Source organism: Corvus moneduloides, chromosome Z (assembly GCF_009650955.1).
Source record: "Corvus moneduloides isolate bCorMon1 chromosome Z, bCorMon1.pri, whole genome shotgun sequence".
Classification (NCBI taxonomy): Eukaryota; Metazoa; Chordata; class Aves; order Passeriformes; family Corvidae; genus Corvus; species Corvus moneduloides.
The window spans coordinates 35,282,045-35,426,223 of record NC_045511.1 but is presented as its reverse complement, the minus strand read 5'-3'; the positions used below and the strand labels follow the sequence as shown (position 1 = coordinate 35,426,223).

Genomic DNA, 144,179 nt, shown 5'->3' with positions numbered 1-144,179 from the left:
ACCAAAGATACCTTACTGTGTCCTCAGTCTCTGACATAATTTTCCCCAAAACTTGTGAAGACTTGAATATCTGACCGGCTACTTCAGTCAAAATGGATCATAGAGTGGTTAGGATTACTGGACATTTGCAGTTTCTGAGCAAGAACCATTTTCTTCTTTTTCTATTTACACTGATATGCTTTGAAATGGATCACATTCTATGTACTGTCTCTCAATACTTCAAGGCAAATGTTTACTCATCTTAAAAATTTAGGCATGTATGTTTCCAAATTCTGCCACCTAGTATACTGCAATATATTTGGAGAAACTTTTCATAAAGATAGTTACTACAGGTTTGCCCTTGCTTTAGGTCTACAGTCCCAGACTGATGACAATGTTGGGATTGATAAATCTCCCATTGACTATGGTGGTGCAGGACTTGGTACTAGCTGAAGATGCTAGATTGGTTTAATTTTGTGAACTTAGTGTGAAATTTTGTCACATATAATTTTGAAATTCTCTTTAATCTTTGAACTGTATGACAAACTGCTATAATACTCACATATTATTTATGTATCAGTAGTTGTCAGTTGTATTTAGCTCTTTTTTGTTCTGCTCACAGTGATCCTTACAGTCATATTTCATCCATGAATTAGAAGATTAAGAGAAGGAATGTATGTGCATTTGCACAGGAGCATACACTGCTATTACTTTTCAGATAACTGCCATGATCTCCATTTGTTTCACAAATGGAAGAGCCCAAGATCTTTTCTGGCTTGGGGTGTGACTAATCAGGGAAGAATTCCCAGGAATTAAGTGGGATTATGTTGGCCTGTCATCTCTCCCCATCCCCCTACAGAAAATGATAATGAAACAAAACATTCTCTCCAGAAGTCTTTAACCTTCCTTTCTCAGACATTCCCATCTTAAAATAAAAATCCTCCAGATCACCCTACTTGATCACTCTTTCTCAAGAGATGTTGTTAGTTTGGGACAGGGAGTTAGTAGAAAGAGGAGCTCTGTAGTTTGAAAACCCCAAACTGATATTGATGAGTTCATGGTAATAACTTCACTGTAATCCTGTTTCCATCTAAAGCCCAAATTTCCAGACCCTGTCTGATTAAAATTTTCTGTTTAGAGCCAAAATTTCTGTATTTCCTTTAATCAAAATGCATTTGTTCTGGAACTATTTCCAAACTACAGTGGCCAGTGTCTTGTCCACAAAAACCTCTTCCATGGGTCACAGTGACAAAAAAGTCATCTCAGCTGTGGTCAAGATGCAAGGCTCAGTATGGCCCATGAATCAACCAACCTCAAAACAAGCCAACCAAATAAACAAACCACTGGGGGGTACAGGAATTATGCTCTATCTTTGGAATCTCAGCTTCCCTGGTGGTCTCCATTTAGTTCACAGTTCTCTTTCTGAGGCTCACCAGCATGTGCCAGAGAGGCAGAGTGCACACAGACAGGATTCAGCTCCTTGATTTACATATTTTTAGAAAACTTTTTTCTGCAGACTCCACTGCGGCTGTATTTTCTTTCCTGGCTTTTTTGCTGTTGTTGTTGTTTTTTGGTTTTTTGGTTGTTTGCTTGCTTTTTTTTTTTTTTTAATATAATTAAGAGCAACAGTACACTCACTTAAAAGATCTGAATTAATTAATCAGCAATTAGGCTGACTCACTGAATAAAGCAAGCCACAGGCTTCACATAGAGAGTCCTGCATCTAATCTTGAAATGAGCTATTATGTCTTTAGATGTCTGTTGTCTCATATTTGTTCCAATGTTTAATTATATGTCCTGTTAAAAAAGCGGTTCCTGCATGAACTTTTCCTTATACCATCTGACAGCCATTGTATCTCATTACACCTTCACCTCCAAGACAAAAGTGGTACAGCTGCAGCTGTGGGAGTCAGTAGCATCCCCATGAATTCACACTCTTCCTCCTCTCAGAGGTTTCTTTTTTTTGTAGGACTGCAGCATTCCTGCAAAGGCATTTGCTGCTGAGTGTTTCGTCCATGCTCTTGCAAAAGTGACGCTGTATTTCCTTGTATTTGCATAACTCATTTTGAAGAGTCATTAAATTTGCACACTGAAGACATGTAGGAAGTGGAGAAATAACTGTTGTGTGGAAGTAACTTTGCCTAATGAGAGCACTTTTCAATTAGATATGTTCCTCAAGTCTGTTGGGTACTTGTTGCCATTATATCCACTTGTAACTTTACCTCTCAAGATTGCAATTTTTCCTACTGCTGCTGTAATGAGACACAGCCTTTACTGCTTCTGTGTGTAAAGAAGCTCTTCCACAAGAGGTGTGTTGATGACTAACACTTCACGCTTGCTTTTCCTTGCAGCATTCTCCTCTAAATATTTCTGTACGCAGCAACTCAGAACAGTAATTTACTGGTACAACTTTGTCTGTCCCTCTCAGTTCTATTCTGCTTTTCTCCAGCACTCTATTCCAGTATTTGAGCTTTATCAATGTGATAATCTCATGCCTCACAAAAATCATAAACTTTTTTGATAGTGCAAAGTGGTCTTCACGGTACTTTCCAAACACTGCTGCTCCTTAACTTGTAAAAGCCACAGACACCTTATAAAAGAAAGATGAGAAAAAGATGAAAATTGGAAATTAAAAATTAACAAATATATTTATTTATTCAAGACACTAATAAACTTTTTGAGTTAAGGTTCAGGCTTGTTTAATATGCAATTTTTACTTCTCTTTAGGTTTTTCCATGTAGCTAAAACGTGGAATATGTGAAATAATTTTCCAGCTTACAAATGACTACTGCTACTAAGACCTTCTTATAAATGTAACCAGAAGATAAAAGAAACATTTAAACAGACTTCTCCTGAGTTTGGACAGTTCCTTACATTCTAATGACTTATCCATACTCAATGTAACGATTCCTAGAATATGATAACTTTTTTAAAAAATACTCATTAATTTTGTATGACATCATGAATGTGCTGTGTATGTATGCTATTCTTCAATGTATGCTCCACTTGGGAAACTCAAGGCTTCCTTTCTTTTTTCCCCCAAGTTTTTTTTTATGTCTCAAGTCTTCTCTTTTTTTTTTTGTTTTTGTTTTTGGTGTTTTGTTTGTTTGTTTGTTTGTTTTTGTTTTGTTTCCAGGTTGTGCTGGTGCTCAGGGGAGTAAAGATCCAGTCTAACAATGAAGAATCATTAATCCTCATGATCCTCTTCTGGAAGAAGTGTACCTTCTCTCCTCCAGCTGGGAGAATTTGTTTAAAAGCAAGAGATCACATAGCAACCAAGTCACCAGGCAAGCAGTGATGCAGATCAAGTCACCCCGGCACACAGCCGGGTGCTGCTGTAGTGCCAGGTAGAATGAGGATAGTCTGCTGATCTCAGGTGTCTCTCCACAACATATTCAGGTGGGAGCATGGGTGAGAGCCTGGGAGTCTTCAGCTTACTGGGCGTCTCACCAGCAATCTATGTTTGACTGCTCCCAGTATTGTAAGTAAAATGCAATTGTCATTGTAAAGCTCTGGAAAGCCTACTTCAGTGATGGGAACTGTACCTGTGGCATGCTCTTGGAAAGAAAAGAGTGGAAATCATACTTAAATTGGTGGAATACTAAGCTGCCATCCATTACTAATCCTGCACCCGAAATGATTGCTAGAAGGCCCGAACAAAGGCAAGGTGTGATATGAGAATGCTGTCTAGCTCTGCCGATGGGAAAGCACACTGTACTAGGCTCATGGGTTTCTAACAAGCAGAAAGCAAGTCACTTGCAACAACACATTCTCATTCTAGTATTTCTACCTGGGGTCTGTATTCCCACCATACTGCTCAGGAAGCTGGCCAAACCAGAGCTGGCACCTCCCTTTCCTCTTTTACAGGCCTCACATACGGATACTATGGCTTCCATCTCTTTAGTCTCCTGTCCACAAGGCAGTGGATGGGGTCTCCTTTTCTTCCTAATACTTCCTAGCTCATTAGGAACTTTTAGGGTTGAAGGAAACCAGAATTGTTCCAGGAAGCTAAATTATTTTCTTTACCTGCGCCAAAGACTAAACAACATTTTTAAGGACCACCAAATCATCGTGAATACAAATAAATCACTCTTTCTCTGAAGTCTTTATGTTGAAGGATAATGGCATCCTGTCAAAACAACAGCAGATTAAAAAGATAGACTCTTGGAGAAGGAACAGTGTATCTAGGAAGAAAACTTGTGTGTTCTGCTCATGCTGTCATCATCCTGCACCTAGTAAACTAGCAGCCATTTGTGAGTCTGGGGACTGAAGCACTCTATTCACATTGAAAAAATGTCTTATAATGGGCAGTGTATTTAAATAAATAACTTTCCAGGGCTTGATAGAACCATACTCAAGCACAAAAATCCATCCACTTGGACAAAAATTACTCAGTATGATATTTCTATTCACATATGCACAGGTATTCTTTACCAATGGCATTCTTGAATACAAAGGGTGATTATCAGAATTCCTGCTACATTTCCCTTCAATATTAATCCTTGTTCAATCTCCAGACTCTCACATCACACTTGAAACAAACTGCTGCCGTGGAAGGTCAGCAACCCAAATTTGCCTTTGTTTTCCCTCATAAATACAGGTATAAAATAGGATAAAATAGATATAAATCTAAAGCTTCATTAAAAATTTTAAATTATGTTGATAAATAATAATAGTCATCATTATACATTAAATCCATAACCACATGAATTTACATGTGAGCTGAATATGTGTATGAGTTTTCTTTCCCTTATTTCTTTATATTTAATCTTATTTCTCTTTCCCTTCTATCATAAAATGCAAACAGTGAAATTCTCATCTTATTAAAAATTTTGGCAAAACTCCCAAGTCTGACATGGAGCCAGGATTTTACTTGGTAAATCTGGTTGACTACTTTCTTCCTTTTAATAGCATTACATTGTATCTTTTTTTTCTGTGTTGTTTTCATGCTATATACTTTTGTGAAAGCTTATATTTGAATTAGCTAGCATGCAGCTGTGAGTACCTGTTTATAGAAAAAAGAATCTGAGTATTATTTTGCCAGGTTTAAAATAGAAGACATGAGCTGCAGTCGTCCTTTGTGCTCCTCTGATTGATATTCAAAAGCATTTGAAACCTCTTTTGATTTCTCACAACAGTGTGAACTGTGTGTCTATTACTTTCAGCATATTTAATGCGAAATATCCTCAGCATTTTCCACCTAAATCCTGTACCTTACATTCATTTATAAGGATGCTTCTTTTTGTTAGGTCTTTTCAATTTCTCCACAATCCCAAGACATGCTTTGGAGTTAGTGACAAGGTACACTCAAACTCTTCTCATATAAAAGAATGGGCAAGGCTGTAACTAGAGATAAAGAATAGTCTTCACAAAAGCATTGATAGAATTATTCTGCTCAACAGCATGTATGTACCACATAAAAGGCAGAACAGTAGTAGGACCTGTGAAACAAATAGGAATATTTTAAGGTTCTAAACATTTTTAAAAGAGAAAGATGTCATTGGATCAAAGAGCAGGTAATTCAGGTCAGCATATACCTCTATGAATCTGCATCTCCTTGTGACTCTGATGGATTTCCAGATTTAATGACTATATACTAAGACTAGAATAACATTTGAATGGAGGATCGATAGTTTGATCCTTATGCTGTATGTTTTTTCACAACAAATCTGGCTTCAAGTGGCAAATGTTGCTTCTCTTCCAATTTATAATGGAAGCTGTATATTTGGGTTCTTTTCTTCTGTTTTCTGATGTTTGTGCAAAAACATACAAGGATTTTATTTCTATACTAGGCCCTCCTTTTTTATAAACAGCTACCTGTCTTTTCAGCATAGGTATAGATACAGATACAGATATCTGTATATATATATTGATATGTATCTATATATCTATATTATATTGATACATATCTGTATATATATATTATCAAGCCATAACACCTGTAGATATTTTTGAGTGAATCATGGTGAAGACAGTTGAAGAGTCAGACAAACAAAACCCCTTCTGAACATATCAGTGACAGGGAGGCTCACAAAAGTTCTCTTCAGTGACTAATAGTGGAAATCTGCTTGACAACCATCCAAAGTGGAGACCAGCCTGTTCTCCCTGGAGCTACCCTTTACTACTTCATTCATGCCATTTCAGGATTGTCTAAAATGCATTGCAGTAACATTTTGTTGGCAGTTTAAATCACTTGCATCACTTTTCTGTTGTGTTACAACATTAAAATTTTTCTCTATTTTTCCAAATATTTTTTACCGAACTGTAGAAAATTTGTCCGGGAAAATCCATTATGCTGTACCTAGCTTGTTCTTGGAAGACACATTTTTCTTTTGCAACCTTCTTCAGTGTTTATCTGATTCCACCATCTCCTTAATCAAGTTATTTCTGTGCTTACCTACATCCAAGTTTTTAATACTCCCCAAATAATACCTCATCTGCTGCAGTCTAAGTAAATTACATCTTGATTTCTCCCTTGTTTCTTTCACAGTGGCACTTGGCCATTTTGGACCTGTGTGAGACCATTCAAGCAGGAGTTTACATTCATGTCTCTACTTAAACATTAAGACACAAATGTGTCCATCACCCTAAGCTGCACTTAGCTATGCTTGTAGCTTCTGCTAGATTTCATACCTGGTTTCTCAAGTGGTGGAAATGGAATGAAGCAAAACTTTGCTTACAACATGTTTGACAGGAAAAGTAGAAGGTAGCACAGAGTGTGCAATATGCATAGCTGGATTTTGCAAATTAATCTTCAGATGTGGGTATCCATTTTCATGGAAAGGTGAATACATTGATAATAATGTAGGAGAGGAAGTCTGCCATACCAGTGGAGGAAAAAAATGACAAGGTTTAGCCCTGACTAACAGAACATGATGTTCACAGAATCAGGATTTCATGGACATCTTATTGTCTGACACTAGAAATTATATAAATTGTTTATAATTTTTTCTGTGAGTCCTTTTAATAAATTCAAATTTTACTGCAAAGTTAATTTCTCAATACTGATATATAAGTAACCTGCTGACATAAACATATCCCATGCAGAATAGAATCACATGGTAAGTAGCCTTATTGTTTGAGAAAAAAGTCCCTTCAGCTGGAAAAGGGACTGGGAAGTTGAGACTTCTGGGTTTTCTATACTTCTGAGTGTAATTTATTTGATAAAGGTGGGCTTTTCATCTTACTTTTGATGTCACACATCTCTCAGTAACCCCAAAAGACTTCAAACTTTGCACATCTGTAAACAGTATTTATGCACTATTCAAAACACATAATTTCTCAAATATACCACACAAAATTATATACACTGAATAAAAGAACTCCAATATTTGATACTTCAAATCAAACTTGGTCGATGTAAACACTTAAAATATAGGACAAAAGAGAAAGGCAGAGTATATATGTACAATGCCTGACTGGGATGGAGCTATTTTTCTCAGAGCAGCCCTTATAGTGTTAGGCTTTGCATTTGTGGTTAGGACTGTATTGAAAACACACCGGTGTTTTGGCTGCTGCTGAGCAGTGCGTGAACAGCACCAAGGTTTTCTCTCTGACAGCTTCAACTACCACCAAAGGAGGGTAGGCTGTGGGTGGGCAAAAATTTGCAAGGGACAGCAGTCTCGAATTGATAGAAGTAATACCCTGTATCATGCAAAGTTCTACTCAGCAATAAAACTGGGGAAAAGGAGAGGCAGCAGGTGAGATTTGTCATTATGGTGCTGGTCTTTCAAAGCAACCCTACATAAGTTGAGGCCTAGCTTCCAAGGCAATGGACAGACATCTGCCTGACAATGGGAAGTAGTGAATAATTCCTCTTTTTTGCTTTGTTTCCATGTGCAGTTTCTGCTTTTCTGGTTAAACTGCCTTTATCTCAGACAATGAACTTTTCCATCCTATTTCCTCTTGCTGTGTTGTTGAGTACGAGTGAGAGAGCAGCTGAGAGGGCCTCTGGCAGCCATACAAGACAAAGTACAATGTAATTCAACTTGATCCCATTTATCCTTTTTCTGCAGTACTTGGAAAAGACACTGCATTTGTAACGCTTAATACTAATGTTGTATGAAAAAAATATTGTACCACACTTGTCAGAGACTGAAAATACTTCATGCCTCAAATATTGATATAAAGTTTTGCTCATTATAAAGAAGCTACAACTGAAGAAGCGTCCCTGAAGAGTGGGACTTTGAACTGAAAGTCAAACTGTTGATTAGATAAAGGGAAATGCATTGTTTAATCATCTCAGGCTGAGGGAACAGTATGCATCCACAAAATCCACAAAAACTCATCCCCGGCTGAGTTTGGGGTGGGGGAGAGCACAGCTCACAGAAGCCAGGTTTACTCAGACTCCCCTCAACCAAGGGAGGAGGAGGAGGTTTTGGGTGCATGGTGCAGCCTCTGGTGAGAGGCAATAAACACCCATCCTCCGATCACACAAACTGGCCCAGCTGTGGAACCCCCAACCCCACAGGCCACATCCACGGGACATTCACGTGAGAGGTTTGGCCCCACAGGGCTGCACAGAGTCTGCTGTGAGAGACTGCCTCCCACCCCAGGGGGACATGGCTGGACATGCCCACCCAGCCTGAGCATATAAACCCATCGGACTCGGTGCCTTCTGGGGGGACCTTCACCACCAAGAGAGCAGCTGGAGAGGACCAACGAACATGGCTGGGATCCACAGAGTGATGATATTTTCCTTATTCTGTCCCTGTCACTCTTTCTGTCCCCCCCATCTATCTTCTACTTCTTTCTTCCTTTCTTTCTTTCTTTCTCTCTCTCTCGTATTTACCATCAAATAAAATCCTTACTATTGTCCCTGGCATATGGTCTCGTTTGCACCTCAATTTGGGCAGAGGCATTTCTAAGAACCTTAAAACTGGATCATAACAACGCTGAATACAGCAAAGTGCCATTAGGACAGAGGAGCAAGAGATTTGATACATTGCTTATCACATCACCTGAACTGGTATTTATTTTCTGGGTCATGAAAGTAATTACACACCAAGAAGCAGTCCTGACAGCTTTCAAGGTAGGATGGTGGTAATTCAATATAATTGAATTTCTTTGCAAGCTTTTCAATAATTCACTTTTAGCACTAATTAATTTGAACAGACAAAATATAAACATGAGTTCTGAAGTAAATGAAAACCCTACTATCTTGATAAATTTCTGGTGTGGTTATAAAATCTGTTCCCAGTTGTGGTAAATAGTCAGAATTCTACAGTGTTGCTTTAAGACAGGGGAAGAATTGATGAGGCTGGTTGAGGAAAACATGAGCTGGGCCATTTGCTGGGCTATTTGCTTATCTTACATCTGGTTCAAGTAAGGCTTAGCAACAGAATGATGTCTGGAGTGGAGATGCTCAATGTTGTTTTGATGCCTTGAAGTGGCTACCTGAAAACAGAAGCTAGACAAGATTAAGAGAGTAAAAAAAGGTATTTATTTGAAGGGCCTACAAAGGTACACCTTGGGAGTAAAAAGCCTCCGAGGGGCTCCACCCAAGATGGACACTGGGTCATGGGTTCTTCACACTTTTATAAGTTTGGTTCATTTGCGTATCAGGGTTAATTCTCCAATTAAAATTTCAGTTAATTATGTAATTACCCCAAGTTTGTTAATCCTCTCAAAGGCTTTAGTTTACACATTTTGGGGCCTGGGACAACAAAGTGTCCTTGAAGTGCAAACCTAAAGAGGGTTTGTTATGTCTAACCAGCATGAGAGAACAGTTGTAAACAGGCCACATTAGGCAGTACCGGATTTGAAAATATAAAAGTTAAAACCTAAGGCATCAGTTTCAGTGAGGCACAGAAAAATACAGCACCCCTGTACCCTGTACAATATCACACTCCCTTCACCAGGAAAAAAAGCCCTGGTTCATTAACGAGATATGGTTGGGCACAAAGACCCTCTGAAGAAGGTCAGGCAACCTTTACTGCAATCTCAGTATGTGGAGGAGGACCAAAGTGTTTATTGCACCACTTCTGCCAATTATAAATCCTGACTAAAAGTAAGTGAGACCCTCATTAAGCCTCATTAACAGATTAATTTATCATCCTTTGGGATGCAAATGAAGGAGAACATGTGTTGTGCAATGCATGTATGACCAAAGCCGCCAAACATCACCTATAACATGTGATTGGGATGGACCAAAATTTATAGTATAAAAGGTGGGCTTCAGGGCAGAAAAGGCTGGAGTGGGAAAAACACATCTGGAGGGGGAAAAAACCTCTGGAGGAGGAAAACATCACTGGAGGGGAAAAATATTTCTGCCTGCTTGGCATCAACTGATAGACTATGTCTATCCTTTTCCTCCTCTCCTGAAGGGATGCCCTTAGGTGAGCTTTACACCTCCAACTGCATTGTAGCACACCTCAGAATATTCATTTTCATATATACACCACTATTAGAATATCTCTTATGGCACCTTCTGATGTGACACATACTAACACTCTGTATTTAGTGCATTTATCACTGGCAATCCTGAACGTGCTCTTCTGTTGCTTCAATAAACCTCATTACTGTGAAGCTGGATTGTGCACAGAGTGCAACCAGACCTATAGTGCTGGACTGGTAAACTGCACCTGTGCTTCAACTTTTTTGACCTCAACCAGACTTACAGTGTTAATTGGTTAAAATCAGGCCAAACCCAGGCCCTCTGATCTCTGAAGGCCAACTGGAACTCAAGGGGTCTCATTTTCTGCTGAATTCCCAGCAGACTTAACATGAGACTGATGCCTAGGTTTTAACTTTTATATCTTCCTGATTCTGTACTGATTAGAGTGTAACTCTGAGGTTTCTTGTAGCTTGCTAATTTCTGCTCACTTGTGCTAGGTATACCTAACAAAGCCTCTCCGGGCCTGCTCTCCAAGGTCACCCAGACCATCCTAGGCCCAAAAAGTATAATCCAAAGAGCTTCTAAGGGAGGGCCAGCGGAGGGGAAATTACATCATTGAACTGAAGCTTTAATTGGAGAATTAACCCTGATATGCAAATGAACCAAACCCATAAAAGAGTGAAGAACTCATGACCTGTCCTCCATCTTGGGGTCCATTTTGGCAGTAGCCTCTGGATCCCCAGGGTGTACCTTTGAAGGCCTTTCAAATAAATACCTATTTTATTCTTTTACTCCTGTCCAGTCTCTGTGTCTAGGAGGCCTCTTAACGCATCAAGACTAGGTAATTTGGTGTTTGGGTCGTAATTTTGTCTTTTTGAAATACATGTAAGTTGACCTAAGTATAATTACAAAATTGTAATAGCATTTAGATCAGATTAGACCATGCTGGACTGATGTGCTTGGTGAGTTAAATACCCAAGTAAATAAATATATAAAAATTGTATGCTTTTCCTTTATATTATGTTTTTCCAAGTGCAACACTAGAAAACATCAAAATCAGGTATTTTTGTATTCAGAAATATGTAATTTCTTAGAATCTTGTCCAAAGCAACTATATTTTATATATACTTTTTGATCTTATTATGTATGACATTAAAAAGTGCTAGTGACCTCCACAATAAGATTGTCCATTATTTCCAAAATAGATGTAATTGCACCTAAGTAGAGATGACTATGTCTTGGAGCATGTATTTGCAAATTGTGCAAATCAGTCTTCAAAATTCGGTTAAATGTCTAAGAGCTAATTAACAATTCTTTACAGATAAACAAGGCTAATCCAATCCAAGAAAAACATATGTCTCATTTTTTACCACCTTGATTTATTTCTCAGGCTTCTTACCCAGAGTGGACTGATAATAATTAGGTCAAGTTATTACATGATTTTTTGCAGCACTACAGGCTGTTACAAATATTTGCTCTGGGATACAAGCATTTTTTCTTTCCTTTAAATTCACCATACTGTAATAAAAGACACATTGGTGAATGTATATTTATTCAAAATATTGACCAAAAAGATCTTTTTTTCCTTCTTCACCTCATGCAGTTTTGGAGTTAAATGAACCAGATACACAGCTGCTGTCAGAAGAAGCAGTCCAACCATTTATTTTTCTTATCTCCTCCCCACCCTTCCCAGTATGCTGATCCAAATAAAAAAATCCCATGTTGTATTTTGTACAGATCTGTTTTCAGTGAAAAGGCAGCTCCCACTCACCACACAACTTCACTGTCACTAGATCCAACACAGGGCAATCAGTAGGAGTGCACATCAAAAGGGTAAAGAAAGGCAGGACGAGGCAACAGCACTGCTTCAGCTTAATTTGAACCAGTCCTGAAGCGTCTTCTGACAATGAAAGATATGAATAGGATATTTCCCACTCTTTTTTTTTTCCTTTCTTTAAAGCTCAGATTAATTTTTCACTGCCTAGCAAAGTGACAGCTTGTACACTTGTCAGATTTATTGAGTTTATCAATAGTCTGTGGACATCCTGAGTGTAGAAGTTCTGTGATTTCACTGGTCATAAACTTTTGTTGCTGTGCAAGCACTTTCCAGGCCTTTATTTCCTTCCTGAGAAAATGGACTATGAACTGGATCCAATCATCTCTCCAGTCTTTCTCACTGACTATTTACTGAATATTTACTGAAACTATAACTGTTCTTTATTATGTTATCATAAAACAACTGCTGAATATAAAAATGGAATCAAGTAGCAGAATTGAGACCTTGTTTCTCAAATAAACCAAATTTCTCAGATCTCTCCATATTACAGATAGGCTGTTCCTCACTTGATGATTGATTCAGGCAATTAACTCTCCATAATTCAATAACAGTGCAAGAGTCTACAGTTACCTTTTCAGTTATTTTACTTTAAAAAAAGAGGCACAAAAAATAACTGTGAACTGATACAATTGTTTCTCATTAATACAATTATAAGAGTAGTTCTCTATTCTAGGGGTAAGAAGATTACTTTCCTGCAACATAGGAATTTGTTGGCCACATTATTCAGTCTACAGATTGAAAATTATTAATTATTAAGAGACACATTGATATAAAACTTACATTAGTTTGAAAAGGCGGTAAAGGTTCAGGATGTCAGCTGTGGAAATAGTACATCTTCTTGCTACTGGGGTGAAAATCCAATAAACCTAGACAGACACTTCTATGTCAATTTGATCTGGGAAACAATGAGGTGATGAGGATGTTTGCAGTGAGTACTCTTACGCAAAACAAATAATGATGCTGTCTCATGCCAAAACCTACTTTTTAAAAAACGCTTGCAAGATGAAGCTTTGATCTGCTACTAATGGAAGGGATTGGATACTATTGTTAACTCATAAAGTATCCTATTTACTACACAGTATAGATTACAAACAATATGTAAATGAAGGTAAGTTTAGGAGATAGAGGTGTATTTGAAGATGTTGTTTTTAAAGCTGTTACCAAAGATATGATCTCTCATTTATAATTTAGAATCATAGAATCATTTAGGTCAGAAAAGATCTTTAAGATCATTGAGTTCAACCATCAATGTGACACTAACAAGTCCACTACAAAACCATGTCCTTAACTGCCACATCTACATGTCTTTTAAATACCTCCAGAGAGGGTGACTCAACCATTTTCCTGGGCAGCCTGTACCGGTGCTCAATAACTCCTTCAATGAAGAAATTTTCCCTCATATCCAATCTAAACATCCCCTGGCACAACTTGAAGACATTTCCTCCTGTTTCGTTACTTGTTACCTGGCAGAAGAGACCAACCCCCATCTAATTACAACCTCATTTCAGAGAGCAAAAAGATCACCCTTGAGCTTCCTTTCCTCCAGCATAAACACCCCCAGCTTCCTCAGCTGCTCCTCAGAGGACTTGGGATCTAGACCCTTCACCAGCTCTGTTGCCCTTCTCTGGACACTCTCCAGCACCACAGTGTTTCTCTTGGATTGAGGGGCCCAGAACTGAAAACGAGAATCAAGATGTGGCCTCCCCAGCGCTGAGTACAGGGGGACAATCACTGCCCTGGTCCTGCTGGCCACACTATTGCTGATACACACCAGGAAGTCACTGGCCTTCTTGGACACCTGGGCACAGCTGGCTCCTGTTCAGCCACTGTTGACCAGCACACCAACGTCCTTTTCCACTGAACAGTTTTCCAGCCACTCTGCCCCCAGCCAGTAGCATTGCCTGGAGTTGTTGTGACCCAAGGGCAGGACCCACCATTTCACCTTGTTGAACCTCACACCACTGGCATCAGCCCACCAATCCAGCCTGCCCAGAATCCTCTGCAGAGCCTTTCTACCCCCAGCAGATCAACGTTCCCACCCAACTTTGTCGTCTTCAAACTGACTGAGGGGTGACTCGAACCCTCTGGTTCAGATCATCGATAAAAATGTTAAACACAACTGGCTCCAGTTCACAGGGCCAACACTGCTTGTGACTGGACACCAAATGTAATGGATGTAACTCCATTCAACACTCAGGCCATCCAACCAGTTTTCTACCTAGCAAAGAGCATGTCCATCCAATCCATGAAAGAGGATGTTTCTACAGGAGAATGCTCTGAGAAACAGTGTCAAAAGCCCAAGCAGGCAATATCCACAGACTTTCCCTCGTCCACTAAGCAGGTCATCTTGGCATAGAACATCAGCTTAACCATTTACTTTGTTCTTCCTAAGTCAAAGTTCTCTCCTGCTATAACTGTGACTTCTAGAATGCATAAACTACCTACTAAGTCATCTGGGCTTATTACACAGATCTTAGTGTGTTAATTATGTACATGTATTTATACATAGATAAATTACATCACTATGATACCAATATTATGTACTAATAAATAGATCAGTTCATGCTAGATAACATATCTATTTCCAATGTACTGAGAAGTTCAGCAAAGCTTTATATTGTATAATCATAGTTTGTCTTTCTAGGCTAACTGGAAGTAAGAGGACCAGAAGACACTGGAAGAGTATCAGAGAAATAAGCTAAGATTTTCTGAAAGCAGAACTCAGAAGATAGCTTAAAAGCCAAAAAGCAAAAAAAAATTCTTTGCCTTACACAGGTTGTTAAACTTACTATTATAATGTCCACTTACATATTAAAGTTTAAGCAATTGTATGTAAATAATATGCAGATTAAAGGTATTGTATCACGTTATCCCGCAGTGGTAGGGAGGAGAAGAGAGATCTAGCAGGCAGGCATTGTGCAGCAAGATTCCTTTTAATTATTTTACAGCTCTTTTATAGACTTTTTTCTTCATAGTCTAATTGGTCAAAGGATCAGCCACCCCTTGGGGTGATTGGCTAAAATCCTAAAACATCCATTGTCAAAATATTTTTCTACTGTACTATAAACGAGACTTTTCAAGGTCGCAGGTGTTCATAGCTTATAGAACTCTGCTACTATCTTTGTGAGAGAAAAATATCTCATGAGACTGGAAGAAGCAAGAGAAATTCTTGCTAGCAGCATATTTGCATCCACGGTATTGGAATGATGTTTCTCTTTCACTAAACTCTGTCCTTCAGAGGTACTCATCTGCAAATGCCCCAAGTTTTCAGCAGAATTTATTCTTGCAATTTAAGTATATCCAATGAAGTTATCTCCCCAGTAGGCTGACTCACTGTCACAGAATCTTAGAATAATTCAGACTGGAAGAGATTCCAAGGTAAGTTCCCAACCTTAACAGCACAATTTTCAGTGTTGAATTTACATACTTATTTTACATTGTATGCAGTAAAAGACTGTCTATTGCTGTTATATGTGACTTTCATATGTTTTCTTGGCAGCTGATGAATCTTTATTTACATACTATTCCTCAGAAGTCCTGGAAAAAAACCTCGTTTCTGGTAAAATCTTGTTTATGTAGAGCAGCTTTCTTAAACTGCTATAGGTCTCATCCTATGTCCAAGAATCAGTAAGAAATTGCTAAAAATTTTTTGTAAGCTAGCTTAAGATATTACAAAGAAAGAAATGTTAATTTTTAATTTTATTTGTGAAGCACAAATATATGATATTTGTAATGTGACTCTCTAACTCGCAAATGAACAATCAGCATATTTCATAGTACCTCACAATTAGATTAATGGCAGTGAATCCACCTTTGATCATCAGATAACATGAATTTGAATTGAACAGAAACAACATTTTTGAAATTTTTCACCTGAAACCACTTTGAGAATGATTTAAACCAGCCCATTATCCATGCTTTCTTAAAACAAATCTTGAATTAATATTTGCCAAATAACTTCAGCTTCTTACACTACGGACAAATCCACTTATTGCAAGTCACAACGTATTTCTTTTTTACTTTCCTACCAGTAATCTGGTAATGGCAGGAAAAGAAAACAACAAACAAATAAACAAAGCTACAACACCCCCTTCTCCCCCAACCTAGAAGTTCAATCAAAAATAATGATCTCCATAGAGTGCATCCATTTACAAATCATCTTACGCACTTGGTTACAGAAGAGTCAAAGGAAAACTATTTTTGCCTCAGATTTCAAAATGGGCTACTGGTTGGAAAATGAAACCCATTATATTAATCGAGTGACTTGTTCAGGTATTCCTGGAGCTTATTCACTACAGATGCAAATTAGATTGACACATGCTTCAATAGAATGTCCTCAACTGAAACACAGTGGACAGCCACATTGAGTCCATTCATGTATTTCCTGCAAGTCCTGAGGGACGGCATCAAATGAGACCCTCAGACTTGCTAAAAAAATTTCATGTGGAACAAATCGTATGCCACTCACCAAGTTCAGTGTTCAGTCAGAAGAATAAAAAGATGGATCCACAGTCAAAGTGGTCTTATAGATGGGTTTTATTCATGATTCCCAGAACCTGACAACCTTCTCCACAGTTTGGACTCATCTGGATTACAGGTGAAGATTGATCTCAGAGCCAAGCTAAAGAGCTTTCAGGTTTTTTTCACCTGTAAGATAAAAGAGCTCATGCAAGGAACTGGCAAGATGCAGAATGAGCACTAGGGGCATTTTCATCCCTCTTTGCCATAGCCATATACACACGAAAGGAGAATATGAGTGCTAAATATCTTAAAAAGCTGCATGCACTATAAAAGCAATTTGTAGTTATACTTAATACCCTTTAAATATTACCCTCCTAAAACACCATCAAAGCAGCTGATTAAGAAATTCAGGTCTTCTGATGTTGTTGGTTTTGTTAATATATGCTGCTTTCTGCATCTTGGAAAACTGAAATCTGACTTGTCTGCTTTGCTTCCTCAGGCTCTCTCATTGCTGTAAAACAGCACTGTAAAAGAATATAAAAGCAGAGGGAAATGGCAAAAACTTTCATATATGAAAGTGCTTTGTCTGTTGGGGAAGATGAAACAGGAAAGCCTTATAAATATGATTGCCTGACAAAAGATTTTGGGAATATGAAAAATATAAGCGACATCGAAATGAAAGCCGCTTTTGATGTACCAAGTCTTAGTTACTGAACAACTAGAAAACAATGGTATGGCCGACTGAAGGTAATCCCCTCTTGATTGAACAATACCCTCTGCTTGCAGGCAGGTCCAAGGGTCAGAGCAGACCCTACTAGCTCAGCAGAAGGGGTCCAAAGAGTAGTTTTTAGAAGTTAAGATGTAACACTCTATGGTAATATAAGAACTCTTATAGGCTGTATGTAAATGCTATAGGATTTGTATCTTGTATTAGATTGGTTGGTGACAATTAGAATATTCAGTATAGAAGATGATTTATTGTATTGTAACCAGGACTTCAGTATTGCACGCTTCACACACTCTTACTCCACTCTTACTCTCTCTTACCACACTCTCTTACTGACACTCTTACTACACTCTCTCTCACTTCTTCACTCTCATTCCTCTCGCTCTCTCTCTCTCTTTACTTACCCGCTTACTCTCTTGCTCTCCTGGGCCTGCTCTGAGCTGAGTCTGGCAGCTCTAAGCAGTGCCCCTGTACCCATGCCCTTTGCAATAAACCGCATGTTCCAAGATCTGACTATAGAGATCTCTCGTCTCCGTCTGTCTACGCCCGGTCCAGACTGAACCACAGCTCCCTACGTTTGTCTTAAAGCCTTTGTAGGAGATTCAGTTTGGACAAAGCCATTGCTACTTTCTCTGTCTTTGCCTTAAGCTGCTTAAAGTCTGTGGATATCCTCTGCAAGCTCTCTGCCTGGGGTGGATTTTTATCCACAGAATCTGTTCAAGATAGTAGAATCCAGGCTATTTTGTGTTCTGCCATTTTTGGGGAAAATCACCCAAATAAATACATGAGATTGTTGATTTCCATGGTGTTAAGAGTTGTATGAGGTGAACAACTGATTTGCAACATTACAGCTGTGACAACTTAGTATTATTTTGTTTCACGCAAAGGGAATATTCTCTCAGGTTTTCTCTGCAACAAATGCCTATGTGAAACAGCAACAAAACTTCAGCTGTTTCCAATCAGACAGGCCTGTCTCCTTTCTTGACCCAAATTTTCCAGACACACAAAACTACTATTTTTCTCTGTTGGTCTAAGTAACAAATATTTAAGGTGTTAATTTCAAATCCTTAAAAAATAATGCCTGCATTATGAGTCATGGAAGAACATCTCTCACTGTAAACAAGAAAAAACACTTTTTCATTGAAGATATGATTTACCTCTTACAGAATGACTGCTTGAACTCCCTATTTGAGACCTAGCTGATATGAGGGAAAAGCAGAAAGAGGCATTAGTTAATGTGGGTGGGGAAAATCAGCACCTGATACTGCTTTCAGGAAAAATGTCCAAAATCAACAAGTTCCTTGGAGCAAGCAGATAGTATTGGTTCACATAAAATTACAGCCTGTAAATGCTATACCATGAATAGTCCTGGTGTTACTGAAATATAGACATAAAATGACTCAAAAGTGTGTTTTCAGTAGTGAGCTATTTTGGCTAGCTGGGTTGAAATGGCTGGCAGAGTAGAAGTGCAACAGAAAGGTGTATCTTTGTGTTTCAAAACTCATACATACCATGCTGAGACAAGTTTGCCATTTCTCAGGCAGCAGTAGATTTGCGAGGCAGGAATGCATTCCTCCACTGTTATTTGTGAAGCCATACTGTCTGAAAAAATGTAAATATTCATCTAGTGAGATTAAACTGAAGTAAAAGAGTATCTCTGGTGAAGTATTATCTGTCTCCCAAATTAGGAAAGTCATGCTATATACTCCTGACATACTAGGAACTTCTTATTTGCCTATCTCTTTTTCTATCTTCAACATCTCTCGGCTCTATTTTAACAGCCATGTGTAAAACATTAATATGTATCTTCTTTTGAAATGTACAGTACCTTATATTCTTAGTGCCACTTTTAACTATGGTATCACTTAAATGTATTTATCATATGTGTCAATCCATTTGTGACTCACTGGAAGACTGAAGATTTCTGTAGGCCCTCTTGAAATTAAGTGTAAAGACCTCCACCACTGTCTTTACTGTTCATCTCATAACACCATGAGTTTCCCATCTTCCTCTTTCTTCTAACACAATCATAGATATTTTGTAATATTAAGTGAATTCAAAACAATTTTTCTTGCAGTATCACAAAATTGTTTTCTCCAACACACAACTATTTAATAGTGTGATGTTCATTTAACAATCTTAGCTATGTTACATATTTTAATTCTGGCATACTCTGGTTGTATAAACAAAAAGGTGCAGGGTACAAGCTGTCAGACTCTTTGCTTTGTAAGACTTTTCAAATTTGGTGATGGGTAGACTGGAGGACTGTGGCACCCACTTTTTGCACCTGATGAGTAAATTCCCTGTTTAAACTTGTCATACATGTACTAAAACACTTTCTTTCGGATGGTTTTTGGTTTTATATTAATCTTTTATTATAATAATACTGCACACAGAATAGCTCTTACTTCCCCTTTTGAATCTCTTTCAGTAGTAGTCTGATTCTCAAGATGGCAAACCCATGTGAATATCCATTTATTCATGGAAATGGATTTGCTAATTACTATCTTTCCAAAGGTGATGCTTTATGCTCCTCAATTTATCTTTTTTTTATACACAAAATGATATGATTTTTCAATGTAAATATAAACATGAATAATTTCTATTTATTACCATGTGGCCTAATTTCCTCACAACACAATCAAAATTATAAGAAACAGCAAACAGACAGGACTGAGTGTAGAGCAAAACAGTAGAGCCATAGTTTTTAATTGATCAACAACATCTTGCTTTAATGAAGTCCTTGGCTTCATTGTTTCCACATGCCCCTCACCCTGGCCTTTTTTTTGCCTCATTCCCTCATTCTATTTCACCAGCAATACAAACAGCTACCATGTAACATGTACCATGTCGCACCACCACCTAAAAAAGGATAAGTCTTAACATTGCGAATCAACATCAAGATAATGTAGACACAAAATTCAGTCACAAAAGACTTTACTAAAAAAACCGAAGTTTTATCTGGTTTGCTCTCCAGTAAAAACCCCTAAACTGTAATATCTCTAAACTAAGAGTATCAATTTGGCAATTTGAAAACCAAACTTTTAAACGTCCAACAATCTGGTAAAGATTATGTCCTTTGCTGGCTTTGTTTTTAACAAGAGAGAGGGAAGGAGGGAGAGCCACAGCTCTCCATCAAGAACTATTAATGGCACAGTAAGTTACCACTCCTAATAAATAATACAGATTTGTGAAATTGGTTCTCTGTACATGGAACATGAGAAGGCAGCCAAGAGGCTGCTATACAATCTTTTGGTCCTGCCCTCAGGCTGCCAGACATTGCACAGACAAAATCAGGAATTCTGACTGTCAAGGTATGGAATAATACAGCAACAGCTGTATCTCTCTCCAAAGTGGTTATATTTTCTCTTAAAGACCCCTGGAGCATAAACTCTATCCACCCCCAGATTTGTAAGAGTAGGAGTACTTTCTAGACACTTGAAAAGACTGGAAAGGCATCGTGCTTGGCCATTGAAAATCTATTTCCAGTGTTTAAACACACAACAGATGCACTTTGTAGGCAATTCTACAGTTCTCATGCACTAGCCATGCAGACTTCAGGAGACAGGAAAATGAGGTGGCTTCCTCCTGCTTGACTACATGTATTTTGCACTGCAAAACAATCCAGGATGCACAGAAGGATACTCTCAGGTCTCATTCAGCTGGGATGTAATCTGGACCCAGTGAAATGTTTTTAAAGTTTCCCCACCTGGTTGTACTCAGTGCTCTCCAAATCTATCCAATCAAGTCTCATTATACCCTTCTCCAGTATTAGTCAGACCTGCTAATTTGGTGCTTGAAAGCTCTTTATCCATTAACCAACCCTGTGTGTATGTGCGTCTGTATGTGAAAAGGGTTTATTTTCAAGCTGATACTCTAGAGACATTACAATTCAGTCTTACTGCCAGCATACATCCTTCTTTTCTCTAAGTTAATAGCATAACAAAGTAGTCTTTCAATCAGACAAAAGGTCTCCATTCCATCCTTTAAATATAGTTTCATCCCTTTCTTCCATCCCATGTTCACTACTGAGTCACATTAATTAAACAATTAAAAATACTGAACACTATACAAATACAGAACTGTCAATTTACCAGTGGTTTTCTGCCCTTTTTGATTTAGAGATGTGTAGCTAATCCACATTTCTTTCACTGAATCTTCAGCAATATAGAACTACCTTAAGAAAATTTAAACCTTTCTGCACTGAAGGCAACATAACAAAAATATGAAAGTATTCAGGCCTGCATGAGAATTGTCTGATTTTGTGCATTTACTAAAACCTGTTTATCACACAATTATGATGATTTTGAAGTTAAGGATTTGGGGACAATAAAATTCCTTATATTCTGGAAGTGTTAATAACAGGTTCTGGATGAAATTCACAAATAATTACAAACTCTAATTTAGATATTGTGTCTTCAATACACAGTGACTTCAAAATTATATGCTACCAGTAACAAAATAATTACTTAACATATGCGTATTTACTGCATTAGCACTGTATCTTTAAAAATGCCTGTATAATTAATTGCATTGCTTTTAATTTTCCTCTGTATCTCATGTTCCTTGATCAGTTGAGGTGAAGCTAAGTCCTTGGTTTCATGCAACTCAGAGCAGAAGGATGAAACTGGTTCCCACGCATATAATTAAAGAGTTGGTACAGAAGGGAAGACATCTTTTCTCTTCAACTAATGTGGTTGCCTATAGTTGAATGACTACTCCTGCTTGCTCCTAGAGTGAACACTTTAGAAGGATGCAGAAGAAAAGAACAGCTGTCTACAGAGCAAAAATTACATCCTATTTGAATTTATGGGAGACACCAGTTTAATGATCTGAAATATTTCTGAACAATATTTGTTTTCCTGTCTTTTTATACCATTAAAAAAAAAATTAGTACTGTTTTGACTTTACTAGAAAATTGTAGGGTGACATTTCCCTGATATTTCTTATTTATAGGAAAATAATGTTTCTGTCTCAAGCATTTTATATGAGTAGTTCTCAAAAGTTAAGAAAGCTCAGAATTGCCTCCACAGAGAAGGATGCTCAGCCCTGAAGCAGAATGAAGACATTAAATAATTAGAATTTTCTCAACAGGATAGTAGAGAAATTCTTAACATGTTCATAGAGAAAATTATGTGGGAGGGAACATCTGTAGTACACGAAGCAGAGCTAACTTCAGACTTAGACAGGGCTGCTCAGGGACTTACCCAGTTTTGAAAATCTCTGAAGATGGAAATTCCACAGTTTCTAGGCAGGTCATTCCAGGGTCTGATCCCTTTACCAGAAACAAGCTGTTGTTTATATTGAGTTAGAATTCTCGCTCCTGTAATTTATGACTGCTGTCTCTTGTCCTGTTGCTGTGTACCTCCGAGAAGTGTTTGGGTGGTAAAAACTACAGCACATCCAATCACCTTGAAGACTGCTTACAAGCGCAAGTTTAGATATCACATAATTAAAACAAAGCACATACAGATGGCAAAAAAGACCCCACTTGTGAAGGGAAACAACAGGTTCCCTGTAAATCATATTGAATTTACCCCACCTGCCAAAAGTGACTCTCCATTTTATAACTGTTCCCTCCTTTTTCCATTTCCATTATGAACAGCCAAAGCAAATTTTCAAGAAGGTGGTTACACTGCAATAGGCATACACTAGCATAAATAATCTGACAACTCATCACAGGCCTTACCTGAGTAAATAGGTATCTTGGAGATAGATTATGGGATCTGCCTCTGTCTCTGGTGAAATAAGAGACTTTAACCTCAAAATCCCTTTTGTGCTCATTCACCACCCCCATTTTACACAACACCACTGTTTGTTAGACAAGTTTAATTAATTATCATGCTAGAACATGCACTAATTTTTCAGCTACACTTTCACTGCAATTCAGACTTAATGGAGGAGCCTTAAGGGAGCTGTGTTCCAGTCAAGTGAACTAATAGACATTCTCATAAGAGGCCTCAGTTTATTTATTTGCAGTCTCATTTCCTCTTATATTCTTTTTTCAACATTCCCTTTTTCAACATTCCCTTTCCTACCTAGATCTCTATATTTGAAATAATATTGCAACCCTGGCAGCAAAGCTTAAGATGAGACCTCATAAGAAGAAAAGGTTTATTTATTTTACAATAAAATCAATTTCACCCACACTGTCATATCCACACACTCAAAAGCGCACTCAAGAAGTGTGTCTCCAAGAGCTGTGTCATCTGTCAAGCATCAGGTGCCACTTAGTGTGCTGCCAGGTGTCTTTACAGGATTCAGATGCAAAGGGCAAGGTGCATGGACTATCAAGCCTCCTTTGTCACAAAAGCCACTACATTCCTAATGATCTGTTTATCCACTCGTTCCAACTACACTTAGCATCTGTGTGTCTACTTTTAAATTCTTTTAGCTATTTTCCCAGTTACTCTAAGCTCTCTTTAGCAACTTCAAGGGGAACTGAAAACTTCTGTTCTCTGTATTTTGTGTTGTCTGTCAGTGAGCACAAAGACAGAGGTAGCAATAATAAATAATCCATGTTACTTGTTTCCTCTGATTCACAAGTTGTCTGCAGAAGTAAGAAAGATTTATTTTCTACCTACCTGATTAAAAATGGTACCCTTGGATTCTCTGGAACCACAGGCAAAAAACCTTCAAGGATCACCTTCCTCTATCCTGCTACAATACATAAAAACCATGTCTTAAACCCCAAGATACTATCCTGTTGCAAAGATTGATGATTTCTGCAAGCAGTTAAGATTTCATTGAATGGTAAACTTTTTTGGGGGTTAACTCCAAACATCTCCTAACAGCAGGAGCTTATAAATTATTCTTTCTTTCCTAATGAAAGCAAATCCACTCCAGATCAAAAATAGGAAAAATTTACCTCAGTATTTTTCAAACTATTTTTTTCCTGCAGTATCTTTGGGAAGTGATAGAGTCATTATCACTAAATGTATTTAGAAGACATGTAGGTGTGACACAGACATAGTTAATGGCAGACTTGGCTGTGCTAGGCTAGTGGCTAGACTTGATGAGCTTAATGGTATTTTCCAACCAAGATAATTATATGATACTATGTCAAAATCCAATATTTTTATTAAATTCAATTAGGGACTTTTAGTCCCCTTATATGAATGTTTGCTCCCAAGTTTGTTTTAGAAGGTATTTTTTTTAAGTCTCCCCAGAAGAAACATATTAAGGCACAAAGGACAGTTATTTTGTGAAAATACTACTACTATTAAATGGATATCTCCATCCTTTATCAACTGGTTCAATGCTGATGAGCAGTGTTTGATCAGCGCAACACCACATTGTTTCCATGAAGACACACGATGGACACAATGGAGTGGATCACATTCTGCTAAGTACATATATAGAATTACTATATTTTGATGGTTTTGCTGTAGGAGGTACCTATTGAAATAGTTGTGAAGTTCTGCAGGTAAGTCTTCTATCCATTGTTCTGGTGCAATTTGGTTCCATTTGCTGTATGGTCTCTAGGAAGCCTGACCCCAATGAGTCTCACAAGGCTATAGGGAAATTAAGTTCCAGCTTTAAATATATTTTATGGGTTCTTATGGAATTTTCAAAGCAGAATGGTATAAAATAACTGTGTGAGCTATCACTTCATATGGTACTAATTGTATATAGGTTTTCTTAATTTTTTCTTGCCATGCTGAGCCTTTCAAACTACTCTTTCCTTGTGTTGATCTTATTTTGTTATTTTCTTTTCAGGTTCTGTTGCAAGTGCAGCTGAGTAGAAAGCAATTGATGCTTTTATGCTTTTTTTAGATGGTTGCAGGTTTTATGAAGGTGGATGTGTTATGTCTAAGTGCACCTAGTAGTCCACAGGTTTCTATTTCTTTTCCTGTTCATCATCCTACTCAAAGCTTACTGGATAAGTATCACTATAAAAACAGACTAATTTTTATCCCTAGACCATCACAGCTGAGACCACTATAATATTCATCCTACCAAGTATTGTACAGACTCCATCTTCAATATCAGCATGGAACAGAGTAAAGCCCACGTTTCTTTTTATACAATCTGTGCATAAGAATTAGCAAACACATCTGAACTGGAAGTGACATGACTGTAATTAAACCAAAAAAAAAAAGTAATGAAGATATTACCCATAAAAAGTGAATGAACAAATGAAAATAATAAATACAAAGTACAAGTTATGTAAATACTATGAAAAATTGAAACAGAATGAGATATTATGCTCATAATGCAACTTGAAAATACTTTTTAAGATTTCCTAATTAATACAACACTACTGGGAGGAAAATCACACAAGATTACCTACATTGTATTTTCTATCTTGTATAGAAATATATTTGCCTTTCTTAAAAACAGATGAGTACTTCAAAATTTTTCCTCTCCTTTCAGTACTAAATCTTTGAAAGAACAATCTTCCTATCTTCTTTGGAAGGCATTAATAAGTTGGGAAGACATGCCTTTTTTTCCAAGATTTGTCACAGGGGTTTTCTTTATTTTAATTCCTTCTGTGTACTTTTTCAATATTATTGTTTGGTTCCCCTGGAAATCTTTAAAGAACATTACACAGAGACTACATGTATCTCAAGTGCTTCCATACCTCCTTTAAAACAAAAATTATCAGAATGGAAATGATTGGCACATATTTGTAAAATAAGTTGTTCATCAAACTTCTCATGTTTCCAAGTCCATATAATGGAAATGATGAAGAAAAGGTGTATTTTAGAGTAGGTATCTTCCTTTTCTGTCATAGAGATTTACTTTTTCTCCCTATATGGAAATCATAAAGAGGAAAAAATGCTATACTTTGTCCCACAAAAGGCTGACAACTACTTCTTTGTTATGTATGTGTTTGACAGTGAGCAGGGAAGATACAAGAGTGGGAGAAGAAGGGTTTAAATTTCTGCAACAGTAGTATGATCCATTTGACAATCTCTCTTTCTGTGACCAAAGTAAGTTTGTGAAGCAGGGTCTCATCTTACATGACAGAAATATTTATCTCTTCTAAAAGAATGTCGGGTTAATACCTGTGTTCTTCTCTCTGAGCACATTTATTAGACTTTTCCCCTTCAGTAGTTTATCATTCCTTGACACTTGGTAATAGATTATTCACTTATAAAAGGGATGTAACTACACCAGTAAAAATGAAGACTTTTGTTAATAGTAAGAAAACTGTAATCATGAATTGAGACTGGGCTATGAGAAAAATAATTAATTTTTCTACAAAAGCTTCCCTACCAAACCTCTCAAATTTCAGTTAGTTTTTGGATTTTGCTTCAAACTGAAGCTCTGGTTTAGTTTATTTTAAACATTTCTTTTTTTTTTTTTTTTTAACTTTTTATATGTGTTTCAATTCTAAGCAGATTCATTATAAGCCAGTCCTAGAAATTAAACACATTGATCAGAAGTCACTCTCTCTCTGTTAGCACAGGATAGAAACCTCTGATAGATCTTGAGCTTCAGTTCTGTAGTAGTTGGAGATTCTCTTTAAGCTGAGCTTTATTCACCATGTTCTGATGTATGCATAGACTAATTTTAAAAAAGACAAGTTTTAATATAAATCACCAATATTTGAACTTTATTGTGGTTTTACTTAAATTGTTAGAAGATACATATTTGGTTCCTGTAGACATGATATTATACAAATATTGGAACTATGTCATTCAGTAAACACACTAGGAGGCCTCTGTTTCCCTTAATTTTAAATAAGGTCTCTATCAGCTTTGTAACAACTTGTTTGGAGTAGAAAAATTTACCACAGAATCAGTTAAAGTTACCCTTTAATACAGCAATTAAGGCCCCCTAGTCCCTTAAAGAAAATTAAAACAACAGGCTGACTGATCCCAGTACTTGAGGATGTGGATTGAAAATCAGGCTCAGAGGCAAGATGTCATTTCCCCTTCAAATTCACATCAAGCAAAGGTTTTTCCACTTGGATTCCAAGAGTTCTTGATTCTACCATCAAGTCAATAGCCAATTTCTTTCTTCAGGACTTAAGCCTGATTCCTCTTAGGCTTGGAGGATGTTGGAAAAGAAAATGTTTCTGGAACTGGAGGGAACCTGGTTCCTACCCAAAGCATCCCAACAGCATTCAAAGCTTGTGGGAGATTTCAGCCATTCTATTCCCAGAGAAACTAGGCAGCATTTAGAGCATTCCAAAATTCTAAGAAGTTTTTGTACAACACTTTGTAAAAAACCAGGATACTAATAACTGGATTAAGCTGCTTTTTGAGTTCACAATATGATGGCCTCAAATTCATGCCTCTTAAGATACAGGGAGCCAAATGAAGAGTGTTTATGGGTCTCCAGGAATTAAAGTTTCTTTGGCTTATGTTGTAACAAAATGTCCCATTATATCACGTTATACTTGCCAAGTTCCAGTGGAAGGCTTTCCAGCCTAAAGGAACCAAAAAGCTAGGAGCACAAACAACAGCTCAGCAAGGCCACCAGAACTGTATAAAGAACTTGCAACCTGTGCTTTTTTTAGCAGGGATTTTTGAAATGCTCCCCCATCCTCTTTTTGTTTCCCTGGTTCATAGATGACAAGAAGGAGAAAATTTTAAAGGAATCCTTCTGAAGGACTACTCCTGCATTTGAAGAAATACTGCTGTGTCTCTACCATAAGTAAGAAAATTGAGTACAAAACATAGTATTTGGTTTTGCTTTTGTCAGCATCTGAGGGCCTGTATTGGTCACAAAGACTTTGCCTAGTCACAGGAAATGCTAATTAATTGTCAGGCAGCTGCACAATCTTGGGCTTCTCTGTACAGACAAGACCACCTACACCTCCTCAGAAAACCTGAATGGACATGAGAGCTCCAAGCTTGTGCCAAGGAATCCACAGATTCACAGTCTGGCTGAACCCTTGCAAAGCTGCAAGGGTTACACAGTTCAATTTCCACTGCTCTGCCTACAGTCAGGAGGAGCTCTTACAATTCAGCAGGAAGAACAAATGGCCTTGATGGGCAGTCAGTTTCAAGTGTTTCTAAATCAAGTGATCTCCCATTCCTCAGGGATCATCACACCTAAGACGGTGGAGGAAGGGATGGGCTGATAGCACTGATCATCCTTTTCTATGAGGGTTTTCCAAGGTAATGGCTCTCCCATTGTTCTCAAGAGAAGAAAACAACTACAGCAACCCTGACGCAGCCCATGATTAACAGTAGTTACAGTTTTCCCTTTCAATTGCTCCTCCCCCCTCCAACAGCATAACAAAACTATGACGTCTGCAGTGTGTGCAGGACTGAATGCAGTTCTTGCTCCTGGGACCGCAGTTATCTCTCCAGAAATTACTTTGTTGACTTCACGTGTGGTCTGATGACTCCAGGAACAAGACCTCGTTGAACTCAAACACTATTTCACTCAAAAACCAGCCACATCCCATTTCTGTTCTGTGGCCCATAAACTCAAAACAAGCCCTGTGGTACAATGTGAAGGCTTGTGGGTGGGCTTGGTAACTGGAGTTACTGGCAATGCACATTTTGGTCTGGCTTCCTGGGTACTTAGAGGCATCTGAACTGAAGAAGTGTATATGGAATCGGTTCTTATACTTTATGGTCTAAATGGAAGCTTCAGACAGAGCTTAACAGAGAGATCTTCCCATTGTGACGAGGGTTCAGAAAAGACCCCCTTGCTTTCTGAACTCCTCAGAGAGAAGTCTAGGTGCGTTGGATCCAACCCTAGTCCCAGACTTAATCAACTATTCATGTCTAAAGGATTGCAGAGGTATGACTGAACCTGTATATGACTTTGTCCTGCAAGACTGAGGATGGCAAACCAAATACATTAACATGAAGAAAGTAAATCAGTTATTTTAATTGATGACAGTGATTAGGCTAAAAGACTGCAATCAGAACTGTAACTACTAGTAGACTGCATCATTTGTTAAATCAATAATTTTGAAGCTAGCCTAACAACTATTAAATGGAGATTGATGTTACTTATCCATACCAATGACCATGGGCAAAGTAACCACTCATGGGAGGAATCTCCACATGCACTCCTAGAAGGGGCATGTTGCAAGTCCCTGCTGTAAGAAGAGGGACTGGGCTTTCAAAGTATAAAGTCATTGACTGTCAAGTATATGTTTCTAGGCCAGATGTGTCAGATCAGCAGCCTTTAGCTCAGCACCTTTAAATCAATTACAGTATTATCACTTGCTGGTTTCTTTATCAGGATCTTTGCAGCCTCCTCAGCAATATCAGCTGCTGTCAGAACATTGTTTTTCACATCCTCAGAATGTTTAGTTTTGGGATGAAGGACTCAAGCTGGTTTCAGCATTCTTTGAAACCAAAAGCAGCATGAGCCCTTCCTCTATCTATCACTGATAATTTTTACAAATAGGGTAAAGTTTGATCTGTTTTTTCCCCCACTTAGGCAGAGCATCCTGCTACAGTCAATGACACCTCAAAAGAACAAATACATCCTAGTACCATTAAATCCTCTCAGAAAAATAACACTGCAGCCGCTACTGCAAATATCTTTCCATGACGGAGTGTGCCCCACACCATATATTCAGATCTTGGTATTCCCTCTGTCTGAACAGTCATGCATGATTTGATGGGTGGACTGTTCAGCAGATGAGGAATTGGTAGGATGCTTGCATCCAGAGAATAGCGTTCAACAGCTCAGTGTTCAGATGGAGATTGGTGGCAAGTGGTGTCCCTCAAGGATCTCCAGGGGAACAAGTACTGTTTAACGTCTTCATCAGCATCACAGACAGTGAGATCAAGTGCACCCCTAGCAAATCTGCAGACGACACCAAACTGAGAGTTGCTACTGACACAACTAAGGGATAAGATACCATCCTTAAGGACCTGGACAAGCTCAACAAGCAGGCCCATGTGAATCTCATGAGGTTTAACAACACCAAGTTCAAGGTGCTGCACCTGGGTCAGGGCAACCCCCAGTATCAATCCAGACTGGGGGATGAACAGATGGAGAGCAGCCCTGGGGATAAGGACTTGGGGGTGCTGGTGGGTGAGAGGCTGGACATGACCCAGCCATGGGCACTCACAGCCCAGAGAGCCAAACGTGTCCTGGGCTGCATCCAAAGCAGCGTGGGCAGCAGGGGAGGGAGGGGATTCTGCCCCTCTGCTCTGCTCTGGTGAGACCCCACCTGGAACGCTGCATCCAGCTCTGGGGTCCCAGCACACAGATGACATTGATGTGTTGGAGTGAGTCCAGAAGAGGGATACATAAATGATCAAAAGGATTAAGCACTTCTGCTATGAAGGAAGGCAGAAAGATTTGGGATGGTTCAGCCTGAGGAAGAGAAGGCACTAGAGAGGTCTTCAGTACTTAAGCAAAGGATGTAAGAAAGACAGGGACAGACTTTTTAGCAGTATCTGTAGCAACTGAACAAGGGACAGTGATTATACACTAAATGAGTGGGGACTTAGAGATGGTAGGAAGCAATTTTTTACGATGAGGGTGGTGAAACACTTGAACAGGTTCCCCAGAGAGGTGGTAGATTCCTGATCCCTGGAAACACTCAAGGTCAGATTGGATGGGACTCTGAGCAACCTGATCTAGATGAAGATGTCCCTGATCATTGCAGGGGCATTGGACTACATGATCTTTGAAGGTCCCTGCCAACCTACACCATTCTATGACTCTACGCCTGTTTTAATTTCAGGAAAATTTAACCAATAATTGCCCATCTCAACAACTGTCTTGTCATATCTCAGTGATATGCAAAGCTGGTTAGAGATCTCACAATCCTGCTGGGATGGCATGGCATTACCTGTACCCTCAGGTACAGGTAATTAACCTGTACCCTCATATTTGCCAATCTTTGTCCCCCACTTGATTGTTTCTCATTCTCTTTTCTCTCTCTCAGAAATTTATTTCTTTAAATTGCAAATGAATAATCTCTCAGAAGCTCAGGACTCTTTTGTCATAGGAATTACTGGGGATACAGTCCCTCTGATGAAATTAAGAGATGTGGAAACAACAAAGGACTAACTGAAAATACGATTCTTCTCCTGTTCTGCAAATAAGAATTTTAAGTAAAGTATGTATGTTTGTACCTTCACATATCTGTATTTTATTCTCTGTCACAGGCACAGAATTCATGAATTATGTGATCTGTAAATGTGACTTGGGATCTTACCCTGTGCATTTGCTACTGTTGAACTAAGAAACCCCAAATGTCCATTCCTTGAACTAAATCTTCCCTTCCCCAAACTGACTTAATTTCTTGCCAAGCCTTGCTTCAGAAAAAGGTACGAGTTTGATTTGTTACGGCAGACCAGCTATTCACCTGCTTTCATTACTAAACAAATTTCTTAGAAGGTAACAATCTTATGGATGTTTCCCATTTTGCTGTCACCATGACAGTATGAATGGATCTTAGATGTCTGTGCTTGAATGATTTACCAAAGCGATGGACTAGGATTTGATGATGCTGTATCATATTTTCAGCAACACATTTACAGATAATTTTACTTCCCCCCCCCATGATTAATGCCTTAGCCACAGTCTCATCTCTAAATTTCTGGTATGGCTTACCAAATTTCTTCCTTGTGTCCCACTCCATCTAGATCATGCATACCTCATGAATTAGAAAATAGGATTAAGAAACGTACAACTTTTCTGCTAGATGTGCTGGCATCTGACACTAACAGTTGAAAAGATGACGCTTATCTATGGTCTGTCAATTGCTGAACAAGTCTTGATTACTTGCAAGTTTTCCATTTACTGCTCCCTCAGGTACTGTCTCTCAGCCTGCCAGGGACACGCAGGACAGCCCTTCAAGAGAGGGTAAGAATTTGCAACTACTGCTCTTGTTCAGCACAGGTTTTTGAAGGCTTCCCCACTTTTTTCATGTCCTTATTGCATAGATGAACATATTTTCAGGGAACCCTTTAAGTTTTGAAGGAATTACTCCTTCTTTCGCCCAGTAATGTTGCCTCTTTTAAAATGAGAAGACAATTTTCATACAAAATGCAGTTATTTGCTTGTATTATTTACAGATACTTTCCCTGCTCAGGTGAAATGCTAGTCGGCCTTCTGGCATCTGCACTACACTCTTGACCTTCTTCAGCACCAAACATGACAGAGTTCAGGAAGTGTTTGGACAATGCTCTCAGGCACATGGCGTGACTCCTGGGATGTCCCCTGGAGGGCCGGGAGTTGGACTCGATGATCCTTGTGGGTGCCTTCCAGCACAGGACATTCTATGATGGTTCCGTGACTCTCTGTGCACACAGAAGGCTGAACGGTGACCTGGGGCACGTCTGGGGCACGTCTGGGGCACGCTGCGCGCCAGGCGCACTCCCAAGGCCGCGCACCCTCTCCATGGCGGGGCGGGTGGGGCTCCCCCGCGCCCGCCGCAGTCGGGGAGGCGCAGTGCGCCTGCGCGCCGGCGGGGGGGCGGCGCGGGGGAGGAGGGCGGGCCCCGGCCCTGTGTTTTGAACGGCGCGATGCGGGAGGCTCACTATTTGGCAGGAAGGTGAGGAGGCCTCTATCCTGGCGGAGGAGCTCGTGTAGGGAGAGGGGGATCCAAATGTGGCAGAGGCGAGCAGGAGGCAGAGGCGGCGGGGGGGGACAAGCGAGACGAGGGGAGCGGATGTGCCCGCCGCCGCTGCTGCCGCCGCCGCAGAGAAGCTGAGCGGCCCGGCCGGGAGGGGCTGAGCGGCAGCGCTGGCACCCTCGGGCGCCCGCCCCGCCGGCAGGTGAGCGACCGGGGCGAGGGAGGGGACGGGGGGAGCGCAGCCCGTCGCGCCGCCCTTGGCTTGGCCTGGCCCGGCCCAGTACCGGGCAGAGCCGGAGGGAGTCGCTGTAAGGGGACCGGTGCTCCCAGCCCGGCCGCGCCTCGCCTCCCTCGGGGCTCTCACATCGTGGATCCTCCCCGCACGGAAGCCGTAGGCGGCATCGGGGCCGCGGCGGCTCCGGTCTGGCGGTGTCGTCTCTGCTCTCCCTTCCCCCGCAAGCGCTCCGGCTGCTTGGCAACCCCCGCCGCCCTTCCGGCCTCCGCGGCTCTGCCGCCCTCCCCCGGCACGGCCCCGCGCCGCATCCAGCCGGAGGGGAGCGGTGCCCTCCCCCTTTCCCCGCTGCGGAGCTATTGTGTGCGGGCTGGGGCCCGCCGAGGGGCTGCTGGCGGATAAGCCTTTCCCGGGGGAGGTGGAGGCGGGAAAGCGGGACGAGGGGGGTGTGAGGGCGGCGGGGGAGTCGAGGCCGCGGGAGACAGCGCCGGCGCGGTGCGTGTGCGCCCCGCTCGCTCCGCGTTGCTGCGATCCTTTGTCTGCTGTGCCGCTTTCCCCCCCTCCCTCTCTCCTTTCCTCCCTCCTCCCTTCCCTCTCCCTCCCTGCGTTCCCCTCTCTCTCTCAGGCTCCAAGCGCTGCTGCAGCTGCAGGTTTGTAAATACTGGACCAACACACACACACTCATACAGGCACACACACACACAACATGGCTGACGCTCGCCCTGCTCCTCCACCAGGGTCTCCGCCTTCTCCCTCAGTCTCCGCTGCTTAGCCGCTCCTCCGTGTAGGCTTTTGTTTCTTCCCCCCCCCCGCCTTCATCTCTCGTCCAAAAAAAAAAAAAAAAAAAAAAAAAGAAAGGAAAAACAATTCACCCTCCTTATTTGCGCGCATGGCGGGATTTCAAGGGTAAGAATCCTCGCTTTGGAAGCTTTCTCCTTTCGTTTTGCTATTTACAACAAAATGAAACCTAAAATCAGAGGTGATTTGGGAACCTGGCAAGGCCTAGGGCGAGGGAGGAAGGGAGGGAAGGAGGGGGGAACTGGGTGAGTCCCGCTGAGAAAGGCTTGATTGGAATGTGCGTATCTTTTTCTCGTGTTGGGTGGGGGGAGGCTGATGCACCAAAGTGCTGGCTGAGGTGAAATACTGTGTTACACTTGGCGGAAATGAACTGGGGCCTTTTCTTTCAGGGCATGATTCGGTATAAGGGGTCAACTCTGCACAATCCCATTGAGAAGATCTGAACTAGTTATGTCAGAATAGGCATTGTGTAGGTAAAACCCGTAGCATAGGCTTTTTGGCTTTTTTTGCGTTTCATATATCTCCTTGGTAGTATCTTAAACAGCTTGGAAATCATGGAATACAAAACTGGAATTTACACTTGTCAGGTCTTTGTTTTGCTAGCTTTGTGTCACAGATTAATATGCCCTTGTGATGACAGTAGTACAAATTGAAGTATTTCCTTTTTCCTAAAAGGAGTGCTTTCGGATTTTTTATTTTGGGTTTTTTTTGTTGTTGTTACTGTTTGTTTATTTGGTTGGGTTTTTTTTTTTTTTTTGTAAAAAAGGCATGGTAATGTGAAGTTGAGTGAGCTCCCAAATGAAAACAAGACAGCATGCTTTTGACCTCTTTAGTAGTGTAAGGCAAATGCTCAGTACCCTCCGCCTCGGTTATTCAGAGCACCCTCTTCTGGCTTTGATAAACATGGCTTATTTTTTTGCTGCTTGTGACGTAAAACCAAAGCACTTGAATGTAGTTCGAGCTTATCTAAAGTGATCTGCCATGGAACGATGTTATTTCTAGGTTGTAACTTAAGGGTGAATGCTGAAGGTGTGAAGACATGATGCTGTATATTTGCTTTCTAGATATGTTACTGTAATTTGAAGTAAATGTTTCATTTTTCTAGGATCATACTTAAAGACATGGTCTTTATTTATACACATGGATAGCCATGGTTTTTGAGCACTGCTCTTAAGTAACAAATGTCCTAGCTATGTCGTCTTTTGTCTACTTTGCTTTAGAAGCTTCTCGTGGGGAAGCATTGGAATGGCATAATCATGCAGCTTTTACTGAGATAGAAATATGGGAAATAAATATTGTATATTAATACTTCTTTCTGCTACTTTTTCTGTCCTCATTAATAAGCATTGATTAGCAGACATTGATTATGGAGAAAATAATATGCAGAAGGAGTTTACAACGACATAAAACTTAAGTCATCCAAGTTACAAGATCATTTTGGAATGTGTATCTACGTCATGGTTTCTGAGCCAACTGTGTTACTTCTAGATGGAAAAGTCCAAGCAAAAGTCTATAACCTGATACATCAGTAGATTCTTGCAGCAGTCAGTTACCTTTTTTTTTTTACGTTTTTCAGTCTGAAGGCAATATTTTCTAAACTAGAATAGTTTACCAGTTATAGTTAATTTGCCATTCATTGTGATAACTACTGCATTTTGAAATTATGCTCACCTACTGAAAATGTGAAATACATTGAAGTGTGCAGCTCCTCCCTCAGAATAGGCCTTTGGATACTTGCGCCAATTCTTAGGCTGAAGAGCAAAATAAACAAAATAAAAACAAGCTATCCACAGCACATCTGTTTAAATAATGGATAACTTAAAAGTAGTCATTTTTAACTCTCCTACATTGCAGTACTGTTGCTAGAGCTAAATTTTATGCTGTAAAATTTGTCTCTATTTCATCATCTTTGTGAAGTTTCTTATCTATAGCATCTTTACTTTAGCTTGTCATTATGTTCTTTTCTATGACACTCTGAAGATTTCTGTCTTGGTTGTGTTTAGTCAAAAATCAGTATTGTGGGCCTTCATATCCCGAACGGAGCAGGTGTAGTTGAAGAACTTGCTAAATCTCTGCATCTTCACTAAGTGAAGACACTGCAGTGTTTTTGCCATTGTGAGTTATGCTAGGCTGTGTTCAACCAAATTAAAAGCATTGTTGAGGAATGGTTGGAGGATCAGGGACATGGGTCCCTGGAAGAGCTGTACAAGCAAACACCTTTTTAGCTTGACATCAGCAGGCCTCTTGCTAACTGCAGAAATCAGCAGGCCTCTTGCTAGCTGCAGAGAAAGGAAATTGTGAGAACAGAAATCATGAGAATAAAGAAAGAAGGCAAGGACACAAACGCAGTGTTCTTGACAATCCTGTTATAGATAAACAACAGGACGTGCTGACAAGATGTACTGGCCATGAGAGATGAGGAAGAACCCTGATTTCCCAAATCGCAACATTAGCAATACGTGCAAAATGTAGCTTTTTACCCAGCGTCAATAGAGAAGTGACAAGTAGGCATATTTGAGTGTATAAAAGCGAAGTCTGAATTTCAATAAACTGAAGCTTGCATTATCAATCACACTGATTGTCTGCATGTCTTCCCTCGCCGGAGTCAACATTAAAACCTGATACTAGTAAAACCTCTTTTCAAAAACTGTTTGGCAAATGAAACTGAGGAAAAAGAAGAGTCCAAGAAATATAGTCTCAGTGATCAGCTTGCTGTAAGAAGTTAGAAATTAACTATTTTTTTTTAATCAGTCATGCTTTTCAATGCATCTTTAAGTAAATCATGACTCAGTGTAGTTCTAAATATTTATGAAATTACCAAGGAAGATACAGTCCTAAAGGTAATAAACACTTTTAGTACATTCTTATTCTTCAGTATTTTATATTCTCCCAGTCTGAGCATTCTTTCATCCTCTTAGCCAGTATCTTTGCGATCAGATCTTTGCGATTTGTTGCCAGGCTGCGCTCTTTGACATGTTCAGATCTGTAAACCTCTGGCTGATGCAAGAGCTGTGTGTTAATGTAATGCATGATTTGCTTAATGTTTGACAAATGAAATATTTTTAGAAGGATTCTGCTTTCTGAAGCAAAACACAGTTTTTTTAACCTTTTTTTTGTTTGTTTCCTAAGAATGAACCCTTTGGCTGCAAACTTCTCATCATTCCATTTTGTTTCTTGTCTCATTTTCTTTCTTTCACCAGGTAGTAGAAAGATCAAACTTGACTTCTTGATGGTATGGCATGAGAATATATTTTCATAGGTGACTAAAACGAATTCAACAAACTGGTTTAGAAAACCGTCTTTGAAAACTGTTCATTGAATCTGAACCAAAAGAGAGAATGCTCTTAAAGAAAGTTGTTTCCTGTTGTGTGGTTAGATAGCTTGTTAGTAATGACAAGTGTGAGAGAATTTTTTGGTTTGTTGTTTTTCTCATGTTCCTTCTCTTACTGCTCTTCAGAGGTCAGTGATTTCATGATGGAAGGGTGAATGCTGATCTTTCTTGACACTGGTTCTCCTAATGAGCATCTCCTGTATATCAAGATGTGTCCCACTGCCTGTCCAGATGCTATCTAGATGTCATCATGCCACCTGCCTTAAAAGAACAGGGAATCTGACTTTGCCTTATGAGCATGTAGACTGCTTCCAACTACGTCTCTGACATGAATACATATTGGGATCCTTAAAACAGTGTAGTTACCTGGCTTGTATTTAGCTATGAACAGTTGATTCTAGAGACAAAGGGGCCTTGTCACTGATCCATTTCAAACAATGGTGAAATAATTTAATTTGGTCTAACTGCTTTCACCATGTGGTGGTTGAAGTTAACTTTCTGTTACTGAGTAAAATGTGAATTTGCTAATGACATACAGAATTCAGGAGGTGAATGGATTTGGCTTTCAGGTTGTGGAGGATGGTTCTACAAATCCAGGTTATATTTTTTTATTTCTTTCCTGTAATGTATGTTGTGAAACTGCTGTAAATCTATGTTACATGAGGTCTGGAATGACTGACTTGGAAACTTAACTGTTGTAAGAGTTCCACAAAATGAAATGTATAGAAAGAGTTGTGATTACATGTGGTGTCTACTAGTTGTAACTGTTACCTAATCATATTTTAATTTTTGCAGTTACTGCACCTTGGTTGAGATGTTCTTGAAATGTTTTTATGTATTTATAGTATTTTTGATAAGACTTATAGATCCCTAAGACTTGATTAGCTCTTTGATTGGGTTGGGTTTGGGGGTTTTTTTCAGTTGGTTGGCGTTTTTTTGTGTGATTTTTTTAGTGCTATTGTGGAATATTCCAATACGGTATTCAAGTTCTGCACCTACAAATACTGATGAGAGTAGGTGCTGTGGAGAGTAGTTCTGTGGATTTCAGTGATTTGGTAATGTCTCAGTTTGAAAGACAGGTGTCTGCTAAGGAAGGCAGGAGCCTACCTTGCAGTGGAAAATATGACCCCCTCTCCTCCAAATTATTATAACTTTGAAATTAAGGGGCTTTCAGGCAAAGATATGGAAAAAAGGAATAGCGGGTTTTTACTAGTGTGTGTATGTATAACAAGGCAAACAAGCACCAACAAACAAGAACAGAAAACCCGCTATCAGTCTCCTCCCGCTCTTGAGGCGCTTTCCCCTTCAGTGCAGTTATGCTCACGGCCGGCAGGGGCGCTGCTGGCTCCGGGCAGGGCGGGGGTGATGAGTGCCCCGCGGCTGCAGGGGGCGCTGTGGCGTGGGCCCGGCCGTCTCTCTCCGCGTGCACAATGGCGGGCGCAGCCGCCGGGAACGGATGGAGAAGGGGCTTTCTTTATGAATCCCCAGGGGCAGCTGATCCTGGTGCACCCCTCTGGATAGCAAAAGGAGCTGTAGCAGGAACCTCAGGAGAAGCAAGCTGGGAAGGCAGGGCTGAGCAGCATCCTGGAGTGGTAGGTGAGATGTATCTGAAACTCGGCAGCTATAGCTGCGACTGAGGGTCACCCCAGCAGGCAGGATGTGCGGGGGTACAGTGTAGCAAAGAAACCATGAAGCAGCGGCAAAAAACGGCAGGGGTGGGGCAGGGGCAACCTGGCTCCCCAGCAGGGCAAGGAAAAGGCTCCCTTGGAGGGGTAGGGGGCTTGAGGATCCTGGGGTTTTCCCCTGAGGCACCCCAGCAGATAGTGAAAGTCCTTTTTTTTAGCGCGTAGGATGTTAATAAGGTCCCAGTTCAGTAGCTGCTCTCACAGGCAGAAGCTCACCCCACGACAGAAGAAGCGGGACCAGGCTGGGCTCCGGCGGGGGTAGTGAACTCCTCCCCTCGAAACAGCAGCTCCGACCATTCTCCTCAGAAGCCTGGAGAGCAAGAGGTGGCAAAGCATTGCGCTCAACTCTTTCCCCCAGCGCAGTTCTCAAGGCATCTCCGCTGTTCCAGGAGATTCCCCCCGCCCCCCCATAAGAGAGTATCGAGCCACACCCTTCCCGGGGCAACTTCTTTTGTTTCTCTTAAGTACCCGGTCGTTATTGTATCTTAGCAACATATGGGACAAAATTCCAGGAGAGGAAGAAACAAAAGGAAGAAATCCTGAACCCCAACAAGTAAATACTTGACTTACACTAAATGGGCGCCCAACTTCAGGCCTTCTGTTCCATATGGTATTTTTAACAAAATTGGACTGTATCAATTAGTTACTACTTTGTAATTTAGTAAGCTGCCCTAGATGATCTGTGCCATCATGCTAAGGTCTGTAAAATGTCACCATAGACTTCAAAAAAACCATGAACAAAAACAAAACAATCGAGCAAAACCCAACTGCCCAACTTCTTTTCCCATGAACTTCTTTTAATCCAATTTAAATGTAAAAGGGAACTTTGCTAGATTATGATTTCTTACCCTAGGTGGATAAGGACAGAAAGAGTCATTAGATGTCAGACTTTTGGTCTGTCTAATTATTAAAATCAAGTAATTATTTGTTTCAGAACTGTTTCAGTTTTTCCTATTTTAGTATTTGTGTTTCCTACATGGAAGTCTTCACTAGAATACGGAACCAAGACAACTCAAGTCCAGTATATTATCTTGTGGTTTCAGTTGAAATTTTTGAATAGAGAAATTTTCAGCTTTCTAGGTTTAATGTTTTGTGAGCTGAGTAGCATGAGAAAAGCCATGTTCTAGATTAGCTTCCTGGTGAAAAATCTGTAAAGTTTTGTTGATACACTTTTCTAGATACCTTGACAAACATAATGTTTGCTGAAGTCCACAGTTGTGCTTAGGGTTCTTTTAGTAAGCAAAGGTTAAGTACCTGCCATGGACTGAGAAGTATTATGTGTGTTCTGCTGCATATCTGTGACTTATTTCTGGTTTTAATTGTGCCCTTAAAAGTGTCTGCAGATTAGACCATCTTTCTTCAATTTTCTAGGAATGATAAAAGTTAGTAAAAATAATGCTTCAAATATGGAGCTTGTATAACTCATAAAATTATACTTGGAAAAGAGTTGACTGATTCTGGATAATTGCTTGCCTGTCATGTTTAATAACCATATATGTTTTAGACAACGAGATAAACATTACAGTGAAACTAGAATGGGGGCAAACATGTTAGAGATCAATTTATTCCTTCTTTCTCAAAAAGTTCCAGTTGCGGAGACCTTTGTTAAATGGATGTAATTACCTTTTTCTTCAGAAATCCCCTTCAGAAGTTCTTTGTCTTAATGGTGAAAGATGGCCTACAAACCCATTAATTGGTTGTTTAGGTGTCATTGGAACTGCAAATGAGATATTGTGATGCTGAGATTTTGTGAGATATGATAGGCCAAAATCTGTACTCTGACAAGTATGTCTTCAAAACCACTTTAACATTAGATTCTGACTTTGATGTGCCTTCATAGAAATCTGTTCTTGAGTGCTTTTAGGGTTAAGGGTTTGGTATACCTGGAAACCACAGGGTGTTGCATATTCTTACAGTTTTATGTTGATAGGGAGAGTGCTGGCCTCTGGGTCATCTCTCCCTACTGCTGAAGGGAGGAGTGAATAAGCACAGAAATCTCCTTTAGTCCCTACCTACACTGCAGGAGTACATCTCAGGTGAATTACATCTCTGTTTTCTACACCTCCATTTTGTCAGTAAAGCATACATACTGTTAGGTGCCAGACAGAAGATGAGAGGGCAAGCAGACCTTCCTATATGTTCAAGCTGGGGGGAGTTTCACTCCTGCCTTCAGTTATACCTGTGTTTACACACCTGTGGCTTGTGTGGAAAGAGATGAGACAGGTTAATGTTACTTCATGCCACTAGAGACATGTGTCTGTATTGATAGTGGATGAAAAGTACATTTTCAAATGCTGTAACCTTGGTGACAGTGACATTTCTAACCAGCAGTGAAATAGGCATTGCATTGCAGATAGTTTTAGGCTAGAGGCTTGAAGAACCAAATTTACATGGATTTATTTGAGGCAGGCTTTTTCTTTTGCTCCTAGGTATAATTTAATTGAAGAAGGAAAAGTGATGGTGTGAATAAACATCCTAGTTTTTGCTTGTGCTTAAGCTTCTAATCACATTTCTAGGAGAGTTTATATTTGGGTGGAGGTGGTGAAATATGAAGCTAGCGTCAGCAAAAAATGCAGAGGTGTGGTTGTTGTTGTGTTTACTTTGATTATCTCTAAGACAGACTTCTAGAAAGCCTCACCTGATTTTATGGGGAAGGATATTCTTCTTCCTGAGATCCTGTTAGCTGGAAGATACCTCATTTTTTCCCTTCTTCAGTTTCTATTTTTCCCCTTCTCTGCTGCCCAGCTGAGTAGATTCAACTTTGTTTGAAGCACCACAAGACAATTTAGTCCTCTCTGCAAATAAGCATGTGCATTTTCAAAAGGGAAGAGGGATGTGTGTTTTCTGGAAGGATTGTTGTTGTTATTACCAATACCCAAGGTTGATGCAGAATCTCAGGAAATACACTTTCATGTTTATTGATGAATCTAATTCAGATCAGATATAAAACTTTCTGGAGAGAAAATGAGATTATAAAGCAAAAAAACCGACTACATTTACCTGTTGCTGCTACTGTAAGTTCTGCCTCCAAGTTCTATCGTAATTAATTTACTTCCTCATTTCATTTGCATTTGTGCAGCATGCACAGTGGAGTAGTTTCAGAGCAGCATTTTTGAATACAATTTACCACCAAAGTTGAAGAAAGGAAAGCAGGTCTACTGTGGGTCAAACATGGTATGGTAGGGAACAAGTAGTTCCAAGGTGATTGTCATTCTGGAAGCCTTGACTTCCCTTCTTGCCATCATTTTGTTACCTCTCTGCAACTAGAGAATGAGGACAACGTAGTGTTTTAAGTCAGCTATACTCAAACACATGCAGATGTCTTAAAGTTTATTTTTTCACAGTCCAGTAAATAACTTTCTAGAGTAACTTGAAATAGTTTATCATCCTCTTAAATACTTCAGATCTACTAATTAGTTTCATGAGAATGCAGATAGCATACTAAAATCAGAGCTAATATTTTATGCATTTTTCTTCTGTGGTTTTTAACAAATACAAGTGGTATGAGGATTGGTGTGTTCTGATGTCTCTGCAGCTTTTAGGAAGAGTTACTGGTTTCACAGTTTAACTTTCCGCTCTGTTTTACTCCTTCCCAACACATGCACACACACATATGCAGGATGTGTTGGTTTTTTTCACCAAAAATGTGAAAGAACTGTACACAAGCAAAGAAGATACCATGTTATGTCACTGTTATGATGGTTCTCATCTTAGAAAAGAACGTATGATTGGTGGTTTAGTGAGTTACCATTGTCTTTACTGATGAATCCAGTGTTGACTGCAGTATTTAAATTAATATTGCAAATATCTGATATAAGTTTTCTACAGCTGATTTCTCTTCTTTTAAAGTAATAGTGTTTGTTCTTTCACTGACCCTCCAGAGTTAGAGAAACCAGTGTAGTTACCTGCAGTTAGAGGTTACATAATACAATGCTGAATTTTGTTTTCAGTGACTTGCTGTTATGCAGATTGCAACTTTGACATCTGTTGTAGCTATTTACCATTTAAATGTGATAATCTCTTTAGGCAAAGATTTTTAACAGTGAGTGAATATTCTGCAGTTGATCTGGAAAAACTTAAGATCTCATTTTTAGTTAGTAGCTATAGCAAGAGACCTGCCATTCTTAACAGCAAGTGTTTTCATTTAAGTGCTTTATGTTTTCACTGTAAACACTTATGTGAATGCATTTGAGAACTGATTTAATACAAGTTAAAATGGCTGAATGTGAAGAAAATAGGTAAGACAAATTCGGTTTAGGACTGACTACTCAGCTTTTTTGAACTGTACATTAAAGCCAACAGATCATTTTCCCTGAATCCTTTTTTCAGTTCTGTTTTTTTGGGGTTTTTTCCCCCGATCATTGCAAAGATAGGATGAAAAATGCTATTGATTTGAATTGTGTAACTATGTCTATAAGCTTTTTTTAAAACCAGGTGTGTAGTGAGAAATTTTCCTATGCTTGGAATATGAGTTTAGTATCTCTCGATCAATGTGATCATGCTTCAGTTTGGAAAAAACAGAATTGTTTGCTCCTTCATTGTAGTAATCCCTAAAGAATTAATCCATTTTCTTCTGAGTAGAAGGGGCCACAGTTTATAAATAATTTCACTCTAATTATTCTTCCTACTGTCAGCTGATTTAAGAAAGAGAGCTACGTTTTTATTAGAATAGAGGCAGTCAGTGTTTATGTTCAGTGGAAACCCAAGTTAACATCTGATTCATTAAAAACTGTCTGTTATGATTGTAACTACTGTGATGTTGGTTATGGGAGAAGTTTAGATGCATGTGTCTCAAATTTATGAATAAAAGATCTTGTAGCAAATCTTGTAATAGTTTTGGTTGTATAGAAAGCTGTAATGTAGGTAAATATTTTCTAACCTCATCTTTTTCCAGTGTTTCCTGGTCCTGCTTTTTTTTTTTTTTTTTCCCCCAAGTGCTGAATTACTAATTATTTGTCAATATCCTCACTGGATACTTAGGCTGGGGTTCATAACAATTAAATTTTGACTTTCTAATCAATGCTGTGAATAACAGCTTGTTTTAATAAGAACTTCGAATGTTTATGTGCTTTGTTTAAATTTAAAATTGGTGGATGGTTGCTGTGTTGCACAAGTATAAAGTATTGATACATTGATTACTTGGCTTACTCTCACACACACAGTTTTTAGTGTATTATGGCCCTCTACTCCAAACTGGGGACCTATCACAGCTTGTCTTGAAGATATGTCAAGAGTAAAGTTTTAAAACAGCTGGAGAAACTGTACATAATAAGAATAATTGCTAAAGTGTGAACCTCTGAATGCAGGAACAAGATATCTCCTTTACTGTGGACCTTTACTCATAAAGTTGTAGAGGCATGCTGCATTAGAGAGAAAAAAATTTCAGGTATATCTGCAAAATTGGTCTTGTAAAACTGTTTGGTGTCACAAATTCATACATTTGGTTTAGGAGAATTTTTTATTATGCCTAGGTTTAATTTAGTGTTGCAGTGGCATCTTGCTGACTTCGGTGAGGGAAGACATGCAGACAATCAGTGTGATTGATAAAGCAAACTTCGTTTATTGGTAATACAGAGGCAGTTATATAGTATGAGTATACATGCTTGTCAGTTCTTGATTGGTTGAAACTTATGAGAGCGCATTCTTGTTTCTACATAATTGGGTTAGATAAAAGACTACATTGGCAAGCTTCTACTATTTATGTTTTAGCTTGAGAAATCAAAGTTCTTCCTCCCCTCTCATGGTCAGTACATCTTATCAGCACAGCACTGTACCTCCTTAAAACTCCCTTTTGGTTCTCAGGCCTGTTTCTCATGCAGGCTTTTCTCATGCAGGCATTTGCTTGTACAGCTCTTTTATTGATCTGTACCCTACAGCTCTATCAATGATCCATGTCCCTGATCCTCTAACCATTCTTCAACATTGGCATCTTCTCAGGGTACTCAAAAACAGGGTACTCAAAAAAAGAATAATTTGGTACTTACGATGCACAGACTAAAAAGTTTGCAAGTGGTCCATCAAATGGAGATCATCCCCCTGCCCCTAAAAACTGTATGTGACTTACATTCCCTCAATGTTTGAAGGTGTGTGTAGCAGCACTGCTAGCCTGGATTGTTGAGAAGTGGTTGTTGTGCACTTAAACTGATGCTTAGATCAGCCAGGCTTCTCAAGGGTTGTAAACCCCAGAGTTTGATTTGCAATGATTAATCAGTCTAGGAGACTTAAAAGTGCAGTAACTTACCACTCCATTACCTTCTAACAGCAGGGGTAGGTATGTTTGCCCTAGGCTTGCTCTTCCAGAATGTTGGAGTGATCCTTTTGGCTTTGTGGCAATGCTTCTTTGACTAGCAGAACAGAAATTAAACTTAGTCTTCTGACGAAGGCTGGCCAAAGTATATTCCTTGGGGAGACACGAGCAGAGAACAGAGAAATTCCTTACTTTTTTAAATACATATTTTCCTCTACGGTTTCCAGAGACCTCTTGTGAATGTTTTCAAACCAAATTGAGTAAACTTGCTTAGAATTGTAATAAATTATTTGGGTCGCTTCTGTCTGTAAGAGCATGACTAAGAACAAAATAATTGCATTGTGAAACTTAAAGTTCACTTGCATTTACCATAGGGTGGTAGCAAGTGTAGTGATTGTGCAGTGCTGATGTGATATCCTGGGCAGCTGTTATTTTTGTGCATATATATTTATTTATTTAATTCAGGGGGAGAGCAAGATAGTTACCTACCAGGAAGGAAAGTTCTAGAACCACTCTGTGGTTTGGAATGGACCTTAAAGAACACTTAATTCTGACTCTCCTGCCATGGACAGGGACACCTTCCATCAGACCAGGATGCTCAAAGCATCGTACAGCCTGGCCTTGAACACTTCCAGAGATGAGGCATCCACAGCTTCTCTGGGCAGCTTGCTCCAGTGTCTTACCAGCTACACAGTAAAAAGTTTTTTCCTAATATCTAATCTAAACCTGTTCTCTCTTACTTGGAAGCCACTCCATCATGTCCTGTTGCTACTTGCCTTGGTAAAAAGTCTTTCTCTAGCCTTCTTGTAGGTCCTCTTCAGGTACTGAAAGGCTGCTGTAAGGTTTCCCCAAAGCCTTCTATTTTCCAGGCAGAACAATCCCACCTCTCAACCTGACTTTGTAGAGATGTGTTCCAGCCCTGTGATCATCAACTGAGAAGCTAACCTGGTGTGTGCAACTTCGGGCAATTACACAAGCTTGTGACAGCTTGTTACTGTTCTGTCTGTGCAGGTTCTTGCCCTGTGGTTAAATGCAAAGTTGTTTGCAGTGGCAGGGTCTTTAGTTAAAGAGGGCTCCATCAGTCACAGAAGTGATTCTTTTGCAAGGAGGTGCTTACAGCTTCCTCCAGACCCAATAGAACCAACCAACTGGCTAGTCTGAATATTGGCAACTTTTTAAAGCCACTTAAGAAGCTTGACACGCCTCTGTGATCTACATTTAAGAATGAACAAAGCCCGGGAAAGCCTCTCTTGCTTCCAGCTTTCAGACAGGTAACTGGGAACCCGCGGTGCGGCCAGCAGGGCCAGGCTGGGCCCTGCTCGGCACGGCCCAGCCGGGTCAGCCATGGTGCGGCTTGGCTGAGATCTCAGCCGCTTCTGCTCACTGGACGCCTGGCGCAGCCCCTCAGTGCAGGCCAGGCCAGCCTCCCACAGCCCTGCTCCGTGCGGGCGGCCCCGCGGTACAGCCAGGCCAGGCCGGCCCTCACCCAGTGCGGCCGAAATTCATCTCAGGCCGCTGCCCGGCAAAGAGCAGGTGACCAACAGCGATAAGGGAATTCCAGCTGCAGGGCCCGGGGGAGATTAATCCTTTTGGTGTTGTAAGTTCCCTCCAGAACAGATGAAGCCTGCAGACATCAATCCTCTCCCAAGTCAAAAGAAAGGGAAAGGTGAAGGCATGTGAAAAAAACACCACGAAGACACCAAAGTCAGTGAAGAAGAAAAACCTGAAAACCCCGAGAGAGGAGAAAGAGGAGATGCTTCAAGCTTAGAAGCTGAAATTCTGCTGTAAAGCTATGGTGATGGACTGATACATCAGAGTACCCGTTGTAATTTCATAAAAGCAATGGGGGGTGGAGTGTTCAAACTGCAATTGTGAGCAAAAGTATCTGTGCTGAAACCAGCAAATGTTGAAGTAGCTGTGATTTGATGAGAAGCATGAACAGAGAGAGATGAAAGTGAGGAGGACCCTTGCTCCCAGGGAAGAAGAAGACCTCTGTTCCTAGAGATGAAGATGCTCCCAGAGATAGGTGAAGAGAACCTTTGCTTCTGAACAGCTCAACCTTAAGACGGTACCCCAGTAGCAAAGATTGGACCCTTGAAAAGCAGTTGTGGGGAAAGCTGTAAGTCGAGGGAAGGGACTTTCACCTGTGAGCAGAGAACCAACCCGGGTGGCTGTCTTGCTGTGACACTGAAGCCACGAGAGAACTGTTTCTTGTGGAGATGTCTCCATAGCATGAACAAGAAGAGACTCCTCTCCCTAAGTGAGCTGAAGAAAGAGATTATTATAGAGGTGGTAAACTGACCGAAAAAATCTCAAAGGTTGTCTTTTTACGTTGTCAGTGGGAGAAGGGAGAAAGATGGGGGGAGGAGAAGTGTTCTGAAGGTTTAGTTTGACTTTTTCTTTTAGGTATGTTAATAAACTTCTTTATATTCTTTTAAGTTCTGTGCCTGCTTTGCTTTCTCCTAATTCTTATCTCACAGAAGGAGAATAAGTAAGTAATGGATATTTTGAACCAAATCACTACAACACACAAGGTTAAATCAGCAAGTATTTTTGCATTGCCTGTAAGAGAATGCTTTGAAAAGAAATCACTGTATTTCAGAGTTGTGGTATATTGTGCAAAGCCGTAGCAAGAATTTTAGCTATGTAGTGAAAAGAAGTAATATCTTAATGTTACTAAGTATATTGTAAACTTTGTCACTGTTTTTAAAGCTGTTTGGCTAAACTTTGGTAGCTGATGATGATTCCATAGTAGAATGACGGAATAATACTGATATTGAACACTGTCTTCTGTTAGCATAGGCAAATCATTCAAGAATAAAAGAGGTTGTACTTATCTATGCTGCTTGAGACAAGAGTAGAGAAGAGCTATAAGAAAAGTCTTTTAAAATGCACTATATGTTTCTTTGTTGTTCTCATACTAAGGTGTGGATAATGTTGCAGTAGTGGGCAAATTTTTTTATTTTCAAAATTAGTTTTGCTCTGCCATCTGTATGCATAGGAAAACATACATTTGTTCTTAGCCATTAGAAAGAAAATAGACTAGAATTTTTTTTTTTATATAAGAACCACAGCATGAATTAGTGTGGAACTTTAAGTTTGTGTTGACAAGCCTATTTTGTTTGTTGGGTTTTTTTGGTTGGTTGGTTGGGTTTTTTTTAAGGAAGATCTTGTAAGCTCATTTGGCGTGAGTCAGTTCTCTTATTCTTTCATTAGCTTGATTCCTAATCAGTAGAACAGCCAACAGTTTTTAATACCAGACTGAAGAAATTTTTTTTGCATTTTTGTGCTCAATTTTTGGAATTTATTTTTTGAACCAAGAGAGAAGCAAGAAATTCTTCAAAGGGCAAACATATATCAAAATGTCAGTGAGTCCTTATCCAAATATTTAATGTGATTGTAATATTGCCTATGTGTGAAGCAGATCAAATAAGAAACTATTACATTTTAATCAGTTTAATTTTAGTAAAACGCTCTACTTTTGTGCAGCTTCACTGTTGATAAGCTGTAAAAAGCCACACTAAGCCTGCAAGGTTTTCTGAAATGAATTTCTGGAGAACTTAACTTTCTTTTGTTTTATGGGTTATTTATTTATGAATGCTTAAAGTGGCAGTCCTACAGTTTTCCTTTATGCTGAAAGTTCATGTGAATTTCAGAAACCTAATTGTATTTAGTGTGAGAATAAACTTAAAAACTGGAGTTAATTGAGCTTTTTTTATTTTGTTTCTGCACTCTGAATATGGCATGTGTATGCCATTTTCTACTTTCTTTTGCTTCATGAATCTCATTTTTCTTTAATTTATCACTGGTTTTGTCAATGGTTTTTGTTTGGTTTTTTTTTTTCCCACCTGTGCATGTTGATAACTAGCGGTTCCTTTTCAGGCAAAATCCTATGGCTATTTTTAATTGCAATCAACAGCTGATGTCTGGCTTAGGGACTGTGTAGTGTTATCACTGCTGCTTACCTGTAATCAACCCATATAACTTCAAAGAAGGTTTTGATCAGAGGTTCCCAATCTCTTTCCAGTTGATTCAAAGGCTCAGACAATGGAGAAGCCTTGGTCTGTGAACTATTGAGCTGGGCCAGCCAAGATGATCATCTTTTGCAGGTGCAACTGTTCTTTACGAGAAGATTGAGAGCTTTTGAAACCTCTGGACAGAGCTGGGTTAATTCCCACCCAACAATACTGGGCTGAATGTTCCATTAGTTTCACTAATGCCTTTTATATGGAAAAAATAGAATGAAAAATAGATAAAGCATGATTAAAGTACACTTTTCTTCTGTTGAAAGTGAAGGCATTCCCTTTATCCTTCTTTGTGAATTTTTTAAATTCCACAGGTAGGAAGACCAGTTGGTCTTTGGTTCGTTTGTTTGGTAGGAGAGGGGGATGATGACATGATTATGTACATCTGTACTTCCAGTGCTGTTGCAAAGACTGCTCAGTGTATCGTGTACATACAAGTATTACAGATGTTAAGCAAGTTCCTGAGTTGAGACCTGTTAAAAATTTGCTGGTTATAGATGTGGTTTTTTATGTTGCTTTCACTCCAGTGACTTCTATTCCTGATAGTTAGATGAAGGTGCAAGTCGAAAGGTTGTGGAGCTGTGGACAATTAAATAGTCACAAGTTTTACTGAAGCATGGTATGTCTGATTATTTACAGAATTTTCTGCCAAAGGATGATTTTCACAGAACAGTTTAAACAGAAGTATCTGCCACTAATGGGTTGGAATGATGAAAATTTGTCTATAACTATTTAAAGGGGATTTCTCATTTTACTTGATGCTAGTGTAAGCTCAATAGAACTGGTGATCTTTTAGTGCATTGTAGGAAACAGATTTTAAAAGCTATAGTGAATTGTCCCCCTCTTGGATTGTTTTGCTTATTAGGAGTAACAAGGCACATTTTACTGCTGATTGCCTGAGGGTTGAGAGGTGTCCATTCTATCACTGCTATTAAAACTTGTGAAGGCAAAATGGAGACATTCTTCTTGTTGAAGGTCATTGCGTTAATTTGTCTGTGTTGATCATGCAGGTGTTGAGGTATACTTGTAAAATGAGGTGAGTTTATAGGTGCTTGTGTATACCTGATTGTCTGTCTGGAAATTTGTTGTTACTTCATCATTTATTCATTGCATTTAAAAAAAAAAAAACACTATATTTTTGCTCCATAAGGATCTGTAACTGAAGGCAAAATCTTTAATATCTTAGAAGTTTTTTTCTAAAATACAGTGAAGTATTGTGACAGTTGTATCAGAAAGGACATTGTTTTCCTCAGTCAGCTAAACTTCTTCAGATGGAAACATGTCTTAATTTAACCTATACATATGGAAGCTGTAAATATAAATAAAAAATTGTAGTTGTGCACTCAGAGGTAATTTTTTTTAGGAAGATTAGTTTCTTGAGCTGTAGAAAGTGCTTATAGGTAATGACTTGTTACATGATCTCCTGAGTTCTGATAAACTATGCTTATTATGTCCTTGGGTTAGTTTTCATTAAAGTTCCATTAGTAATTTGAAAGATACAATGAAAGCATGCTTACGCGGAATAATTTTAGGCAGTGTATTTTAAAAATAAAAATATAAAGTCTAGATAAATGATAAATAGAAAATATAAGACTTGGAAAAATTTGCTTTAGCTGTACTAAATTTAGCCTACCATCAAGTAAACAACAGAAGGAGATTATAATTTTCAGGACTTTTAAGGCCTAGTTCTCTAAAGTGATATTTTATTATACATGTGACATCCTGAATGAGTATGCTTGAGATCGCTCAAAAAATTGATTTCTGGTTTCAGGCCCTATGCGGTCCAGGAGAGCTCAATGGGCCCCATTTTGGACCAGTGTTTATAGGGTCACAAGAGAGTGGGCTTTAGTCATAAGTGTTTGATCCTGTCCACAGTTTGGGTCAACCCTTTCTTTCAAAGTGTGAGAATGGGAATGTTATGCCATTTAGGCTAGAGAGGAATTTTCCAGGGCTGGTCACGAGAAAAACAGAAGCTTGTTAGGAGTTCCTAAGAGGTGACTTTTTTGATAAGCTCAAAAAGAGCTGAGCCCAGGTGGTGGTTTCAAGGATGAGGCCTGATAAGTGTTTTCTCAGATCCCACTGCAGCCTGGAAAGGAGTGGGGGGGAACGCACCACCACATACAGGAAGGGGGAAAGCCCCTACTATCCGTCTTTGAAGCCTTCGCTGTACAGAATAATACTAGAGTAGTCGGAAAAGCTGTAGATGAATACTGTAGACATAAGTTAGGAAAACTGTTGTTTTGGTTTTATTTAAGTTGGTAACTTGTTTTTTAAAAGCTACTAAAAGAAAATGCTGATAAAACTAAATCACAGAATTCTAGAATATGCTGAGCTGGAAGGGATCCATCAGGATCATCATGTCCAACCCCTGGCCCTCCACAGGACCATCCCCAAGAATCACACCATGTGCATGAAAGAGTTGTCCAAATGCTTCTTGAACTGGACAGACTTGGTGCTGTGACCATTCTCTGCAGAGCCTGTTACAGTGCCCAGCCACTCTCTGGGTGAAAAACCTTTTCCTGATATCCATCCTAAGCCTCCCCTGACTTCATGCCATTTACTCAAGATCTGTCATTGGGCATGAGAATGAAGAGGTTGGTACCTTCCTCTCTGCTTCCCCTCATGAGGAAGCTGCAGACTGCAGTGAGGTCTCCCCCAGGCTGAACAGACCAAATGACTTCAGCCACTCCTTATTAGGCTTCCCTTCTAGACCCCTTCACCTTCCTTGTGGCTCTCTTTTGGATGCTCTCCAATAGCTTCATGTCTTTTTTTAATATTGTGGCACCCAAAACTGCGCACAGCACTCAAGGTGAGGCTACTCCAGTGCAGAGCAGAGTGGGACAATCCCCTTCCTTTCCTGGCTGGCGATGCTGTGCCTGATGCACCCCAGGACAGGGTTGGCCATCCTGGGTGCCAGGGCACTGCTGACTCATATTCAACTTCCTTTGGACCAGGGCCCCCAGGTCCCTTTCCGTAATGCTGCTCTCCAGCCTCTTGTTCCTCAGTCTGTACACATGTCCAGAGTTGCTCCAGGTGCAGAAGTTGGCACTTGACCTTGTTAAACTTCATGGGGTTGGTGATCACCCGCCTCTCTAATTTGTCAAGATGTCTCTCAATCCTCAAGGGGATGAACATCTCCCAATTTAGTGTCCTTGGCAAACTTACTTAGTATCCCTTTGAGTCCTGCATCCCAGTCATTAATGAAGATGCTGAAGAGAACTGGGCTGAGGCTAAAACCTTGAGTTCAGTTTAGTTAGTTTAGAGGTTTAATGAGAGGTTTTTTGGCATAGCAGGATTTTTATGGTATAAGGCCACATGGATCTTAAAAGTCACAGAATTTGAAGGGACCTTAAGGATTATCTTGTTCCAGCCCACCGGCCATGGACAGTGACACCTGCCACCAGACCAGGATGCTCAAAGCATCCTACAGCCTGGCCTTGAACACTTCCAAAAAGATAGAGCATCCACAGCTTTTCTGAGCAGCCTATTGGCAGTGCCTCACCGCCTGCATAGTAAAGAATTTCTTTCTGATACCTAATCTAAACTTACCTGGTTCTACTTGGAAGCCACTCCCTCACATCCTGTTGCTACTTGCCTTGGTAAAAAGCCTTTCTCCAGCCTTCTTGTAGGTCCTCTTCAGGTACTGAAAGGCTGCTGTAAGGTTGCCCCAGAGCCTTCTCTTTTCCAGGCGGAACAACTCCAACTCTTTCAACCTGACCTTGCAGCTTAGCGGCCTTCCTCTGGGCTTGTTCCAACAGATCACATCTGTCATGTCTCTGCTGGGGGCCAAAGCTTTGGATGCAGTATTCCAGGTGCAGCCTTGTGAGAGTGGACTAGAGAGGCAGTATCACCTTCCCAGACTTGCTGGCTGTGCTGCTTTTGATGCAGCCCAGGATGTTACTGGTTTTCTGGGCTGCAAACACACATTACTGAGTCATGTCGATCTGCTGATCATCCACCAACACCCCCAAGTCCTTCTCTGGCTGCACTTCAACTGATTATCTGCCCAATGTCTGTATTTGTGCTTGAGATTGCCTCAATCCAAGTACAGCAGCTTGCACTTGTCCTTCTTGAGCTTCATGAGTTTCTCACAGATCCACCTCTTAAGCCTGTCCAGGTCCCTCTGGATGGCATCATTTCCCTCCAGCGTGTAGACTGTACCACACAGCTTGGTGTCTTCAGCAAATTTGATAAGGGTGCACTTGATCCCACTGGTGATGTTGCTGACAAAGATGACAAACAATTCAGGTCCCAGTACTGACCCCTCCAGACACCACTCGTCACTTGGATGTTGAGCTGTTGGCCACAACTCTTTTGAGTGCTACCCTCTGCCTCTGCGTCCCCTTGGAGTGGATCCCACTCAGCCCGGTCAGCTCCGGACGCAGTCGGCTGCGGGGGCCAGCCCCCGGACTCCGGGAGACCAGAGGTCTGGCTCGTGGGTCCTTCCACAGGACCACTGGGATGGAGGCAAGCGGTGGAGGGAGGAGGCAGACTCAGAACTGGGTTAAATCTGGGACGTTTATTGAGCCTCGGACACGAGGTCCCACCTCCCAGAGATGCCCAGTTTGGAGCGTGCTCCGAAGGCATCTGTAGGAGGATTTGTGGGTGGGTAGTAACATGGGAGGGAACCAATCGGAGAAGGGAAGGGTGTGGTGAACAGGTTGAAAGGCGTATCAGGGAACCAACCATGGGAGAGGAAGGGAGGGATCTTTTTCCCCTAGCCAATCACACAATGCTCCTGCCAGAACTTTCTAGAAGCTTGGGAGGGGTGCCAGCATGATTGGCAAGGGCCAGGGAGGGGACAAAGGTGGGAAATGGGGTAATTGGCAGAAAATTGGGAGGATACAAACTGGGTAGATACAAAGGTACAAAACTCAAGGGGAGACCCGGACTGAACTAAAGCAAAACACACTCCCAGATCTCCCCCTTTTTTGTTTTTTATGATGACTCAAATTCGGGTTGGGGACAATACTCAGAGTCTGCAAGTCCCCAAACCACTGCGACTCTGGGGCCATGGGCTCGTGCTCTGATTCCAGGAGAGCTTCGGCCTGGCCAATGTCCACGGGGGAGGGGGAGCTCACAATCAATTTAAACAGCAGTCTTCTGAGAAGTCCGAACATAATCAGGGTAACCAAAAGGACGAAAAACAAAAGCAGTCTGGTCCGGAGAATAGACACTGCCCATCCTGATAGTCCCCATCCGTTGAGGATGCTGCCGAGCCAATCACCCGTCTCGCGTTGGATCTGCAATACCATGGCCTGCATCTTGTCGAGAGTCTTGTGGATGTTCTCCGCTCTAGATGACAAGTTTAGGCAGCACAGCCCTTCGAACTCCTCACACCAGTGGTCATGGAGGAGGAGTAGGAAGTCGATAGCGGCCCTGTTTTGTAAGGTGGCTTGTCTGTCTCGTTCGTCTTTTAGGAGGTCACTCAGGGCACTTGAAGTAAGGTTCGCTTGTTTGACGACCCAACATTCCAAATGACCTAATTCCTCTAACACTTTGGCTGCAGCCACCCACGGCAATAATGTTGTGATTGCAACCCCTTTTGGTCTGGCCCAATGAACAACTTCCGAGTCACAATTTTGGTCCAGATTTGAAAGTTCACGTTTTCGAATTGCCTATTCTGAAGTCCTGTTTCTTTTCCTTTCCCAATCATGCACTAGAGTTTGGTTGGGCATCAACAGCGTCAAGCGGCCAATGGTACAAGGGCCTCCTAACAGGCGAGAAGGGATGCCTGCCCACGCCCTGTCACCGCAGATGAAGAACAGTCCTCGGGGTAACCCTTTTGGGTGTGACCTATGTGGGTTGTTGGTGGTCACCCCGCTGACGGCCAGGCACCATTTGTCTGCCCCATAGTCACGACGGTTTGGGGCTATGTTTTTAAAAGCCTCCCGATCCGAGGACAACCTGAATTGAAATTGGACACAGTAGTGAGCCGGATAGGATCCCAAGAGATCCAGCTCTTGGGGCTCACTAGTAGTCTTCGGGAGCAGGGGCAGCCACTTTTCCAGGGGGTTATCGGTGTTGCGTTTCCCCCTGCGGTGCCAGCTGAAAGGAGGCCGTCTCCGATAGGGTACCCCGGGACGGTGCAGGTTGACAGGTGGCTTAGCGACAGTAGCCTTACTTGCGGGCGTCGTCAGAGCCTGCATGGCTTTGAGCTTTTCAAGGAGAGATGTAAGCTCCTCTCGCCCAAGAGGGATCCCTACCAGACATGTAGCCATCGGGTTTTGGGCCGCGGCTGTGGACAAACATATGTGGTCCTGGCCCATGGGTTGTGCCAGGACCGACCATACGTTTGCTGCCGGCTGGGGAACGATCCACAGTGACACAGGCCAGGGAAGCAGCTGCAAGATGATGATCAGATGCAGGCTTCTGGTGATGGCTCGGACGGATGGTGCAGGATCCATCTCCGGTGTCTCCAACTAAAACAAACTTAGAGAGAACATTATTAAAACAAGGGCCTAACTGGGGTAAAGTTGGTGTCCAGAGGGCATGGGGTCAGCCTATCCCGGTCTTAGGGGTTGCTTGACTTCCCTTTCCGGCGGGACGGGAGACACACGGTTTCACCCATCTCGATGGGATCCACCTAGGGCCCTCGGGGGTGGATATGCAAGCATATCCCTTCCCCCACGTGATTAACTCATGGGGGCCCTGTATCTCCCGAGTCTCCGGGTCTTTAATCCACACCGGAGGCTTTTCTTTCATTTGCAGCTGTCGAGACCCTCCAAAGTGCCGCACAATCGGTGGGTTCAGGTTCTCAAAGGCACAGTTAAGGAAATTCAACGTGAACAGTGCCCTTGAGAGCCTGACAACCGGGGAGTCTAGTTTTTCTGGGGACCTTTGATGCTGTAACATCCTTTTGATGTTTTGATGAGCCCTTTCCACGATGGCTTGGCCTGTTGGGGAATAGGGGATGCCTGTTTTATGTTCTATTCCCCATTGCTGCAGGAAGCTCCTGAACTCCTTAGAAGAATACGCAGGGCCACTGTCTGTTTTTATGACCTAGGGGATGCCCAGGGTAGCGAATGCCTGCACTAAGTGCCTTCTGACATCGCTAACCTTTTCCCCTGCGTGGGCAGAAGTAAAGACGGCTCCGGAGAAGGTGTCCACTGACACATGTACATACTTCATCCTGCCGAATGAAGCGACATGCGTCACGTCCATCTGCCACACCTCGCAACTGTTGAGTCCATGGGGATTAATGCCAGTGCCAATGGCGGGAAGAGCTAACTGATGACATTCTGGACACGCGGCCACAATCGCTCTGGCCTGGTCATGCTTCAGGTTGAACTGCCGGACCAGGGCAGGGGTGTTTTGATGAAACTGCCGATGGCTGATTTTGGCCTGCTCAAATATATCCGGGAGCGGGGCCATCACGGCTGGCGCAGCGAGGGCATCTGCCCGCCTGTTGCCCTCCGCAATGAACCCGGGCAGGTCCGTGTGTGACCTGACGTGCATCACGTAATAGGGTTGCTCTCGGTGGGAGACTAGATTGACCAATTTTGAGAGCAACTCATATAAAGCTGCGTTGGAGACCTCTTGCAAGATGGCATACTCGGCTCTGGAGACTACTCCTGCAACATATGCGGAGTCGGTTACTAAATTTAGGGGTTTGGGAAACCTTTCAAAAGCCCTGACGACTGCGTCTAACTCAGCAACTTGAGGTGATCCTTCCACCTCTTTAATATCCACCTCCCACCGCTGAGTTTGGGGGTTTTTCCAAGTCATAACAGACTTCTGAGAAGCCCCAGACGCGTCAGTGAAAACGGTCAAGGCCTTTAATGGTTCCTTACTCCGAACACTCTTTGTACTCAACTCAAATTGAATTTCCGAATTAAAAATTTTGTGGGCCGGCCTATGTAAAGAAATTTGGCCCGTGTAACCCTCCAGAGCAAATTGCAAGGCTTCACAATCCTGAAGCAGGCTCTCCAACATTGCTTTAGTAATTTGGCCCATCTGCATCCTGATTGGTACGTGGATGCAGTCAAAGTCACGTCCCGATAACTCTCTGATCCGGACTCTAGCTTTCTGGATCAGTTCAGCCATCAGCTCTTGTGGCCGTGTCATCCTCTTGGACCTGTTGTGACTGAGGAAAACCCACTCAATTATCAAGAGAGGATCCCCCCGGTCCTGGTCCTTCTTGCTCTTCCTGTTGTCTTCCCATCGGAAGACGACCCTGTGTAGGTGCGGCAGATTGCCCAGGATGATGAATCTAAACGGTAAGTCAGGCCTGTACCTGCTTGCCTGCCTGGTGGACATCAGGTGTTGCACCTTCTCCAAGGCTGTCTGTGCCTCTGGGGTAAGCGTCCGGGGAGAACTAAGCTCCTCTCCCCCTTTCAACAAATCGAAAAGGGGGGCTAGGTCTTGATTAGACAGACCCAGCCACGGCCTTACCCAGTTTAAAGATCCACACAGTTTGTGGACATCCGCCAATGTCTTTATATTTGTTTGGATTGCCAAGTTTTGTGGCACAATGGTCCGCTTGGTAATTTCAAGGCCCAGGTGTTTCCAAGGTGGCATCCTTTGAATTTTATCTTGCTGGAGCTCGAACCCTGCAGCAACCAATGCTCCGATTGTCAGGTCAAGCACATTCGCCACCATGTCATCATTGGGGGCACACACGAGGACATCATCCATGTAATGAAGGATGATGGCCTCCTTTGTGGCTGCACGTACTGGGGCAAGCAAGGAAGAGACATACCACTGGCAGATGGTCGGGCTGTTCTTCATGCCCTGTGGCAGCACCTTCCAATGGTATCTCTTTCTTGGGGCTCCTCAGTTGATGACCGGAACCGAGAAGGCAAAACGTGGGGCATCGTCAGGGTGTAGAGGAATTTGGAAGAAACAATCCTTAGTATCAATTACGGCCAAATTCCAATTTTGGGGAAGCATCGTCGGGGACGGCATCCCTGGTTGGACAGAGCCCATGTCCTCAATCTCATTATTAATTTGGCGAAGGTCCTGGAGGAGCCGCCATTTGTCTTTGTTAGGTTTTTTAATTACAAAGACAGGGGAATTCCAAGGGCTGTTGGTCTCCACTATATTCCCCTTCTTAAGCTGCTCCTCCACGAGCTTCTTGAGCGCCTCCAATTTCTCGCCGTAGAGCGGCCACTGTTCTACCCAAACTGGGCAGTCCGTTTTCCAAGTCAATTTCTGGGTAGGGCGCTCCTCAGTGACCGCTGCGCAAAAATTCTGTGGGGGGTCAGGAATCTCAATAGTGACTCCCCACTGCTGCATGAGATCTCTCCCCTAGAGGGGTTCCTTGTAATCAAGTACGAACGGACGTATATTGGCCAATTGTCCGCTCGGCCCCTTAATTTGTTCGATGCTTCTAGATCGTTTTGCCAATTGGATGCCCCCAACACCTTGTACGTGCCCTGCCACGTTCTGCAGTTCCCAATGTGCCGGCCATTCCCGTGTGGGAATGATCGTCACATCCGCCCCTGTGTCCAGAAGCCCCTTGAGGTGAAGGACTTCTTCCCCTCTGTTGATTTTGTAGTCCACCCTCGGCTTCCCTGTTCCTATTACATGGGTGGCACACACTATTGGGTGTGGCCCTCCTGCAGGGATAGCCTGGGCGACCATCTGCCCTCTGGGCAGAAACAGAGGTGGACGGACACAGCGCAGCCAGAGAACGGGTCCTTCGGGACTAGATGTCATTAGCCCCGGAGCAACTTCGATCTCTGGTGGTGTGCAGTTAACATCTCCCACGATGACATACCTGTCTGGGCTCTGGTCTCTCGCCCCCAGCTCACCACCGGTGCTCACTGGTGCGGCATGCCACTCGCTGTCCTTCAGGAAGAGTGGTGTCAACAGCTGCAACCTGAAAGAGTTGTCGGAGAAAGAAGTCAAGTCAGGCTGAATTGTCACATCTGGTAGATCTGTTTTATCACACCCTGCCTTCCCAGCCCCTCCTCCCCCTCGCGTCCCGTCCCTTTTTTATCTTCATGCGGGGCGGGCGCGCGCTCCCCACTCAGTTTTTTTGAGACTCGTTTACGAGTCCCCCCAACCCCTGCTCCTTCTTAAACTGTTAGAATTCCCGCTTGAGCAGGCAGTCTTTGGTCCAGTGTCCAGGCTGGCTGCAGAGGAAGCAGGTGTTCCGGGTCTGCTGTTGTGGCTGCCTCCGGGCGTTCTTCAATGGAGGTCGGACACCTTGGCCTGTGGTTCTCCTCTGGTCCGCAGCAGGGCGTGGTGTAGCTGCTCCCACAGAAGCCATTCCTTGGGGTCTTTGCTTGTCTGAGCCGGCAGGTGGCAGGTGCGGCGCTTTCGCAGCGCAGACTTCTAGCATGGCTTGTATTGTTGGCGGAGGGTCCAGAGAGAGGCTCAGGATGGCTGCTTTACATTGGGGATTCGCGTTGGCCATTACCATCTCCATGATGACCTCCTCTCTGGCCGCCAGCTGCCTGACCTGCAACTCTGCGGCTCGGGTTAGTCTCTCGACAAATCTGAGGAATGATTCCGTGGGCTGCTGTCGGACCCGCGAGTAGCTCTCCACAGGCGCGTCCGGCCTCAGGCCAAGGAATGCCTTACCGGCCAATTCCTTGACCCGCTGCAGCACCTCTAAGGGCAGACCCTGAGCCTGCTTCGGCGCCAGTGCCCATTCCCCCTCGCTGCTCAGATGGTTCATTGTCAATGCCTGATTATCGGCATCAACGGCCGTATCGGATCCCTGCAATAGCACTGGAAGGAGTTGGCGGAGCTCCCTTTCCCATGCCGATTTCCAGAGCAGAAACTCTGCCGAGGAAAGTAAGCATGAGAAAAGTTGACACAGATCAAAAGGCGTCATTACCGCTCCGGAGAGATTTGCCTGTAAAAGGCCGCGAAAATATTCGCTCTCCCTCCCAAACTCCTTCTGCGCTTTGCAGAGCTCCTTAATTGTTTGATGGGAGAGGGGTTCCCAACTGGCATGGGTCATTCCCCCTCTCCGGGACCTCTGATAAATAACCGGAGCGACTGAAGGGATGGGGTCCAGTTCCGGGTTCCGGTCCTCAGGCCCCCCCCCCTTCCGGCCACTCACCATGGGAACCTGAGGGCCAACCGTGGGAACCAGAGGTAGGGGCGTGGGAACCGGAAGCGGGAAGTGGGTGGCGACCAGACACGGACCTACGACAACCCCCCGGGGCGGAGCAAGGGGGCGTACACCGAAGTGGGGTGGGAGGAGTAGCAAGGGCGGACCCAACTTGGGAGTAGGAGGGGTCAGGGTACGGGGAGGAGTTGGGATGGGAGGGGTTAGAAAGTGGGAGGAAAGGGTTTCGAGATGGGGAAGGAGAGGGAGGGCAAGAGGGGGTCTCTGCCATGCGGCGCCCGCCATCTTGTCCTCCTTGGGTAGTTAAGCCATTTTCTGAATCTTCTGTTAGGCTAAAATGAACTCGGGGTCTTAGAACTGGGGAAGTCGGGGAACGGGGCGAGCCCCGGGCAGTCTGGCCAGGACTGTCCGGGTGGGGGGACCGGGAATCCCGAGAAGAGCCAGGAAGTCGATAGCAACCCTGCGCAGCGTCGCAGTTTGCTCTCTTCAGGATGCCCGGTTTAGGGGACACGGGCTTAGGAGAAGACTTAGGGGTAGCAACTGGGGAACCCGGGGTTGGCTGTCCTTCCCTCTCCCTTTTTTTGTTTAAAGCCGACTGAATTTGCAAATATAACAAAGAAAACTTACCTAAATCTTTTTTTTTCGCCAATTGTGATTCTGCCAATTTTCTCCCACGGCATTCCAAAAGGGAACGCTTAAAACCGAATTTTGGGAGCAGTGAGGGAAGTGCAAGAACAGCCAACGAACAAACCTTTTTAAACATCCCTTAGAAAAACGTTTCCCCCCACCCTCTAGGAGTCCCACAACTTGGATATATACCCCCTTCTGTGCTGTGGACAGTTTAGCGCCCATATCCACAGCACATCATCTGAAGCCGAAGGAATAAACCCTGGACACTAAATCCCAACCAGAGGCAAGTGACACACCCGCCCCGGGGCTGCGCAGCCTCGCAGCTCCTCAGGAGCCAGGGACCGTAGAGGTCCCGAAAAGCCTTTACCGGCTTTGAAGTAGATCCCCCCCCCCCCCCAGGGGAAAATACTTACCCCTTAGTGTCCAGGCGGGCTCCAGACGACCAATCCTCTACCGAGGACGACTCTGCCGGCGCAGGCGGAGCTACCGTCCTCTCCCCCAGGAGCACAGCTCCCTAAAATGGAGCGTGCTACAACTGGGGTAGCTAGACGTCCCAAGGACAGGCTCAGAGAGCCGATCAGTCCGTTCCGCGGGGTCCGATGGAGCGGGGGGCCCCGCGATGGGCGCCAAGCTGCCTCTGCGTCCCCTTGGAGTGGATCCCACTCAGCCCGGTCAGCTCCGGACGCAGTCGGCTGCGGGGGCCAGCCTCCGGACTCCGGGAGACCAGAGGTCTGGCTTGTGGGTCCTTCCACAGGACCGCTGGGATGGAGGCAAGCGGTGGAGGGAGGAGGCAGACTCAGAACTGGGTTAAATCTGGGAAGTTTATTGAGCCTCGGACACGAGGTCCCACCTCCCAGAGATGCCCAGTTCGGCGCGTGCTCCGAAGGCATCTGTAGGAGGATTTATGGGTGGGTAGTAACATGGGAGGGAACCAATCGGAGAAGGGAAGGGTGTGGTGAACAGGTTGAAAGGCGTATCAGGGAACCAACCATGGGAGAGGAAGGGAGGGATCTTTTTCCCCTAGCCAATCACACAGTGCCCCTGCCAGAACTTTCTAGAAGCCTGGGAGGGGTGCCAGCATGATTGGCAAGGGCCAGGGAGGGGACAAAGGTGGGAAATGGGGTAATTGGCAGAAAATTGGGAGGATACAAACTGGGTAGATACAAAAGTACAAAACTCGAGGGGAGACCCGGACTGAACCAAAGCAAAACACACTCCCAGAACCCTCCAGCCGGTTTCTTACTCATGAAGTTGTCTAATCTGTCAAATCACGTCTCTTGAGTTTAAAGATTAGGACGTTGTGCAGGACGGTATCTAATACTTCGCAGAAGTCCAGGTAGATGACGTTAATCACTTTTCCACCAACACTGCAGAGGGCTACCAGATTTGTCAGTCACGGTTTGCCCTTAGTTAATGTCTGCTGTTGAAATGAAAATGACCCTCTAGTGTTACTTAGAAAAGCCAGTATAATGTTTTTCTTAAACCATTAATGAAGATGTTGACGAGAACTAGACATTATGAAGTGAACTGTATGGTGTGATAAATTCATGTTGCTTTGAGGGCCAGGATTATTTTACTCTATGAGGTCACTGGACTACCTGCACGTTAGTAGAACTGAGTGTTACGGCTTGTGTCATGGTTTATCCCCATCCAGCAACCAAGCCCCGTGCAGCTGCTCACTCCCACACCAGCAGGGTCAGGGAGAGAATTGGAATGGTAAAAGACAGAGAACTTAGGGACTGAGATAAAGACAGTTTTATAGGGAAAGCAAAAGCCATGCAAACAAAGCAAAACACAGAATTAATTACTGTTTCCTATGGGCAGGTAGAGATGCTCAGCCATATCCAGTAGAGCAGGGCCCCATCACACGTAAGGGTTACTTGGGAAGACAAACTCCATCATTCCAAATGTCCCCCAACCCTTCCTTTTTCCCCCCACCTTTATATCCTGAGCATGATGTCACATGGTATGGAATATCCTTTTGGTCAGTTGGGGTTACCTGTCCTGGCGGTGTCCTGTCCTAGCCTCCCCTGCACCTCCAGTCTCTCACCAGTGTGGCAGTGTGTAAAGCATAAAAGGCCCTGGCCCTGTGTAAGCCTTGCTTGGCAATAACAAAACCATTGCTATATTATCAACCCTGTGTTCAGCAGAAATCCAAAACACAGCCCCATACCAGCCACTGTGAAGAAAATTAACTCTACCCCAGCCAAACCTAGCACAAGGTGTTAGAGAAGAAATAAAATTCACCAGCTTATCAGGGAAGTTACTCTGTGTCCTAGGAAATTAGAGGAAGAGAAGTCAGGTTTCTTTTCAACCAAATATTTCTCTTAAAGCAGGGACATTTGCTAAATCTCCAGCTCTTGACAATAGAGAAGAACATGAAGAAGATGCTGAGTTGCTGGAAAATTTGGCCGAATATGCAGTGCATTATTCACAGCTGGAAAATTTGGCCTCTGACATGATACTGAGAATGTCTGAAGCATTTCTAATACATGCTCTACAGAGTAGAAAAAGTCTTGTTTTAACTGTGATAAAAGATACTACTGGAAATAAAAAAACTAAGAATGATGACTGGTTTTGCTCTAAAAACTTCTTTAGCTGCAGAAAACAGCAAAGAAACTCTGGTGTAGTTAGTAGTCATAGTATAGATATGTAACTATATTTCAGTAAAGCAAAGAGTAGTAAGCAAGTCAGAAAGAAGAATTTCATATGATTGCTTCCTGTAAAAGGGAAACTATCATCTGTGTACTTAGGAAAGGAATATATCTCCTATAGATCATAAGCTCATAATCAGCTTTAAGTATTCTGCTGGCTTTAACAGCAAAATGACTTTGTGCTCCTTACCTAGAAATATTGGTTATCTTACTAATTCTATATATCTTCAGATTGTCTCTTGCTTAATGTATGCAAAGCATATAGTCTTTCATAAGTGCTAATTGCATTTTGGATTCAGCTATTGTAGACCGTTTTTTCTGGGCTTAAGAGTTGTTCCACCTTTTAAAGCCATCAGTTGAAGAGATCACTTGAATTAACCAGTGTGTATTTCTTCCTCTTGCTGTACACTGCATGGATGCATGTGCTTGCATTGCATTCTGACCAGTATTAAGTTTTAGTTAGTTGTGTTCCTGATAGGTGATGAATAGTGATGAAAGTAACAACTCTTTTTAGTTGCATATTAACTCATCAAGGAAGAAAGGCTGGTGAAGTTAAGCATACTGAAGTGTTTAGTGGGATTTTGCCTCTTAATATTAATTTGCAGGTTTTTGGTAAAATTACTTACTTTAAAGTGCAAGGAAATTTGAAAAATGCTTTTAAGTCCTGTACTGCCTTTTTTGTTCTGAAAGTTGTGACTAGTAATGCAAGATCAAGTGTGTAATCCGTTGACTTTTATGTACTGTAATGGAAAATAGTGTTTTCATATAAAGTACAAAAGCAATAGAATAGCTTAAGTAACACTTTAAATAATATTTAAAAAAACATTTTCTCTATTAGACTTCAGGAAATTACAGTGTATGGGCTTATGTGTGCCCTGCACGTTGCTGTTGACTGGCTAAAACTTTTGAATACATAACTGAAAATAATGTATGACATGACTGGTCAGATACCAATTTTCTGACGAACATGTTTGATTCATTACTTCACTGCGATGAGTGTTTGTGAACTAAGAGCTACAAGTATTTTAGAAATGTAGCAGGTTCAGTTTGTAAATCAGGCAGAAACACCAATTAAGTGTAGTGATTTGGTTCAAAATATCCATTACTTACTTATTCTCCTTCTGTGAGATAAGAATTAGGAGAAAGCAAAGCAGGCACAGAACTTAAAAGAATATAAAGAAGTTTATTAACATACCTAAAAGAAAGAAAAAAGTCAAACTAAACCTTCAGAACACTTCTCCTCCCCCCATCTTTCTCCCTTCTCCCACTGACAACGTAAAAAGACAACCTTTGAGATTTTTTCGGTCAGTTTACCACCTCTATAATAATCTCTTTCTTCAGCTCACTTAGGGAGAGGAGTCTCTTCTTGTTCATGCTATGGAGACATCTCCACAAGAAACAGTTCTCTCGTGGCTTCAGTGTCACAGCAAGACAGCCACCCGGGTTGGTTCTCTGCTCACAGGTGAAAGTCCCTTCCCTCGACTTACAGCTTTCCCCACAACTGCTTTTCAAGGGTCCAATCTTTGCTACTGGGGTACCGTCTTAAGGTTGAGCTGTTCAGAAGCAGAGGTTCTCTTCACCTATCTCTGGGAGCATCTTCATCTCTAGGAACAGAGGTCTTCTTCTTCCCTGGGAGCAAGGGTCCTCCTCACTTTCATCTCTCTCTGTTCATGCTTCTCATCAAATCACAGCTACTTCAACATTTGCTGGTTTCAGCACAGATACTTTTGCTCACAATTGCAGTTTGAACACTCCACCCCCCATTGCTTTTATGAAATTACAACGGGCACTCTAATGTATCATAGTCCATCACCATAGCTTTACAGCAGAATTTCAGCTTCTAAGCTTGAAGCATCTCCTCTTTCTCCTCTCTCGGGGTTTTCAGGTTTTTCTTCTTCACTGACTTTGGTGTCTTCATGGTGTTTTTTTCATGTGCCTTCACCTTTCCCTTTCTTTTGACTTGGGAGAGGATTGATGTCTGCAGGCTTCATCTGTTCTGGAGGGAACTTACAACACCAAAAGGATTAATCTCCCCCGGGCCCCGCAGCTGGAATTTGCCTTTTGCTGTTGGTCACATGGTATTTGCCAGGTAGTGGCCTCAGATGCAGCAGCCTCAAGGTGAATTTTTGGCTGTGCTGGGTGGGGCTGGCTGAGCCGCGCCGCAGGGCCGCCTGCATGGAGCAGGGCTGCAGGTGGAACAGGGCCGCACGGCTCCAGGATGGCTGTCTTCTGGCTGGCCCAGCCCAAGCAGGGCCCGGCCCAGCCCCATTGGGCTGCACAGGCCCCCCAGTTACCTGTCCCAAGAGCCGGAAGCAAGAGGGGCTTTCCCTGTTCGTTCTTAAATGTGGATCACAGAGGCATGTCAAGCTTCTTAAGTGGCTTAACAAAGTTGCCAATATTCAAACTAGCCAGTTGGTTGGTTCTGTCCAGTCATAGAGGAAGCTGTAAGCACCTCTTTGCAAGAGAATCATTTCCGTGACTGATGGAGCCCTCTTTACTAAGAACCCAAACTATACTAAACCATGACAAGAAAGTATAGTGACAGGCTGCTTAGGGAAGTGGTGGACTTGGCATTCCTGGAAGTGTGAAAGAAATGACTGGACGTAGCATTTAGTGCTATGGTCCAGCTGACAAGCAAGATGGTTTTCTGCCAAAGGACAGTTGATTTTGGAGGTGTTTTCTGACCGTAATGATTCTGTGGGGTTTTTTCATTATTAGCTGATGAACTGAATATTTGCTATAGCCCTTTTATTAATTTGGATGGCCTAATTAATTACAAATCAGAGATCCTTGGGTGAAAGCCAGAAGGGGACCATTGGTTCTAAGACTTCATAATGAAACATCAGTCTACCAACAAAATGGTGAAAATCGCAGTGTGTAGCTGGTCAGAATATGCTGGTGTAAACTGAGGGATTAATATGGCTTCCTTTTATTGCATTTTGAACTAGTAAAATGAAAGTATTTGGGGAGTGCTTCTAAGAAGGCACATAAGAATTTTGTGGTGCTGCTTATTTGCAGTTCCTTTTGACTACTTGTGGTCATCATTAGTGCTTGTACTTCTTACTCTGGATGTATGCTTCAAAATCTTTAAAGAAAATTCATAATGAAACTTCAATCAAAATTTCTTAAGTTTCTTTATGATGCTATAGTTAGGAAAAACAGTGATTATTTTTCTGCAGAAAGAAACAGTATTGTTCTTGATTAAGTATGTCAAACTTTGTATCGAAGACATGAAATTGATGAGTATAAAGAGTATGTCTTTGTTAAGGACATAGTTTGTTTTAATTGGAAAAATAATTAGTGAACTGCTAATGAATCAGTTCAACTCATAAGAAATAAGCATTGAACAATTCTTGTTTATGCATACTTAGCCAAAGACCCACTGCATTTGGCAACAGTGCTCCATATATCTCCATGTTTTCTATCCAGCATTGTGTGGGCTGGATAGGATTGTAACTGTAGTTTGTGGTGTTATTTGTTGCACTGCTGAAGACAACCACTGAGACTTGTTTGGTTTTTGTTCAGCAGTCTGCTTCGTGCTAATGGTTTTGATGCTGACTGAAATACAGAGTTTTTCAGAGGTGATGGCTAAAAGTTTTATTTATGACAAGTTGCCCTCAGTGAAAAACCAGAAACTACAGAGAAGTATGTACTGTTAGTTTTGGTTGGTTTTGCAAACAGCCTAGGACAAAAAAAAAGTGCTGCAGTGATCCCAAGATTATTGGCATGAGGAACTACATTAAAAAAGTTGAGCAGCTGATTGAACTGGTCGTGGTCAAATGACTGAAGGACTTCTTCTGTGAATCAGTGGTAGAATGACGTAAATGCAAGAAAGACCAAAGGCTGAAGTCAGGGAGATAAAGCAGAGAGTGTAAGGCAGTGCTTGAGAAAGTAAGATATTTTGGAAGAAGGGAGAGAATTCTTTGCTTACTTTAGTTCAGTATTTCAGAGTGGCAGACAGCTTTAGAAACTACAGAGTGACTAGTGATTTTGAGAGGTAAAGAGACCCAGCCAGTCTGGAAGGGTAACCAGTGTATGGTAAATGTGGGCAGAGCCAGGCAAGCCTAGGTGCTACCAGTGGCACTGACTTGTTAACCTGATACCCTTGATAAAAGCATTTGAATGTGTGTATGTGGTATCACTAGCCACTGCTGTTGTGTTCATGTTAAGACTTACCTCATCTCTTAAATGGTCATTATGCTTGTACTTAAAATGTTGTGAAATGTGAGAAGAGCAGAGCTCTAATGAACATGGAAATAATGAATTGTGCTTTTATAAAGAAAGCTATGCAATTAGAATGAAGCAAGTGTAAGGGGTGCTCAACTTTGCCTTTAATATTTGTTGAACTCGTATTAAATAGCAATGCATCATGGCAAGCTCAAAAGATCCTACTAAGAAAGGTGCTAATACTGATTTACATGATTTGGAGAAAAATTTTCCTTGAGTTCTGTAGAACAAGTCTTTAAAATGTAAAAGTAATTTAGAAGCCTTTTTTAACTTATGAAGCAGGGTCTGTAGGCAAAAGCTTGAGCTTTGCTATTTGTAGGGATTTGATCTCTGAGTTGTATTTTCCTTAAATGTAATCTTTAGATCAGGTTCAAGTATTTTAGATTGTTTTCAGGATGCGCTGTATTGTACACTGCTGCTTTGTTTTGTGTTTAGTTTTCATATTCTTTGAGCAATTTTTTTTTATTGCTCTGAAATAAGAAATCTAAAATCAAAACATTGCTGTCTTGGAGTTTCAACAGCTTGGGCAACAGCAGTTCCTGTTTCAGGTCTAATGTTTGATCGTGGGCTGTGTTTTATTTACAGTGTTCTTAGCACAGAGTGTGCTGAAATAAAATCGGGAAAATTGTCTCGTAGTTTTAACATACATGTTGTGAAGCAAGGTTCTTTATCTGTTACTTGATCAAAAACATGCTGTTGGGTTTCTACTTTCATTTAACAGCCCTTCCTTTCTTAAAAAAATGTGAAGTCACCACTTCAGGTAATTTTTAATGTGCAAAGTGATTCTGATACAACCCAAATGTAAGGACTTAAAAGAGCACAGTTGCCTGTCCAGACCTTGGAAGGAACTTGCCATAAAATAAGCCTGCACAGTGGCAGCTTAAGGTGGCAGAGAAGGGAGGAAGTTGTGACAGGAAGATGCCAATTCTGGGCCTGGAGGAGGCAAAATCTGGTTAGTGCATCCTGATTAATGCATCCAGACAAAAATTCCTACTATAGCAAAGTGTGTGAAAGGAAGCAACTGCTCATACACTTATCCTTGGTCAAACACCGATGACTCCAAGTTATGGGGATATGTGCCATGGATATGTGCAACTTGGGACTGTGTAGGTGGTATCCCCAGAAGAATGACTTGGGGATGCCCGCCACCAAGAAGCCCAGGGTGAAGAAGGACCAGTGGGGCATCACTGCATCCCTCTCTCTGTCTCCCTTCCCCCCTCTCCAGAGTTGTACTCAGTCCTGTGGAGAAATAGCAGATGGGCCCAATGGATTGATGTGTTTGCATGAGAACCTTCTGTATGAGGAATTTCTTGTATTTTGCATGAGAACTTTTTATGTTGAAGGTACATACCCTTAGTAACTGGATCAGGTATGAACTGAGAGAATTTAACTTGCAAGTCCAAAAAAGTGTCAAAAAGGTCTTTAGATACGTTATTATTAAAGGAACAAGGTGTATGTGAAATGTTAAATCTTAATAAAACTGAATGTTTTATCACTGTTCACAGTGCAATGGCATCTATTGAAGAAGCCCAAGGCAAAATTAAATAAATTGCTACCAATCACTCCAAACCCAAGACAGTCTTCTAGGAGTTAGCCCCAGTTCCTGGATGATGTCAGTACTCTGATCCTTGGGACTCAGAGGGTAGGGGAAGTGGCTAATGAGACTTAGGTTGATGATTGCCATTGGATATGCATTTTTAATGATTGGGATAGCTATTGTACACTGTATGATTGTTTATGTTATTGCTTCTGTCTTTTCTCCTACTGTTGCTTCATACTCATCACCCTTGTGGACAACCTGAACTGAGGAACTAAGTCCCCAGAGGACAGTGTTTGAGCCGTGGGGTGGTGTAAGGACTTAACACAGTTTCCTGACTCAAGCTGTCAAGGCCACAGAAGGTACTTGCCTCTAAGATAAGATGTCACAGTGGAAACTTCAGACTGGGGACAGAAGGGAAGAATTTGCAACAGGAAGGTGCTAATCCTAGGTCTGGTGGAGATGAGATCTGGTTAGCACATCCTGATTAATGCATTGAGACAAAAATTCCCACTGTAGCAAAGTATATGGGAAGCAATTGCTCATATACATATCACCAGTCAAAGAAAGATCACCCCAAGTTAGGGGAATACTCTTCTGTACTCTCCCTCCCGTCCTTGTTAACAGTTTTGGCACATTTAAACTTAGGATCTTTAATTCTTCATCTTTATTCTATGATCTTAATTTCGCACTTGTTCTAATTTTGGCTGGGACAGGGTTAATTTCATCACCATTGCCAGGAGGGAGGTAGAGCCTGAAGCTGTGTGAGCAGGACCAGGTTGTTTTATACCGGCCACATCATCACTAGGGGCTGTGGCTTTATATTGGAGAAGAAGGGAACATGATGCAGAATGGCTGTTATTTTGTTTTGTTTTTCCAGGAGAGCAAAGCAGCAAACAGAATGGTGTGGTGCCATGGTGTGGGCAGTCCAGCTGGAGGATATGTCCATTGTTGTTTTTGTCTCAGGCCTGGGGGAGGAGCATGGGTGCCGACAATTTGTGTGTAACTGTTTTTCGTTGTCTCATGGAAGAAGATGGTAGCTGTGGTAATGTCTGCAATATTCTCGTTGTCTCAGGAATCTGTGTGTCACTGGACACAGTAACACTGGGGCAGTTGGACTTCTATAAGCGTTTTTTGCATGTGATCGCCCTCTTTTATACACTGTTGCTGTTAATATTGTTGCTACTACTGTTTGTGTTCTTTAGCTCATTGCTGTTTTTCTAGTGAATTGTTGTCTCAATCCGTAATCTTTTTGTCCCTTTCTCATTGGAGTGGTTGGGAAAAAGGAAGTGGCAGTTTGGAGCTTAATTTCCAGCTGAGTTTGAGCTACAAGAGCCTTCAAAAAGAAATCTTTTCATGAGAAGAATTTCTGTGCATTGTCTCACAGTTCTGTGAACTTATAGAGTAGGATTTCCTTACAATAACTGCATATCAAAGTTTCCTACACAGGGATTTCTTCAAGTACGTGGACAGTTAATGGCAAGTTGATAATGGAGCTTTTTACAGGTTATGTTGAGATTCTTACCTGTATGCAAGTAACTGATAATGTCTCTAATGGATCAGGCTTCAACTTCTGGTTTTGTTTGCTAGGTTTCTTTAGGCAATTTGTAGTAAGGGCTGTTTTTTTCCTGCCCCGTTATAAAAAAGAAAAACTAGACTGGTACAGCATGGGCCTTTGTAACCCTGAAGGTAAAAAAAAGTGGTTTTGTGATCATACATACTTATTCTTTTGACTCGTGTTCAAGTGTGTTGAAGATACTACCTTCCACACAAAAGGATCTACAGAGGAAGCAAGCCAGATGCTCTAAGGAGTATTTAAATGGCAGATGAAAACAGTAGTATTCTTGATGCCAGAATTCAGCATTCATGTTGGATAGAGAACTTCTACTATGTCTTGAGGGACAGCATAAAATATCAAGCCAGTCAGATGAGAATCAAGATGATAATATCTTAATCTGTAGTTGCCCAGAAAGTCTGAAAAAATCCTTTGTTTGCAGTAGGATTTAGACACACTTTAGAAAGTGACCCCTTGGTATATTTCAAAAGAGTAAGCATTGGATTCTAGATAGCTAAACTTTCAGGAAAGTACTTCTTGCTGTCTGGAAAAACCTTGATTCCTAAAGCTGAACTTCAATAATCAATTTCAGTGATGTGGCACTAGTTAGGTCTATTGACTCTTATCTTGGGCTGGAAAACATTTGGGAAGTCTCATATTTCACAGACACTTTTTCACCTTCAGATTTTGCTCATTTTAAAACTAAAATACATATATGTGTGTATATATATATATATATATATATGACTGTTTTAAGACAAATGCTGTATCCTTCATTGCATAGCGCTTAGAATTCTGAAATTGATCTCTCTCCCAGTAATCCAGGGCTTTTCAAGGAGCATCTGTTCCTCCCATCAAGTATGATATAGTGTGTTCTTCCTGTGATTTAAAGCAGTTGTCCTACCTGGTAGGGTAGAGTAATCTAACATGATTACTCTGTGTTTTGGATTTGTGTTTGGTCTTTCTCAATAGAAAGGGAAAGGTCCTATTTCTTTGGGTCCTATTTCTTTTTCATGCTATTGCTGGATGGGTGCTCTAATGCAGACAAGAAGACGCTTATTTTTTGTACCTTGAATCTCCCACAGTGATGGGGGATATTACAAATACGTGTGCATACGATTTATGTAAACATAAGAGTAATGTAGGCACTAAAAATTATTTATAAGCTTGGAGGAAGTAGCATCTTTTTGTCATTTAGCCTCTAACTTTTTTTTTTTTTAAATCAGAACTATCTGCATTCTAACATAGGGGCTGAGAATCCTGTGCCCTCCTAACCTCTTCAGTGGTGTTTCAAAAAATTAGTCTTGCAAGGTAATACTCTGATCCTATAATATATATATTATATAAGGTGTTAATTAAGTCTCTGAAATTAAAATAGATAAGTTTGTTTAAAGTACTGTTTTATAGTTACAGCCCTAATGAAGTTTTTACTGCTACCTTTACAATGTAGCTCAAATATACACCATCAGAGTTTATTTCAAATTATACCCATTGTAAATCTTAAGTACTGAATTGGATTAAGTAAGACAGGCTGCTTTAATGATATGGCATGAGGAAAACATAATGGAAGTAAAGCACAAACTATACTGGGGTCCCTAACAGCTTCATTTTGCTAATTCAAAAAATAAAAAAATAAGCCTGGATAGGAAACATTGGAAATTACACTTTTAGGATTTCTCTCTGGCTGTTCTTTCCATTCATGTTTATTTTTCATGTGTGTAAGAACTTTTGAATGCAGTATTCACAGGTTACCATCTACATGTGATCTTGTAAGACTATACAAATGTTTCAAGTTAGTGAAATTGAACTAGAACAAAATAAATCCACCTTTCACCTTGATCACTGTTTCCAACTTTAAGAGAGCTATGGTAAGGATGTGCTAAAAGATAATAGGTTTAGTGAAACTGTTGCCTGAGATAGCAGCCTTCTGAAATAATAGTATCCTTTGTAAAGCTGCCTATCTAATTCTGAGCATTTGGGATAATTCTTCAATATAATTACTGTTGATAGTTACTGTTCTTCTATAGTGATACCAAATTTTTCTTAGGATTCCTAAGTTATGTCAGCTTCCCTGGTTTCACTCTTTTCTTCATAACTATGGTGGTTTAACACCAGCTGGAAATTATACTCCAAATACGCCACATCTCTTCTCCCTGCACTGCTAGTAAGAGAGCAGGGACAAAGGCAGACACTATGGGTTGAGATAACAATTATTGCAAGCAAACAGGAGTGGAATAGGAAACACACAGTAAGAGCAGAGATATTGATAACAAAAGTATAGAAAATGAGAAGGTGCTTTACACACAAAAAGAGGTGTTAACTACCATGACTTAGCTTTGCCTGGCTGCCAGGACAAAGACAAGATGGCAGCTGTTCCCACACTCAGTGCCATGTGGTTTCCCATGGTGGCAGGGTTACCAAGGTGGTTTCCAGGCTGGCAGGGTGCTCCTCACAGCCAGCTCTCCTTGTCCCCAAGCCCAAGACAACAGAAAACAATGTTGGACAAACCCTCAAAAGCAAGACCATCCATGTCACAGTGCACCACTGCATCATTCCTCCTGGCTACTTGTTGAACCGGTGATGCTGGTTTTGACCTCTCCACTCAGCTCCGCTGGACTCTGCTGTGCTTGGCACCCAGAGCCACAGTCTCCTGAGGTGACAGCGATTGAAACACGGACCAAGCAGTGATACTGCAAGGACATTTATTAGTAAAAGACACTGATACTTACACTGTTTTAGCTTCTGCATAACAATTTCCACTTGTTCTGTCTACATGTTAGCTAATGCTTAGCAAGCTACAATGTTACTTCTTCTTTTATGCTGTTGCTTATCACAGCAGGATGTTCCATAATCGTCAGCAGAGTGTTCCATTCTTTGCAGAAGAATGTGATTTCTGCAGTTCTTATTTCTCATGACTCCTGCTGGACCAACTTCATTAAGTCAGCTGTGCTGTTTATGTCATTTAACTCATTCTGCTCTGCAACACTTCCCCCTTTCTGTTCTACGTACAGCACACGTTGAACTGCATTACTAACCATTCATTGCATACATTGCAATAAGCAAGGCACAATCATAAAAAGGCACAAAAATATTCCCAATACATAAATTCCCAATTGCAATAGCCTCTCAGCCCAGCCGTAGATATTCAAATACTGGAGCAGTTGCCCCAACCAGTCTGTTCCGTCATCCCATTGCAGTTTCTTAACATTTTCCTCTGATTTCTGAATGCTGGCATGTATAGATTGAGAATCATAAGATAAATTCATACAACACATTCCTTCAATAATCCAGATATCCATGACCATGGGCTAACAACAAAAAATCAATGGCAGCACAATTTTGCAAAGTAGCATGGTGTACAGAATCAACATCTGCCAAAACGCCAGAAAGAGCAGTGGAAGTTGCATTAGTTTCTGGGTCAGCCAACAGCCAAGCTTTTGCAAGGTTGTAAGGGCTTTGGCTGCTGCAACACCTGGAACAAGAAATGAAGCAGTCCCAACAAGTGGGGGATTCCAAAACTGTGCATTTGGGTCACAAATCTTTGGTAAATTCATGAAGTGCACGCCTCTGTTGGTCCCAGTCTGCCTTATGTGTATGATTTATAATCATGGTTAGATTAGGAGTTAACATTGTGAGGCAGCCAATAGTGCAAGGTCTGCTGATCACTCACGAAGGCAAAGCAGGCCAAGCACATCACCACAAACCAAAAATATCCCTCGAGGCAGTTTACATGGGAGAGAATCTGAGGGTGCATAGTACACTGAGCCATTGGATATTACAGTTTAATTGCACCGCAGAGAGCTACTGTGGTGTAACAATTGACTTGGGGAAACATCCAGAGTCATCTTGTAGTAGGGGTCACTATTATACTTCCTCCCTAATTGTCTGTAGTTGAAGTATATGCAGACATCTACCTTAATCAATCCCAGAATTTCAAGTTCCTGTTGTTCTGAAGGGGCAAGGGGTAAATGATTGTCCCAAGTATCGAAATTATCCATACATGATACCATGGAGGTATTGCAGGATATGTGGGGCTCCCTACCATGGGCTTTTGTCATGATCACTGTGGGTCATCTACAGGAATTCCTACTAGACATCTATGGAAGGGTGCCTGGGGTGTGGCCATTGATAAGCATAGTGCTGATTGGTTCAAAGCCTTAGCAAGAGTGAGCCACACATTACCTCGTGGTGATGGGGGGATGGTAGCCTCTCCCCAAGCACCCTCCTCCTTTAAGCATAAAATTAGCAAAAGGAAGGGCCCATCACATTTGGGGCACCAGTCCCTTTCCCACACATACTGGTGTGGGAGTAGACCATATTTCCACCCACACACAGAGCGCTATACAATTCCCAAAGGAATAGCACAGGGGATCACATCTAGGGCACTTTGCTCAGCGACGCTGTGCCTTGCAAAACCACCTTTTATGACAGCTGGTGCCTTCACAAAATGCCCACGCCTGATGACTAGGGTCGGCACACTCTAAACACAGAATAGGATTATTTTCTAATTGTAGATACTGCTCTTCACATTCTCCCTGAACCCATCTGATGTCATCTTGTTCCTTCTCAAGATGGTGTGCTAGTTACAGGTCAGTGTACCCATATCTTTCACAGTAAGTGCTAAGGTCCACAGGAAACCAAGGGTCTGGGAGATTTGGGAGTTGACGACGCTGAGGCAGCACAAGGATTATAAGGCTTCACCAGTCAAGCTGGTATCCAGTGGAGTCCCATTCCTATGGAAACACAAGCATAACCTCTTCCCCAGGTTATCAGGGCATAAGGACCTCATATTTGGTTACTTTCTGGATCCTCGAGAAGAACCTGGGCTTTTTCTACAGTATCTATGCATTCCTTCATAGCTGTAATATGCTTTACTATAGGTGTTATAGGGTTGTCTCCATAAAAGTTATAAACATTTAAGGCTTTGGCTAAATGATTCCGTGGCGTTTCCCTGAGCATTCCCTCTTTCTGTTGCAGCAGTAAGGTTTTCAAAGTAGCGTGGGTGTGCTCTACAATGGCCTGACCTGTTGGCGAATGAGGAATGCCCGTGACGTGAAAGACCCCATCGTTGAAAGGAGGAGTGTAGCTTCTGAGAAATGTAAGCAGGGCCATTATCAGTTTTTACTTGTCCAGGCACCCCCAAAGCCGCAAATGCCTGTAAAAAGTGATGACAAATGTCCCAGGAGGCCTCGCCTGTATGGCAGGAAGCATGAACTGCTCCAGAAAATGTGTCAACAGACACATGCACATACTTCATGTGACCAAACTCAGGAAAGTGTGTAACATCAGTTTGTCAAATATCCGGGCTTAGTAGGCCTCTGGGGTTGACTCCTGTTGTCACAGAGGCAAAATTATGGCGCTGGCAATCTGGGCAAAAAAGCAATAATATCTTGAGCTTGGCGCTGAGTTAAAGCAAAGGTCTTTTTGCAGTGCTTTTGCATTTTGATGAAAGAAAGCATGACTAAGGCCTGCCTGTTCGTATGTATTGGGGTCTATCACAACAGGTGGTGAGCAGGTTAGCTTGCCAATTGCCTTCTGCCAATTCTCCAGGAAGAGTGGTGTGTGACCGAGTATGAGTAATAAAATATGGAGAGACCCATTGATCTAATAAGCGAATCAGCTCGCATAAATGTTCTGCCAACATAGGGTTGGTAGGGTTGTGTAAAAGAGAGGCTTCTGCTCTTTCTACGAGACCTGCAAGGTATGCAGAGTCTGTAACCAGATTGAAGGATTCTGGCCATTTCCAGGAAGCTCTTACAGCTGCAGTGAGTTCAACAACTTGAGGGGACCCAGGGACAGTTGAGATATCTGAATCCCATTGGCCTGTAGTCGGGTTTTGCCAAACTAAACCAGACTTCTGTGTCTTTCCTCATCCATCGGAAAAAACTGTTAGGGCTGAAAATGGTGCTTCAGAGTGCTTGAGTTTAAGCACGGGAACAAATCCTGTGACAAATAATTTGTGTGCTGGTGAATGCACTAAAACCTGCCCAAGGAGAGCAGCCGGGGCAATCTGAAAAATTTCAGCAGTTGGTTGAAGCTATAGTAGGTATGTAGCAGTACAAGGGACAAAAATTGCCATGGGTTCCTGTCCTGCAAGGGCACAGGAGTGCTTCTGTACTTTCATTATTAATTGTGCAAACATCTCATATTGCACGATGACAGTCTTAGACATTGCATGAGGAAGAAACAGGCACTCCAGAACTAGTAGGGGATCAGTCAGATGGTCATCCCACTGAAACAACAGTCCATGCGGTTGTTGGCTGGGGTTCAAAATAATAGTCAAAATAGATAATTCTGGATCACAGCGAGCCACTTGGCATGCAGCAATTGCTGATGCCACATGTTGTAGGGCCATATGCCCCTCAGGTGTAAGAGTCCAGGGTAATGCAATATGGGTGTCACCTTTTAGTAACTCAAACAGTGGTTGGAGGTCTTCATTGGTGATGCCAAGCGGAGGCCATACCCAGTTGACAGGTACCTAACTACTTTTGCAGGTCATTCAACGTGTTGACCTGTGTTTGCAAGCTGATAGCTTGAGGTCTCGCGGTTTGCTCTGTGATGCACCATCCCAGGTACTGCCAGGGTGGAAAGGTGTTGTACCTTTTCTGAAGCAATTCTTAGTCCATGAGAATGCGTGTTCCTGCATGTCATTTAACTCATTCTGCTCTGCAACACTAAGGGAATGTTTTTGCCATTTGTTTCCAGTCATGCTCACCTCAGCTTTCGGTAGAGTCAGCTGTTGGGATCCCCCTGTCACCCCAGAAATAGAGATGGATTCTGCCTCTATATATCTTGGTGGCATCAGGGTACATGGTGTGTTGATGCCAACTAAAGCCTTATATTCTTATGGGTCTGGTGTGCCAGGCCATCAGATCCACATTCCAGTAGACCTGATTATTCCTTTCCCTGCCTCCTGTTTAGAGGCAGGGCGTCTCTAGGTCTGGTCATTGTTATTTCTTGTAAATATGACCTGGAGGTCCCTTCAGGAGGATCAGAAATAACATCAGCCTTTTTAATCTCTCTGAGGACTTGCCCAAGGGAAACGGGGCAGTATTTTTTACCAGAGTTTCATGTGGTGGTTATCCTTCCCCTCAACACAGGTACCTGTGCTGCTACAGCAGAGGTGGATTTTCCATCACGCTTCCTCATGTATTCTCAGTTGTCATGCAGGTAGAACCACAGATTACCTTGTGGTGTGTACCCTCTCTCTCAAGCTGGGGAGCACCTGCTCCCTAATAGCAGAAACTCTTACATGTACTGGCAGGGCATGGGACATTTCCTCCTTAAACTTTTGGTAGTCCTTTTTAAATTGTTGGTCCTCTTTTAATTTCCCTGTTAAATTGCTGTTAAGTCCTTGGACAGTCATTTCACAGATGAGATGCAGGCCTGTATTGGGATGGAGATAGTATCTTCATATAGCTGGAGTTTGTTAGCCAAATTGTTCACTTTTTTTTCTCCTTCCTTATATGACTTCTCTGCCAGTGAGTTGGCATGTGACCCCAGCACGCTCTGTAGGAACTTCTGCCACATGTTTTGTGTACACTGGATGTCATCTCTATTTATAGGGGACTACTTATTATTTGAATCCTTACAGATTACCTTCAGCACAACTAATTCTCCGAAGTACTGGATGCCTTGTGTCCATGGTGTTCCACTTGTGTTGATGTACTAAAAGATGCATCCATGCAGAGATTCCTCTCTATCAGACTTGACAGGAGTTACTTCCAGAGGCTGAGAGTTTCTGGTCTTTTCTAAATCTCCTGGTCAATGCCTGCATCCTAGGACAGGGATCCTAATTGCTTGGCTTCACTGGGCCTAGTGTTGCACCATTTGCCATGATATCCTAGCAGCAAGCAGCCAGGTCAGTAGGGGCTCACCAGGGTGGTAGCTGTAACCTTTTTGTGCATCTCAGAGCTCACCCATGGATAGGGATCAGGTGATTATGTCTGGCCGTGTCTCTTCCTCTGGTTTTGAGGGTCCTGTTTCTTCTTCATCCCTCACTATGCTAATTGATTTGTTCTTGAATTTTTTCTTCAGAACAGCAACTCCTACTGGCATGGGTTTTTTCTCTGGTTCAGCTGCACTTTGAGTGGCCTTGGTGCCTGTTGGTCTGCTTTCCTCTCCTCTCCCTGAAAGTGCTGTGCAGTGTCTGATTAGTAGTAGCCAGGGCCCAGCATGTTGCATAACTTCATGCCTCTCTGGAGCTGTCACAGCATTTTTCTTTCAAATATTTTGCCACTTGTATCAAGGTCCTGTATTTTTCAGGGATGAACTTCTAAACCACTGGAACAGCATACTCCTTTAAAAGCTGGCTCATTTTCTGCCCCATACTATACTACTCATGACTGTTCAGCTCCAGGGCAGTTCTCTGAACAACTTCCCTGGATGTCTCTATCCTGACTTGAAACATGGCGTAGACTTCTTATTCTAAATTTCATTTATTCTAGACTGTATTGAAGAAATTTGGCAGACACTGCAATTAGAATACACTTTCTTTAACATCCAGATGGAATTCAAGATTCTCAAAAACTGTTGTAGCAGACCCGAAGGAGGAGAAAGGGGTTGAAAGGCTGAGAAAAATCATTGTCTCCTGGCCTCCCTACAGGATGGGTACTGTTATTAATGAATCCTCAGAGGTAGCAGCCAAGGCCACGATGGCTGAACAGCACTGAACACAACATCCCAAATGACCCTCATTGCCACGGATGTTGTCATGTCATAAACTGATACCACACATTACAGCAACACAGCAATCCTGATCCTTCTCCCTACTCTGAAAAAATAGCATCATGAGGAGCATGTATGGGAATATATACAGGGTTAAATATCACCCCTCCATAAACAGATAGAGCAGCTGTAGCTAGGGAGTTCTGTACCTAATACGCAGGTTTTTAGATCAAAGTTGTCTTTACCCCTTTCATGGCTCACCATAGGCACCAGCTGAATGTGGTGGTTTGACACCAGCCACAAATTAAACTCCAAATAAGCCTCTCCCCTTCCTCCTGACCAAGGAAGAGACTATGGGTTGAGGTTACAATTTAGGGAAAGCAAACAGCAGTGGAATAAGAAATGCACAGTAATGGCAGCAATATTAATAACAAAAATATACTAGAAGAGAAGGTGCTTTATACACAAAAATGGGTGTGCACCACCTCCATGTAGTTCTGTGTGGCAGCCAGGACAAAGACGATGGCAGGCACTCCCTGCAGTACCATGTGGTTTCCTCAGACAAAGACAAGATGGCAGGCACTCCCCATAGTTGGCTCTCCCTGTCCCTCAAGCCTGAGACAACAGAAAACAGTGACAGTCCCCTGAAAGCAAGATCATTCACATCATACCGCTGCCACTGCTTTGTTCCCCATGGCTGTTTCCCACCCCAGCACCACTGCTTTTGCCCTTTTCACTCTGCTAGGGTTCGGTTCCCAGCAGCACCACAGCTTTTCACCATTCCACTGGGCTCAGCTGTGTTCACCACCCAGAGCTGCACGCTCCTGAGGGACAGGAATGGATGAGGAGTGGCAAGAGAGGGCAGGGTCCACTCAGCTGATCCCAGCAACCTCTCTGAGGAAGAGAGGTGAACAAAGTGGTGTCATTTCTGGGGATTACTCATCTTTTCTTTCCCCCAAGGCTGTTCCCCACAGTGATGATGTAGGCACTGTAGAATAGCAATATAAGCCATGCCCATCAGTTCTGAGCTCCACCCCCTCCCTACAACCACAAGAACTTACTAGCAAACCTTTTAATATTGTTTTTCATTATGGTAAATAACTTGCCCACTTGTTTATGCTAAAATATTTTAGTAAATAATTAGAAATTGCAGTGTGCTGCTTCTTGAATTTTGAAGACATCTTGTCAACTAAACACAGTTTGCACAAATTTCAGATTCTTCTAGGCTTCTGCTACAGTTTCATCACTGTGGCATTGTAATATGGAGTTAACTTCAAATTCTGTGAGTTTATTTCTGTCATGAGTGGTTCGTGTTGGAAGGGGCCTTTAAAGAACATCTTGTCTAACTGCCCTGCCATGGGCAGGGACTTCTTTCTGTAGACCAGGTCAAAGCCCCATACAGCCAGTACCTGTGCCATGGTACATGTGTCTTTATGTATGTGCACACACAGTTGTGTGTCAGTGCTGCTTGTTTCTGTACAATTGTAGATAGCACCTCTCTGGGTAGAGACGAAACTTCAGAGGCCGTCGTAGTGGAGAGGTAGTTATACCCTGGTTTGGGGTCTTCCAGGTCATAGACATGATTCTGAAATGTATTTTTTCCATGGTTATCAGCTGCAAATCACTTTTATCTTCAGACTTCATGTACTGTAACTGTACTTTCTTCTCAGACATCAGATCTTATTACCTACAAAAATCCTAGTATAAAATAAAAGAAGTTCCTAATAACTAATATTCTGGTTAAGCTGGTAGAATATTTCAAAACAAATTTGGAATTTGAGTTGCTGAATTCTTGAACCACAGGAAAGCATTTGGAGTTTTTTATTAGGGAAGGAAAAAAAACAGTAACAAGATAAAACTGGCGTATTTTTATTCCCTCCATTATTTAGAGATATCTTTGGGAAGGCAGGTGCAGAAGACTTGCATAGAATGATCCTTTCTGCTCGTATAATAAGGATTAGGGAGTCTAAATAACAGACATGCTTCATCCAACTTGTTAGTGCTGGAACAAACTATGCTACTGCTTCACCTGAAACATGTACCAGTAGCTCTGAGCTGTGTTACGGAAATCACAATGTTACTTACCAAGGAAGCTAGTTGTTGCATTTCAGTTTAGAATGACTCCTTCCCCAGAACATTCTTGTGAAGTGCTGGTCCTCCCCTGAGCATCTAGCAGTGGAAGTTCTCAGTGAGTTGCCTGCAGGAGAAGTGTTGTAGATAGTGAAGTAAAAATGTTGAAGCCCACCAGGTGGTGCCAGAAGGCCTAATCACTGGTGGCTCTGACAGCTGGAACAGACCTGAGAAGGTGAGACTGCCACTTTTGTCAGAAACTGTACAATCCGAATACAAGCAACACATGCCATTACCCTTCCTCTGCTTCCAAACTTTTACCTATAAAGCATTTCCTCAGCAAATTACTTCCTTCTGTGTTCATGATGGTAAAATTTAAATACACTGTTTAGGAGTAAGGCACTTAAAATTGTGGGCTTGGTGTCAGCTTTAATTATCACTAGTTTTGTGCTGCTCACATCCCTCTTCAGTGGATAGTAGAACCATGAAGCTTTCACAAAAATGCTGTAAACAACATTGTGCTGTGTGTTGCAGTGAAATGCATGCAGTTTTATGGAAATAGAGACATGAATGTTAGCTAAATTTATGCTAGAGAATTATCTCAGGTGGTTACTTTTATTTTCATGGAGTTAAAAGCTCATACAACATTTTAATGTTTCTAAACAACTAAGTTTATAGAGAGGGTTAAGATGTTTCACAGTGAAAACTGAAAGATGTGTTTTCCATCATTTCCCTTTATACTGCAAAAATTATTTTTTCATCACTTTACTTTTTCTGTCTTTATGTCATATCTTTCTGCCTGTTTTGATAGAATGATTCTACTATTCTCATATAAAACTGGTATGATTGACAGTTTGTAATGCTAGTGTTTTTATAACACTTAATAGTCTCTGAAACACTCCACAATAATTAGGCCACTATCAGACAAAGGAGTCATCTAATTTCCACTTTTTTTTTTTTTTCCTAAAGTATACTTTTGTGTGGAAAGGCTTGTAAAAGCAGATGAGCAGCACACGTGGGCTGGTGAGTAGCAGCTCACAAGTCAGAACTTGTCTGTTTTTTAAGTGAAACCTGCAGCTGCACTGATGGTGACCTGTGCTGTTGGGTGTTGGGGAAATGGGTGTCTGACAAGTAGGCAGTGGCACTTCTCTTCTGAAAGTTACTGGCAGTCTGTACTAGTCTAGCTTGCTTTGGATGTGTCACTTTGTATCCAAAAAACCCCTACTTATGTTGGATTTACTGTATCGGCTGCTATCAACAGAATACCTCTAAAAAGTTGATTGTTTCATAGGTCATCTTACGTATAGCCAAACAAGAAGTATCTGCTCTTTCTTAACAGCTTATTGCAACTCTGAGTGCATCAGATGCATGTTTTGATTTTGTGTTTCCTACCTTTATATGAAACATGACATTTCTTGGGACTTGAAATAGAAGAGTTTTCATTTTGTGAGTCAGGTTTTTTTCTTGATGATTTTCCATAGTAGGAGATCAAGATATTTGCATAATGGCATTAAGTCTGATGTTTTGTCATTTATCACATTTAAGAACCCTAAATTTTACAGGGTTTGGTGTATTTTTAATCAAGTAAGTAAGACTTATTTACATATTTTTAAAAATTCAAAGTGTTCTTAAAGTATATCAATTTATTTTCAGAAAATCAGGTTCTATGCCTCCTTATTATTATCATCTTCAAAACTGTCACTATGCAACTGGTATGTAAATTGAATTCAGAATGCTGGTTTTAGGAAAGCACAACTTAGTTCTTCAGTAAGGTTTTGAACTAGTAACAGTTACGGGCTTAGTTTCTAGAAAGTCAGTTTACACTGCTGGATCAGGTTTTAACTTCAGTAGCCTTGTGTCCATCCATAGCTTCAGAGAGCACAGTGAAGCACTTTATTATTAAGTGCTAGCAAACAAATTGTAACTTTAAAAGGATTAGAAATAAATTTTCTGTTTCTGAAGCATGATTTCAAATTTGGGGCATAGTAATGATTGGGGATATTCTATTATGAAAAATTAACTGGTAGAAAACAATATATTTTGTGATGTCTTAATTATTTTTGTACACAACTACATAAGCAATGCAATCAAAATACCTAGTACTTTTTATTTTTACTATGAATTGTAAATCCTGGGAGGGGGAAGTGTATAATACAGGTGTTACATGAATAGCAGTTCAACAGCTTATTGTAAAAGGGTGTATTACTTTCTAAATTTGAAGAATTTTCCCATTTTGTGTATTTGTGGAGGTGGTGATGATGGTTCGGTTTATGTTTTGGAGGGATTTTTTGTTTAGTTTTGTGGGTTTTTTTAGATCAGAAGATATAATACAAGATTACGGTTACTTCTGAACTAATAGCTTTTCTGGAGGAAAATAGTTGATCTCTTGAATGTTTGTGTTGTACCTGTGAGACTGAGTATAGTAGTATATTACAGCAGTGCTAAGAATTCAGAGTTGGTTTTTCATAATCTGTGATGCTTCTGTATTAATGTGTTTTAATCCATAGGAAAATGAGTCTGAGTTCCGTAGAAAAAGATCATCCTTATGCTGTTTCCAGTAAAGTAGTTAAGCAAGCTAATTGCTTCCTATTAGAATATTGTTGAATATAGTTGCCCTGGTATCATTTAGCATTGTTGGGTATATACTGGTAAATTTCAGGAAGAGATGAAATGTAGAAAAACTAGTAAGTTCTGTAAATATTTTTTTTAATTTCATAAGTTCTTAAGAATTCCTGACTGTGAATGTCTTAAGTTAGTTCTTTCTAAAAACTGCAGATGACTGAATGTTTGTCTCCCTGTTGCCACTTTTTCCTAGGTGTATTGCTCTTAGTTGCTGTATTGTTCCTAGAAGTCAGTGGGTACAATTCATGAAAGAATTGTCAAGTGTTAGATGTAAACGCATTTTTCTGTGTAACAGTTTTACCATACCTCAAGGTATGCTAAAACCTGTATGTTCCCTTATTCAGTAAGGGACAAGCTTAAGCTACAATTTTTCCTCTGCTGGATCACTAGTTAAGGGCATTCTTCTGGTTTTAACCCCTGTATGAAAATTGACAACAGCTTCCAAAACTGAAGTAAAAGAGAGAAGACAGTGCTGTCTCACAGAATAGAGAGGCCATGTCTCTCTCACAGATGAGCAGTGACATTTCTTAAGGAAATTATCTGATCTCACTTGCCTTAGTTGTGGGCAACACTGAAGTAGTGAACAAATGTGTCTGGCCCAAAAATGTTACTCTGAAATAAGTTCACCTATAATGCTTTGATTTTTTTCACACGGTCAAAAATTTCTGTAATTAATTCTTGAAAAGGGCATTAAAAGGTTGTTCTCAGTTGCCTCCCTCATCTAGAGGAATGTGATGACAAAATGCTTTAGGAATTTGATGAGCTTAGGTAGAGAGAATTGCCAGAAACTTAAACAGATTTATGAATCATCAGATCTGTGAACTGTCGACCTACTCAACAAATTGCTGGCTTGAGCAGTCATTGCAGTGGAATCAGTATTTGTAAAACCTTTCGTGTTGCATTTTTTTCAACAAGGCTTTTTTAAACTTCTGTGAAGCAAAGTTATTCTGCTATGTGAGTGGGAGCACATTATTTCTAACCAATGGAAAGAGTTGATTTGTGCTTTACCCTGGTAAAGGTAGTACAGTTTCTTCTAAGTTAGTAGTCATTCTCCCATATGTTAAGCTCAATGGTTTTTAAGAAGCTTTTTTCTCTATGTAATTGACATAGTGATGTGGTGGAACTTTACTGTAACTAGGACATAAAAGTAGCAGCCCTTGTGTTTGTTTGGCCATATACTGCTGAATGTTTTCAGAATAACAGAATGTGAAGGAATATGCTATTGCGTATGAAAACAAGCATTAAAGTGAGACTTGGTTAAGATAGAATATTTTTGTTTCACGCTACTTACACTCCACCTGTTTTGTTTTTCAGAGTACTGTAATTGAAAGTGCATCTTCTACATTTGAGGAAGGAGAAGTTCTTGATTGAATGGTGGATTATAAGTGGTTGTCTCATCCTAAGACTAATAAGATATCCTGGAAGTTGAAACGAACTGGATTTTCACCCTAGTCCAGCAGCTTTGCTGCTCACTTAAACACAGATGAATGAAGACCCCATTTGGAAAATCACCAGGTCAGCGGTCCAGAGCTGATGCAGGTGAGGTGTTCTTTATGGTGCTTTTCTTTGCTTTTAATGGATAAAAAGTGTTCTTACTTTATTGACTTTTTAAATATGTAAATGATTTTCTGCAGATGTTAATTATTTTCCCACAGAAGATTCTGGAATACAGCTTAAAAATGCAAATGTCATTCTTGTTTTAAAAGAAAATTTGCTTTTGTTCTAGAAGATCATGGATTGAAAAAACAAATGTAAATTTAGCAGTACAGATCTGACCTTACTATTTTGTGTTGTGTCAAAAGTTATTAACCAGTGACCTTTGTGGGGAAAACAACATATTTTTTATCACCAACCATTGTGAATTGGAGTGTTTATGAAATTCTTGAGAAACCAACCAACTGACAATGTAATTGGGAAAGCTCAGTTAATTTTTAAAATACCCAAGCAATAGAATAGACCATTCTGGTGCTTTCAAATACTTGTCTGATTCATTAAAAATTGAAACAACTGATACTGGAGGATTTCACCCTTTGGAAAATTTCAAGCTTGTATTTTACCTGGGACTGTGTTAAAATGTGCTATCACTTATTTGAAACATGTACTGATTCCAAAGGTAATACAGTTACCTTTCAAGTAACAATTACAGGTTTCAAAGGAGAGATCCAGTACGAAGTTACACTTGGTTAAGTGACCAAATTGAGACAGTGATGAGTGGAATTTCTCAGGTGTCAGTATTGGGAGCAGCATTGTTTAACATCTTATTCAGTGGTAGGGACAGTGGGAATTGGGTGCACTCTCAGCAAGTTTGCTGATGACACCAAGCTGTGTGTTGCCATTAGCATGCTGGAGGGAAGGGGTGCCATCCACAGGACCCTGGAGAAGATTGAGAGGTTTATACCTTGCGATGTTTGACAAAGCCAGGTGCCAGGTGGTGCATCTGTGTCAGGGCAATTCCAAGCACAAATACAGCCTGGACAAAGAATGGATTGAGAGCAGCCTCAACAAGAAGGACTCCGGGGTGTTGGCAAATGAGAAGCTCGGCGTTACCCATCAGGGTACACTCACAGCCCAGATAGGCTCGCAGATCCTGGGCTGCATCAAAAGCAGCATGACCAGCAGGTTGAGGGAGGTGTTATTGCCTCTCTAGTCCACTCCAGTGAGACACCATCCAGCTCTGGGGTCCCTAACATAAGAATGATGTAGACCAGTTGGAGTGAGTCCAAAGGAGGGCCATGAAGACGATACAAGGCCTGGAGCACCTCTCCTATGAGCAGAGGTTGCAGGAGCTGCGGTTGTTCAGCCTGGAGAGAGAGAAGGCTCCAGGGTGACCTAATTATGGCCTGCAGTACCTGAAGGGGACTTGAAACTGGAGAGGAACTATTTACAAGCTCATAATGACAGGACAAGGGGAAATGGCTTCAAACTGAAAGAGAATAGGTCCAGAGGATGGCCATGAGTGACCAAAGGACTGGAGCTCCTGTCATATGAGAAAAGGCTGAGAGTTGTTGTTCAGCCTGGAGAAGAGGCTCCAGGCAGTACAACTTTTTAATTTTTAAGTGGGGCTTATGAGAAAGACAGAGAGAGGCTATTTTCCAAGGCCTTCAGTGACAGTACATGGGGTAATTGTCTTAAACAGAAAGAGAGTACAGTTAGGTTTGAGTATACAGAAGAAATTTTTTATGATGTATATGGTGAAACACAGGAACAGGTTACCTATATATGAGTGACTCCTTGTTGGAAATGTTTATGGTCATGTTCAAAGGGATATTAAGCAACCGGATCTAGTGAAAAGTCCCTTCCCCCATCTTAGGACTGAACCCTTAAGAGGGTCTGTGAGATTACCTAGAACAGCTGTAAAAAAAGAAAATTAAGAAGTAACTTTTAAATAGGATTTACTGAGCTTTACAGCATTATGAATACAAATTTATTGCCTTCCTTTTTTAAAGATGGTTGCCACTTGCCAAGGAACTTTATGAACCACAATAGTCTTCCAGAGTAGCTACATCCTAAGTAGAAATTGGGATTTTAAGTCTTGCTTATAAAATTGCTATCATCTGGGATTGGATAATAAAGCAGTAATGTAGTCTTACTCAGAAGGAAAAAAGAGTAAAAGAAAAAGATACAGTAAAAGAAAAAGATACAAAGAAAGAGTGGAAATAGTCTTTGTATTTTATATTGGATAATGTTAATACTGTAAAATCATAACATTTCTGGTCTCTAGGAGGACTGCAAAAAACAATCTGGAGGTAGAGATAAACCAGTGGTAATGTCAGGTATTCATACAGGGCAAAATTTAGTGCATTAACAAAACATTTTTCAACTGGCCTTGATTTCATCGTGTTGTAGAGACTTACCAATCAGTGACACTACAGGTTGGTAGCATGTTTAACAAAGCTGATTTTCAGCTGTCCTGTTTGTTTGCCTAGGAAGGAAGTGCTTTTATGTGTTGTGAAGTGGGTGTAAAGGAAGAGGTACATGTTATTTATAATAACTAGGCTTTTGAAGTCTCTCTCTCTGGGAAATATACTTTGTACATAGTTCCTTTTTGGGAAACAAAGGGTAGGATTGAAGGTGGAGAAAAGAAGGAAAGCTAGACTTGTAATTTTTACACAACAGAAGAGTACATGGCTACAGACTCTAGGAGTTTGTCAAAGCATAGAGTTGCTTTCCACGATACAGTTTGAGTGAATCAGACAAGGTACTCTTGGTGATGTGCCTGCCTGTCTCTAATTAGTGTATTGCTGTCCCAAATATAGGAGAAATACAGATTTTTAAAAAAAATTAATATACAGTATAATTGATTGTAAGATGTGATTACCCCTGTGTTAACACAATTGAGCCTTTTAAATCTAATGATCACCTGTTTAATGCTGTGTAAGTTAAAGACATGGTCATCTGGAGTCTTAGCAGTGTTCTCCTGGTACAGAATCCTACCAAACTGCATGATGGTCAGGAGCAATTGTAATGCCTTTACTGGATGGTTTGAAAACATAAAAGTACTTTCTTAGTAAAGAAAACTTTTAACATATATATGAACATATAACTATTAAGTTATATATGAGCATTTGTAGTTTTTTCACCCTTAAAAGCAAGTGTAAATTGTTTTAGTATTGTCTTTACGAACTAAGAAAAGAGATCATGGATGTGAATTGCTTAGAATTGCAGTGAAGTCTTTCTGCAGAGTTAGAATTTGGTTTATGTCTCTACTTCTGACCTACTTCAATTGAAAGACCTCCCTTCTTCAAACTCTTTTAAGTTGAGGTTGAGCAGTACTGGCTGTGAATCAGCACACTGAAGTGTTTGTTAGGTCCCTGAAAGTAATTCTGAAAGAGTCTCCAGATACAGAGTGGAATTACTGCTGTTCCCACGGAAGATTCTGGGATGCAACTTAAAAACATGTAGGTTTTGCTGCGTGTTGTAAACATGGGATGTATTCAGAGAAGTAAAATATTGTTGCTGTTTTTTGAAGAGCCTGTCTGATTTCCATGAATTGCATGGAGGGTACCAACTCATGTCACAATAGCAAAAACATTGCCAGTAGCTTTCTCCCATCCTTCTTCCTATTCTCCTATAGCCCCAGCTGAAATGATATGCGTATTTCCCTTGAAGCCAACATCCTGAATGATTATTTTAGTCTTGTTATACCCTATTTCTTTATCTTTGCCCAGAGTAAAGTAGAAATATTCAGAAACGTGGTTTCTAGTTTTGCTGTTGAATTTTAAGGGTTTGTTGAGAATGAACGAGCCTCAGAAAATGCAAGAGACCATATGACAATTGAATACTTAATTCTGTTGCTCTTGTCTGGAAGCTGGAGTTTGTGTTCACTTTCTATTACAAAAAATATGTTTCTGTGCTCTAATGTCATAAAATAATAAAATAGTTTGATATGGATGGGACCTTTTGAAGGTCATCTTGTACAACTCCTGCAATTAGTGGGGACATGTTCAACTAGATCAGGTTGCTTTGAGCCCCATCCAACTTGCTCCTGGACACTTCCAGGGATGGGGCAACCACCACCCCTGGGCAACCTGGGCTAGTGTTTACCACACTCAGTGTAAAAAATCTTCTTTCTTATATCTAATCTTCTCCATTTTAAAATCATTACCCCATATCCTGTTGTAACAGGTCCTGCTAAGAAATGTGTCCCCATCTTTCTTCTAGGCCCCCTTCACATACTGGAAGGCTGCAATAAGGTATCATCAGAGCCATCTCTTCTTCAGGCCAAACAATCGCAACTCTCAGCCTTTCCTCCTTCAGGAGGTACTCCAGCCCTTCAGCCATCTTCATGGCTTTCCTCTGACCTCATTCCAGCAGGTCTGTTCAGTGCTGAGGACCCCAAAGCTGGATGCAGTGTTCCAGGTGGGGTCTCACCAGAGCAGAGCAGAGGGGCAGAATCCCCTCCCTCCCCTGCTGCCCACACTGCTTTGGATGCAGCCCAGGACACGTTTGGCTCTCTGGGCTGTGAGTGCCCATGGCTGGGTCATGTCCCGCTGCTCCATTCTTACGGACCAAGAAAGATTCAGGAGGCGGATAATTCTGATTTTGACCTTCTCACTAGAATATGTTAAATATAAGGATTCTGCGCTGTTCTGTCCCCTGTCCAGAGAGGCTTTAAAGGACAGAAACTCTTGTTGCAGTTTTTGCAATTGTATAGCCAAGCAATTCAGTAGTGTAACCTAATACATCCTTAAAAGCAGTTTACATCTCCTTGAGACCTGTCTGAATTCACACAGTGCAAATTAGGAGGGCAAATTGTGGCAGATAGGCATCTGGTTGGTACAAGGGTGCATTTAACTTAGGATCTTCAAATACTTGCTATTGATATTTGTATTAAACATCCAAACGCCGTTACTTCATGTTTTAAACTGGGAGCTCTCTTAAGATACTGCCTGACTTAAGATGATGAGTAGTACTTAGTCTGTGTTGTCTTTGGTATAGAGCTCATTACATCAGTGAACAAGCTGAATCTTTGATCAAAGATCTGAAGATCCCAAGGTGAGAAGTTAGTAAACAGCAAAATCCCATTCCTGGAGGTCATCATGGCTTCTCCTCTCTACTTATGGCAAACGCTGTAGTAAATCTTCCTTCTGTGTAGGTCTAGTGCTTCTGTTCTTGACTTTGGAAGGTAAATGCTTCATACCTCCTTTCTTACTCCCAGGTTCCCAAGTCCTTGAGCAGAGGGCAGAAAGCAAATTCTTGTGCTGCAGCATTCTGTTGTTTCATTGTGTTTTTACTTGAGCTAATTTAGCCAAAATCTTACTTTTCTCTCATTAGCCAGAAATGTAAAATGTAGACTACATGTATTCATCTTCTGGTGATGAAGTTTCTCTATTTTGTAAGGACAGTTCTTGGATTTTAAGAAATTACTTCATTTTAATAAAACACCACCATATTTTTAATAAAATGTGTTTTATTATATTGCGTATTAGTAGAACACAGCCACCTTATATACAAAGAGGTAACTGACAGTATGCGTAGACAGCTTTTTTTATAGGGTGTAATAAAGTCCTAAAGTCTTACAGGTTTCCAGTCAAACTTTTGTGATGCTGCTTTTGTTTTTCCAGCTAAGTTCTTACAAATACTCAGTTTAATTATTTGGTTTTGTAACAGTCAAAAATGTAAGTAGGATCTTTACTGCAGTAATTGACACACAGGGCTTAATTTTTAAAATGCAACATTTCAGATATCATTGCTGTTGAAAGTACAGGTTCTTGAAGATCTGATGCAAGCTTGATTATACTAAATAGAAGATTATTTTAATTATTAATTAATTATATGAATTCTGCCATTTCTGTAGCTTTGTATATACCCTCTTAAAGTTTTCATATAAAAATGAAAATAGTAGAATATTCGTGAAGACTTGGAACGTTAATGATACTGTCATGGCTTGGCTCCTTTGTGATTCTGTTAATATAGTGAAAGTTTTCAATACATATATAATTCCAGTTATGCTTGGAACATGCATAACTGAATTTAAAAGAATTGGTTTGTTTAGGCCTATAGAGAAATTAAAACATTTCTCTGTAGGTGTTCATTCAAGCAGTCCTAGTTAAGATTCTAGGCATGTTTGTATATAAACACAAGGCATTAAGAGTTACACACGGGTCAGTCCAGCATTGTGACCAGATTGTTTTAGATATGGCAAACAAGAAGCAAAAAATCCAAAAAGCCCAAAACAAGCTACTGTGAAGAAATTTAAATCCATAGCATTCAAAACCATTACAGTGAGCAAGACAGGCAGAAATCAGGATCAAGCCAGGTATCTTCTGGCCATGTAGTCACCATCAGCCATCATTTTAACAGGGGCTGTTTCAGTCAGCCCTAGGAAATGATTCCTTATGCACGTGGCCATTGGCTGTAATCTGAGGTGCAGTTTTCATTCTAAGAACTAATTTTGATTTTTTTAGCTGTGCACATCACCTTTTATATACGTTATCTTTTAAAATTGTTTTTCTGTCATTTTGTTCTTGCGTATTTCCTCTGCTGAATTCTTCATGGCTGCTCGTGAGTGGCTTTCTAACAACCAGCAGAAGCCTGATTTCCCATTTACTCATTTCATCTTATTAAAAGCTTTCCATTTTTCACATTCATCCCAAATTATCACTGGGTCGAGTCCAGTGTTCTTCCGTCTGTAAAAATCTTGTTTATTGTTAGATTTTTATGTGCTCTGTTGGGTAGTGCTGGTCTGGCTAACTCAGGAAGATGTGTATTTGCATCTCCTTTTATTAACTGAAGGATGAAAGTTTAAAACAGCCTGTTGATTCCCTATTGTTGCTGATTGACCATGTCAACTACTGTCCCTGTTGTGTTTAATTCAACTTTCATTTTAATAGTTGCTGTCAGTCACTCTTTATGTTCATCACTGAGCTTTTGTGTTGGGTTTGCATGGCAAGGTACCAGGAGGGTGCAAGGGTAACTTCTTTGAGAAGCAGCGAGAAGCTTCTCTTGTGTCCAACAGAGCCAATGCCAGCTGGCTCCAAGATGGACCCGCCATTGGCTGAGCCAAACAGTGATGATGGAAATGCCACTGGAATACTGTATTTACGAATGGGGGAAAGATTCTGCCCCGCAGCAATTGCAGGAGAGGAGTGAAACTGTGTGAGAGTAGCAGCCCTGCAAACACCAAGGTCAGTGCAGAAGGAAGGGGAAGGAGGTGCTCCAGGGACTGGAGCTGAGGTTCCCGTGCAGCCTGTGGTGATGCTCATGGTGAAGCAGCTGTGCTCCTGCAGTCCATTGGGAGACCCTGCACTGGGGCAAGTGGATGTGATGGAAGGAATCTGTGAACCTGCAGGAAGTCTGCACTGGAGCAGATTTCCTGGCAGGACCTGTGGCCCCATGAGAGAAGAGCCCACACTGGAGCAGGTTTGCTGTCCGGAATTGTGACCCTGTGGGGGACCCACTACAGAGCAGCCTGGTCCAGAAGGATGGCACACTGTGGAAGAGAGCCATGCTGGAGCTGTTTGTGAAGAACTGTAGCCCCTGAGAAGGATTCACGTTGGAGAACTTCGGAGGACTGTCTGCTCTGGGAGGGACCCCACACTGCAGCAGGGGAAGAGTGAGAGGCGTCCTCCACCTGAGGAGGGAGAGCTAACCCTAACCCTGAGAAGAAAGAAAGAAGTAGCAGACACGTGTGATTAACTGACTGCACTTTCATTCCCCGTCCCCTTGTGCTACCTGGGAGAGAGGAAGTAGAAAAAAATTGGGAGTGAAGTTAGACCCAAGAAAAAGGGAGAGCTGAGGGGAAGGTATTTTTAAGATTTGGCATTATTTATCTTACTCTGACTTGATTGGTAATAAATTAATACTCCCCGAGTCAAGCCTGGTTTGCCTGTGAGGGTAATTGGTGAGTAATGCCTCTCTGTCCCTCTCTTGAGCCAGGAACCTTTGGTTGTCTTTTCTCTCCCCTTTCCAGCTGAGAGAAGAGATAGAGCATCTTTGGTGGGCACCTGGCATCCAGCCAGGGTCAGCTCACCACAGCTTCATGTGCACATAGTCCATGTCTATCTCTCTAGAGCCTTTTCCCATTGTAGCAGGTCACTGATCAGTCATAACATGAAGTGTTTGGATTCTTTACATTTTGACATTTAATATGAAGGCTTTAATGTAAGTTTTTAAATTATTTTTCAATAATTCCAACATCTTTTATATTGTAGGTCATGCAGGAGTGTCTGCCAGCATGATGAAGAAAAGAACTTCCCACAAGTAAGTTGTTAATGTATTTACTAAAGAATAGCTCTCAGTAACTGGAAGTACTGTTCTAGAAATATATCTGTATTGTTCCACTCAGTTTGTTCTTAAAAATTGTGGAATAATATTCAGTCTGTATATGTGTGTAGAGTCAGACTTTTAATTCTTTCAGGAGGGTAGTAGGAAAGAAAGCCCCACAGATGAAGTTTTAAACATTGTTTTGACTGTTAACATTGTATCTTTCTTGAATACAATTTTGAAATTCTTTCTGGAATCTGTAGAGAAGGTCTTTCAAGCCTGAAGTTAGCCACATCTACTGTAGGATGTCTGTTCTCTGGCACAGAGTTCATGCAGTCACCAGGTCAAAAAACCTGCAAATCATGCTTAGTAAGAACCCAGTTGGTAAGGAATCTTACATATATCTAATCATGTATGCACTGTAACCGTAGTGGTGGAAAAGATTTTTCATTTTTTAAAAATAAAGAATGTACTGAAATACTTCTGTAAGGAAGCTGCTGTTAGTATGTGAAGGAAGGATACCTGCTTTTGCTACACTTTCATGGCATGTATTTTTCCATCTACAACATTTTAAATAGTAGCAGCTGAACACTGGTGAGTAGCTGTGTGAAAGTACCTTGATAGTAGCAGCTGAACACTGGTGAGTAGCTGTGTGAAAGTAACCTTGATATAATTGGTCTTAGTGTCATACAGCAAGATTCCATATCTGGCTATATGTGGTGAGAGAAATCTAAGCTGGGTAAGTGGGAAACTTAAAATGTTTCTAGCTGTTTGTAAGTGTAAAGTCATATAGTGTGCATCAATCACAAGCAATTTGTTTGGCAGGTATATTTTCCACAGTTAATGTAGTTAATCACTGTTAACAGTATTAGCTGTTTCCCAGAGACAACACCTGATGTAAAACTACTCTGATGCCTTCCACCAGCTCATCATTATCCATTCTTGTCTATCTTCATAGAAGGCAAAGACAAACATTTATTTGTCTAGGGGCAGGTAGAGTTGGTTAAAATTTAATTTCTCTTGTTCTCTTTCAACCGCTCAGAGAAAGGAGTGTATGATGGGAAGACTATCAGAGGTGGGTTGCCTTTTGTACTTGAGGGTGGCTAGATTTGTCTTTATTGTTGTGTTAATATACACTTATTTAAATAACTAAATAGGCTGTAAATTTATTAGCATAAAGGCTTTTGTGGGACATAAGAAGTTTTGATCCTAAGTGACATAATTTTGAGGTATTTAACTTAAGCATTCAGCTTAGTTTTATGTTAATTTAGCCTAGTTCAATTGTTTATTATTTAGTTAAGGTTTTTTGTACCAAGCCAAGATGAATTCTTGTTTGCTGCTTACTGACTTGTCTGAGAATGAGGTAGAGTAGTAGAATATTGTTTATAGTTTACTGTAAATTACTAGGATATGAATATGATGTAATACTATATGCTGATACTACTCTGAGCCAATACAATAGACCATGAGTTAGTAATGTATACTTTTGTCACTGATTTAGCTATTTATTTAGTTACCTCTTCATTTAAGGAAAAAGAAAAAGAAGCCTACTGGCACTCAAAGATTGTTGAGATTTTAAACAAGCTTCAGAAGGTTTGCAGCAGAGGATGGAACAAGGCATGACTCAATAAATTGAGGATGTGATAGAACGAGCAGTGTGGATGAGCCTTCTGAACTCTTTAAATGGTAGTTAAGTGTTGAGCCTTTTGGAGATGGTTCCCATGGTTATAGGACAGTTCTTCCAAGTGCTCTGTCAGTGGGTAGTGATGATCTCTGCCAATATGAGGCTGACCTCATTGGCATCAGATCAGTCAGTAAACTAACAGATGTCATTCTTTCCACCCTTAGTTTATAAGAAAAGTACAGGAACTAGCACAAGTACGAAACAATCCTTTCTTCATAGGCTCTCCAGACTTCTTGTAGTCGGCAATTCAGAGACTTTGAGGCGTAGGTTATACCTGCAATTTAACTACAAGTGAACTTAAACATTTTGAAATTTTGATACCACTTTAAGGTAACATACTCTTGGCTTCTACAACATCTAGAGCTGAAATTCACAACTGAATGATTTTTTTTACTTTTGAAGGAGTACAGAAAGTACTTTAAAACTTCTGTCTTAATTAATTTGCCTCATAGTCTGAATATCATGAAAAGTAGCTAATAACAATTCTCCAATCACCATTCTGTTGTTAGTGATAGATATTAATAAGATCACCGTTTTATTAAGTTTTATGTACTATTTTTAGTAACTTTTCTGTTTCGTACCATGAAAGATTTGAAAGTATACTGACTACTGCTGCTGTACTGCTTCTATAATGTTTTATAGTTTTCATTCCAGTTTTTCACAGTTGTGCGTATTTTGCATATCTGAGAGATGTGGTTTTCTTTCATCCTCCTGGGTTTTTTTTTTCATGTGGTGTTTTTCTGAGATGACATGGTTGGGATAAAAAACAATCAACAATGAAGCCTAAATGGGTAACTTTATAGGTTACTGGGCATTGCCATTTCCATTTTTCTAAAAGCTAGTTTGTGTTTTAAGCACAACTCTCTGGTAATGGCTGATTTTTCTGCTACCAGTCCTCTGCTGTTCTACACTATGTTGGTTTCCCTGGTAGCAGTTGCCAAATAAAAGTTTGTGCAAGGACCATATAAGCGCAGCTTTAAAAGCTGGGCAGATTTCCTTCTCACTGTGTAGTCTTCAGAACGTTTCCGAAGTATCTGGTTCTGATAATGAAACTTTTTCACACTAGGTTTTACTTAACAGCTTACAGCCTGCAAGATAAAGAAGAGGATCAGAAACTTTAGGGAATCGAAGGACCATTTACAAGGAGGATGTGTCTGATGTGTCAAGAACTATTTCCAGGACTTGCTATTTTCTGTTTTTCCTGGCTTCATGTCTTACATGTCTAATTGCTTTCAAATATCCAAGAGTAAATCTCTGTGGAAATTTTAAAGATTACTGTAATGAAAGAGAAGGAAAAAATTGTGTTGGACCTTCTGGATAGAGCATCATAGAAGGTCATTTGTGTAACTTGATTTATCACAAAAATGCCACTCTTTTGAGGAAAGGAGAGTTGGTTACTTGGTTGTCTTGAATGGAAGTGCATTCATAACTTATTGATAGTTAGAAACTTTTGCTTACTTTCTTACCACATATTCAGATGCGAGAAGTAGGTTTTCCTTGGTAATATACTAGTTCGAATATCTCATTTCTTAGCAGTATGAACCACTTCAAATGAGAAGTGAGCAGCTGTTCAGTAATGCAACCTTCAAACAAAAATTTGTACTGCAAGTGCACCCAGTGGGTACTTGACTTGTAATTAAATTTCTAATGCTCTTTGCTCTATGAGGCATTTTAAACATAGTTAACTGTTTGAATTCAGTTATGTTGTCTTCTTCCATCTTTTTTTAGAATGAGTGTGGAGCTTCCTGCCTTATTGTTCCAAATTAAATATTAAAGTGGATTATGCTTTGTAGGCAGAAACTAAAGTTGACTGTGAGGTTGAATATCGATAACATTTCAAAGATGAAATGATGAGCAACATAAACTGCTTAAACTAGACAGAGCAATGTCAGTTTTAACTTCTTTTATCTCTGGTTGGTTTTATTCCCTTCAGAATGAAGCAGTGTTTCATTAGAACTAAATAAATGAATTGAATACAAAACAAACTCAGTTTTATTGTGCTGAGAACCAGATCTCTGATCATATTTTGTAATAGTAAGCTGTTACTGACACTTACTACAATTAGAAATACATATACGTACTTGAGCAGAACTAGAATTTGAAAACACATTCTAGTTTTTGCATAAAATTAGAACTAGCTTTGTGGGAGAGTCTCTCTTTACAGAAACTCCAACCTCTTCCAGTTATCTGTGCTGTCAAAGTTAGGAATGCAGAACTGATCTTTGAAAACCTCAAATGATAGCAAAAGTGAAATTTGAAAACACCCTTGCTAATATCTTCAAGGTGAATTAAAGTCTGGAGGTGGGACAAGTGCTGAAGTAATTGTAGATCTTGTTTTTAATAGTTATGATTACAGTTGTGATACAGCATTAAATGTTCCAATATCATATTGTGAGTGTATTATTCTGAAATACTGCTTCCAAGATTTCAGTGGTATGATTGTTATCTGTATTTTTTGAATCATATAGGGACTTCTGTGAGAGCATTCATTATTCTTGGAGACCTTTTTCTTTGATCACTATCTCTAGTCTAGGGAAGAATATTGCCTTCTGCAACTGGTCATCTTTTAGATACTGCTTTTAAGCTAGTTGTGTGCATATATTACTGCCATTGAAATGATGTGTGCTACAAGTAGTAGTCCAAAAAATGATTTTACAACTAGTTGACATCCAGGAGAATTTTGTATATTGTCATAATGTCCCTTAGTTTCTTCCATTTGTATTCAAAATTGTCAATTTGTGTTTTTAATAGCTGGATAAAGCAAAACTTCTGTAACACTTTCAGTGATTTGAAACTGTTAAATGGCTTACATTACAGTTCATCAGAATAGCAACTGTTACTCACCAGAGGGAACTTCCATGCCAATTCCATGAAAGTATCAGAAGGACAAAAATGTTATATAATCTGTCTTCCACATAGAGGAGTATCCCTTCTATGGCCATTTACATTACAAGCAATTTTTCATTTTCAATACTAAATACGGGAATGTTGTTGCTGCCATGCGTCTTTAAAACTACTTGGAGTCAAAATTACCTATAAATGAAGGAGCCTAAATTTCTTTAGGTGAAAACAGGTTTGTTTTAGGGAAAACAAACATTTTGAAAGAATTTGAGTCAGCCACATAATGCTTCCACTGAACTTCTTCCTTGTGGGAAGGAGTTGTTTACTGTTCTGCAGAGAGCAACAAGGTTGTAATACTGCCAGGTAACCTTGTGCTCTGGGAATTGATCAGGTGAGTTTTACTTTTGACATTCGGTGTAGCAAGGGGTAGAAGAGTTACTTTGGCTTAAGCAAATTAGTTTTAGAATTTACTGCTAGGAATCTAAACTTACACAGCATGTCAAAAATGTATCACTACTCTTAATTGTGTTCTTCTTTTTCACAATTAAGTGTGATAAGTTTTATGCCCTAATCTGAATAAGGTGTGCTAAGCTATAAAATATATTGTTATGTAAAAGCATACAACTATTTTCTGAAGTAGAATTTTGAATATGTATGTACTTGTTTAATATTAATGTTTGTATCTGTGTACAGAAAACATAGAAACAATGTGGGACCAAGCAAACCTATTTCTCAGCCACGAAGAAATATTGTAGGCTGCAGGATACAGCATGGATGGAAAGAAGGGAGTGGACCTGTAACACAATGGAAGGGCACAGTTCTTGATCAAGTTCCTGTAAATCCCTCGCTGTATCTCATAAAGTATGATGGATTTGATTGTGTATATGGACTAGAACTTCACAAAGATGAAAGAGTTTCAGCTCTTGAAGTTCTTCCAGACAGAGTTGGTAAGTGTTTAGGGTTTTTCTCCTAAATAAATACACATATTGGCTGACATTTATCACTAAATGTTTTCCACTAATGCCTGCAGAATTCCCCCAAGATAACGTGACCATGTAAATGTTACTGTTCAATTTAATTTTTGTTTCATGGCAGGTAATCTAAATGCTTTAATTATTTTTTTCTATTCCACGAAGTTTTGATGATGTGAGTTAGTGCAGTTGCTGTCTTCTGTCTTTAAATAGTAGGCAGAACATTCTTTAGTTTTTAGATTAACATTGATATTTCTGTTAAAATTTCAACTCTAAGCCATCTAGACTATATTGTCTATTTTGTGGGTCTAACAGTACTAAGGTCACATTTTTTCTTGTACTACCCCCATGTACTTATAATAATGGCAGGAAGACATTTTTTAAGTGAATTAACCTGATTAGTAATAATGCTTTTTCTTTTTCAGAATTAGCACTGGATTATTAAACTGCAGGTTTTTCAATCCACCAAGTTTGATATCTACTCAAGTAAACACTAGTTTGTAAACAGAAAAAGCTGTTGCTTCTTCTAACTGCAAAGGAATTGGTAGCAGTCTGTAGGGTGGCATTAGGAGGAACCAAACCCCAAAGTTCAATTAACAAAATCATAGAACTGTTCTGAGCTATGCCTTTTGTTTCTCCTGTCTGCCTCTCCCTGTCCATTGCCTAGTTAAAGTTCAGAGTCTCTGCTGCTGTAGCCTTGACTGATTTCTCATTAGCTTGCATTATGATTGTTTATTCACAGGGAGTACAGTAATTCGTTATTTTAACAATGTTCTGAAGTTCTGTAGTTCTGCAGCAGTAGTAAACTCTCTGGAATGAACAGTTCGTTCTGTGTATGAATTTACTAACTGACGATCAGATTTGTGCATTGATCAGCATAAAGATTATTTTTTACAAAGATATATATCTGTGCTTTTGAATGAATTTATGAAATGCTGTCATTTCAGCTTCGTCTCGAATTAGTGATGCCCACCTGGCAGACACAATGATTGGTAAAGCTGTGGAACATATGTTTGAGACAGAGGATGGCTCAAAAGATGAGTGGAGGGGGATGGTTTTGGCTCGAGCTCCTATTATGAACACATGGTTTTATATTACCTACGAGAAAGATCCTGTCTTGTACATGTACCAGCTCTTAGATGATTATAAAGAAGGTGACCTTCGCATTATGCCTGATTCAAGTAAGTAGGCCAGTTACTGTTTTCTTCTGGCAGCTTTTCTTATTAAAGATTTAGCTGTGGTTTATTTATGGACAGGAGAGCTGACAAACAAGCATCATGTTCATTATTCCCTTCAATTTTTTTTTTGAGGTATCACAGCTAACAAATGTAGTAGTACAAGACAGAACATAAGAACATCTGTGTTAACTGCTGAAATATTTAACTTTTCTTAGCAATGACATATGCAGGGAAATACTTCTTCATAATTATTCTTAATTCTGCTAGAAATATGGGTGTACTACTGTGGAAGACTTTATGTTTGGGTTTTTTAGTGGAAACTGACAAACCAGAAGTCTTTCAATGTTGTTTTCTTATGGACATATCACGTCTTACGGAGTTGGCTCTTGATTTGTGTCTCTGAAGCAGTTCTTGTGGGAATGAATAATATTTTGGGTCCAAGTAATACAGTAAGAACAATGTCACTGAGCTATGTGTCTTCAGTGTGAAAAACTTCTTCAGTAGTTGCTTGTGAGAAAGAAGTACTCATTCTTTGAAAATTTATTTTCTCTCACATTTTGTAACACTAGCAAGAAAAAGATTTCAGCATATTAGGGATATTTTGAATGGGAAGTCTCCTTTCTTCTTCAGGACTTCCGTTAATTTAGAAGGATTTTCACAGAATCAATATTGTTCTAGAGATTTAGATAGTCAATACAAAAAAAGAAGGGGGGAAGCTTATAAAGAATACTTTGGGTTTACTTCTGTGTAACAAAACAGCCTTTCTGACAGAAGCCATCTGGGATTTAAAGAAAATTAATTGTAACTAAGACACATGCAAAGCATTATGTAGTCAACCACTACAGTTACCCAATTAATGATCTGTTGAGTTCGAGATAGTCTTCTTTCAGAGGCACCACTGGTAACGATCTACTGGCAGAATAAAAAAGTGGCACTTATTTGCATAACCTCTGTGTTAATGATCTATGTTTAGATTACCCTCTTCTCTCCACCTAGCAAAAAGCAACATCTCTGGTACTTTTAAAGAGTGAACCACGGATGTTAATGGCAAAAAAGTGACCTTTCTCTTCTTAAAGAAATAAAGCAAGCTCTTTCAGATTTGAATGTTACAATAACTTGTTCTTTGTCTTAACCACTAAAAAGGAGTAGGAATGTATTTTAAGTCTGCTTTTCTTTCTTCCACCTTGAGGGTAGGAAAGTCTTACATGCTTTCTTTCCATTTAAAAACTAGTTGCTTTTAGTGCACTTCACCCTCTGTGCTCACCACAAGATTATTGACTGCTTACTGATTTTCTAAACACTTCTAAGTATTTGCTTCCTTCCCTGAATGTGAATGCTTTCCAGTTATTTTGAATTATGTCCTTGAGTCAACAATTGGATGTTACTATTTTGGAGTAGTATTTTTCAAATCAGATTTTAGAATATCTGCGAGTACTTCTGTAAATTTGGTGGAACTTGTCATAATATTATAAATAAAATTTCTGGGGTACTGTCTCTTCTCAAATATAGGTTCTGAACATGCAAGGAGACCAAATAATAGATAACTTTTTTTCTTTCTAAGGGGAAAATGTATTGCTGGATCTGATACTAAAACTTTGCCTACACTTCTAAGTCAAAATGCAGGAATTGAACTTGCATCTTTGCCAAGAAAACCTCTTCATGTAAAACTGATACTAAGAGGATAATAACTATGTGTGACAATGCATTTATAGAGGAACTGAAACACAAATTAAAAAAGAAACTTCTTATGTTCATGGAAGAATTTTTAAGCAAGCCAATTAGTTCATTCTCTGTTGTGGTTTTTTTCGTCTCCTTTGAGAGTTCTTTCACAGCTCTCAAAACTGAAAATAAAATGGGTAGAATCTGTAAGGGATTCTTAATGCAAACTTGGAACAAGGTCATTAATTTAAAAGCTTATGATTTCCAGAATAAAAGCCACATCAGATCTTACAATTGCTTTAGATAGTTTTTCAGTGGAATACAAACTACAAGTTTATCTAAATCAGGAACCAAAGAAGAGGAGCTGAGAAAGACGATGTGGTTAGCTTCCGTAAAGTACTTTTTACCCTTTATTCTGCTTGTTCTGTGATTGGCTTGTAGCCGATCACTTGGCATGTTACAATCACACTGTTCATTATTCGGATTTAGCATAGGGATTGTCTGGGTAGGTTTTGCCAGAGAGGAAAATAATACAATCAGACTTTACCAATAGCATTATTCAAATATGGAGTCAAAAGCCGCTTTTAATAACAAGTTTACACCTACTACCATTTCAGAAAATATGCTTTTGTTGCAGTCCCATACACGCATTAAACGTTTGAATAATGTGTGTGGAAAGAGAGAAGTTAAGTTAGGCTAGCTTTCTGCTAAGGAGATCCAATGCCTTTTTCTGCTCATGGCTTAAATTAGTTGTCTACAGACATTTTCTACAACTTGTGCATAAATCTTCCTGTCACAGATTTACTTCTCTTACCAATCAAACTGCTATTTTTGTCCTAATAAAACTGAAGACAGTATTGCTTGAAATTTTTTTCTGCTACTACTTTCTAGAAGCATGGCAATTGTTAGGTGTTTGTCTGAACTAAATTTATTAATCTGTTTACAACTTTTCATTGTTTTGTATGAGTTTTAAAGAAGACTCTGCAGTTCTCTTCCATGTTGCAAAATTTTGTTAATGTCTACTAAAGCACACTGGGTTTATGTTACAGATGATTCACCTCCTGCAGAACGGGAACCGGGTGAAGTTGTGGACAGCCTGGTAGGCAAACAAGTGGAATATGCCAAAGAAGATGGCTCGAAAAGGACTGGCATGGTCATTCATCAAGTTGAAGCCAAACCATCTGTCTATTTCATCAAGTTTGATGATGATTTCCATATTTATGTCTACGATTTGGTGAAGACATCCTAGACGTCCTCATGAACTTTTGCCAAATTTGTGGAACTATTAAATGTAAAATTTGTAGACACAAAGACTTGACTGCTTTCCAGTTTAACGAAAGCTTAAATGTCCCTGCGAACCCACAATCTCTGCCAGCAAAACTGTTTTGTTCTGAGTAATACAAACATGACACATTTTGTGTAAGAGAACTCCTTTTCTTGAAGGAAGTTAATATGTTAGGGCAGGAGGGAGTTAAAAGCAAAGAACAGCTGCAAATTCAAGCTGTGTAAAGTTGATCTAGTATTGTAATCATTAAATTTTTTCATAGATTTTGACTTTTTCTTCAATCTTGCACTCACTTGTTCAACTGCCACATGCAAGTGTAGTTTGATATTTTGATACGCCTTCTTTTGTAACATTAAATTTAATTTCTTGGATACTGGCAGTCCTTGTTTTCAGGGTTGGGACAGAGGTGACTTCTGTGAAAGGTTTAAACAGTTTGTGTAGCATCAAGGAGTGCCTAACCCATGTAACATCAATCTGCTGTGTTTCTACACTTTATTTCAAATTTAGCTTTTTAAGAACTTTCAGTGTGTGGAAATGCTTGTGCATTTTTTACTAGTCACAGGGCAGTAGGATATCGTGTTTGGATTACGCACCTTTCAGTGAAGAGGCTTTAAACTATAAAATTACATTTAATCTGTATAACCACTTAATTAGAATATGCAGGTTAATGGCCCATATTTACAAGTTGTAGGAACCAGTAAAATACATGCAACAAGGCTGCCTTCAATCCTATATGTTGTACTTCTTTCTTTCTTTGTTATACACATTTCTTAGCAAAACCCAAGTGCTTGGTGCCACAACTTTAACAGTACATATGCTACTTCAGACAACTTTAGACTACGCATTGGCATCAGTAGTCTCTTATTTAATATCAAAACCTAGCAACCTGAATTGTTTGTGTGTGGACTTAGAAGCCTAACAGTAGTTAATATTTTACATGGCAAATACAATCTCATGCCAGGAGAGTGGGAGGGGGTGTCCTTTTACAGTGAAGATATAACTTTAGAGAAGGAGAAGCATTTGTTGCCTTCTGCTCAGTCTGTTGCATTCCTTTGTGTTGGTTTACTTTTAATCATTTTGGTTCAAGAAGGCATCTTCCCAGTTTATTTTTTTTCTGGCTTTTCCACATAAGGAGTGTCTGGACAAATCTACAGTTTAAACCTGTTGTTGCCTTTTGTGGTGTACGTTGTACTTGCTTTGAGGTATGCTGTTAACTTGAATTTCATTCTATGAACACTAGAGTTCTGCATGCCAGTGGTGTACTATCTAATGGAAGCTATAGGCAGTCTCAGTGGTTCAGTCATCTGCATTAGATTGTGGATGTAAATAGCAGCCCACAACTGCAAAATCCTTTCATGGTTATAATCTTGCAAGGTAGTTGTAAATGAAAATTAGGGTTTGTTAAGTGTGGCAGCTTTTAAAAATAACAGAATTGGAACAACAATCCAGCACAGCAACAAGGTTGTCATGTTACATTAAGGCAGAGCTCCGCAGGAACTGCTTCACAGAAGTACAGCATGTGAAGGCAGTTAACACTTGTTGATGGAAGGAACAAATACCCTGATATCCAACTGTGTGCCATTAATGGAAGAATGCAGGAGAGGTGCTGTTAATCAGAGGACAGAGGTGCAGATTACCTCTGTTGTGGGTATTCTTGATATTGAAGACTCAGTGGTTTAAGCCCCTTTCTGTCCATTTTTTTGCCTGATTTCATATTTTAGCCTTAAGGCTTGTGCCTCATTATGCTGTTGAATGGTAATAAATACTCTCCGTATAAATATGATACCTTAATTCTTTGTCCATTGCTACTATATTGCATTATGTCCAGTATTTCATCATGGGCAACCAAAGGCAGGCTATTGTCTTTCAGTGAATAGCTTCTCAATGCAGTCCTTATGCAGTAAGTACCTGAGTCGTAAATGTTTCTTGTGTTTGAACAAAGTGAGCAGATTTGCAACACAGTGTTTTCATCCTGCAGATCTGTTGTGTTTTCTATTGACTCTTAAGAGTCCTGCATGTAAATCTCAAAGCTGAGCCTGGCTCCATGAGCCCAAGTCGATATTTGTGGCACAGGAATGAGTGAGTGTATTAATTATACACGAGATACATGAATAACCTAGTACGCTGAACTTGGGGCTATATATCTGAGGAATAAGAGGTTTGTTTTGGAATATCTGAGGTTTAGGTCTACTGGAACACTTTTAGCATTAGGCTTGCATTTGTGGGTTTTCTGCAAGCCTATTGAATACACTATGTATTCTGACAATTAGACTATAATCTACAAACTGTAAATTTCACGGTTGTTTTTCGATGTCCCCGTTGTCTGTTGCGTGGGTATTTTCTTTTCACTTTTTTTCTTTTCTTTTCTTTTTTTTTTTTTTTTTTTTTTTTGATAGCTTAAACCACCGTTTTGAGGCTTGAGACTAATTCCACTCCCTGCCCATCTGCTTTGGGCTTTGTTTTAGGCTCATGTTTCAGATCTGCATGCAGTGCTTGCGTTACCCTGGTAACTAAATGTTGGTTCCTTGTTATAGGGGTTCAACATTACTTTCCAAAATCACATAAGGCTTGTGATGGCACAAGCCATGGATCTTTGTATAGAAGTTATTCACCTTTCACATTTACCTGCTGTAGTATTGTTGTATATTGTGTGTGTGCGTGTGTGTGATGTCAGGCTGCCATGTAAAACTTCTTAAAAGGGAAAAAAAAAAAAAACAAATGCAGACCATCCTTTTTTGCATGCTTAGAGGGTTAGAACATTCAATGTAACAAACTAAAGTTGCATGTTAAAATGTTTAGGTTTTTGTTTTGTTCTGTTTTTATTTTGTGTTCAGTTTTTTGTGAATTTGCTTATTGTGCTGTTTTAATGGTTGTTAGTAGGATTAAATGCACCGGTGAGACGAGCATAGTGCCAACGGAAGGTAATTTTCCAGTTGTATGTGTCATACAGCATTTGAAGGGACCATGTATTCTGTTAAAGAAAAAATAAAATTCCAGTTGAATAGCAGAACACTACATTCTTCTTCTTTCTTTTGAGTGCCAAACCCTAAACTATGTTGGAGTAGAGATGGGGAAAACCCTTTTTGTCACAATAGGTAGAAGCATTATTGAAATGGATTGTTTAAACATAGGGGCTTTATGTTCAGAGAGAATTTACTAGCTGTGTCAGGGAAAAGATTATGGTAAAAACAGTTTCTGGTTCCTTGAAAATGCTGTGCTTTTTGTATTTTACATCATTAGTGCAATTTGGATGGTTCTTGGTATGTGTATAGTTCAGAGGTCTTCGTGTTCACATTTTTAAATTAGGTAATGAATTCATCTTTAGAGCTTGGTTTCTTTATTTTTATTTTATTTTGAACAATGTAGACAGTTCCCTGTTCTCTGCATTTAGAAGTATAAACACTTTAAATCTGTTACTTAATTCTGTAAGTAATTTTTATAATTATGATGTAACTCTATCCTTAAAACATTTAAAATAAACCCTTTATGTGCAACTTATGCCTGTAAACTTTGTTCTCATGAGCAAAATGTAGTGATGTCATTTCAGATTATGAAGAAGCAATTTCTTCATTTTTCTGATTGAAATGATTTATTATTTTAATGTTGAGCCATGTATGCTGGTATAATACTTGCCCTATGAAATACGTTTGCTTGCAAAGCCAAATCTTTATTCTTTTTTCCTAATAAGTGCTGGTAAGATGGAACTTGGCTAAGGTTAAAGCATACTGTTAAATTGTATTTAATTAACACAGAAAACTCCCCTCCAGGGGCTGTGCAGGTCTGTGAGGTGTCTCTATTTCCAGAGCACACTAAATATGTCGGCAGTGGGGAACAGTGCAGAAACATTTGGCATTGTTTTGGTGATACATTCATTTGCTTTGAATTAAAACAATTTAAAATTTAATGAAGTGTATTTTACTGGTGATAAAAAACAAAGTTGATGCAAATTGGAGGTGATGAGCAGAGAAGGTAACATCACCATGTTGTAGATTTTCTAAAGTCCTGTAAGTTGTTGTGAAGACTTGATGTGGTTAAATTACTAAAGCAAACTTCCCATGTTGAACAGATTTTCTTTATTACTACCTCTTTTCTGATAATAAAGGGTGCATGGCACTTAAAAGACATGGTAGAGTGGTGGACTTTGTAGTGTTAGGTTAACGGTTGGACTCAATGATCTGAAGGATCTCTTCATCCTAAATGATTCTGTGATTCTACAACATGTTTTTGTCGCCAAGCTCATTTAGTTGTATACCGCAGAACATGGAGTATGCCAGCATACATACCCAAGCCTCTTCGCTTAGTTCAGCTTCCAGTTCATTGTATCCCATTGCCTCTGACACTTCTCCCATTAAAGATTTATATTGTGTACATCTGTGATTAGGGAGTGTCTAAGACATTGCTGTAGCAGGAGTATCACCTGCAAAAAGCAGGTGTTTATCTCTGTGACCTGGCTGTTAAATCATAGTTAAAAATAGATACACTAACGTGTTGTGACTAACACCTGAACCTGTTCTGTATTACCGCTGATAAACCAACCTCAGTTTGGTGGCAGCTTCCTCTGTATAGAGAAAAAGAGAAGCCTTATAAAAGCAAAGATATGTTTATTGCTATCACTGCAGTAATGAACTCACCCCTGAGAGCTGGTTACTTATGAGCTCACTTACAAGCAGCTTAAATGTCAGTGCTTTGTTGACAGTAATGTCCCTCAGATTTAAGAGGGTGGTAGCGGTCCTACTCAGAGCTATTGCTTTAATACTACTGTACTGTATTTTCACATCTGTCAGGTTCCTCGTCCATATGAACAGGTTATATTTTCAGAAAAAAAAACCTGCTCTTTGCTTGATGAGTTACTTATTTTGACATATTTTTTTATATTCATGCTGTAAGCAGTGGAATCATTGATGACTTCAGGGGACTCCGTGGTTTTCTGGAAAGGATAAAGTTCAGTAAGGATATTTTGGAGGAGGCTGGGCTGCTGCAATTTAAGATCATTGAGGTCTAAAAGAAGTAAGAATAGGTCGAGGAAATTCTAGGTATGTTCTTTCATCCTCAAGCTCTGGAAAATAAAAGATTTTTGCTGTTTTACACACTTAGAAGCATTTTTTTACAAACTAACTCGTTTTTCTTTCTGTAAGTTCCTGCCTTAGCATGTTACATCACTTAACCTCTTTGCCAGTATCAGTATCTTACCATTTTAATTCATTTCAGGATTTGTAGCCAGGCGAAATTATCAAGCTACTAAGCATTTTTTTCAGGCTCTGCTCTTCCCACTACCTTGTGAGTTTCCTTATTTCTCTTTCAAAGAGAGTGCAGAGCTGCATATGCAAAATATACACCTGTGTGTGTACAACAGAAAGCAGCTGAGGTCTCAGCAGTGTAAGTAAGGTGGTGTCAACACTTCCCTATTCTACTTAGATGTCCATTACAGATCTCTGCACATTTTCTTTCTGAAATCAGTTACGATTAACTTAACTTGTATGCAGCTTGTGTAAATGATTTTGCAGCCTGACAGTTTAAAAACCTCTGTGTTTTGACACTGGTTCCATCCACCCCCATGCAATTAATCCTTAAATTTATTTCCATGGAGTCTGACCTTTACAAGCCCTTTTTAAATATTTTGATTCCATTGTTCTTCAGATCTATAGATTGATCTGTTCAAAGATTACTTAAAAATGAACATGGACATCTGCACATTCACTTTGATTTGCATAGTTGTTACTTCCTGAGATGTTCCACCCAGATCTGACATGTGAGAGGCATATTTTTGTTAATAAAAAATATATCAACACAACTTTATACTACTTTAAGCATACATTCATGTTGATCAAAGTGAATCCCTGTAAACAGCCACTGAGGAGAGAGGACTTATTTTTCTCTTTTCTTTTATGGGAGATTGCTCAGTGTCAGGACAGCACTCATCTGGGATTTGGGCTGCTGCATTTTAGTCCTGCTGCACTAACTAGCTACACATGGTGTATTCAGCTTTGAAATGGATGGGAGGATGACTGACTAAATTATCTTCATAAAGATCTTTACCACTGGAGCCATGCACTTGGAACACTGGTTGTCATACTTTCCATAAAAGCTGTCAGTAATTTATTTGATTTTGCAACACTGTTTACTAACTCCTAGCTATTTTTAGCTTACTGAGGCAGATGTCTAACTTAAACTTCCATTAATCTAATGAATTTAAAAACATACTAACCTTTTAAGGTATAAGAACAAAATAAATCAGCACAACGGCAGAAGCACTAGACAAGATTAAGTGATTCAAAAGTTATACTTAAAAGTGTTGAAAGAATGGCAACAGCAATTTTTACAAGCAACTTTTTGTTACGTTGCCACACATTTCATTATGGCCAGTTGAAACTATCTTGCTGGGAATCCTCAATATTCCCTAGCATTTTTCATTTCATTCAGGTTTACGCCTTAAAAGGATGTCATTCTTCCTGACATGAAATTCTCTTCTATTAGTCCAGCTCAGTGTATTGTCTCCTCAAAAGCTGGCAGACAAAAAATAAAAAGGGGAGTTACAGTGCAGTTTTCTGAAAAAGCAAGACAGAAAATCTAACTACTCTGATTCAGAATTTCTGATGGTAGGAGGGAAAAAAATCCAAACAATAAAGGATCCATTATCTACTGACTGGGAACTGAGAATAAGAGTTCATTCCAAAAGAAGTGGAAGGAAGATTAAACAGGAGGATGCCCATAATATGTGAGAAATGCAATGTATGAAGTTTCACCAAAGAGAAAAGAAAATACTGATTAATTACAATGGGTAGTGCTTTCTAATACTGTAAATCCAAACATTATCCTGGCCTTTAACTTGATGTTACAAGACTAGCAGTGTACATAGAAGTTTCTTAGCATTTTGGCTTCTACAAATTTAGTATAACACATGGAAACTGTTGTATTTAAAATATAATCAAATTAGACAGGTAAATGGCCTAAAGTAACACCATGTTCTCCAAATTCTGAATTTTTAGTTCAGCTAATACCACTCTTGCAGATTACAAAACTACAACTACCTAAAATTACTGCTAATTGTTATTATCTAATCATACTCCTCTGGATAAAACAAAAGCATTAAATGGAGATGTGAATTGCTTCAAATTTTTAAAGAATACACTTCTGTGTGGAAAGAAGAAAATATTTGAAGAGTGCTAAAAAACCTCACTGCAGAAAGTCTGTGATGCACTTCATGCTTTGTTTTGAGATGCTCCTCTGTGGAGAATAAACATTTTTTTGCACTCAATGTAGGTTCAAGATTGCAAAGATAAGTGATGCTGATATCTGTGTCCTTTTGAGACAATTATTAAAAAACAGAAGTAGGCACTGTGCTGCCAAAGGCAGAAATTTGAATTCTTCAGACATCTGCTTTTCTGTAAACTACTTGGTTATATCACTAAAAGCATTTTGGAAATAACAAATGCAATTTCAAAGTTTGATTTGGTTTTCTTACTGGGATTCATCACTTCTCTTGAATGGTAAAGGTGCAGAGTCACCACCAGAGAAAATCATGCCATGGAGTGAAGAAGTGATCTGGCCAACTGACTTTCTTTTTCTGTCTTTTGGGATGGTACTGAGACAGCAGCCTCCTGCAAGGTATAGCAGCAACTGAACCTACTTTTTACTGGCCTTTGGACTAGACCTGTAAGGGTATAAATACTTAGTTCTGAAGCAGTAATCCTTTATTAACTGGATCACATTATGGTTGGTCCTGTCCCATGCTCTAGTGCTCTCGTTGCAATGTGATTAACAGCACATAAGGAAGATTGTGTCTTGATGCTCCGGTACTGGGGGAGTCCTGTCTGACCTCAAGTCTGTTACTTGTGTTTGAGATCCAGGGCCATCTCACAGGAAGAATTTGTGTCACAGCCAATTGGAAATGCAGAGTGAAATGTGGTCTTACTGTCAACATGGAAGACTTATTCCCTGAGTCTTCTTTAGTACGTAACTGTTTATGGAGACAACAGGTTAACCTTCTGGTGACAGCTGACATGTAGCATTGAGGTCCTTGCATCCTGGACCTGACTTTCTGCATCTTCACCATGTGCTGTTTGCAGTGATCTGTTTCTGTGGCTTAGCCCCCGAACCATCCCTGGAACAGTCATTTTTCAGAGTTAGCAGCCTTATAATTTCTTGAATATGAAGATGATTCTGTTCAAATAATTACTCTTCTGAATTGTTTCAACCATAGGAAAAGTTTTAGGATGAAGTTACTGGGATGCAAGAATTTAAAGCCAGGGGTATTGGGTGTACATGTCAAGTGTTGGTCGTAGAGAGGTTGTAGGGGGGGCTTCTGAGAAAACAGATGGTGCTCACCTTGTGTAGGACACAGCCAGCCCCAACAGTCCCACTGCAGGACACTGCTGATGACATCAGCCAAGCTACTAGTGTTGCCTCTGGAAAGCATATTAGAGAAAGGGTACAAAATGCTGCAAGACAGCTGTGAGAGAAAAGTGAGATTATGTGAGAGCAACAGCCCTGCAGACACCAAGGTCAGGACAAAAGAAGGGGCAGAAGGTGCTCCAGTCACTGGAAGAGAGGTTCTCCAGCAGCCTTTGGTCCAGTCCACAGTGAGGCAGCTGTGCCCCTGCAGCACATGGAGTACCACTGAAGGGCAGAGATCCACACTGCAGTCATGGGAGGACCCTGTGCTGCAGCAGGTGGACATGCCCTGAAGGAATCTGCAGTCTGTGGAAAGTCCATCCTGAATCTGACTCCAAGCAGTACCCATGGCACTGTGGAAAGAGCCCACACCGGAGCAGTTTTTCTGGCAGAAACAGCAGCCTGATGGGGACCCAACACTGGTGCAATCTGTTCCTGAAGGACTGCAGCCCTGGTCCACACTGGAGCAGGGGGAAAAGTGAAAAAGTGAGAGGAGGAATGAGGAGCAATGGACATCAACTAAAACTCGAGAAGTTCTAGTTCAACATGAGGGAGAACTTTATGCTGAGGATGGCAGAGCACTGGCACAGACTGCCCAGGAATGTCATGGAGTCTCCCTGTCTGAAGACATTCCAAACCCACATGGATGCATTCCTGTCTCACCTGCTCTAGCTGACTGGCCTTGGCAGGGGTGTTGGACTGGATGATCCCTAGAGGTCCCTTCCAAGTCTTACCAGTTTTGTGGTTACATGAAGGAGCAGCAGAGATGGAATTTTATGAACTGATCACAACCCCTATTTTCCTCCTGCACCAGCTGGGCAGGAGGCGGAGGTAGAAAATTCAGGAGTGAAGTTGAGCTTGGGAAAAAGAAGGGTGAGAGGAATCTATTTTTGGCTTGGTCTTTCTTTGTTACCATCCTCCTCTTATTTTTAATTGGCAAAGAATTAATTTTTCCCAGAAATCTGTCCTACCTGCAATGGTAGTTAGATACTTAAATGTGGTACTTAAATAATGAGGTGTCTTCATCTCAACTGATGAATTTTCTCATCATTTTTCTCCCCCAGTTCTATTGAGGAGGGGGACTGAGAGAGCAACTGAGTGGGCTTCTGGCAGTCATGCAAGGTTAACCCACCACAATAGCATAGGGATTTATTCTATTCAACAACCTTGTGTGGGATTTTTCCTTTCCTTGCCCAAGATGATTTTCTATGTAACTGAAAATCATAGAATTATAAAATGTCTTGGATTGGAAAAGACCATAAATTCATCTAGTTCCAAACCCCCAGCATGAAAGTCAGCGTTCATGAGGCAGAGAAACTAGCATGTGAATCCTGAGTCTTTCACATCTGTCATTCTCTCAAGTTAATTGTCATTTCAGAGCTCTGAAATACAGTTACTGTTTGTTTAACTCATAGTCAACCAAAGGAACTGGCCTTACCTTCTTAGGCTACTTGTTGTGGATTTTGTAGTGGAGTTTTCAGCCTATGATAATGATTTAGTGACATTGCTTTCTCAATTATTTCTATGATTCTAATGGTTTTAAAATTAGAACACATGATACTACAGGCTAGAGAATGTTATTTTTCTGAGTATGTGCAGGGGAAAGGTCTTTGGGATTTTACAGTGGTTAGATAAAACATGTACAATATAAATGACAGTGAATCCCAGCCTTAAAATAACATTCCCTTTATTCAAACAGCAAAAACCAGAGATTTCTTATGAAAAGGAGCATGCTAGACACAAAACTCTTAGGCTTTTGCAGGCTGCCTGCAAACTCCTGAGACAAGTGACTGCAGTGAGGTCAACGTGCTCTGCCAAAACTCTTACTAGGAGCTCCTGCTAGCAGCTGCAGCATAGCTACATTGGCAACTTGGTTATTGGCAGAAAAATATTCCAGTTTCAGCACTGTAAAACTTATATTGGCTCCCTAGGACCTGGTCCTGTTTTTGCTAATAAAGGATCACCTGAAATATGTGGTTTAATTAAATCATTCAGTCAATCTAGCTACAAGAGAGGCTGCCAACAAGGTGGGCAGGATTAGATGCATGCTGTCTCTTCCATGACTGAAGACTCTTATTCAAGTTTTGCCAGAAGAGGTTGTGCAGATGCCAATTACTTTTGTATGTGGCTATCAAATTACTTAAAGCAACTGAAACTGCTGATAAAATTCTGGAGTCCCTCCTTGTAGCAGAGTGCTTGTGACAATCTGGCCTTTTTCTGCAATCAAAAGCTCTGACAAAAAACCAAAATTAGGTGGTGGTTGCTAGCAACTGTAGAGGACTAGCTGGATTCTGCAGGAAGATTCAAGCAGCCTTACATTTCTCGAAAGGCACATAAATGCAGGATCTAGTATTGGATGACTCTGACCTTGAAGGGAACTCATCTAGTCAGAGGTGTCTTCAGGCAAAAAATACCCAAACCAAACCCCTAAATGTCCGCTTTGTTACACTAAACTGCCAAAGGGCAAGAGTGAAGTGAAAAGTGTGTCTGAACTCAAATGAACTAGAGCAGAATTTTACTAGCTTTTTCCATTTCTGCAGGTGCAAGTGTTGTTCCTTGTTGCCATGAGCTGCTGCTGTATTAGATGACACCGCGTTGTTTCCCTGGCGTACCTGTTTGGAAGTCAGAAATGTTACAGCACTGATATTTAGACTATCTAGCGCTTGGTAATTTGAGATACACTACTCAGGATAACGTTAAATGCAAAGGATCATTGAATCAGGCTTTTTATACTGCAAGGATAAGTTCATATACCTTTGCTAATTTCAAAATCTGTAGAATGGAAAGAATGTACCCTAGTGCTGCACTTCCTATAACAGACTTTTTGCATAGCAGGAATCTATTAATAGGTTGCAGTATTTCCGGGTTAAAAGAAAAAAATATTCCTTGCAAACTCTCAATTCTACCTAATTTATAAGCATTTATAAGGGCATTCTTTCACTCTTTCCACATGTGCTATTAATCTACATTAATAATGCATATTAAACTGGGACACAGAGTTAATGTTGCAAACATTTATTTAAAAATTGTTATTGTAGAACCACAGTACATCCTGATTTGGAAGGGACCCACAAGGATCATTGAGTCTAACTGCTGGCCCTGCACAGGATATCCTGTCCTGTGCCTGAGAGCATTGTCCAAACACTTCTTGAACTCTGTCAGGCTGGTGCTGCTTTTCAGACCGCTTCCCTGGGGAGCCTGTTCCAGTGACAGCCACTCTTTGGGGTAAGAGCTTTTTCTTTATATCCAACCTAAACCTCCCCTGACACAACTTCAGGCCATTCCTGCAATGAGGTCTCCCCTAAGTGTCTCTGGGCTGAGCAGACCAAGTGACCTCAGCTGCTCCTCATACGGGCTCCCCTCAAGGCCCTTCATCACCCTTGTTGCCCTCCTTTGCATGCTAATAGCTTAATGTCTTTTCTATACTGTGGCATCCAAAACTGCACACTGGACCCAGAGTGAAGCCTCGCCAGTGCAGTTTTCTCTAATAATTGTTGCCTCTTATTGGTAAAAATCTGTTGCTTCAAAAAAGGAAAAAAAAGAAAAGAAAAGGAGGTATACCTTACAGTATCTTCTGTACTAAAATGTTTTGGTTACTTGGTAGCTGCTAAAGCTCTCATTCAGTCCTGATGATGATGGATGTCTTTGTGGTAAGAATGCTAAGCTACATCCCAGTATCTCTTACGGAGGAAAAGTTAGATTCCCTAACAGGTAGCCCTTGATATCTTCTACAATTAGCGCTAGAGTTTAAACAAAATTAATAAAATTGTAATTAAAAAAACCTGTGTGGCCCTTATTTGGTTAATTTTCCTACTTGAGAAAAGATAGTGTTATTCTTTTGTGTTCGGAGGTTACGTAGGGGAAGCAGTTCCAAGAACAATCATGAAGGAACATTCACTAGGTACCTGTATCACTGCTGACTATGTCATAATGAGCTGTGTTTGGGTCTCCTGAACCCAGCAGACGAAAAGGTGTTCCAAATGCATCAGCTCTAAGGAATGCTATGAATAGCCAATAACTACTTTAGCTGGCAGGTTGTGTATGACAAAATTTAATTTTTTTGGCTCAATAATTCTTTGTGCACTGACTTCTTTCCCCAGCTCATTGGTTAATGTGTTGGGTTGAGACCAAGAGACTTGCTACTCCTTTTTGTTCACTGTGTACATTGTGGAAAGTAACTTTGCCTGCCTTCTCACCAATAACTCAGATTATAACTCTCTCCTGTAAAGCACATAGTTATGTATTATGAAAATGAATTTTAAAAGCCCCAGCTATTTAATAAAATTTTATCAATGATTGCGACTTATTTAACTATTTAATCCACTGGTATGTCTCCTTTATTCTATGTGTTCTTGTCTCCTTTGGGGTCTGATTTTCTGTCTGGCTAGTATGCACACATAATGGGATTCACTGAGGCCAGTTGCTAGCATGATTTCTTCAGGGATTGCACTACATACAGTATTGCCAAACCAGAGTTTATCTTGATTAGTTTTGTGACTTACATGTTTTCATCAGGGTATAATTAAATAGACGATGTGCTAATGATCAACTGAACCAACAAGGCCTCACCCACATCACACTCTCCTTTGAGTGAATTTAGTCAGCTTTTGCCTTATGGCTTCTCACTGGATGACTATACGGCCTGCCAACATCAAATGTTGGCAGGTATGCATTTCCTACAGAATGCTTAAGAATTATAAACAGACTGAAACTTGGTGTTTTATAACTTTTCACTTAAAAATCCAGTATCATGCATGTAACACAAGTTTTAAGAGACTGTTTATTGCAAATGTCTATTGGATCAAATTCTTTACGAAGACCAGTGCTGGCTATGAAGAAGGTACATGAAGGAGAGAGCAAAGGGTATGTTCCTTAAAGACCTAGACAGGCTTTCAGAACTGTTGGGGAAGATGAAACAGGAAAACCTTGTAAATATGATTGCCTGACAAAAGATTTTGGGAATATGAAAACTACAGGCAACATCGAAATGAAAGCCACTTTTGAAATACCAAGTCTTAGTTACTGAACAACTAGAAAACAATGGTATGGCCACTGAAGATAATCCCCTCTTGATGGAACAATACCCTCTGCTTGCAGGCAGGTCCAAGGGTCAGAGCAGACCCTACTAGCTCAGCAGAAGGGGTCCAAAGAGTAGTTTTTAGAAGTTAAGATGTAACACTTTATGGTAATATAAGAACTCTTATAGGCTGCATGTAAATGCTATAGGATTTGTATCTTGTATTAGATTGGTTAGTGACAATTAGAATATTCAGTACAGAAGATGATTTATTGTATTGTAACCAGGACTTCAGACATTCTCACTTCCATTCTCTCTTCTATTCACTCTATTCCTCTCTTCCACTTCTACTCTTACTTCCACTCTTGCTCTTACACCCTCTCTCTCTCTCTCACCTGCTTACTCTCTTGGGCCTGCTCAGAGCTGAGTCAGGCAGCTCTGAGCAGTGCCCCTATACCCACGCCCTTTACAATAAACCGACTGTGTCCCAAGACCTGCCTATAGAGATCTCTCGTCTCCATCCGTCACTGTCTCCGTCCCGACCGAACCCGTCCGACCCGCCTATAACCTACACAGAACCTTCTCACACCTCACCTTTTGTATGGCTTATAGGGACATTAACTCTGCCACTACAGGGGTATGGAATTACATTGCTTTGAGCACATACTGTATTTTCTTATATTATTTTGGAGTCAGCAAGTCTGAATATTTTTTACTTCCAGTTCATTTCTTCTGCATCTCTTTCTCAGCATGCTGCCCTATATCACTGAAAACATGACTTTATGATTCAGGCTCTTCATATTTTTTTTTAATTCTTAATTGTGTGTAAAAATCTGGAGATGTAATTAACTTCAGTGTTAATTGAAGAAATACAAGGAAAGTAGGATCATCTTTGCAATGTGAGCACAAATAAACTAGAAGTCTTGTGCTTAGATTAAAAAACAGGACTAAATACTGTTACTTTAAAATAATATAGTAAATTCAATAATAAAAAGCTCTTTTCTAGCAAAACCATAAATGCAATTTTTTGTGGTGGGAAGTTTTTATTTAATTTTATCCTGGAATTCCCCAGAGGCTTCCACTTCATGAGCATTGTTTGCAGGATTTCTGGTAGTGTCATGTCAGAGCTACCACACTACCTTGAGGCAGGACCACGGATTCTGTATAAAGAAGCTCCATTATTTTCATTCCCAGTGGAGATTAGGGGATGGAATTAATCACCATAGTGTTAACAACTCTAACAACAACATGTTGTTGTTAAAAGTTGTTATTGTAGAACCACAGTACATCCTGAAATGTCCTAGAAGACATTTCTAACTGAAACAGGTCTTAGTCCCTTTGGTATGAATCATAAAGTGAAACATTTCTTACTGGTCCATGCTGGTGTCATGGAGAACTGTCTCTGTAGTCAAATCAAAGGGAGGTGCAAGACAAGATTGTCCGTGGTATGCAGCATTATCAGTGAATCTTTGATGCCTTCACAGGGTTGATCACATTAAGCTTCCGGAGGGAAGGTATCTGATTTCTCATGCTTAGTAGCTGTTCCTCAAATAGCTTCAAGAAGTTTAATGTCACTGTCATGTACATCCAGCTCTTCTCCCTGTGGAGATGTAGGCAGCTATGAGCTTTTTCCTCCATGCCTAGAGATCTCAAAGACAATCTCAGTATGTTCTTTTCTCATGGCACAGCACTGGTTCTGCCTAACCAGCTTTCTAACCTGTACAGATGAAACAGCTGGAAGTTCCTTGGGTCATTGCTTTAGTTCATAATACCTGAGAAAACACACTTCCACCACAGATTGAAGGAGAAATTGATAGTAATATCAATAATGTATGTACGGTAGCCTGAACTTGTGTGGAAACTTTTTTCCATGTTTTGGTGATTCTACAGGCTCCAAAGGCTATGACTCCGTCCCGTTTCACAACTGTCTCGCAAAGCAGACCATATGGCACATCAAAGACTCAGGTAAGCCTAATTTCTCACCTGCACTATTTTAAGAACAGGCAAACTTCACAGCTCCTTTTGTCTTCTACTTTTGACATCAGGAGGCATTCTGAAGGGGGAACTGCACAAAACAGCACTTAAGATTTGGAGAAAGGATTGATAGGAGATATGACAGATGGGAGGACTACGTTGTTTTAATGTCACTTCTGTATTGGAAGCAGATGAGTATCTGGGTTTGAAAACAGCATAGCTTAACTCTCTGTGAAAATGGAGAAATACTGTATTGAATAAAAGCTACTTCTTTAACACCTAAACAATTCTTTTAGGTTTTCCAGTAGAATATCAGAATTGTAGTAACATATTAGTCCAGATATAGTTGGATGTAAATAAAAACGCCTGCTTTATAAAGATTAATGTAAAAGAATCTCTTCAAAAATAATGATGACTGAACTATTTTCTTTTAAATGTGTGAACTTTTGCACAAGAAGCAAATGGTATTTTAATTAGCAGTATATCTTAATAATAAAAGGCAAAAAGGGTAAGAGAAATGGCAGGGATGCATCTCCCAATCCAAAGTGACCCTGCAACTAGTTCTGATGAGCCTACTAAGATTGCTGTGTTACTTCTGAGGTTCATCTTTGGGCATTCTCTCAGACGTTCAAATATTTAAAATGATACCTTGTTTTTTTCCACTCACGACAGAACGTAAATTAACAAAAATTTTGTGTCAAGTCAATGGAAAAAAAGCATGTTTCAAAAAGACCTCAAAAGAAAATACACGTGTCGGAGAATACTTGTGCTTGGTCCATTCCTATACAAATTCAAATTGGAATTCTTGACTTCAAGTATCACTGTTCTTACTGTTCATACTATATGGTCAGAAGATGATCAGATGTAGAAATTGGACTTTAATTTCACTATGAACTTGGTTGCAATTTACCCAACCAAGCACTTGTCATGACCAATATCCATTCCATTCTAGTGTTCAGTATTTAAAATATAATATATACTCATCATAATTTTATCTTTTCCATAAGTAAAACTGACAGATTTTTGGAGAGGCTGCAGATTAAAACAGGAGAACAACTGAAGAGTAAAAACCTAGAATGCATTTGTGCACACAGTTTTAATGTGAAATATTTTTAAGCTAGCTTCATTAGACACTTGAAGTAGCCATTATAAACACTAGAATTTATTTTGGGGGATACTGATAATTTTTTTAAGATAAATTCTCTTTTTAATTGGGTATTGTGCAAGTCAGGAAAAGGAGACAATGTATCAGGTTTGATTATCACCCTATCGTGACCCTTTAATTAAACTGTAATTTAATACCCCTGCTGCCAAATCATCTTTCATATCCGTTTTTGCAGGTTGCTTTAGGCAGAAAAAAGATATGTTTGTAATATAATTTTTATTAATTCCTAACTCAATATCAGCTGGAGGAAAAAAGCATTATTCAACCCAAACACATTATAAGTGCACTGGAATAAAATGAGAATTCCTCTTATCTACTTGGACAGAGAATAGACAGCCCCTTCTATCCACAATTCAGATAATTCTCCATGCTAAAAATAAAAAGTGCTGGACATCTGATAATAAAAAGTTTATCGCCAAAACTGACCAAGACTTGTGATGAGACCTTCAGGGGAGAGACGGTGAGCTCCTTGGCAAGCTGAAGGGGCCCGGCGCACGCGATTACTGTTTACATTTATTGGAAGTTCGACATCTTCAGCAAGTCTTGCTTCGACAGAAAGCCGACTCGGCGCTCTGAGGAGCAGGGAGAAGGGGCCGCGTCTCCTCGGCTGCCCCGGGCGCTGGGCGGGCCCGGGCGGTGGCGGGGCTATAAAGGCAGCGGCGGCGGGGCCATGGGAGGGTGGCGGTGTCGCGGTGTGTCGCTGAGCCGCTGCCCCGGCCGAGCTGGCAGCAGGGGCAAGGAGGGTGGGTGCGGAGTGCGGGGCCGCGCCTGGGGAGCGCTCGGGCTCGCAGCCCCCGCCGTGCCCGTCGCGGGTCCGGCGGTGCCAGCATGGTGGATGTGTTCAGCGGGCGGCTCCTGGTCAGCAAGGATGGCCGCAGCGTGGACCCCGAGGAGGCCCTGCAGAACAAGGTCGTGGGCTTGTACTTCTCTGCCGGCTGGTGCTCGCCGTGCCGCGACTTCACCCCCGTCCTCTGCGACTTCTACACGGAGCTGTTGGAGGAGACCGACCCCCCAGCCCCCTTCGAGGTCGTCTTCATCTCCTCCGACCACAGCGCCGAGGAGATGGTGGGCTACATGCACGCCATGCACGGAGACTGGCTGGCCCTGCCCTTCCACGACCCCTACAAGCAGTGAGTACCGACGGCCATCGCCGCCCGGGCGGTCCGGCCCCTCGGGGAGCGCACGGCCGGCACCCCTGCCCCCGAAGAGGGCGGGCGGGGGCGCACCTGAACAGCCGTGTGCGGTAGCAAGGAAGTCCCTGATATAAAGGCTCCCCGGGACCTCCACCTCTGCCCCTTAGCCCGCGCCTGCCTTCCCGCTGAAGTCCCTGGAGCCCAGGCTGCAGCCTCTCCCGGCCGTGCCCCGCCCCGAGCCGCGGCTGCTGCTGGCTGCCGCACGCTGTGACAGCTTGCTCACTTGGCTTTAGCCCGTCCCGTATGTAAAGAACGCGGTTTTGCGCACTTCATTTGGAAACTAAAAGATCTTTGAAGAAGAGTTAGTTAAGACGCCAAGTGTTGACGAGATGACATGAATAGTGAGGTAAAATTAGAAGAGGATCAAGTGATTGCTTTTCAGCACGGCGGTATTTGTTACGAAGGTTGTTCTGCATTGTCTAGGTTAGTTCTCTGGGAAAAAGGCAAGACTTGTAACTGAACTACTTGAAGCAGAGCAGAGCAAACTGTGAAGAATTTCAGACAGACACAACATCAGCTGGAGTTTAGCGGTGGCATATTGCACCTGGTAGCTGGGGTGTAAAATTCCTGTGCTGCTCAGTTTCCAAAGAGACATTCCTGTAGGCAGCTTACTCATGAAAACAGCAAAAGGAAAGGACATGACTGTGTGTAAGTAACGGGGTGAAGGATAATACCAAGAAGTGTTTTGATGACCTAGGTCAAGGGTGCAGACTCATTTGGTAGACTTACAGGAATCTGATTTATCTCCTATAAGAATAGACTGGGATTACAGGAGCACAAGTAAGATATTCAGGGTTACTGACATTTCTGTACTGTAACTGGAGACTTGAAATACACGTAAATACTGGTAAAGGGATTTTTTCCCCCCCTCTTTAAATAAGTAGATTGTGGAAAATTTTTTTTCTATCAAAGTCAAGGAGGTAATGCAAATTTTAAATGTAGATTGGGTAAAAAAACTTGCAGCTAAATTAATTTTTCTAATAAAGAACTCTATTCTAGTGCTTCTAGTAATTTCTAGCTTTCCTTTTAACTCTAGATCCATCTCAGTGTTCTACTAACACCCTAGTGTGTAACACCCCAGCAGCTCACTGAACAGGAAGCACCTTTGCTAATCTTGTTTTTTCAGTGCACTTTGACAACCTCAAGAGCAAATGACTTGAAGCCAGGAACAATTTCGTCCTTTCTTGGCTCATTCCTGGATGTCAGCTGGCAATTGATGTTAGGCCTTTTTAATGACAGTTTCCACTGGCTTAAATATTGCTTTCTGTAGTTCTCCACAATCTTCCCAGGCAGTAATTGTATTTGATATCTACTAATCATAATAGAATGCAGGCAAGTTTCCTGATGGAAATGTAGCACTTGAAGTCCCTGTACCCAGCCAGCTGTTCAGCATGGCCCACAGAAATGCGCTTACAGCTTCATCCTCTGTGGATTAGAGGTCTATTTCTGACTGCTCTTGCTCAAGTCATGCAGAGTGGAGGCAAAGAGATAGTTTAATTGGCTTTTCTGTGGCATCCTGTAATGTCCTTCAGAGTACTGTAGAGAAGCATGGCTTGTCCTGCCAGATGACTGTGAGATCACAGTGGCTTACTGAAGAACAAAGTGCAGAGGGATATGAAAAGGCAATGTTTTTGAAGTTGTGTTTGTTGTGTGTAACAATAAAGGGCTGTGTGGAGCTGTTCAAGGTGCCTAGGTTGGATTAACTGGTAGTTTGGGGTCAGGGGTACTGGTGAATCATTGTAGACTTAGAGCAGATGGATGTGTATTCACTAAATCAAACTATAATTCTGGCTAGATACTAGTTCTAATTAATATAATTTTTAAAATTGGATTTAAAAAATAATAATTTTGTTATTAATATTTATTAACGTATTAATATTTTTAAAGTTCCACTGCAATTAATTGAATTGGTTATTGGTGTTTTGGATGTCTCAAGAAAGCATTTCTGTATGTCCAGTGAGGTTAAAATATCCTAGCTGGTGGCTTCAGTGTTTAAGATACATAATTGCAGCGTAGATTGATGTCTCTTCTAGACACAGCAGAGGCAATTTTAAGTATGCCATCTAAAATGCTTTTCAACAACGGAAGCATGGATTTTCTTGGTGATGAATTTTGTCTTAAGAAATAGCCAGCATTCCTACTTGTAGTGTATGAAGTGTAACACTGCACTGTTATGCCTACCTTCAGAGAAGCAAAATACTGAATTCAAAGCAGGATCTCCAGACTCTTCTATGCTGTCAGTCCCAGCGGTGGGACCACTTCATGTGGTCTGTGGCATGACTAATAGGAAATATTGCTCCTGATTCTTTTGCTGTCTGCAGGTTAATATAAATTTATTTGTTGCCTGACAGGATTTTGGTTCTTGAAGTGGGGTGTAAAGAAAGTCTGGTAGGAAGTGAGCGCTTGGAAGAGAAAGAGGGTAATAGAGAGGAAAAGCAGGTGTAGGACAGAACATGTCAACAGCAAGTGCTGGTAAATAGGACTGATGTTTTAATAATGGTACACAAAGACATACTGCTGTGTTTGTACTGAACCCTGTGGTGGAAGGCACCATTCTTTGTGAGGGTGCCTGCTGTGCGCAGTAGATCTTGCAGGCTTCCAGGTAGGCAGGTGTTTACTGAGTCCGTGGTCTGTACAGCTCAGTAAAAATTAGAATCACAGACAATGCCTGAAAAAGGAAAATAAAAAGAAGCTTTATGTATGAGGGTGGGTTGGCTCGGGCAGAAACATTGAGGAGGATGAGGTGTTAAAAAACAAAGGCAGAAGAATGTTAAGCGTCTGAGCGGTTAAGAGCGATTGCTTAGTTCTTACACTTTTTAGACTGCTATTGCAAAATCTCAGCAGACACTTTAAAATTGAATCCCAGCCATCTGACGTGCATGCTTATGCGACTAAGATTTAACAATGCCGAAATTTCACAGCTAAAAGAAAACACTTACAGCTGTGTAGTACAGGTCATACTGCTAGAAGCAGATGAGCAAGATGTCCATCACTTTCAAGTGACAGCATTTCCAAGTGAAAGCTGTTATAATTCAAATGTTGTCAGATACCCCATTACACATGTGTATAAAATTTACCATCTGTGTTCCCATGATTATATTAAATCTGCCCTGTGTTGTCTACATCTCAAGAACCCTCTTGCCTATAGAACTTAAACCCTTACACAAAAATACTCACTTGTCTTGTGAGTCAGCCTGGGTAGGCAGTCAGGCCCAAGACAGCTGCTGGGTCACTCCCTGCCCCCATGGAATGGGGTAGAGAATGTGAACAGTGAAAATGAGAACACTTAGGGGTTGAAATAAAGACAGTTTAATACATAAAGCAAAGGTGAAGATATACAGGCAAAGCAAGATATGGAATTCATTCACTACTTGCCATTCACTGACAGATGTTTAACAGTTTCCACCACAGCGGGGCTTCATCATGTAATGGTTCCATGGGAAGGAAAATAGGAAAATGTCCTGGCTCTGAATGCTCGTCCCTTCCCCCTTCTTTCTTCAGCTTTTACAGTGTTTTATGGTATGGAACATCCTTTGATCATTTGAGATCAGCTGTCCCAGCTGTGTCTCCTCACAGATTCTTGTGAACCACCAGCCCACTCACTGGTGTGGTAGCATGAGAAACAGAAAAGGCACTGGTACTGTGTAAGCACTGCTCAGAAATAGCCGAAACACTGGTGTGTTATCAGTGCTGTTTTGGTACCCACCATGCGAGCTGCTGTGAAGAAAACTAGCTCCCAGCTATTGTCAGTATTATCTACAAATATAAAATCTGTGCTCTCAGAAACTTTCATCCAGCCTTCTCATAAGAATCAAAAGATCTAGCAATAGCTATGACTTCCAGTTTCCCTCAATCTTAATGTCATATTTTTGGTATTTCACGTGCAAATGTAGGTTGACCTTTTGTCTTCAAGCCTTGATGGTCAAGGTCTGATACCTCAAAGGATTTGGCTAAAAGATTCCCTGTGTTTGTACAAAGGTTACTCAGGCTTCTATAGCTATCTTATTTTTTATAGCTTCCCCTTCTGCTTTCTCTGTTTGCATGTTAGATTTTTCTAGTCAGTAAGACACAGTATACACCTTTACTCTTAAGTGGGAGTAGCCAAGCAACTAACAATGTCATTATTTAAATCACTGTATTTTACTGTAGGAGAGTTGAATTTGCCTTTGAAGGACATGATATTTCTGTTTATGGATTAATGATATAATGAGTTGTTGTCGGAGTTAGTCCCATGGCATGTGTGTGTCGTTCGTACAGGTGAGCCATGGGATTTTACATCCCTATCGGAGAAAATGATCTTAATAAGTTTTAAGAAGTCATTTTTGTAATCACCTGTCACATGTACACAGTGATTAAGAAGTGTTGTCTGCAGAACTCTTTCTGAGCCTTCTTCAGGTCCACCCATCTTGCAATTCGCACACAAATTTGTGCATGATTCAGTCTGGTTTGATACAAACAACCTTCAGCCCTAAGGCTGTTTGAACAAAGTGCTGTGTTGGGCTGGATGTATGCATCCCCTTAGGAAAGCAAAGTGTAAGATTCTTGTCTCCATAGAAAATTACCTTCAGTCTCCTAGTGTTTTGTCTCTGATTGCTACAATTGTGTTTATTGTGCACTGAACCAATAAAAAAAGTCTTCCACCCATCTTGTTTGTCATTCAGGTGGTATGAGGTGATAGTAGTTTTACATGGCTTCTACTGAACTTGCTTTGGAATGTTTTGTTTTCTCCTGTTTTAGAAGATTTCAGAAAGGTCTATGGGGATTGTTGGTTGATTGCTTGTATTTCACAATTCACTGAGAAAGCAAACCTGTTTCCATACCTTATTACAGCTGCTTCCATAGTTTTCCTGCATTACTGCTCAGCCAATGTAACGGCAGAGCAGTGTCCTCCACCTGTTTATTTTTATTGTCTTAAGGAAAAATACAGAAGGAAGGTACATTTCAGGAATGCCTTGTCTGGGTCAGTATGTCACTTAAGTCTTATTTTCTATATTTTTGACTCCTTTTTTTTCCCCCCAGGAAATCACTGAGAATGTCTATATATTAGTGTCATGTATTTTTAACAACATCTACATTCTTTTTCTCCTCAAATTTCTTTGGCATTTGAACTTCATACAGCAAATGCTCTTGCTTGTGGTGATGGCGCTCAGGCAGGATATTTCCACTTAGTATTTAAAATATGTTTTGAGAGAGATGTTGTTAATATTTTGGAATCTGGATATTCTGTTATTGCTTGTTTTGTGTCCATCCTCTGGTTCTTCTAAAGGTGCAGAGGAGGAGTTGAAATTTTATTCTTTGGCAACATAGGTGGGTGGCTATTATTCCAAATATTTTGATTACTCACTTTTCTGCATGTAGAAGTTCTGTTTCATTGAGAGAGTTTAAGGAATATCTTCAGTCTCTTCCATTTACACAAAAAGATTATGCATCATGCTTTAATGGTGATTGCAGGAAGTAGCACTATGGGACGCTTGAGCGTATTTTTAGGGGAATGAATGTCAAATGCTAATCTAAGTGAGATTCTTCTCCTGTCCTGTGAAAAGAGCCCAGAAGACATCTCATCAGAGCTAGTAAAGGAATCTATGGATTCCTTTTCCTGTGGACACTGCAGGCAGCAGTGAAGAGCAGTTACAGGAAGGATGCTGCAACTCTCTGAACTCCCAGAGCTGTGTTTCACTATGTAGGCTCCCAACTGCAGCCTTGTTCATCTCCCTACACTACCCAATGCTCTGCCTCAAACTCTGAGGAAGCCCAGGCACTTATCACTTCTGCTCTCCCATGTGTCCTGGCCAGAGTAGCCTTCATAAGAGACTAGGAGCTTTCTTAAATTGTTCCTAATGGTGTGTTTTATTTTTAAATTTTTTCCTTTCAGTGATCTGAAGAAGAAATACAACATAACAGCAATTCCTAAGCTGGTGATTGTGAAACAAACTGGAGAAGTCATTACTGACAAGGGAAGAAAACAGATCAGGGACAAAGGGCTATCCTGTTTCCGGAACTGGCTTGCGGGTGCAGATATCTTTCAGAATTTTTCTAGCTAAAATGTTGACAAATAAAAGCAAGAAAAGGCATCATGGAAAACTTGGTAGAGCTCTGAAAAGACTCTTGCTTTGTTCAGAATGAGAAAGGTATGACTTGTTTATTTATCTTTGCTTGTAAACAAATTTTGGGTTTGACTTGAAGACCAGTTATTCCAGTGTCATAAAATGCAATTACTGTTATATTTGTATTGTTCTATCTCTACTGTATTTAGTATGAACCAAAGCATTCCAAATAATACTGAAGGACTTCAGAGGAATAGCCTGTTTAGACAGTAATAATAGGAACCTGTGAAATCTATGCAAACACTAACTTTGCAAAGTCAACACAGTAAAAATAAATGCAAAAAACCTATTTATTTGATGACTTTTTTTTCCAGGTCATTAGCACATTTTATTAAGAAAATGAAATTGTTTGCTTCAATAAATTACTGTTTATGAAATATGTCTCCTGTATTTTTCATATCTACCTTAACAAGATAATCAAAAAATGTCATGACTTTTAAATAGAACAGATTTGTTTGTCAGTACTGAAGAAATATTCTTCTATTTTATTTTACTTTTTGTGGACTTTATTTATATTTATTTATAGTCCTGCTTAGTTTTCCTTACCCCTGGATTTTAAAACTTGGCCCTATAAGCTAATTTTAGGATTGGAACTAGATGATCTTTAAGGTCCTTTCTAACACAAGCCATTCTACGGTTCTGTGATGTTAGCTCTCAAGTTGACATCAGGTCAGGTTAAGAAGAAACTCTTTTCCATCTCTTCTTTTGCCAAAATACGTAGAAGCAAACGTGGAAAATTATACCAGGTCTCTCTGATGAATCCTCATGTTGTGTATAAAGCACAGCCTGATTTGCTGTCTCTTCATGGTTGGGGTCCCAGCCCAGACATCCATGCAATTAATGAGCCAAAAAAACCCCCCACTTCCCATGCAAACCAAATGTTTGTTGATTAGAATTTAAAGACTACAACAGAGTTATTGTTGGTCCAGTTGCAAGCACTTAGGTTAATAACACTTGAAGTCTGGTGTGCTCAATTTGGAGAAAAAGAGCCTGTGTCCACCGATTGTAGCACGCCAGTTGTGGGTACGTCCCACCAAATCTTTGTGATCCCAAGAGGGGCACAGCCCTCTAACTGCACCCAGAATTCTGACTTCTGTCTGTCCCTTGGGCTATGTGTGTTAGTGCAGAGCATTTCAGTGAGGCACCCAGGAGTGCTCCTTCCTCAGAATGTGGTTGTTCTACAGACATTTCTTTGCATGCCTGTGCTTGAAGGGTTACCACTTCAGCCTTGTTTTGTTGATTGCTATGTCTTGTCTGCAGTCATTTCCTTACTGACCCTATCCATGACTGTCTCCCTTGTTTGTTGAGGTACACTTGCCTTACCATGAGAAAACTTAACAAAGAGGGTCTGAAATTTAATGTGTGTGAATAATTGTATCATTTAATAACAAACCTGTGACCTTTTCTTGTAATGGAGGAAAATAATTCTCTGGATAGTGGGCATGTAAAAAGTCATATGTACTTCACAATAGGTCAAAAAAGTAAACTGATTCTGAAATGAAAAATAATAGCTCTAGAAAGTGCTCAGCAGGGTTGTGAGTTCTGAGCACCTTTTGGCTATTTTTAAAATTACATCTGGGTATACCACAGACAATTTCTAATTTTTGCCATCTCATCATATAAGTAGTATTCAACTTCTTTCCTAATGAATGTTAAGCTCCTTGGTGAATTTTTTGTGCGAGATGTAAGCACTGCCTGTTCTGAAAACCGCCTAATGGCAGATACATTTCAAATATAAGATGAGAAAAGAATAATAGAAATGTTTCAAAAAGTTTTAAGATATGTTACCTGAATGTGGAATAATTCATATAGCAAAAGTATCCACTGCACCCTATTACCAGGTATCAGGTATTATTTCAGCCAAGACAGCTTGGTCCATTGTTTGTCTATATGCACAATCATGAAAGAACTCAGTATTTTATAACAGAGATGGAGATAGGCCTTTTGAATAATTGACACCAACTGAATAACACGGGTTCCAAGCAAAATTCAGCTAGGAATTCATAATGATGAAACAAAGATAGATACTTTACAAAATGCTTGGTGTAACTTTGATAAGGAGTGTTGGTTTTGCGCATCAGTGTTTGGAAGATCAGAAAATTTGCTTTCCTCATCAGTGCTAAAATAACCCATGTTTGGCCTGAAAGAAGTACAGGGTAGTGGAAAATATATTCTTATTAGCAATACCTTGTGAAATTAAAGAAGCAAGTGTTAGTGGGTCAGCTGTAAGGACTATTATTACTTGGAATGTGTGTCCATTAGAAATGGAACTTACCAGTGTACTAATCTTTAAATGTACAGGGTTGTCCCTTTAACTTTCTTAAATTATTTCTCAGTTCATTGATGGCTTTCTACCCTCTATCTTTAGCCACAGTTACCTTGAATATTAGTGAATACTAGTACATTTTCAGTGGAGGGGGGAAGAAAACCTCATTTTTCAAATACAATGATAGACTGTAGCATAGTCATACTGGTTGATGCTGCACACTCTTAAAGGAGTCAGCTAAAAAGCAAGTAAAGTTAAGAGGAGGAGCATCCTTCCTTATTCCGCTGGACAAGATATTGTCCATTATTACTAAATGATTTACGGATCAATATATGCTAAGATTGCGTAAGAACCAATGGTGTTGGATTTGTTGTAGCCTTTATGGAGAATTACTTCACTAGGAAAAGCGGCAAGTAAGTTGATACTTTGTGAATTGATAAACATCCTGAGTCTTGTGGACACTTGCTGCAGGTGAGTGCTGCAGGCTTTCCTGTGACTCTCTGTCACGATCTGCTAATACAAGCGGGGGTCGTGATGGTTCGTTTATTGATCTCAGAGTGTAAAAGGACACAAGGGTTTTCAGTTTTAATCAGAACAGTGCATCTTTATTAAGTGCCCACAACACCTAATGCGATAGAGGAGAGAGAGAGAGAGAGATAAAGTAAAAGAGTAGAGAGGAAGAAAGAGGGGGGAATAGCTACCAACGGATGAGACGAAGTCCTCGTGGCCTTCTGCCAATAGATTCATCTTCTTTCCGTGGGGAGATCTCATCGCAGTTATTTGAGAAAGTCCCTTTATAGTCCTTTTCAGAAGCGAGGGGCAACTGGCCAAGAGGTTGGGAAATCTACAGCCATTGTTATGGGGCCCGTTGCTTTGGTATAGGACAGGTCGTACAGGACAGGTCATTCCTTTCCGCTTCAGCGCAGTCCTTCCCGCCTGGGCAGCAAGAACGGCGCAGTCCATTGTGACCTGCACTAATTTCTTCAGGAGTGCATACCAGTTCCCAGTGGGCACACCCGTAGGCAACACTTGGCAGACATCCCACCTCAGCCAGGCCAGGACTCCTGTGTTCAGTCTCTGTCCTCATCGATGATCGTGAGGCAGATGAGGGATCTTCAGACCGTCCCTTACACTCTCTTACTTTAGGAAGAGGCAAAGCAGACTGGTGGCAGATTCGGACATGAAATAAACATTATCAGAAAGGCAATGAACATCTCTCCCTGTTAATCTCTTATTCCTGTAACTCTTCACCCTGCTACCCAAAAATCATTCCTTCTTCCTCCTCCAGTGCTGCTGTTGTCAAACTTTAATAGTATTATTATGTATTTAAATATATATATATGTGCTTAAATATGGGTGAGGGGTGTGGGGGGGGCGGTAATCTCTGTTTATTCACCTAAACCCTTCTATTATGAGATTTTGGGCTGAAGAACAAAGACCTACAGTAGGTAACTTGGAAATTCCTTGAAATGTTGTAATGATATCTTAATAAGCATTTTTAATATGAACTGAATCTTTCACTTTTCTTCTCAGCTGAAAGTACATACAAAATATCAGTAGCTCTTCCTGAAGCATGAGTTAAATCTAACTGCAAACAGGTGTTCTTCAGAGCACAAGTAGTAGCTGGTACATACATGACAGGTTTTTTTACTTTTCATGCCACTTCTACCCTGTGCACAGCCTGGTTTTGCCTTTTGTATAGCTGAGTTTTTTGTTAAGACCAGACGCAGGTAAGAGTCTAGCTGTTACCTGTTTTCTCTGCAGGCAATATTCATAAAAGGGCAACCCTAAATTTTTTTCTGTCAGTTTCTATGGAGATGGACCTATAAATGACCAAAACCAAACAGAAACAGTTTTAAGCCTCGTACCTCCTCAATGTCTTTTAAGTTTCTCTAGATGAAGTTCAATGATCAATCTCATGATTCCCCAGTATTAAGAAATGCTGTCAGTGTCAGGTGAAGAAGTTGCTATGGAAGGTGCTGTTTCTATCCAAAACCCCTTGCATTTAAACATAGTGGCACAGTCCCAAAGAAATACTTCAAAGAGAAGTTGAAGTAACATAGCACAGGGGTGTTCCTACGTAGACTCCTTTCTGGGCAGGAACTGGGATGGGAGCCCTAACAATTCAAACAGATAAACAAAACTTGTAGGCAGGTTGTAAATAGATACAAGCACTCTTCTGGAAATGTTTGTACTAGCTGTTCCAGTAACTGCCTACTTGGATTTGTAGGACATTGACAAATCAATAGATTCTTAGAACAATAAACAACCATTTTGCATAGGCAGTAGCTAAACCTCCCCAATCCTTCTTGTACAAATAAGTGCATGCACAGGGCTTCAAAGGACGTATTGTTCAGAGATTACTGGTTTTCCAAGTATAACATGAGGGCACATTTCCCATGCAAAGATAAAATTTACCAGTATTGTTATGCTTGAATCAAAATTATTTTCAAAGGAAGTTATTTTACTCGAGTAGGTGGGGCTTTGCCCCAGAACAAGGCCATTTACTGAGATTCTCTGCTTTGGTAGTAGATTCAGTTTGGTTTTGAAAGGCACTCAGATTTCTAGCAGGACTGCCAAAGTCCTAAGCTCTCTTCAACAGATAGCATGCCTGCTTAAGCACAGAAGAGGATGTTTTCAGTCACGTTTCATGAATGCAGCCATCTACTGGTTATGCTTATTTCTTACTTGGAAATTAATAGCCATATTGTCAGCCTCAAATGGTACACTGGGGTTTATAATCTCTATTTCATTGTGCAAGTGACTCTGTCTCTCTGCTCCTGGTTTCTCCCAGTATAATGTCACCTTGAATGCCATCTCTGAAGACTGAGATGTTTGAAGGTTGCTCTGGAGCTCCAGATTGTGCTGATGCAATGCCATTGCATACACATTTTGTCACCCAGTGCAGTCTACATACATTGGAATGCACCTGTATCTTGTTGGCATCACCAAAGAAAATTCCACAATCTACATCTAGATACCTCCCCTCTACAGCTTCCTAAAGCTGCCGTCACATGTAGTCCTATCTGGTGAAGAGAGCAGAGCCTGAAGGGCAGGCAAGGGGAATGAGTTGAGATCTTGATTGAATCCTGGGGTCACAGTCCTGGCTTGCTTATCAACTCTGAAAAACAAATACTCTGTTCCCTGGATCCATATTAAGTGCAGCAGCTAGTTGTGCTTATGAAGAATGCTGCTTTTATTGATACTTTGATTAACATCCATCACCAGCAGAGTATTCACATTAACAGTATCTCCATTTATATTTGAAGTTGACACATTATCACCTCCTCCAAAAGAAATTCAAACAATTGCACATTTAAGGTCACACAAGAATATGATTACTTGGAGGATTTTACTGTGTGTGGTGCAGAGGGAGAGATCAGCTGCAGAGACCAAGGCAGAAGTATCCCACATGTGAAAAGAAGAAAGACAAAAGTACCTGCTTGATGTGGAAGTAGTTCTAATGCCATGAAAGAAGTCTGAAGTTGGTGGGACTTGGCCAGAACAAGTGTGGGATTGTGACAGTAAAATTCTACTGTATTTGTTTCAGTCATCCTGCATTCAAGATAGCATGACTTTCTTTAGAAATGATCAAGATTGACCAAAACAAAACCCCCTGCAAACCCTTCAATTAGATGGTAATAAATTATAAAATTTCAAACCTTTGACTTTCTGCTCAAGTTGAGAGAGTAAGCACTGACTTTGTTTGAATCTTCTAGCAATGTCCAAAACTAAACAACTTTCTGGCAGGTATGTGAAAGCAGGCCTTGGTGTGGTCAAAACTGGGTCAAGGGCACAGCAGCATCATGAGTGAGAGATGGAGAAGCTGGACAGAGGTATGTGAGTTCATATGGATGCAGTTTCTGGGTTATCTGGAAGAAATGGGTACATCTGTTGAAACACAATTCCCTTCTACAGAGATGCTGCTGCCCTAATGTATCAAATCCCTTCACAGAGCAGTTTGTATCTGCTGTAAATGTATGTAAACCATAGTAATGTTATGTCTTGGTTTGTACTGACAGAGAGCTGAAACTCTTTCTCCCTTCTGTTCTATAGCTGTAGAAATAACCTTCTGCCTGACCAGAATCTGTGAAGTAGACTGTGTGTTTGCAGTATGACAGGTATTTTTTGTAAGAATGCACAAAAGTTCAATAGACTAGGTCACCTCTTAGTCATTTACATTCTGTTGTACTTTAAGCTTGGAAATTTCTGACCACGTGAACTCAACTCTGTGTGTCCATGCAGAATGTTTCTTGCTCACAAATTGAGCAGTGTTTCATAGTCTGCTTACCAGATGTGTTTTAAAAAGTCCTGATGCACTAGACCTTTGGAGGAAGACATTAGTTTGAGGTATTTATTTTCAATCTCATCCTAGAACATTCTTATCTACTGGTCAGATGCCGAAACACAATATGCAGTATAAAATAGACATGTCTAGTAGCTGTGTTAGAAAGTATTTGTTTCATCTGTGAGAGCTTAAAGAAAAGAACTTGATGGGACCGTCAAGAGCAGTCTGCTTATGCCACAGTTTATTTTCAGCTGTACTTGTTGACAAACTGTACTTATGGACGAATAATTTGTTGCTACACTCCAGCTGCACTTCATGAAGGTAATCCAATGTTTCCAGAAGCATTCTTGTGACTTTCAGAAGCATGGTGTAATTACCATGCTGGATAGAGCTCAGGTTATTATTGAAGTGGAACATGGATGGGTCTCTTCTACTTAACAGAGTAAGCAAGTGGGTGTTAGAGAGTTATGCAAGCTAGCAAGAGGCACAGCCATCTGCAGCTGCTCCTGACTAGGAGGGAGAGAGGACAGGGGGAACGTGTATTAACTGGGAGCTCTATTAACCTGGCCTTCTGGCTGGTATCTCTTGCTGAAGACCAAAGGCCAAGAGTAGCTCAAACTAAGGGCAGGGGTGAAGAAGGAAGGGACCAGACACACCCCTCTGTATTGGCTGTGCTTTCTGCATGGAACAGAAAAGCCAGGGTCCAGCAATAGAATCCAAACTTGAATTCTCATCAAAGAGGCAGGCTTAGTCCTTTTCTAGGGAAGGTGAAGGAGCAAAAAGATTGTAAACTATATTTGTTACATCCTCCCTCTCCTTACACTGTGCTAAGCCCATGTTAGGAAACCCTACCTGTTCAGCTGTCATAAGATGCTCAGATTTCCTCTCAACACTTAAATATTTTATCTAGGGAAGAGATTCTCAGTTCCCAAGGAGTTAGGAAAAAGGCTGTTTTAAGCTCACCAGGTGTCACAGCTCACTAAACACAGGGTCAATTAATGCTCCAGGGTTAGCCCTGAAGCAGTAGTCACATGCCAGTTTTCAGCGTAAAACCTTCATTTTTCCACCTATTTCTCCAGTTTTTGTCATCCATATTTATCACTCTTCTACTTACCATTTTGTACTGAAGTATGCTATCTCCTAAAGTTTCGTGCATTAGTAAGAGAAAACCAAGCAGACTTTCTTTGTATTCAGTGTGAGTTACAATGCATGTTAAAAGAAAAACGGATTCCTTTTTAAAAAATGAACATATAAAGTTAGACCAGTGAGTTACGGTCTGGAAGTTAGGATGGAAAATTAAGTTAAAAATTCAAGGTCTGTGTACATATGTCTGATTTAAATAGGCAGAACTGTGATTTATATCACTTGATACCAAGTGCCCTCCCCAGAAAGAGGTCATCTTAAAGCACACAAAAACTAAGCTATCCAACAGTGTACTGCTTTAAGACTTAAATTGCTGTTATAGGACCTTGAAAACAAATGTTAAACGACTGATGATTGACCATGAATGATTGAGAACTAAGAAAGCAAAGAGGCATGTTGATCAGGCAAATAAGCATTTCTAGTTCATATCAGTTGCCCAGGTTGGTAGAGCAGCTAATAAATATGTGACTTTAAAAAAAATAAATTTAAAAAATTGGTCATCTTTCTACCATGCTGATTTCATGGCTCACTTATGACTTCATATTTATCAGGTTATTTTAGCAAAGTTCCACTCTTACTGATTTTATTCCTGACACACACCACACTAAGAATCCCTCTATCTTTGAGCTTGTATTGAAAAATTAAACTCTTGCTTAAAAATCTATTTTATTGAAAAAAGAATATGGACTCACACAACTTGCACCTTATTATCGCTTTCTGAAATTTTAAAAAGGCACAAAAAACATGTCACTAGGTTTTTAACAGCCTTGAAACACAAACTCTTTTTTTTCCCAGCAGTGATTGTCCAGGATAAAATACCACTTATTTAAAGAGATATTGTACTTTTTTCCATGAAAGGTTGCATGGAGGTCCAAATTTCTTTGACTCCCCTAAAACTGATGATAAACTTGAGAATTGCTTGTCAGTCTTTAGTTTGTGTCTTTGGATGAAAAATATTTCAGCAATGTCTGATGCTCTACAAGGTAACTGTCTGATCCCAGTGAGAATACAAGTGGTTTCTCATCCTTCTAGTTTATCATAGCAGGAAATATGTTTCTGTGTATAAAATCAAAGCAATGATAAAACAGTGCTTCTATTTAAAATTAATTTAACATTTAATATTTTTTATTCACTCCCCTCTTTTCTTTCTAGTTCAGAGGGTGAGATAACACATTATCAGTTACAGGTGTGTCTGAAACTGCAGAGACTGTTTTGGAAGTTAGCTCATCACCATTGTCTCAGGCAGGTGATTTTATCCAGAGAAAAACTAAATCCCGTTCATACACATGCCTTGCAATGAACAAATGTCCAAATAAGACCAGACAGATGCTTGAAGAAAAATTCTCTCTTATGCTAGAGCAAGGTCTATTGCCCATTTAAATTAAATTTAGTTCTAAAAATAGGATTTAAATGATATTTAAATAATTGAAGAAAGATTTTCAGCACAGCATAGAAATTTATATTTCTCCCTGGCACTGATCTCACCACAACCATTACATTGATCTCCAGGGACACCATTTTCTCAGCTTACACCCTGCTTCTCTTTGAGAACATTTGTACAATTTACATAAACATTAACCATAATTTTAGAAGAAATATCATTTTAGAATAGCCCCTATTTTTCAGCAAATTAACTATTATTTCCCATGTAAAATGTACTAGTATCAGCATTTTGATTACCATGCTCAGATATTATGGTTCTTATAATTGAATATTGCAAGTGTGGAGCAGCAATATTCTTGCATTATTTTGCACCAAGTGGAAATCTTGAGCTGTGCTGCTATAGAGTAAAACAACGGCAAGGAAAATTGATGGAAGTAGCAACAATAAGAAGCAGAATGCTTTTTGTCTTAGGACTCATAACTGCAAAAATAAATGGAAGGGCATTGTTTTTAGTATGAAACCAGCAAATAGATTCACAAATAGAAACTAGTAAGCACAAGAAAACCAGCAGATTCCAAGTCAGATTTTTAAGGTTCGTTTCCTAGACTCGAATTAAACAAGAGGGTTTGCCTGCTAGGAAAAATGATCCATTATGAGAACCAATGAAGCAACTGATGTTTTTGTTTAGTCTTGTAAAACAAGCCTTCCCTTCCAAGTATCAGAATCTGTAAAGCCATAAGCTAGACAGGGAAATGCTTAAAAGTTCCACAAGCAAAAGTGTTAAGACATGCTTTTTAAAACATTTTGACAGACTATGTCATTACCCAGCTTCAGGGAAGGAAAGCCAGCAGCTAAAGGCAGAATTATTTTCTTCTGCATGACTGTTTGTTTTGACTTTTTTCTCTTGTAGATGAATCTGCCTGTTTTCTGTGATTGTTAAACCAGGTACTTTTTAAAAATGCTTACTTTAACAAAAGGTGACAATCTTTCTTTGCCCTTTGGTTATTGACTGTTTTTTAAACTTCCTAGTCTTCTTTCCTTAAATTCAGCTGAAATCTAACTCTGAATGGAAGGGTTTATTTGATGGTAAAATCTAATAATGACACTCTGTGCCTTTCTGGTCACATCCACCCAGATTTCAGCATTATCAAAACAACAGTCATCCCAACAGTCCTGGGAAGCAGCTGATATGATCTATATTAATTTTACTGAGTGAGAAAACAAGACATAATGAAAGTGTCTGGAAAAGTTGCCTGTGAATTTTGTAGCAATGCTAGGACCTGAATACAAATTCTGGTGTGATTTGATTCCTAAGCCAATGGTTACCAAACTACAGCTATGGGCTCATTGTACAATTGTGGTAAAGAGTCTACAGATAATTCACAAAACCATACTGCCTTCAGAATGTTTTCAGTTAGAAAAGTTGATTGTAAGAGACTGTGAGAAGTTATGCTCTCTTGGTCTGAAATATTTGGAAAGAACCATATTTTCCCATGAGTATGAAACAATATAGCCAAATGGCCTATTAGCTTTAATTGCTAAATAAGTTTGAGCATTCATACATCTGTATTTTTCTCGTCAGAGAAGTATGAATGAAAAATGCCATTGTTGGGGTTTTAGTTTAGTCCTATTTTTTTTTCCTGTTAAAGGAATTTTTTCCCATATGCATGTTGCTAGGGGACAAATGGCCATACTTAAGAGAAGACAAAAGACCTGGCTACTCTTTTGTTTTCACCTGGGTGTGGGGTCAGTTCGCTCTCAGCGTCAGGAGAGAGAAGCTGCAGAGAAAGGAGCTGCTGGTTCCTTTTTTCGGCCGTTTTTCTTGCTGCTGGAAACAACGCCGGGACCCCAAAGCCGTTTTCCCTGCCCGGCTGGAAGCCGAGCTGTGGCTGCCCTGCTCCGCTGCTGCTTCGAGCTTTCGCTGCGCTGTAGCCCTGCTCGCCCTGCCTGCCTGGGCCTCAGTGGGGTTCTCCCATCTGGATATATCTCGCCTGCCACCCGGGATTTGTGTTCGTCCCTGCAGCTCCAGCCTGCCGTTCCAGCCTGCCGTTCCAGCCTGCTGTTCCAGCCTGCTGTTCCTGAGAGTCCGAGATCGGCTGCCCAGGGGTTTGTGAAGCCTTTGTTCCATCCCTTCCCGGGATCCCAGGGCACCGGTGCCGCGTGCTCCCCGAGCTCGCTCCGGAGCGCCCCCTGCAGCCGCGGGGGAACCATCGCACCTGCCCTGCTCACCGGGAGCCGCCAGCGCCCCTGCCGGCTGCGAGCGGAACTGCACCCGAGGGGAAAGGGCCCGACAGCCGAGAAGGCTGGGACTGGGTTTGTGATTGCTGTTACTGCCATAGTTATTGTTGTTTGTTTGACTGGTTATATATATAATAGTAAAGAACTGTTATTCCTATTTCCCACATCTTTGCCTAAAGGCCCTTGATTTTCAAAATTATAATAACTCGGAGGGAAAGGGGTTACATCTGCCATTTCAAGGGAGGCTTCCGCCTACCTTAGCAGACACCTGCCTTTCAAAACCAAGACAGCCATCATAACAAATTGCATTACATGCTCACACCAACAAATGTATGTATATCCTAAAAAAAGGAGAGAAAATACTTACTCCAAGAAAAATTATATAGTTGCAGTATACAGAAAGAACATTTTCTCCAAGAAAAATGATGAAGTTCCATAGCACACGTGATACCAGACATAATGTAGAGCCCAGGAAGGATGCATAGTCACTACAGGTACCTTCTAAGCCCATTTAAAGAGACAGGCTGTTTGTCTTAAAGACATACTTAAATCCGCTTGTGCTGTGGCTACTGCATCCATTTTTCCAGGACATGTTCTTCTTTCCTGCCCTCAGTGTCTTGCCCAGGCAGATTTTTGGTAAAAGCAGTCTGTGCCTGTGGTTTTTACCTCTGTGAAGGAAGGAGCCAGAGTAGTTGTGTGGGAGGTAGAGCAGCTGTGCCAGCAGAGCAGGAGAAGCTGAGCAGGCAGCAGCTGGCTTATGGACAGAGACCTTAGGCTGGGGTGAGAGGACAAGGGAAGATGGCCATCTTAGGGTGAGGAATTTAGGGAGCCATGTGAAAGAAGTGAGATCATCCAGAGTAGGAAAAATAGAATTTTTTCTTGCAGCCATATAATTCTGCATTGAGATACACTGGAAATCTCAGGACAAGATGGCACTGGAGCAGAGGGGCTGGCGGATGTGTGTTACATGAGGGTCCAGGAGGGATGGGGTTACACTGGATTAGCTCCACTCTGTTCACTCAGACAACTGGGCATTCTAAGGTTTGTGAGCCAGAGACTTGGCAAAACACCTGTTAAAGCCGGGAGGCCAGGTACTACCTTCATTTCTTTTTTGATACTGGAACGTCGTTCTGTCACCAGCAGGCATATCAGAAGGAGCCACGGCGTAATTGGTGCACCAGGTAACAGCACACAGAGGGTATCTTTCTGGCTGTTTTCCATATTGTGGGTGGACCCTGAGGGCTCTCATGCCCAGAAGAGATGCTGAGGACCACTGGAGAGCCCATAGGGCAGCTCTGGTTTGGCAGCTGTAGTGCTGCTCTGATCACTGCTCTGCGGTGCGAGTGGCGGCAGTGTGAGGGTGGGCAGGGGTCTGGGTGCTGCACTGCTTTTGGGCTGGGGTTAGCACCACACCAAACCCAGGCACTGCGTTGCTCACTGCAACAGCTTTCCTTTAGCTGAGCTCTGGCAATTGAATAGAAGTCAAGCTGAGACAGTTCTTGCTTGTAACTTTAACCCAGCTGGCTTTATTTAGAGATACATTATTGCTACCATTTTTTCCTCTTAAAACACTTTATTGGTGAAATATCCAACAGGAAAGTTAGCTTTTTAGAAAAGTGCTTGCCTTCTTCTCTATCATGTTATCCTGAAAGACAAGCTGTCTGAATGGTTTCTTTCTGTGTGCACTGGTCAATTAGAGTCCTCTTGCTGCCCATCTCACCTTTACAAAAGCCTGTTGAATCTTCAAAGCAGTATTTGGTGTATGAACAAAGTATGGCTTGTGTCCTCCATCTCAAGTAATTTGAAGTTGAGACAGTTTGAACAATGTCTTTGAGAGAGTAAGATTTTCTTGGTCATGGCAGTTCCTACCCCGCATTTATACATACACGCCTACATATACATATGCATATATATATATATATATATATATATATATATGGAGAATAGAAGAAGAACAAGCCATTCTAAAACCAGAACATACCTAGTTTAATTTTTTCCTGTGTAGTTTTGCTGTGGTTCTTAACAGCTGCTCTCCACAGTGGATGACAAGTGCTGGGAATATTTTTCTTGTGTTTAGAAGAGAAGGTTTATTAATGGTTAATATTCTAGCAGCCATCCTTACTATACCAGTCCTGTATATGCTGTTGGCAGTGATCTACCTGTAGGCCTGTGTGCCTCCTGCACAAAGATATCCTGAGATTTTCCTGCATTTTTGTCATTGCAACCATGTGGACTTCAGAAACACATCTGGGCACAGATAATACGCTGCTTTCCTTAAGGCTGTCCTTGGCTTTCCTGCCCTTAACCTTTCCCCTCCTTCTTGCTTTTTCTCACTCTCCTTCATCCCCAGTTTACCAGTTGGATAGTTCGTCTTTTATCAGGTTCTCTGAAGAGATCTGGGCAAAAATAAAAATCAGCTTTCTTTATAAAATGTAACTCGTCAGGACAGCCCATTTTTAATGTCCACCACTATCATGGCTGGACAGTATCCCACTCTATAACACGTTTTTCAATATAGTACATAAATAGTTTACAAGTCCTCTGAAGTTAACCCTAAATCACCTCCATCCCACCACTCTATACAGTATGAATTATACTTTTAGGAGATATGATCTGAACTGCATGGTGACAGAACAGAGGGGGTATTTTTAAAGCAAAGCTGTCTTAGCAAGGTTTGACTCTCCATGGCACAGCTCTGTGTCATAGCTCTTAGGCTAAAGCACTAAATAGTGGTGCTTTTCAGGCTGTACTTTCAGTAAAGAGAATCCTGACCTCAAATATCTGGCTTTTAAAGGGATGCCTCTGAGCTGTAGCCTCAGAGTTATATTCCTAGCTAGCACATTGAATTTTTTAATAAAGACTTAATCCTGGTCCTGTAGCATGCCACACATTCTCAACTCTGAATGACCCGAGGATATGGAACGAAAATGTCAGGAGGTTTAAGCACCTGCTGTAATGAGACTCGCAGGATTAACAAACCTTGCCGGCATCAGCCGGCTGGAGCTTTGCCTCTTTCCACTTCAGCGGTTTCCCACGAGAGGGCAATGTCATCCCTATTTTCCATCCTTCAGTAACAGAACGCTCCATAGCTTTGTCAGCCTACTCATTGCCCCCTCTGCTGACCGATCCACAGTTTGCTGCGTTGCTCTTACATAAATAGATCTAACATTGTGGTTATTAATCTTCAATAACTGGTCTACCACTTGTAGGCAAAGGAAATACTAGCAACTGGGAGACCATTCGCTGGCAAAGGCACTGTAAGCTCCGAAGTTATCTGTCATTATATTGTAATTTACTTTCTATATAGGTTTATAAGAGAAAAGCAGCTTCAGACTTTAGTGTTGGCCGGCTATCCTTAAACAATACAGTTATCAAGCAGATAAACGGCAGTTGTGTTTTTGTTTAATTGTTAATGAAGGGGCGCTGTGGAGGGAAAAGATTGTGAGGAAGAAGAGGGGAGTTACTGTTCAGTGATCTGGCAAATCATCTCCAGATGACCATCATCACCAGAACACACTTATGTAAGTTGTCCTGTAAACCAACCTCATGTTACAACAATCTGCTATAAGAGCTCTTCATATATATCAGGAACAAACTATGTGTTTGCTGTTTTGAACCCAAGGTGAGTAAGTCATGCCCTACCCCTTCCCCTCATACTTGTCTGTTTAAAAAGTGCAGTCTTTAGAGTTGGATTTAGTTCTTTTTGCCTTTACAGGCAGACGAACAAACCAGCAACATCACCCATCCCAGTGATACCAGTTGTTTTGCCATCTGTCCTGTCAGCAATGCAAGCACAATATTGCAACATCCAACTCCTCCACATCATTCTCTCTTCACCACAGCAGAAGGAAAGATAAATGGTATTTGAGAAGAAACATCTCAGCAGAAATCCATGCCAGGGCTACATCTCAGCATCTCACAGGAAGTCTTTAATATCTTTCAGGATTGAGTCTACCTGAATTACCTGAGTGTGTGTCATGTCCAGGGCTAGCTATCAGAGCTTCCTGGCTCCAGGCCTTCTGTTTTGACACAGCCATTTCAAAAGGTAACTGTAGACACTGGGAAGTTTTCAGGACTGCAGCTGGTGAAGCTTACACAATACTTTCTTTTAGTCAAAACATTCCTTTACTCAAAACATCCTTTACTCAAAACTTGTTTAAAACAAATTTTAAACCCCTAATTTCAAGTGGGGGAAAACCATTCCAGTTTCAGTCGTAGCATTCACATTATTCTAACTGTGTTACACCTTTTTTCAGTAGCTAAAACCAGCTGTCCAAAGCAGGCAAAATACTAAAGTTGGACTAATTTATTTTTATCTGAGATATATTTTCAATCTGGTATTTCAGGGATAAGAAAATTCAAATTGTTGATGTTTTGAAAATGTTTCCACTGATGCTTTTTCTGCATTCCTCCTGCCACTGTAGATCATGTTCATTCAGTGCAGTCTTGGCTGGTGTGTTTGTTCATGTGCTGCAGTGGTGATGCTCTCTGGAGCATTCAGTTGCTGCTGGAGATGTGTGATGGAAAAGGAACACTGTTGTCTACTATGAGCAATAAATACTCTGTGGTCTCTTTTGGCTGCTTTGTGGTTTTCATTGCGTGAACATACTTCTAGACTCATCCAGAGTCTCTTCTGCTACCTGAATGGTGTAAAAGGATTTGAAGCAGGTCATAAACATCCATAGAGTTCATGTTACAATTGCCATTTATCTCCTCTCTTGCTTTATGTAGAGATTACTTGTTAGCTTAATTCTCCAATATGGTAAAAGAGCCTGAACACATTTACAGAGCTTTTTTTTTTTTCTCCTTTCCCCCCCTTTGTTTAGTTGTTTTGGGGTTTTTTTGGCTTTTTTTAAAATTCTGAGTGTTATATGTATTTAAAAAATGCAAATTTTATTTTTTGCCACTTAAGTGCAGCTCTTCAGTTGCTTATTAGTTTCATGTTTTTTCTAGATACAGCCTTAAAAAAGTAGCAGTTAGATGCAATTCTGACTGAACAAGCTAAATAGTTTCTCAGCAGTTATACCTATGGAATACAGCCAAACTGAGGCAGGCAGTGGCCTGGCAACTGGGATGAGCTTGACTGTACTACATGGCACACAGCTCTGCAGCAGCAGGGCACCTTTGGCACAAATGCCATCCTGTGTTCACTGACCCTCACATCTTGCATTTGGAATAAGCTTGATGGGAAAGCATAAGAAGTACATTTCAAAGCTTTCTTTGTCCAACTATCATGAACCTTGTCTCTAACATAACTTCCTTACTGTCCCTTGCAGTCTTGAAACTTAAACCGTAAAGTGCATGTTTGGGATTAAAGCAAGCTGTTTCCATAGAGCATGTATTCTAGTTTTTGGGACCCTGGTTCAGAGATTTGGGATGTGTGAGATACTAGGAATAGATTTTCTTTTGCCCATGGGTGATTCTGTTTCAATAAATCTAGATTGCAATTGCCTGTGTCATTAAAATATAGACGATGACATATGTGATTATTAGAGCCTCTCAGCTAGATTTGGCAAGTCACACTACTGTAAAAATATTTAAACAAGGCAACTGAATAGTCCAAACTGTGACACTGTGGTTTTGTTGAA

At 40.6% G+C, this 144,179-nt stretch overlaps 3 protein-coding genes across 5 annotated transcripts; 2 read left to right on the top strand and 1 right to left on the bottom strand.

Annotated features, from left to right (window-relative positions):
• Nucleotides 1–32,706: 32,706 nt before the first annotated feature.
• Nucleotides 32,707–107,548, top strand: SPIN1 (spindlin 1). Of its 3 annotated transcripts, none has more exons than XM_032097601.1 (6): nt 32,707–32,779; nt 85,421–85,645; nt 93,760–93,808; nt 99,030–99,283; nt 100,255–100,488; nt 103,194–107,548. In XM_032097601.1, exons 2-6 carry the CDS (start codon nt 85,594–85,596, stop codon nt 103,391–103,393), a joined length of 789 nt encoding a protein of 262 aa, XP_031953492.1. In that variant the 5' UTR covers nt 32,707–32,779; nt 85,421–85,593; the 3' UTR covers nt 103,394–107,548. The 3 variants fall into 3 exon arrangements, with proteins under 3 accessions (XP_031953492.1, XP_031953493.1, XP_031953491.1); XM_032097602.1 differs by lacking the exon at nt 32,707–32,779 and adding an exon at nt 32,786–33,002; XM_032097600.1 differs by lacking the exon at nt 32,707–32,779 and adding an exon at nt 33,700–33,938 and having other exon boundaries at nt 103,194–107,333.
• Nucleotides 54,538–61,272, bottom strand: LOC116438607. Its single transcript, XM_032097603.1, has 3 exons — nt 61,188–61,272; nt 58,840–58,941; nt 54,538–55,550 (listed from the first exon to the last, which is right to left on the bottom strand). Exon 3 carries the CDS (start codon nt 55,523–55,525, stop codon nt 54,737–54,739), a length of 789 nt encoding a protein of 262 aa, XP_031953494.1. The 5' UTR covers nt 55,526–55,550; nt 58,840–58,941; nt 61,188–61,272; the 3' UTR covers nt 54,538–54,736.
• Nucleotides 107,549–120,649: 13,101 nt separating the features above from the next.
• On the top strand, nt 120,650–127,564 carry NXNL2 (nucleoredoxin like 2). Its single transcript, XM_032097224.1, has 2 exons — nt 120,650–121,106; nt 127,042–127,564. The coding sequence occupies exons 1-2, from the start codon at nt 120,805–120,807 to the stop codon at nt 127,208–127,210; spliced, it is 471 nt and encodes a 156-aa protein (XP_031953115.1). The 5' UTR covers nt 120,650–120,804; the 3' UTR covers nt 127,211–127,564.
• The last annotated feature ends 16,615 nt before the right edge of the window (nt 127,565–144,179 follow it).

Coding starts and splice junctions, on each gene's coding strand:
- LOC116438607 (XM_032097603.1), bottom strand. CDS start 55,525: ATGGATCCTGCACCATCCGTCCGAGCCATCACCAGAAGCCTGCATCTG.
- SPIN1 (XM_032097601.1), top strand. CDS start 85,594: ATGAAGACCCCATTTGGAAAATCACCAGGTCAGCGGTCCAGAGCTGAT. Junction 93,809..99,029: donor AAGAAAAGAACTTCCCACAA/GTAAGTTGTTAA, acceptor ATCTGTGTACAG/AAAACATAGAAACAATGTGG. Junction 99,284..100,254: donor AGTTCTTCCAGACAGAGTTG/GTAAGTGTTTAG, acceptor CTGTCATTTCAG/CTTCGTCTCGAATTAGTGAT.
- NXNL2 (XM_032097224.1), top strand. CDS start 120,805: ATGGTGGATGTGTTCAGCGGGCGGCTCCTGGTCAGCAAGGATGGCCGC. Junction 121,107..127,041: donor TTCCACGACCCCTACAAGCA/GTGAGTACCGAC, acceptor TTTTCCTTTCAG/TGATCTGAAGAAGAAATACA.